At 51.5% G+C, this 106,614-nt stretch overlaps 1 protein-coding gene across 1 annotated transcript; it reads right to left on the bottom strand.

Annotated features, from left to right (window-relative positions):
* Nucleotides 1-56,251: 56,251 nt before the first annotated feature.
* Nucleotides 56,252-105,537, bottom strand: UMODL1 (uromodulin like 1). Its single transcript, XM_054576189.1, has 22 exons — nucleotides 105,462-105,537; nucleotides 101,804-102,046; nucleotides 97,146-97,307; nucleotides 95,570-95,691; nucleotides 93,372-93,558; nucleotides 91,644-91,784; nucleotides 84,997-85,251; nucleotides 84,076-84,188; nucleotides 82,387-82,606; nucleotides 76,413-76,550; nucleotides 75,091-75,339; nucleotides 74,770-74,973; nucleotides 73,449-73,706; nucleotides 71,489-71,601; nucleotides 68,703-68,916; nucleotides 66,379-66,516; nucleotides 64,434-64,771; nucleotides 61,957-62,102; nucleotides 61,232-61,468; nucleotides 60,791-60,950; nucleotides 58,860-58,944; nucleotides 56,252-56,433 (listed from the first exon to the last, which is right to left on the bottom strand). The coding sequence occupies exons 1-22, from the start codon at nucleotides 105,535-105,537 to the stop codon at nucleotides 56,252-56,254; spliced, it is 3,981 nt and encodes a 1,326-aa protein (XP_054432164.1).
* Between the last annotated feature and the right edge of the window lie 1,077 nt (nucleotides 105,538-106,614).

Here is a 106,614-nt window from a genome sequence, read left to right as displayed (position 1 = left end):
TTTTTTCGTTCTTGGGCATGTCTCTGCCAGGTAGGACCGTGAAGACTAATGAAGAGATGACTTCTCCATCTCTCCCTTCTCCACTACAGCTCCGTATCTGGGGTGACCACCCGTCCCAGGCAATGCACACTGATACACGCAACATTGCTTTGCGCCATTTGCAGAACTAAGCGCTGGTAACAAAGGGCTGGTAACGTAGGTGAAGGTGCCCAGACCCCTGTCCTCCCCCTCCAACCCCGACCCTGCCCCCCAACACAGTAAGAAATAGCCTTGCTTTTGCTGAGTGGTGTTTCCACTGCCTAGCCCAGTACCTGGTCCACAGCTGTGTTCACATAACTGAATATGGAATAACACTCCACCCACCCTCTCATTTGGCCCCAGACTGGAATATCAGATGGCCTGACATCTGCTAAAGCCCTTATATATAAGTGGGACCATTTCTTGGTAACCATGGTGACAGGCATTCCTTACTCCCAAGCTCAGAGGCTCCTGTTTTTTTTCACTAGTTTTCATGTTGGGACCACACACAAGAAGGTATTTATTTTCACCTCCAGCACACCTGGGTTTCCCCTCCCCACCGCACCTCATATAAATGAGCCCATCTTCTCACCTAGAAAGCAGGCACAGCTTTTCATACCGGGCAGGTAGACGCCACACCCGCAGGTCTGATGACCGTAACCAAATTCTCCCCTCAAATCAAGAATTATGTTGTGTGAGTTCAAGGGGGAAGCAGCCCTGCTTCTGTCTGAATAGTTTCATTTGAAGAGTTGATGCAATACCCCTCTACTCTATCTGCCTGCTGTATTTCCAGGTGCCCCTCCCCACGTGTCCAGCCCAGGGGGCCATGTGGTGCCTTAAATGTACTAAACAGGGAAGTCAACAACCTCTGAATGTTCTGGAAAGAGGATTAAAGTCCACAACATTTCGGCGAGCGTTTAGGCCAAAGAGCAGGGACCAAGGTGCCTTATCTCTGGGGTCTGGGGTTGTGCACTGCCCTGCAGCCGCCGCCTATCCCAGGGGCTGATAGGACAGAAAGCAGGAGAGGATGACAGGGAATGCGGCTGTGGGGGGAGTGGCTGTGAGAATCTGGCTGAGCAGTGCCAGCTGTGCGACAGGACAAGTGACATGACATTGTGGTCCTGTTGTGCTGGCATCTAATCTCTGTCCAGTAGCTGGTCTCCTCACTCTTAAGTGCCTGTCCAGAGAGTCCTTCTGGAAACCTCCTCTGCCCCCCAGTTCTATGCAATGAGAACCAGAGATGTACATATGGTGATGGATGCTTGCTGGGCTCCTGGGAGTGGCCAAGGTGACAGTGAGCAGAGCCTGAGGATGAAGCCCAAGTGGGAAGAGAGGGGCAAACGGGTTCCTTGTTGGCGTGCCTTGAGCTGCAGGCCCCTGGAAGAGCCCTCACGTCTACGTCTGTACCTTGTGATAATCTTAGCCGTGTGGGAAACAGGGCATGTCAAGCCCCGCTCACCACGCATGGCACAGAGCAAGCACTCCGACTCTAATCCTCACAAATCTTACCCTCTTATGCCACGTTAGGGAATAAGCAAATGGTAGAGTAGGTCAGATACGGGACATTTGTATTGGGACCCTTGGCTGTAAAGGACAGAAACCCAAGGTTCTAGACGCACTGGTTTCAGGCCCGCCAGGGCTGAGCGCCCATTCTATGTCCTCAGCCTCTGGCCCATAGCTCTCTCCACGGCTCTGCTGTCTATCTGCCGGCTTCTCCCTCGGCTTGGCTGCCTCTGCACGGCCCTCCTAACAGGTCCGTGCTTGTATCCTATCAGCTGGCAGCCAGCCTCTGTATCCAGGGGGCTGCCAAACACGAGTGGCCTGGCATGAGTCATATGTGCTGAACAAGCCAAGGGGAAAGTCAGCCCCGACAGAACCGTACAGAGCGGTTGGCATCTGAGTGCTTCACCAAGGCCATTTCAGGGCACTTTGAGGGGAACCATGGTGCCAACCATGTAAAGACACGAGGAGCTGACGCCAGGATGGTCCATTCCAGACCCCGACCCCAGGAGCTGTTTCTGCTAAGATATCACTGACAGGTGGGCTGGGCTGGGCTGGGCCTGAGAATTTCCAGCGTGGAGGCACCTTCTGCCTCAACCAGCAGCCTGTTCCAGTAGTAAGTAGTTGTCATTGTTAGCAAGCAGTTCCTGTGACTAATCAAATTCCCTGTCACCCCAGAGCTCTGTGTTCCGCAGTCACAGGGTCAGTGAGCCCCTCCTCCACACAGCAGGCCTTAAACTAGTCAGTCATGGCGCCATAGTTCCCTGGAGGCCTTGGCTTCCGCGGACCAAACATCGCTGGTCCTCCCAACCTCGTTTCACGGAGACCCCCTTTCTTCATGCTCACCTGTCTCTGCATGAGTTCTGTTTTCTCAGGGTTCTTTGTGAAACTTGGGGGTACCTCTGAATGCCTATTCGGGGTACTCTCTCCTTGCTAATGAGCCAGCTCTCCCAGGGCCGCTCTCACCATTCCTGAGGACAAGCCTCCTTGCACACGCAGGTCCACGCACTCCATCAGCAGTTAGCTACGTTCGCTTCCCTTATAATTATGTACTTTCAGTTGCCTGGTTTGCATTGTATCCCCAAAATTCCATTTTTAAAGAGTGTCCACTTTATCTCTGCACACACCCAGCCACTGAGGCTGGGAAATGACAGGGGGCACCCTGAGGACTTGGTCTCTGGTTTGAGGATCCTGCTCTTGGCCTGACTGCCACGGTGTTCTGTCTCCAATGTCCAGATGTCCCCACCCTTTTGGGGGGCCCCTCCCACCCCAACCTGCCAAGAGGTGGGGGCAGTAGAGGGGCTGCAAATAGAAAGTGGAGGGAGCAAGAGGGGAAGTGCCCAGAGGCTGAGATGAAAAAAACAAGATTAATGAGAGACGTTTACAGGGAAAATGCAAGTGACTAGTTCCTAAACTAAGTTGGGAAGAGGCAAAGTAAGTATTGCAAACAGTTTATTTCTGTTTCCTTCCATTAGCCAATGGCATGAAAGATCTAGGAAAGTATTTCTACAAATGAACAGAGGAAATAACATCTGGCATTGAGATGACCTTCAAAGCTGAAGATTAGGACAGACGTCTCAAGACAGACGCTGGAAAATTACTGGCGGCCTCCTGCTCACACTGAAAAGTAAGAGACGTCCAAACCTGTAGAGAATTTTTATGAGTTTATTTGAATCAAACTGATGACAATTGCCAGGAAGCAAAATCTCAACAGATTGAGAAAACGCCAGGGGAAATGACAGCTTTGCCACTTATTTTATAAATCAGAATCAAAGGGGAAGACATGAGGGGGTTACCTGGTGATAGGTTAGGGGGGTGGGAGAAAGCAAAGCAGGAAATCTCTGAGGCTGGGTAACAAGTAAACCAGGTAGACACCTACTTCTTTTACATAGGCAGGTACGGAAGAGTTAAGAGTGAACAACACTGTAACAATAACAACGAGAGGTTCTGCAGTCTGTGCTCTGGGTCGGGGGGGAGGCTGTGCACTGAGGGGTCTGGAGACAAAAATCCGAAATGTCCCTGACATTCCAAAGGTATGTTATTGTAAATGCAAGAAGGCAACACACAGGCTCAGTTAAGGTAAAGACTGACCTTTGTTAGGAAAACACATAGGCTTGGGATGTGACTCTCAGCCTAGGACTGCTTTTAGTTAGAAAGTATTAATTTCAGACAATCCTGCGCAGTTACTGTAGGTCTCTGAGTCTGTAAGGCGGCTGCACAGGCCTCCCCTGAGCTTGCCGGGTTTAGTGTGTGGCCCCGTTTTCATCCACAAATATGAAAGCCTCCCGTGTCCCTACCCACGTGTCTGTGCTCCCCACTTCTCCTCTGAGCGGCCACTCTCCTCTAAGTCCGTGTGATCCATCCTAGAACACAGCCCCGGTCAGTCAGAACGGCCCATCCCCCGGACCAGTGTAGCTGCTGTTCTACTGTAGAAAGGCTTTAAAACCCACTGGAACCATGGGAGCCTCATGGGGACTTGCTGGGCCCCTGGAAGAGGAGGGTTCCCTTCCCTTTGTGAGTTGGCAGCCACATGGCATGGCCACGGTTCTTGCTGTAAGGAGAGTGTCCAGGTGAGAATGATGGGACCGTGGGGACGGAGGCAGGGCTGCGGGCTGGGCAAAGTCGCAGCGCCCTTTCCAAGAGCACAGCCGCCTGGTGGTGGGCACGGGCCTCGGGAGCCAGGAGGCCGGCTCCTCGAGCAGGTTCGCATCCCCTACCGCCTCTGTGACCTTCGCTGGGAAGGGGGTGGCAATTGTGCCCATCTCATGGGGCTGTTGTGAGGATTAAATGAATCTATTTTTGAATATCATATCTAGCTCGGAGTGTTTCACTGTGACTTATAAACAGGCATTGGTTGTTCTCATTATTTATATACCATAGGAGACCCAGTACGCTTGCTCTGACTTGGAGCTAACATGAATTAGCTTTCTGTCACTTGCAGCTTGAAAAGTCCTGATTAAGACAGTTTGACAGTGTTGTTAAAAGTCAGGGCCAGAAGCCATCGTGGGGAAAATCCTTACAAATAGTTTATAGGGTGACCCTGGAAGCCCTTACTGCCTCAGCCGTTGTTCACTGCCCTCTCTGCCCAAGGAGACCATGCATCCCAGCGTCCCTCAGATATGCCTTTGCCTCTGACACCCTTTGGGGCATGGCACCTAGCCAGAGTAGGTGCCTGATAAAAAATCATGAGTTCTATTTGAAAACCGCTAAGGGTCTGGGAAGCGCGATAACCCATGTGACACTCAGAGGACCCTGTGGGGGAGGAGGGCACCTGCCGTCCCTGAAACATGTGAATTTGAGTCCCCAGACTAGCTGCAGGGAAGGCCATGTTTCGTTTTTCCTATCAGTCAGGCGCTCCACCTCTGGTCCCTGGAAGGCAGTGCCTCCATATCAGGCCATCCCGGGTACAGATCGACTCTCCTGGCTCCAAAGACCGCAGCTCAAGTCCAGTAGACTCACCGCCCTGGTCACCGTGGCAGGAGTTCCCTGTTCCCCTGAGACAGCTGAGCTTGCTGGGGGTCTGCAAGCCCCACACCTCCCCTCCCTGGCCTGGCAAAGGTTCTGGAACCTCCTGCCTCTCTACCTCGGAGCCCCGGCTCTCCATCCCCTTCCCTCTAGGCAGACCCCGCCGTCACCCCGTTGAGCCCTGGCTTGTGAAAGCAATAGCTGGGTTAGGGAGGTTACGTTCTGCATGCCTGGAAACTCCTGGGAAGATCCCTGCGACTCAAAATTCCCCAAAGCAAAAAAGAAATACTTCAATTACAAAATAATTTTTTAAAAGACTTTGTTTTCTGTTTTTGTTTTTTTAAGGGACGGAGGGGGACATAGCTAGAGCAGGGAAATTAGGATCAGAAATTACCTCAGTAAATCATCTGGCACATGGAAATTAAGAGCTGGAGGCTCTATGAGGTTTGAACCCGGCCGCAGGCCGCAGTGCGCAGGCGAGGCCCCAGGACTCAGGACCCTTGCCGAGCGCCACTTCCCCCCCCCCCGCCCCCCGCTGTCACAATGTGTTGGGGACCAGGCCAAAGCGATTTCAAGGAGCGAGAGAAACCTACAAGAAGCCCTGAGCTCAATCTGTTACAGGTCACAGGGCAGACTAGCGGGGACATGGAGTAGACATGCTTTTCTCTACTCCTCCCCAGTGAGCATGACCCAGGACTTTACACAGAACAGACAGGAGGGGGTTGGTTCTGAAAGGCAGGGAGGACAGGGAAGGCCTGACCTTGGGACTCAAGAGACCCCACTGTGGTGAGGTTTCTGGGTTTTCTTTCTGCCTCTTTCATCCCAGACTTTCAGGGGAGGAAACTGACAACCATGAAATGCAAATAGGCACAAACACCCACAGGCCCCATCAAAGACTGTTTTCTCTAGTCAAAGAAATGGAAAAGAAACAATGGGAAAAAGAAATGGAAAATGTCTAGACAATGATTGCTCTGCTCCAGCCTGATGCTGCAGTGAACTGTGTTCCCACCCCACCCCCACCAGCAAAGATGAACAAGGAGCTTAGGTTTCTGCCTCCCTCAGGTTGTAATGAGGCACCCAAACCTGCTCCCACCCCCACTCACAATGGTGTCAAGAAGGCCAGTGAGGGAGACTGGAATCCATCCCCAAAGGCAGTAATGAGGAGCCCTCTCTTCCTCACTGGGGCGGCGGCAGAGGACACCGAGTAGAATGAGGGCTTTCACCACCACCCGGAGCTCACAAGGACACCACTCTTGGGAAGAGCAGCAATGGTACCTGCTACCTGTCCCAGCCAGAGAGGTCTGGGCAGTGACCACGTGGAGAGCTGAACTCCAGCGCTTCAGCAGTCATGAGGAGCCACTTTCTGGGATGTCAGTAAAGGCTGAGTGGGGAACTTGGACTTCTGCCTTCACTGGACAGGAATGGGGAAGTGCCCCTGCCTGAATGATCTCAGGGGAAGCCAAAAGACTTAGATATAGAGTCTCATAACATAATACCAAAAATTACTCATCCTCCAAGAACCAAGAAAATCGCAATCCAAATGGAAAAAAAAAACCCCAGTCAGTAGATGTCAACATGAAGAGGACAAGGACATCACAATTAGCTAATAAAGATTCAAAAGCAGCCATCATAAAAATGTTTCATGAGCAATTCTAAACACTCTTGAAACAAATGAGAAAACGAAAGTCTCAGCAAAGAAAGAGAAGATATAAAGAATGAAATGGAAATTTTTTAACAGAAAAAGTCAGTAGCCAAAATTAAAAACTCATCAATGGGTTAAACAGCAGAGTGGAGGGCAGAAAAGAAAGAGTCAATGAACTGGGGAAAAAAAAAAAAAGAACAATAGAAAAAACCCAGTCTGAGCAGCAAAGAAAAAATAGGCTGTACACAAAATGAAGAAAGTCCAGAGAACCTGTGGTACTACAACAAAAGATCTAACAGAAGATCTAACAGTCCCAGAGGGGGCTGGCGGGTTGAAAAGTACTTAAAGAAGTAATGCCTAAAAGCTTCCCCAATTTTGTAAAAGACAAAAACTTACAGATTCAAGAAGTTGTTCAAACTCCAAAGAGGATAAACTCTAGGAAATCTACAAGACATACCATAGTCAAACTTCTGAAAACGAAAGAGACAGAGACCTTGAAAGCAGTGAGAGAGACATGACATCTTACCTAGGGATAAAAAGCAATTCAAAGGATGGTACACTTCTCACTGAAAACAATGGAGGTCAGAAAAAAAATGGCACTTCATTTGTCACTTGCTGAAAGAAAAAAAACTGCCAACCCAGATTCCTATATCCAGAAAAAATATTTAAGAGTTGTCACCAGTAGACATACCCTAAAAGACTGACTAAAGGAAGTTCTTTAAATATAAAGAATATGATAAAAGAAGGAAACTTTGCATATAAGAACAAAGAGAGAACACAGTAAATAAAAATATGGGTGAGTAAAATAGATTTTCCTTCTGCTTTGAGTTTTCTAAATCGTGTTTGATGGCTAAAGTAAAAATTGTAATACTGTCTGACGTGCTTCTAAATGTATGTAGAGTAAATAGTTAATACAATTATATTATATAAACAAAGAAAGATAAAGAGATATAGAGGTAAGATTACTACATGGCACTCAAGCTTGTAAAACTGTGACACCAGTAGGCTGATAAGTCAAGTATATGTAAAAAAACACCCAGAGAAACCACTAAAATAGCTATGCAAAGAGATACACTCAAAACTCCATAGATAAATCAAAATGGATTTTAAAAAATGTTCAGGTAACTCCCAAAGAAGCAGAAAAAAGAAAATAAGAAAATGAAAAAAAAAAGAAAACAAATAAAATTCATCCTTAAGCCCGTTGTCTCAATACTTATATTAGGTGTAAATAAACTACACCAATTAAAAACAGAGATTGGCAGAGTGGACTAAAAATATGTCCCAACTAAATACTGTCTACAACAAATTCACTTTAAATATAATGATATTGGTAGCATGCAAGTAAAAATAGGGATGTGATATATCATGCAAACATTAATCACAATAAATCAGGAATAGCTAACTATATTAATACCAGATAAAGTAAACTTCAGGAAAAGGAAATTATCAGAGGTATAGACATTATATAAGAGAGCCAATCTACCACAAAGACAAAGCAACTATAAATCCAGCATATGCAAAAGTAGGTTTATGGTTGTGGGAGTACGAAACAGTTTATTCTTGTATTATTATTTATTAATTATTGTATTGTTTTCCATAATGAACAACTGTAAATCTATTTTTACCCCACCCTGTATGAACCAAACAACAGAGCTACAAAAGATGTGAAGCAAGAACTGATAGAAATGAAAAGAGAAGTTGATAAACTCACGATTACAGTGGGACACTTAGACACCCCTCTCACAATAATACTGAGGTAACTAGACAGGTAATCAGCAAGGATATAGGAGAGCTCAACACCACCACTGGCCAATGGGGTCCAATCAATGTTTATAGAGCACTCCATTGCCGACAGGCGAATGCACATCATTTTCAAATGTTCTTGGAATAGATACCAAGATAGACCATAAAACATGGGTCATAAAACAAACCTCAACCAATTTAAAAGAAACGAAATTATACAGGGTGTGTTCTCAGATCCAAATGGAATCAAATGAGAAACAAGTAACAGAAAGATAACAGGAAAATCACTGAAGACTTGGGACCCAAACAACATACCTCTAAATTACCCATGAGTCAAAGAGGGAGTCTTTAGAAGCAATGCAAAATACAGTGGACTGAATTAAATGGAAGTGCGCATATCAAAGTTGGAGGGGCATAGCTGCAGCAGTGCAGAGGGCGCAATTTATAGCACTAAATGCATGTAGATTAAAGATGAGGAAAAGTTTCAAATCAACAATCTAAACTCCCACCTCAGTAATGTAGAAAAAAGAAGTAGAAAAAAAATAATAAAGATAAGAGCAGAAATCCATGAACTTAATAATAGAAGAGCAAAAGAGAAAATCAATAAAATGCAAAACTTGTTCTTAGAAATGACTGGTGAAATTGACAAATCGCTAATAAGACTGACAAAGAAAAAAGAGGACACAAATTACCAATATTAAAGACGGAGCAGAGGATGTCATTAGAGGCCCCACAGCCACCCAAAGGACAATAAAGGAACCCTATAAACTCTACACTTGTAATTTTGACAACTTAAATGAAATGGACCAATTTCTCAAAAACTTGTGTACTATATAACTCACTGAATATAAAATAGGTTATTTGAGTAACCTTATAACTTTAAGAAATTGAGTTCATAATTTAAAAATTCCAAATAAAGAACTCTCCAAGGTCAAATGGTTTAGGGAATACTTTCAATCTGTTTTATTTGGCTAGTATTACCCTGATCCCAGACAAAGATAGTAAGAAAAAAAAGGAAACTACAGATAAAAATTCCCCATAAATGCAGATGCAAAAATCCCTAACAAAATATTAGCAAACAGAATTCCACAACATATTTTAAAAGTCACATACTATGTCCAAAAAAGTTTATTACATGCATGCAATACTGATTTAATATTTGAAAGTCAGTGTAGTATATCATATGAACAGATTAAAGAAAAAAAGTTACATGATCATACCACTTGCAAAAAAAGCACTTAGCAAAATTCAACATCTATTCATGGTTTTTGAAAAAAACTAACAGAAAAAAAAGAATAGAGGGCAACTTCCTCAACCTGATACAAAACATTTGCAAGAAACTTACAGCTAACATTGTAATTAATGGTTAAAGACTGAACACTTTCCCCTTCAGATCAAGAATAATGCAAGGATGTTTGCTTTCATCATGCTCGCTGAATGCAGTGCTGGAAACTCTAGCCAGTGTGGTCAGGCACAAGGAAATACAAGGCATACACTTTGGAAAAGAAATAGTAAAACTGTCTCTATTTGCAAATGAAATCATTGCCATCATAGGAAATCTCAAATAATCAACAAAAACACCCCCAGAAAAATAAGTGAGTTCAGCAAGCTTGCAAGATACAAAATAAACATATAAAAATAAACTTTATTTCTATATTCTAGCAATGGACACTGAAATTGAAAAAATAAAACTATTTAGCATTTACAATTGCACAAACTGAAGTAAATACTTAGGGGTCAACCTACCAAATACATATACAGGACTTATATCCTAAAAACTATGAAACACTGATGAAAGAAATCAAAGCTGTTTGAAGATGGAGGGACATATTTTGTTCATGGATTGGAAGACTTGACATAGTAAAGATGTCAGTTACGCCCCCACGAATACAGTTTTGATGCAATTCTGATGAAAATTCCAGCAAGATTTTTTGTGGAGATAAACAAGGATCGTCTAAAATTTTTGAAAAGTCAAAGGAATTAGAATAACTGAAACAATTTTATGAAACAAAAACAAAGTAGGGGAAATTGGACAACCTGATTTCAAGATTAATAACAGTAATCTAACCTGTTTGAGATGGGCAACATGATAGACCCAAAGATCAGAATGGAAAATCTGTAATTCTACCTGTACAAACATGCCCCCAAATATGATTTTTGACATAGGTACAAAGCACTTCAATGGAGGAAAGGTAGCTTTTTGAATAAATGGTGCTGGAGCAATTAGACATCTTTAGGCAGAAACAAAAAACAAAAAACTTGGGCCTAAGTCTCATGTGTTATGCAAACAATTAACTCAAAAAGGATCATTGGTTTAAATGTAAAACGAATTTTTCAGGGAAAAAGTAGAAGGAAACAAATCTTTGAGCTCTAAGACCAAGCAAAGCATTCTTAAACACCAAAAGCATGATCCGTAAAATAAAAAATTAATAAATTGGACTACATCAAAATGAACAACTTTGACTGTCAAAAAAGATGAAAAGACAAGTTAGAGTCTGGTAGAAAAGACTGGTAAACCTCATATTCAACAAAAAACCTGAGAAGGTAAAAAGAGCTCTCAGAACTCAGCAGTGAAAAATAAAATAAACTGTACAATTAGAAAATGGGAAAAAGACATAAACAGAAATTTCCCTGAAGATGGCAAATAAGCACATGAACAGAAGTTCAACATCACTAACCATTAGGGATGTGCAAATTAAAATCAAATCAGATGGCACTGCATGCCGATCAGAATGGCTAAAATAAAAAACAGTGCACCACCACCACCTTGGGGGGTTCGATACACTGGAGGACTCGTTTTATCGTCAGCAGGAGTGTACAAGGTACAGCCAGCCTGGTAGACAGTCTGACAGTTTCTTCAAAAACATTCGCTTGGCAATGGCCCTCCTAAGCATTTACCTCAGAGGAATGAAAAGTTACGTTCACACCAAAATCCACCCACACGTGTCTGCCGCAATTTACTCTGTAATGGCCAAACCTGCCAACAACCCAGATGCCCCTCTGTGGGTGGCTAGTTAAACAAGCTGTGATCCATCCACACCACCGAACCAACTCAGCAGCAAGAGGGAATGAGCTGCTGACACATGCAACAACCTGGATGGCTCTCCAGAGAGCTCTGGAAAAAGCCAGTTTCAAGGATTTATCTATATGATGTGATTCCATTTATGTAACATTCTTGAAATTATAGAATGGAGAGAAGAGGTGTGGCTGCTAGGGGCTGAGGCAGGGGTGGAGTGGGAGGAGAGAGGGTGTGGCTATAAGAGGGCGGCATGAGGGGTCCTTGTGGGGATGGAATGTTCTCTATCTGGACCGTATCAATAGCCACGTCCTGGAGGTGATGCTGGAAGAGAGCTGTGCAAGACGCCACCCTGCGGAATCTGGGTGAAGGGTGCATGGGACCTCATTTACAACTGCATGGAAACTGCAAGTATCTCAAAAGTAAAAATAATGTTTTAGAAGTCACAGGACAGCCCTCAGTAAGGCCACTCTGGATGAGGTGGCCGCGACCAAACCCACAGCAGACGCGCAGATGTCATATGGAGTGCGGGGAGTGAAGAAGTAAGAGAGGACACAGCACCAGGCAGCACCTGGGGCCAGACACAACCAGTCTGCAAGGCAAGGGAGTGTTGGTGACTGTGCTTTGTCCACTGTCGACTTGATAAGGTGAAGACTCTTCTTCCTTACTGAAAGAGAGGGAGCGGGAACGAGAGAGAGCGTGCGCGCCCACGCATCTGTGGGCGGACAGCAGTGGGTCCGATGCCAGCCCCTCACCAGCCATTGGCGATGCTGGGCCAGCCCCTAACCTCTCAAAGCCCTGGTCTTCGCCAGTAAAATGTGAATGAAAGGAAGGAGCACGGTCGCGACAGTCAGACGAGATGGGGCCGCTGTGGATCATGGGAGCCGAGATGGGAAAAGGAGGCGTGTACACATCCAACATTTCCTCACCCCGAGTCCACAACCCGCCCCCGAAGCCCCCCTGTTTCCACTGCTCACCATCTTCCCAGTGGCTTTAGTCTTCTTTGCTTCCTAAGATGAACGGTCGTATCAGATGTTCTGCAAAGAAAAAGGGGTAGATATAGATACAAAGGGACTTCTAGGTCATCAGCCTCAGAGTGACAGCACGTCAGTACTAAATATTAAGACATCGATATGGTGGTCAAAAGGTAAAAACTTCTATTTATGAGATAAATAAATCCTGAGGATGTAAGTACAACACAGCGACTACAGTTACCAACACTGTATCATATATTTGAAAGTTGCTAGGAGATTCATCTTAAAGTTCTTATCTCATATCACAAAGAAAAAAATTGTAACTATGTAAGTGATGGATGTTAACTAAACTCATCACAGTGATCGGTCCACAATATAAACATCCTTCAAATCATGATGCTGTATACCTCGGACCAATGCAACATTTTATGTCAATTACACCTCAATAAAACTGGAAAAAATATGAAACCACCTCACTTTTCACCCATCCAAATTTGCCGATTCATGGTGTTTCCCTCACTAGTGTCCGGGCGGGCCCAGAGGCAGCAGAAGCTCCGACGAGTTTTCATGGATCCCCAATATCTAGCAGACTGCTGGTCCTGGCTAGCTCTCCAATATCTGTTGACTGATTGCTGTCGAGAACTTGACATCACACTTTAAATCCAAATTATTGTTTCCTGCTTATACAAGAGATAGGACACATTTCCTCTGACCTGTAACTAGTTACATTTACTCTTATGTTTATGTTAAAAAAAATCTTTTTACTAAAAAGCGTTTTGTCAGGGACTTACCCACAAACTTACTTGTAAACACCCCCAAGGAGCCCTTCTGCAAACAGAGCGAGGGCTGTGGAGACTATTTGTTTTGCAATTAATAAAGGGAAGAAGCCCCTGCCTTGTGTAGGACAGAATTTCGGCTTTCACCACTGCAGACACGTGAAAAACCCCAAACCACAGTGCTTCAGTTTTTGTTTTATGCTACAAGAACGGTTTTAAAATAGACATGATGCAATCATATGTGATAATATTGCCCAATGCAATTGTTACTGCAGAACACAGGAAGCTGCAGAGGTTACTAAAGGACAGTCTGGTCCCTCCCAGGTTACTGGAACAAAAGAGCACCTACCACCTGTCTGCCCACAGATTGGCCACCTATGAAATCTGTTGACTTGCCCCTTTGGGGCAGAGGATAGATTTTGCATTTGCGAATGCGGTGGAATGTATTTATTTTTATAACATGAATTGACAACAGCAAAACAGAAATTCACCAGGGTCTACAGAGTAATAGTTGAGTATGTCCTAGTAGAAGTTCTAGAACAACTTAAATGACATCATATAGCGATAAGCGCTAGCCAATGATTCTTGCTACAGAATAGGGGTAAAGTGTGCTGCTGAAGTGCCTGCGAGCTCGGAGCTCGAGAGCAGTTGGCCAGCACCTGGGGACAAGGACTAACAACCGTGAAGGCTATTGCAGGTGCCGACACTGTGCTTTGAACTCTACAGCCACCAACCCACTTAATTGGCATCACTACCCCGTGGGCCTGACACTGTTAGCATAAAGAAGTTATTTCACTCCCTGAGGTCACACAGCAGGAAAGTACCCAGTCTCGGATCCAAAACACCTCGGTCTGGCTTCCGAGGTGACACATTCTTTTTCTCCCTGTAAAAAGGATTTTTTTCATCTTCTTTTAAAAGTAAACTACACGCACATCTTAATGTAAAGCTTGGGGATTTTTACATATTTATACAGCTGTGTGTTCGCCACCCGGATGAGTCACCACGGAGAACCTTCCCATGGTGCGAGCTGCTCCTCGTGCAGGTCCCGATCGGTCCTGCTTCTGGAGTAAACACCACTCTGGTTCCCATCGCCCTAGGTTAGTTTGGTTCATTCCTGACCTCCATGTAACTGGAATCAGTATGTATCACTTCATGTCCAGCTACATAGATGTATGGTGATTAAATCACCAACGTGTCACTTTGCCTCTCTGTACTGGCTAATGATGTACTTGTTCAATTTTCCCCCCACTTAAAAATCAGATTTTTTAAATATTGATTTGTAAGATTTCTTGATATCGCCTGGATGTGTGTCTGTCACATACACATGTTGAGAATATGTTCTCCCAGTCTGCAACTTGCCAGTTCCTTAATTTTTTTTTAAAGAAGGCAGTTCTTAGTTGTAGCTAAATCTAATTTATCAATATTTTTCTTTATAGTCTAGGGTTTGGCTTTTTTTTTTTTTTGCATTTATTTCTTCTTTAAGAAATCTCAGCCTATCCCAAGAATATGAAAGTATTTCCCTATGTTTTCTTACATATGTTAGAAGTGCTATTGTTTTCATTTTTAAAACATTCAAGTTTAGGAATTTTGGATCCATAACATTTATTCATTTTGAATTAAATTCTGCGTATGCTGAAAGGCAAAGGTCAACGTGCATTGTTCCATGTGCTTGTTCAATTAATTGCCCTGGCGCCAGTTTACTGAAGACCCCATCCTTTCTCTGCAGAATTGCGCCAGCACCATGATATAATCAAGTGACTATTTATGGGAGGAAGATCTATTGCCGGACTACCCTTTTTCTGTTGGTCTGTTTGTCTGTCTTTACACCAACATCATGCCATCTTCATTGCTGTAGTTTTAAAATAAGTCCTGAAATATGATAGTGTTCTGGATCCTTTGTATTTCTGTGTGAATTTTAGAATGAGCTTGTCAGTTGTCACTAAGAAAAAGGAGAAGAGAAGGGAAGCAAACCTATTGGAAATCCGACGGGGATGGCAGTATCCGTAGATGGCTTTGATGGGGATCGACATCTTAAAAGCACTGAATGCCTGTGTCCGTGGCTGTGGAATATGTTGCCGTTTATTTGTTGTCCTTAGTTTCTCTTGGTGGTGTTACAAAATCTTCAGTGACGAGTTCTTGTCTACTCAATAAATCTTTAGTTAGACTTATTTGTTTTAAAGTATTTTGTGTTCTTGTAAGTGATAATGTTTTCATCTTGCTGTCCAATTGTTTGCCGTTAGCAGGTGGGAATATAACTGATTTTCCGATATTGATGTTGTATCTTGTAACCTTGTAACCATCTTTGTTATTTCCTTCCTGCCACTACTTTGGGTTTAGTGTGTTCTTTTCTATATTCTTAGGGTGAAAGTTTAAGTTATTTATTTGAGGTCTTCTTTTTCATATTGGCCTTTATAGCTATACATTGCCCTCTAAGTGCTGTTTTTGCTGCATCCCGTATGTCTTGGTCTGTTGTGTTTTATTTTCATTCATCATAAAATATATTCAATTTTCCTTGTGATTTCTTTCCTCTTTGAACTGTTGGCTATTTAGAACAATGTTGTTTAATTTCTACATATTAGTGAATTTCTTAAGCTACTTTATTAATAATAGTTTATAGATTCATTTATATGTAGTTAGACTACAATGTGCTTAAGTTCGATTTTTTAAAAATTATTCATCCTGTTTGGATTTATTTTCCTGAGTCTGTAAGTTGCTATTTTTGATAAGATTTAGAAAATAGTTGGCTATTATTTCTTCAACTATGGCTTCTCTTTCTCCCCTTCTCTCTTCCTTCTTTTTCCTGGATTCCAGCTACACCTGCGTTGAGATCAATCCTGTCCTGCATGTCTTATCCTTTGTTTTATTTTTACATGATTTTTTTTTCCTTTCTGTGATTCATTTTGGATATTCTCTATTGATCTGGCACTAAATGCACTAATCCTGTGTTCTGGTACCCCATCTGCTATCAATGTCATCTGAAATACCCCTATTTCAAAATATGTATTTGTGCTTGTAGAATATCCATTTGCTGATTTTTGTAGCTCCCAGTCCTCCATGGGAATGCCCCCCCTTGCATCCATTGTGCCATTTTAGCCCATTTACCATAGTTATTATGCAGGTGATTGCTAGCTTTGCTCTCCGAAGTTTGACTCTGAACGCCAACGCTGTTTCCGCAGAGAGGACCCTGCCCCCTGACTTACAGCGTGCCTGCCGGCGCCTCACCTCTCACCCACCACCCGTGGCCTCTGGGCTGGCGTGTCTTCCGGATCTGCTATTGCAGCCCAGCAATGAGGCAGGGGGCGAAGCCTGCAATCGTCCTCAGCAACAGCACCGGTGCAATAACCCAAGTCGTGTTGTCACAGGAAGTCAGGCGCTGCCTTTCCCTGCCCACAAGCAAGCACATCGGGAAGCTGGCTTGGGCAAGACCAGGTCTCCAGATGAAAATTATTTTCACTGTTTTCCTTGAATTGGCCTTTCCCTGTTGAAGATTGCTAACTCGTCTAATTACCACACACAACTGGAGTAAAGTGTAGTTTATTTTTTAAAAAATGAGCTAAACTTGATCATAATGGGAATTAAAGTAGCATGTTACGTGTGTTAAATGCAAAGGCAACTAACTAACTCATAGATACTGTAACTGGCTCACTATGGATTTTTACCTGCTTCTATTGATGGAGGAGTTCGAGGGATTCTGTTAAGGGTTGTGATTAGTTATGGACAAGCCTATGTGTGCACTTGAAGTTCACGTGGTAACCACCACATGGAAAAACTGGAGAGTGTGTCTCAAGTCTGGCTGATGCACAAGTTAAAGTATGACATAATGCAGATACTTGCTATTTCAATTGTATCAAGTTTTTAACTCAACTTTACCAGAGATTAGGAGAGCTACTTGGGCTGTCAGCTGCAGTGACTGGGAGGGAAATAAGTGGGAAAAGTCGATGTCAGCAAAGGATTTAGGCCTGGAACAGAGCGGTGAGAGTTGTGTTGAGGGCCCCATGCACTGGAGTCAGCCTAGGAGTGCTTGGTGACGCTCTTGTCCCTGGAGCTTTTCTGGCTCCACCTTGTCCAGCCAACCTCATCCGCTGCCCCCTTGACCCCCTCCTGGCCTTGCGCCAGCACCCCATGGTCCTCACTCTGCCCTGAAGGTCTCCAACGAGAGCCTGCTTGGCTCCGCCATCCACCCCTCACAGGATATGGTCTGTGGTTGCCTTGCTCCACGACGCTTGGGTCCCTTGGTCTCCCAGAAGAAGCTGTGCATGCAGCATGCTCCCCCAGGGGGCCTGAGAAGGGCAGGACACATGTCTGAGGTGGACACCGTTGCTGCCTCCTGAGGTCAACCGGGCCCCCTTCGCCCCTCCCCTTGCCCAGGCGTGTTACTTGCTCTGAGCGCTCGTGAGTTCGCCTTGGCCGAGGAAGGCCGGGGCCAGAGCTTAGGGCCCCTCTCTGTTCCCAGCAGCGCCGAAGCTGAGTGTGGGCACCTGTCCCTCCGTCACACGATCACAGAAATGTGGGGGCTTTGTGGGGCTGCAGGAACAAAAAGAGCTGATCACACCCCCCTCCTGCCCCTTTGTCTCATCGTCTCAGGAATGAGTGGTGACCCATAGCCAGGGTCTGGCACAAATAACGCCCCTATTTTATTACAAAATCTTTTATTACAAAGTCACAGGCATGTAATTCTGTGGCCTACCACTATCACACGCAAGCACACCATATGACATTTTAGGTGAAATGTTCAAATTAAAACTGAACTATCACACCCATATTATTTCCCCACCAACCACACTCAAGCAGGCATTTTTCTGACGGATCCTGTACATCCAGATCCAACCCCAGCCGCCCTCCTCCCCACTCCCGCCATCCCCACAGCAAAGACCTGGGTTCAGGGTGGCCTTCAGCTCCCAAACACCCTCACCTGCCCTTTCCTGATGAACTAACTCCACGCCCCTCCTTATACTCCATATGGGTGACTGCCCCTCAGTCCTCCCCAACTGGGACGGGAAAAAGTCTAGTATCAGGAGTGTGCATAGCTCCCAGGTGATTTAAATATGCAACAAAAGTTAAGAAAAATGCCCTAGGCCTAAACTTGAACATGCACAAGAGTGACCTGGGAGAGCGTCCAACACTCTACCCGACATCCGACCGGTGGGGGAAGAGGTCTGTGCATTTCCAGCCAGTGTCTCGCTGTGCTGGCGTTCTGTGAGCACAGTGTCGTTGTGAGGTCTGCCCTGGCAGTGAGCTTGCCGACTCCTTTCCCTGCCGTGTCGTTGATAACCTAGCCCTCCCGCTCCCGTCCGCCAGCGCACACCCAGCATGACCCTGGCGTCGGTGGTCGCACGCAATGAGGTAAGTCGTTCCAAAGCCAGGCTGCCCTGTAACCCCCCCGGGGGCGGGGACTGAAAAAAGATACTGTTGCCTCCTCGTCACCCCAGCACCATGAACCTGGACCACTGCGTGGGATCCAGAAAGAAGGACACTAAAGGCCGCGCCCAGGAGCCGACCCTGAGCCCTCGGAGCCCCCACCCACCCACCCACCTTGCTCAGAGCCCCGCACCAGTCGCCCCACGCACACCCCTAGGCGCTTTGCAGCCCTGCTGGAAGGGGCCGTCCTTCCCTGACTTGGCCTGCTGGTGTACCTCTGTCCGGCTGCCCAGGCCCTCGGTGTCCCGCTCGCCGCAGTGCCGTTGGAGGTCACTGCGGGGCCAGGCTGTGGTGTGCAGACTCAGGGCCGCAAGAACACGGGGATGATGGGCAGGTTTGGTTTGGTTTGGTTTCCCCTGACGAACCCCAGGATAAGAGATGGGAAGTGAGGCCTGAACCCCAGTCAACTGCCTCTTTGCTCTTCCACAAAGATCCCAGGATATCCTTGATATGCCAAAGGCTAAGTGGGATTGAGAACAATTACAGGACACCCAAAACAAAACAAAATATAGAAAATCGGGGCTGAACATTTCCTTCCCCAACACAGGAAGAGGTTTCCAGTTGACTGCAACAGATTCTTCTTTTTTTCTTTTTTAATTTTATTTTATTTTTTCAAATACATTTGTCTCTGCCTCCCCCTCCACCACTTTTCCTTGCCCCCTCCCTCCTCCCCTCCCTCAGCTCTTCCCCTTTGGTTTTGTCCATGAGTCCTTGCTATATGTTCCTTGACCTTCCCCTTCCCTTCCTTTTCCCTGCCCCCCCTTCCCTCTTGTCTCTGTTGATTTCTTTTCCTTTCAGTGTGCATCAGATTCTTATAGACACCACTATCTAGTGAATAATATCGAACATGGCAACTGAAAAACCACATAAGAATATCTCATATAATTGTATTAAATAATATACTCATAATATAGGTATCAAAACACACGCGCACGCAAGATCTGTCCAGAAAATATCCAGCCACATACTATGGCAAATAGGGACACTTCTTAAAGAAGACACAAGATACAAGAAACTTTGTACACAGGACAATGATACCTCAGTCCCCTTCAAAGTAAACACCTCAGGGCCTCACACAGTTATCCCAATCAGCTGCCTCATTATATTTTCCCTAATTTCATCGACGATCTGAAATCTCTTTCCTTTCAAAGGTGATTTTAGTTGTGGGAAAAGCCAAAAGTTACAGGGTGCCAAAATTGGGTTGTAGGTGGACTGAGTCACCTGGGTGACTTGATGTTTCACCAGAAAACCGCACAAGATGGGATGCTTGAGCAGGTGCATTGTCATGACGAAGGTGCCCATCACCAGGTGCCCACCGCTGCGGCCTTCTGAGTCATCTGAATAGTTCCCACAGAGGGATGTTCAAGCTGAATGCAAAATTTGATGCAGATTCCTTGTTCTACTCGCTCAGTCATTTTTAATGCAATGGCCACACAGTACACATGTTCACTCAACGTGTCTACAACACCCACTGACTAGTACAGTGAGGTCATCATTGTTTACGCATGAACAATCCAGTCCACTCTCCTTGGCTGCCAGGCTACATGGATGTCATGCAAACTGTTCTCATTATGTTAACAATGGCTGGACTTTTTCCGGAGAGACCTCATGTCCTCACATATATATGTAATTTGATATAAATCACAGGGATGTTGGTCAAATCTTAAGTCTTCAGGTCTGTTCCCCAGGCAGCCTTGGTCCTGTTCACGTGGCTGGGCCAGTCCCAGTATCTATGGGAAAGGTTATTTCTATAACCGAGGAGCCAAGAGGAGAGAAAGAAGCAAACTGAGCTAACACCCCCTTCAGAGCCAGGGGACTTTGAAGGCAGGAGTGTTGGGTGGCTGGGACTCCATGTGAGTGTTCCTTGTCTAATATGTTGCAAATCCCACATGGTCACCATCAAGTGTGGGTGGGTGTTTGTCACAGCCGGGTTTCTGGATAATGATAGTGGAGTCTGGGGGTGGAGAGCTGGGCCAAGTGGAGTGGGTTGTGCAAGGTGGTATCAGACATGGAGCAGCTGTGGACAGGACTGCAGAAATGCTAACATCCAGAGCCTATGAGAATCAACCTTGCCCACTCAGCTTCTAAGAAAACTCCGTCAGGGCAGTAAGCAGTCTTATCCCAGCAGAGCAGAGCTGGATGTCAGCCTCCCTGTCCCCGGGGTGGGCTAGCAATCCCTTTAAGTCATACTAGACCCAGAATGAAAATGTGCCCTTGGTATCAGGACATCACCTTCTAAAGGCTTTGCCGTCTGGAATCATCGAAATCCCAGGTGAACGGCTTGAATACTAGAATCTCATTACCAAATCATGCTGCAGCCCAGCTCCTGCCCTGAGCCCCACGCCGCTGGGAATGAAGGATTCTGGGCTCGCGGCGGGGGCAGCACCTCCAGCTCCGCCTCGATGCTGAGCCCCAGTCCATGGGCACATGCCATATCCGGAGTGCTGGCAGTCCCCACAAAGGGTGTCCCAGCGCTTTCTCTGTCTTATTGTCTAAAATGTAGAATGCATTTTCCCATAGACACAGGGGTTAGGTTCCCAGGCCAGTCCATAAAAGCCCGTTTTTGTTTAATTTGTAGATAAATTGCATTACTGCAATTCTTCACGGTATTAAATTGTGGAACTCAGTATAGAGAGCTCTACAACGCTGCATTTGTCGGAAAAGAGACCAAATTCAGCCTCCGACCTCCAGGCGGTGGGGCCTGGGCTTGGTCTTTTGCACAAGGTCACTCTTCAGTGAGGTGGGCCCTGGGACACCCACTTGGGTCCAGGTGAGGGTTGACGTGTGGGCTGCTGTGGCCCAGTGTTACCCAGACGGTGGTCCAGGGCTATGATCCACCCAGGGCTGGGAGGAGAAGCAGGGAGGAAGAGGTGGGAAGAGCTGGGACAGCCTTTCGCAGGTTAAAGATATCAGGAGGTTCAGGAATGTCTGAGAATGGACCTGTGGGCACTAGGCCAACGATTCCAGTCTCCCACACCAGCAAGCTGGGCCCATAAAGAGAAGGCATCCAGAGCCCCCCGTCGGGGCAGGCTGAGTTGGATTTATCGGTAAGGCTGTCATCGCCTTAATTCCTTTCAGATCATGCCCACACTCAGCAGGACCCAGTGCCCTGATCGATTAGTGATGTCTGCCAAGGGGAGGGGCAGTCACCAGGGTGGGGGTTGGGAAGGGGTACCAATCCTGACTATACCCTCTCTGGGGCAGTCTCAACCTGCCATGTTTTCAGGATTTCCCAGGGAAAGATGCGCTCTCCTAGACAAGCAAACACTTTTTCTGAAGTCCACAATAGAAGCATCACTTGTCAAAGATAACCCAACCAGGCACAAATCTAAAAATGTTCTGTACCAAATAATGTCTATGTAGTGTCAGGGGGAAAGCGATCATGTTTTGAGGGAAAGGTGCTGTTTCTTCATACATGAAATTAAGTGTAGCCTGGATAGCGGAGGTCACTCCTGTTGAAAGTGGTACATTTCCTACTTCAGGATCCAGAAAAACATGGCCCCTGTGCATTGCCCTCAAATTTTTATTATAGTTTTATCTCTCTACATTTGATGTCCTTCCAATGCTGTATTAATATATTTGAAGGAGTAAAATAATATTTTATCGATTGGTTTACAACATAATTTAAAGGATGCCTTCTCTCCAGAGTGGTAAATTCTATTACTGTCACTTTAAAGTGTTTTTCATCTGCAATTACTCCCCTCAAACTGTAGTTTCAATGTGTCTGAGAATTTCTCCCAAGATCATTCCTGAAGCCCAAGCAGGTGCTCGCAGATCTTCAGAGGAGGGCCCCGTGGGCCTGGGGGGAGTGGGGGCTCCTTGGGTAGAAGGGATTCCTATACTCGTGATGCGCGGTGAAAGGTCACAGCTCAGAACGGAGCTGGGGACTGCTGGCCAAAAAGCATTCCCAAGGCCGTGACCCGGCTGTGCCGCAGAGCCATGTGTGCTGGGCTAGGGGCTTCGGCGGGAAGGACCGGCTACCTCCTTGATCCCTGCAGGGGTCCGGTCTCCAGTGAAATCCGCTGTGAATCTTCCAGCCTCTTTAAATAAAAAGATATTTGATTAACATAAGTGAGCGCAACCCACATTTATGACATCTTTTTGAATAAATGGATGAAAGATAGATAGATGGTAGATGATAGACAGATAGATGATATCATAGGTAGACAGATAGACAGATGACTTTAAAATGAGTACACACTCAGCCCAAACCCCTTCTTTCTGGCCTGTAACTACCTTCTTCTGTTCCTGGTCACAGGTCTGCTCCAAGTTCAAGAGCCAACTCTGTCACAGCTGGCTGCCCTGCTCCTCCATGGCTGCCTGGCCATCATGGCCTCAGCTGAGAGATTTGATCATGGAAAATACCCTCATTTCTTCTTTGGCCTCGCTGCTCTGATGTTCCCTGAGGCCCCTCTCCACCTGGAAAGGAGAAGGAGAGAGCTGGCCAGGACCCTGAGCCCTGTAAAAGGCTGGCACTCTCAGGCTGCGGTTGGCTGGGCAGTCGGCCCTCCCGGAGGGCTGTCCCTGCTGGGTTCATCCCCGTGGCTTTCCCGATGGGCAGCGGCAGCCCGTGAAACAGACTTAGAGGCGCTGCCCTGCGGCGGGGGTGGGGAGCACCCTGGCAGCCAGCGCCTGGCCACCCATTCAGCTTGTTGCCGACCTGCCTAGTCAAGTAAAATATAAATATGGACTTCTGATCCGCCACATAAGCTGGCTTGGCTATAACCCCTAATCTGTTTTGTACACTGGCTTTTAATGTCTTAAACCATCTCCCAAGCAGATGTCTATAAACTGATTTCATTATTATGAAAGCCATCATCTCTCTATCTATCTATCTATCTCTCCATCCATCTCTCTGCCACAAGCCTGGTGCTTTGCTCAGCCGTGGGCACGCTTTCTGTGCTTTACCCTTCATGACAATCTAGAGGTGGGGATGGTACTTAGGGTGACCAGCTGTCCTGGTTTTCCCAGGCCTGGGGAGGTGGGGAGAGGAGTTCTTGGGACATGGGACTTTCAGTACTAGAACCAGGATGAGTTCGTTACCCTACATCATCCCATTTTACAGATGAAACTGTTGAGGCCCTGAGGGGTCCATAGTGTGCCCAGGGCAGAGAGTGGGGCTGCGGCTCCCGGTCCCGTTCACTCTGAGTCTGGGGCCTGCGCTCCCGGCCATCTACCACAGGCGTCCCGGCAAGCTCCTATCTGCGCAGAGCTAGCCAAGGGTCTCCTAGTGGTCCAGACGTGAACCGGGGGTGCTGAGAATGTCTCCTTCCCAGTCTCAAGTTAAAAGGAGGAGTTCATCATCACCAAGCCATTATCACATGAGATGTTAAAGGGACTTATTAAAGAAGATGAAAACTATGAACATTAAAATGGCAACGAATTCACAGCTATCAACAACTGAATCTAAAAAAAACTAAGCAAACAAGCAGAACAGGAACAGAATCCTAGATATGGAGATCATTTGGAGGGTTATCAGCTGGGAGGACAGGGGGAACGGTACAGGGATTAAGAAGCATAATTGGAGACGCAACAGAGACAGGGGGAGGTGAAGAATAGTATAGGAAACAGAGAAGCCATAGAACTTATATGCACGACCCATGGACATGAACCAAGGTGGGGGGGGAGTGGAATTGCTGGAGGGAAGGGGGTACTGGGCAAAGGGAGGCAAAGGGGGGGAAATTGGGTCAACGGTAATAGCGTAATCAATAAAATGTATTTTTTAAAAAAGGACAGGACAAAACAAACTGTGACTGAGCCTGAGCAAACTTGTGACCCAAGGAACTGTTTGCAGGGATGACAAGAAAGCAGATGCGATGGCTACGGGACCGAGGACAACAGGACTGAAAATTAAAAACCGTCAGAATTAGCATCGCTCTGTTATGTTACCAGCACCAGTAGACACGCCTTCCTGCTGCGATGCCTCTGTCCCCCAGCCTGTTCTCAGAAACACCTGTTGCCCTTGCCTCCTAATCAGAACACTGTTTGGGCTTCTGCTCTAACCAGGGCTTCCAGATTAGTATTCTTTTTGATCTCCATCAATACTTGTTGCCTCCCACTTTGGTCTTTTATTTTTAGGTTAATGCTTTCAACATACATACAAGATACCAGTGTTAAGAGTTTGGTGTCTATCTGCTATGGACTGAATTGTGCCTCCTCCGCCCCCAAAAAGTAAATGTTGAAACCTTAACGCCCAATGTGATGGTGCTTGTGGGGGGGTGGGACCTTTGGGAGGTGGTTAGGTCATGAGAGGCGAGCCGGAGGACAGGCCTGGTGCCTGTGTAGGACGAGACCGCCGAGAGAGCGCCCATCTGCGGACACGGTGGAAGATGCCACCTGCAAACCAGAAGAGGGTCCTCACCAGAGCCCGACCGTGCCGGCCGGCACTCTGACCTCAGATGTCCCAGCCGCCAGAACTGTCACAAATAAATGTCTGTAGCTTCTAAGCCACCCGGCCAATGGTGTTTTGTTGGAGCAACCCAAGCTGACTAAGAAATTGGTCCTGAGAGGTCCGAGTGCTAGTGGAACAAACGCCCAGAAGTATGGGCGTGGCGTTGGAGTCAGAGGACGGGCAGCAGCTGGCAGAGTTGGGAGGTGCGGGCTGGAAAAAGCTGGGATGGCCACGCAGGGCATGGTAAAGGCTGGCGAAGCCTCATGGGAAGGAAGGCCAGGCTGTTGGGAACCGGAGGAGAGGTGATCCGTGTTATCAAGCGGCACAAAGCTTGGCTGCGCTGCGTCCCCGTGCTTCGTGGATGGCACGCTTCGCCAGCTATGACACTGGATATGGAGCTGGGCGTGGAGGCAGCAGCTCGGTTCCACCTGGCTGCTTACAGGAAAATGTGTGAAGAGAGAAATGAATTTGGGAAGAAACGTAAGCAAAAGAGAAACCAGGACTTTCTCAGGCTATCCAGACTGTAAAAAATAAGGAAGTGTGTTTGTCTGCGAAGACTCAGAGTGTGATGCCCAGACTGTGAGAGACAAACTGCTGTTGGTAAAGCCACTCAGACGGTGGTATTTTGTTACAGCAGCTGCGCTAAGGCAATATCCTCCTGCGCGTTTTTCCTTAGCAGTAGAATAAGCAACTGTGTATGTGGGGGGGCGGGGGGGGGGGAAGAGAGATTCGCGTAAGGTGATTTGCTTTCTTTTATGTAAGTAAAGAATCTTCCTAGCCACATTACTTTTTTCCTTAACATGAAAATATTCCCTGACAATATAGAAAAATCTTACCCATTGTTTTATTAACCACATAATCTTCCACTGAATTGCAAATGCCATAGTTTATTCAATCGTTCCATGAATATATGAACATGAAATTTGCTGCTAATTTTCTCTTTTTCCCTGCTAATAGAGGTAAATTTAGCTACTTTCTTTCCCTTTGGGTCTTCTCAGTCAATCCAAATGTCACTCATCTCCTAGCTTGGTTCTGGGGATGATCAATAATATCGTATTGCTTCTCTGTGAGCCATGGTTTTTCCTTACCTTGATAGTTTGTTTCTAAGAAATTGACAAACAGTTTTTCTTTTACATTGATTTTTCTAATTTTTCCTCTTACATTTGAAGTAGGTTTCTTTTTCTGAAGGATGCTTTAGTCCATTTGTTCACCTAGGACCCTGAGACACTTACCTTCCAATAAGAGAGTAGTTACCTGCATTGCTAAGCTCCTTTTCCAACTGAAATGACACAGATAGGAGGGATGAGCGAGGCTTCATTAACTTGGAAAACCAAAAAGCTACAGCATTAAACAGCTGTGTGCTGATTGATGTGTGACAACTGACCATTAGGGGGAGGGGTAAATCTCTGACTTGTAGAGCTTGCCAATTTCCAAGGTGTAAATACTCTCACCATTGACCAATTTCCAACTACCAAACTACCAAACTACTAACAGAGATGTGTGTGGCAGACCATCAGAAAGTGTTCCCACCAGACAGGCACAATTGGTATCAGTAGTCTCAAGAGCACAAATAAACGTTAAAATAATTAGGAAGTGATGTGGTTTATGTGTCTATCATCTTTGGTTTTAAAATTTTTTAATTTTTGGCCCTGGCTGATGTGGCTCAGTGGATTGAGCACCAGCCTGTGAACCAAAAGGTCACTGGTTCAATTCCTGGTCAGGGCACATGTCTGAGTTTGGAGACAGGTCCCCAGTTGGGACTGTGCGAGAGGCAACTAATCGATGTTTCACACATGGGTGTTTCTCTCCCTCTCTTCCTCCCTCCTTTCCCCTGTCTCTAAAAATAAATAAAATCTTTTAATTTTGAATGATGATTGTGTTTAACAACTGGTTCCTGTTAGCTGATAGAAGTCAACTCCAGCCCACCTTGAACTTGACACGCCAACAGTGGATTATCAGCCTCCACCTCCTCTTCTTCCTGCCACCAGCCAGAGTGCATCATGGGAGGTTTGCCAGCAAGATGACATGCTGGTCCAAGGAATTCTTCACTTCTAGGCATGAGAGCCACTTATGGTTTAAAAAACATTTCATCAACTTCTAACTATTAATGTTTAAAAAAATTATAATTTTAGGCCTAATTTTTAAGTTCGTCCATGATACATTAAATCAGGGACTCCCTCATTTATTACTTTTTTACACAAACACATACGTGAGTGCATACAATTTTACCTTTCCTAATTTAAAAACAAACAAACAAACAAAAAACCATTGGCTTTATAGAGTTTATTTGCTAAACAGTTTCATAACAGTTCATATACATTTTTGCAGCGGATCCCCTGGTTCACGGTGATTTGAAAGCTTGCTTTTTGCTCCGGGGCCTCCCATGGCGGAGCGACCAGTGTGGTGGTGGGGATGGAAGCCCTGCTCCTTGTCACTCTGCTAAGGGGCACGTGACTTCGAGCAAGCACTTCATCTCTCTCAGCCCCTTTGGCTAAAAGGGAGACAGGGATTTGCAGGCAGGCTGGTGCAGGAAGCTCGTGCTGCCCCCAGCGCAAAGTCTGAGGAGAGGCAGTGTCATAGCCAAAGCCAGATATGAAACTCTGGTGGCCTGGGAAGGGCGCAGACGTGCAGTCACAGCCCTGAGGGTGCCTGGGCTGGAGGCAGGGGCTGGAGGTCAGGCGGGCAGGAGGGAGCCAGGCTCTGCCCAAGGCCGCGAGAGGGCGGAGCGGCCGTGCTGGTGGAAAGCAGTGACAAACAGTGTCTGCAGGGGGCCACGCAGGCCGAGGCCGCTAGGTGAGGACACCAAGGATGGAACGGACAGCACACCTGGCCGCCCTGCCGGCGCCGCAGGACAGGAGACCCCCGCCGTGGGCAGAGAGACAGGAGGCTGCCTGGCGTGGGCCTGGGCATGCGAGTCAGCCACAGAGCCCCCGTCTGTGAGGTGGGGGCACAGGGCAACAGGAAAGTTCTCACCCCGGACGAGCCTGCAGCCCCCGATCCAAAACTCCTGGAGACACTGAATGCCCAGCAATGATCAGCCGACAAAACCGACAGTCAGCACGTGAATTCACGTCAATCAAACAGAATAAGCAAACACAAAACAGAAACAAGCTCATGGATGCAGAGAACAAACTGATGGTCACCAGTGTGGGACTGTGCGAGAGGCAACTCTCAGGGGCTGGAAAAAAAAGGTAAAGGGATTAAGAAATACAAATTGGTGCTCACAAAATAGTCACAGGGGTGTGAAGCACAGCATAGGGAATATAGTCAGAGAGATTGTAACAACTATGTTTGGTACCAGATGGGCATGGGCGGGGGGTCATTTCATAAGGTATGTAAATATCTAATCACTATGCTGCACACCTGAAACTAATATCATGTTGAATATCAATTGTAATTAAACATTTTTAAAGTTAAATAAAGTAAAATGTTTAAAAGAGCAAAAAATATTTTATAGGCGATTATGGCAGAAACAGATGAAAAAGGACACTTTTTTTTTAAGAAGAAGTATTACTAGACGAACAACAGCAACAACAAATATATAAAAGAGCCACTTAGACATCTTGTAAAGGGATAGAATTATTGAAATAAATACCAAAATACTTTATATCTGGCATAAAAGAAAAACAACAAATTAACGTAGATACAGGTAGAAGTTACTGAGTTAGAAATCAGACTCTCTATAGAATGAATGAATGGGTTGCCCCTCTGAAAAATTCTGCAGAATATAAAAACCAAGAGACAACCTAGTTATTTTTTAAAAAGCAGAGGATCATAAACAGGTTTGGAGATGGTCCTTAAAGCTGGGTGGGCAGTACTTAGTAGTTTGTTATACTATTCTACTCTTAAGCTTAGAAATCTTTGTATTGAAAAGGGAAGAGAGAATGAGAGAGAGACAGAGGGAGAAGGACAAGATGAGCTCAGGTCCCACTCCCAGGACAATAGGCCCGTCACAGTCTGCAGAGAGGAGGGACCCTCCCCAGCCCCCATGCTCGTGCTGGACAGCCCCCGGCTGCGCGCGTTCCCAGGCACCGACGGCCGGCCCCGCCTTCTCTAGGCCTAGCAAAGTCTTCAGACACAGAGAGGCAGATACTGGCCGTTGGGAGTCGGGCAGAGCATCCCAAAATGGCAGGGTCCCGAGGAAGGTGGGTGGTCACGGAGAACATCTGGGATGGAGAGAGAACGGGGGTTCTTCAGGCACGCCCAGGATATTTACAAAAATTTACCTACATCTGGGGCACAGAGCAAGTCTCAAAACAATTTCAAGTTTGGTTTCATTAACATCACATTCTTTGTCCATAATTAAGTGAATAATTCACCACAAAGATAACTCGGGAGGGGCTATAAGGGGGATAAAAGGTAATGGAAAAAAATTTTTTTTAATTCAGTCAGTCAATAAATCAATACATACATACATACATACAGATAACTTTGGGAAGGGGACAAATATTTGGAAATTAATAAATACACATCTAACTAACTCCTGGGTCAAAAAAGAAGTTATGTTGAAATCAGAAAATATTTTAAATAGCCATATTACAACTACTACATCTTAAATCTTGAGGAATGCAGGTAAACTGTTTCTGAAAGAGATATTTAAAACCCTAACAGCTTGCATTAGGAAAGAGGCTAAAATAACAATGCGCTGGATTTCCAAGGTAAGAAGTGAGGAATGGACAAGCAAGGGAGCGGAAGGGGAACAGAGGAAGGAACCGATGCGTGCAAAGCAGGCATTAACGAAGGAGAAAGCAAACTGCGCCGTGTGCCTGGCATCCAGCTCAGGCCCACGGGCTCCCCTCTGGCGCCCGCAGCGGACTCAGAAACAGGTGCCTGCGGCCCGTTCCCTCCCCACTGATGGCGGTCGCCCCAAGCCTGCCCTCACCCACCCCACCCCACCCCCGCATCTCTGATGCATTGGAAGTAGAGGGCCAGCAGGATCCCACTCAGCACTCAGCCCTGTGCAGCCCGGAAGCCCAGAAGGCTGAGCCCCCATGGACAGCTTCTCCAGAGGGAGGCAGGAGCCCCACTCCAGGCCTCGGGCAGACAAGCCTGGGAAGGTTCTGCGCTCCCCTCCAGAGGCCCCAGCCCGGTGGAGCCCTTGCTGCCGCAGCAGCGGCCAGCACTTAGCACCGCAAATAAAAACGTGCCTTATTTCAAGAGCTCATGAAATGAGGTTAATTAATCATACGCAAAGGGGTTTTGTGTTTTCAGTTTCAACATTTTAAAAAAATTGCCATTAGACAGAACACATTCTCAGACCTCAATGCAGTTAAATTACAAATCAATAATATGAAATGCAAAAGCTTCTTTAGAAAATGTAAATGCTCTCTTAAAGGGCTCTGGAGTGAGGAAATGACAATAAAAGTTATGAAATGCCAACTCCACCTAAATCGTTGGCCAGCAAGAGCTCTGGCTATCCTAACAGCTAAATGCCATCCCCAGAAACAACAACAAGTCAGCAAACTTAGAAGGGAGTTCTTGGTAAAAACTAAGGAAACAGACACACTTCTTACCACAGCGCAATAGGCCGGGGGTGGGGGGGGGAGGGGGTGGAGAAGGCGGAGAGGACGAGAACAGTGTATGACTAAGGAGAATGAAAAGTGGGGTTTCATAGCAGTGAAAATTAACAATGTATTTAAAACACACTGTAAGTAACTTTATCCAATGAATCTGAAAATGGCATTAAAATAATCTTTTAAAAAAGTAAAAATCAAGGAAATTGAATCAAGAAGAAACAAAAACCCGAACGAACCCATAAATCTGTATGTAAATTGAGTGAATAATCAAAACTTTCTCACCTCCCTAAGCACCCCGGACAGATTTTCAGGTAAATTTTCTCAAATCTTCAAGGAATAGATCATCTTCCTCTTACACAAACAGTTTCAAGGAATAGAAAAAGAGACTGTTATAGACTTCATTTTAAGAAGCTAATGTAAGTTTGATAAATAAAATTGGGTGGGGAAAATACATAAGTACAACTTAAACACAGACTTACTATATAAACTATCTAAAGAAATCCTACCAAGGTATCACAAAAATGGAACAATCTAACACTTAAAAGGGACAACATAGATGAACAGGAAATTCACAGGAGAAACTCAAGTATCCAATAAATATATGAAAAGATGCTCCAGTTTGTCAGTCCACGTGGAGCTAGAAATTGAAACAATAATATACCATTTTATACCGGTGGGATTGGCAAATGTGTTGAGTCTGTCAGTTACAAGGGTCCCCACCCACGAGGAGAAACAGGACTCTTCCAATGTTCTCAGGGGTAGCCCACAATAGCAGAACCACCCTGGAGGGCCATTTGGCAGCACTGGGTGAGCTGGGAGATTCCTGTCCTCCACAACCTGAGCTTCGCGAAGCCAAAGGAAGCGAGGCGTGCGGTTTGGGCCGTAGGTCACGTGGTCCGCTAACAGCAGTGCCCCATTCCGCCCCTCAGGCCACCCGCCTCTCAAATAAGGAGAATCGCTCTATGCCGTGGTCGCTCTCTAATGGTACTGGGACATTTTAATAAGCCAAGGTTGTTTTTCTTTTTACTCTAATAATTGTCTCACACCTTTAAAAAAACTTCCTAGGTGTGTAATCCAAAGAGGAGGCCTAATGATGAAATAGCAGCTCCCTGAGTGTGCTGACATGAGATGTCAAAATGGCAAGCAGAGAACAAACCAGTGGGTGCATTTTTAGTCTTCATGCCACACGAAACATCGGTGCACTCACGTGAGAATGTTTCCAAAAATGTTTAACGACATATATATGGCCTGTTTTACAAAAGGAAACCAAAGGTATTTTACTGTGGGAAATTTATGTTTCTAAAAAAAGTCCAATTGGATTTTAGGGGAACGGCATCGAGGAAGGGACTCTCCCCCCAGCCCCAGCCCCAGCCCCACCCCCACCCCTAGGTCTGCACACAGATGCAGATACTGAGCTCCTGACAGGCTGTTCAGCCAGAAGGAAGGTGGGGGCTTTGTGCCTGGTGCGTGGTTTCATAGATGAAGAACATCATCTGGCATTTCTCCTGTTGCGCTGTGATTGTTAGGGAGACTTTGGGGTATCTCTGCAGCTACCTGGTCATCTTCCTCAGCTGCCTGGGAGGGGAGGTGCTGGTAGCTGAGCTCTTCCTGGACACACCCCAGCACTGGGCTTTGTTCATTCAGATGTCGAACCTTGAAGTAGGTTCAGACAACAATGCCATGGCAGTTCCCTCGTCCCCTGAGCGGCAGCTGGCAAACCCCCAGAGGGCCTATGAGCTGAGGGGATGTCACGGCAGACTGATGGGTGGGGGGCTATGAGCTCTGATGTGTTAGGGCGACTGCAGAGCTGGGGAGTAAATCCCAAAAAGGAGAAAACACGTTTGTAGGTGTCAAAATCTGTCTTGAGTTCACTGAAAAGCGTTTACTGAGCACCTGCAAGGCAGGCACTGCGAGGCGTCCAGAGCCGAGGAATATTGGTCCCCAACCTGGAGTTTTACAAGTTCGTTAACAGCAAAGTTTCACAAGTGTGTACAGTATGCAAGCGAACACACAGGCACACACTGGTGCTCACGTGCATCCGAAACAACAAACCTCCAACCGGCATTGGATCAAGTGTCAGTGATCTAGAGTAGCCCAAAGAAGGAAGTACGTCCTGGGAGACGCTGCCACAGGGCGGCCTCTGGAAAGCAGTGGGAGTGTGTCGGCTGTGCCTCGGAGGTAAGTTCACGAGGATTCCACACTCCCCGTGGCAGCGAAGAAGCCGCCTGCGGCATCGCTCAGCAACCCAGGAGAGGGCGTCTGGCTTCGAGGAGCTAGAGCGGCCCATCCTGGCTGCGCAAAGCCAGCCGCAAAACTGCAGTCTGAGGTCGTTTCTTACAGAAGTCTAATCGATTAAAACATCTCAGTGGCAGCAGAGAGAAGTCACACGGCACGAGGACGCTTGGGAGGGACTGTCAGGGGGCTCAGGAGATTTCCACAGCATGAGGGTGGCCGAGGGTGAAGGTGTGCAAACATGTGCTTACGGAGAAATACAGTGACGTTTTGAAGAACATCTCCAGGAAGAGCAGGAATATCCATGGAGCTTCCCCTTCCTGGCGGGTTTGAAGGCCGGCGGTCAGGGAATTTGAGTAGCAAGGACGGCAGGTAAAATTGCAGCCCTAAAGCTCCCGACTTAGAGGTGCCGATTGTCACTCTGCATTGCTAGATGTGATGGGTGACGGGCTCTATCTGAAGAAATGCAGCCAGAAACACACATTGAAAGAGCTAGAAACAAAGACAGCAGGCAGGAAAGTTTCAAAATGAAACAGAATGGTACTTTTAGACACAGCCTGTATGGACAGCCAGGCTTGTTCTAGAAAGGACCATATGGTAGAATCTGTGCTATCGGTGGGCCTATCAGTATTGAAGGGTCCGGCCCGGACCGGTGTGGTTTAGTTGGCTGGGCGTCATTACGTGAACTGAAAAGGTTGCCGGTTCGATTCCCAGTCAGGGCACTCGTCTGGGTTGCGGGTCCTGTCCCCAGTCATGGTGTGTGTGCGGGAGCAACCAATTGATGATGTTTCTCTCCCTCCCTTCCCCTCTTTCTAAAAATAAATGAAATCTTTTTAAAAAGTATTGAAGGGTCTGAAAAACAGGGTCTAACTCTGGTGGCTTTTGGGTGTCCGGCACCTATCCTGCCTTTCTGCACTTAACCCACCCCCTTGTTCTGGCAGGAGTCCTTTCCACCTGGCCCTCCCTAGGACTGACTTCTTGCCAACCATGTGCTCTACAGGGATTGGTCTGAGCTTGCTCACGTGACACAGGCTGGGCCAATCAGAGCCCCTCCTGGGCCTCTGCCTTTGGAGCTGGTGGGAAAGCAGTCTGTGTCCACTGTGATGAGTCAAGGCTCTGCCAGCCTCGCCCCCAGCCTGGCCTTGAGTGCCTTTGAGAGATGACATCATTGCAGTCCTGCCGGCGGCCTCCTGTGTGCCCCTGGGCTTCCCACTTCTGTGAGCCAGGGGACGCCCTACTTGGCTTGGACTAGTTGGAGGTGGTTGCAGCTCAGAGAGCATCCTGGCAAATACAGCCGTTTTTTGATAATAGTTTTTTAAATGGCATTTTAAGGAAATTACAGCTAATAGTTGCTCAAAATAGAACTAGAATTGGATGTTAATTGAGACCATTGAGAGAGGAATGATCTACATTTTAGAGTTACAGATCAAGCTTTGTGTTTATACATTATTTCCTAAAATACTGTCCCTTCTTTCTCTCTCTCTTTCTCTCTCTCTCTGTCTCTCTCTCTCTCTCTCTCTCTCTCACACACACACACACACACACACACACACACACACACTTTAGAGAGTGTTATGAGATGAAATCAATCCACTCAGGTGCTAAGGATGTCATTAAGTACCAGAGAGTAGTAATTTACTAAATGGTACCTTACCATTTTGGAACAGTTACTGGAACGTCTCAAGCAGCACCTGCCTCACTTTCTTGGAGCATTTTTCCATTGGTTGAGTCAGGCTGAACAGTTCCAGAACACCGAGCTCCAGCCACAGACTGACATCTCCAGTGCAAAGGTGACACTGGCACTGTCTCATGTGGTGAAGTCGTTGGAGGGCTTAGAGGACAACCTGGAAAGTTCTGGAGCAGGTCTGGTGCCTCTCTTCCCCAGTGAGCCACACGGGCCGTTTCCCAAGGGAAAAGCCCTGCCCAATGCCCCAGAGGGTCTCCTAGACTCCTGGGCCTCTCCGTGCCACCTCTAGGTTAGCCGCAGCTCTCCACGCTGGCGGGGGCCCATGTGGACCCCAAATGGAGTTTTTTGCAGAATTCTGTCCCAGCCTCCAGGCTTAGAAAGTGGCCTGCTCCCCAGGCCCCCTGGTCAATGGGAATCCGGGCCACCGACTCAGCAGGTCTCCCTGCTGCAGCTTACCAGGTCATTTCCAGGTGCCCAGAGATGCCGGTCACTTCCCGAGACAGCCCCTCCCCTCCCTGGTCACACCCCTGGCCATCACAGAAGCTCTGAGAACAGACAACACTGGTTCTGGGGCCACATGACCTCAATTGACCCCAACTGAAGTCCTCATTTTCCTCTCCTTGTCTGTCAAGCGTTCAAACCATCTGCTGCCCTAGGCTGGGCCAGGCAGTGGGCTGCTGGTAGGGGCAGAGCCGCGAGTCTCCTACCGGCAGCCAGGCAGCCGCCTTCCATCTCAGGCACTGGACATCAGGCTCCTTGGCTAGAAAAAAAAAAAAGAGTTTGAAAAGCACTGCAGCACATGATCCTCAAAGGCCTTTCCAGCTCTGCGGTGCAGTGAACGCGGAGACCAATGGCTAATCCACTGGGCATCAAAATAAGTAAATAAATAGATATAGAGAGAATTGGTGACTATTTGGGGGGGCCACCCCATCCTTGTCTTTGTGTATAAAGCTCTGACTGCCTCATTCCACTGTGGTGGATGCACACTACCTCCCTCACCCTGTCCATGAGCACTTAATACGTATATGTTAAATCAACAAAATAGGAAAAAGGAAGATTGTTGTACCTAAGTTTTTTAATTTTATACTAGAAGGAATTTTGTTTAGCTTTTTAAAAATTTTTATGCATGCGTTAAAAATCCTTCTTTGGAATAAACTTCTCTCTTAGAAAGTAAACAGCTGGAAGGGAGGAATATTGTTTTGTGTTTTTTTATTTACTTATGTAGAATTAAAAAAAAACACATTGTGAGCATTTTTAGAATACTCTCGACATTTCAAGGATTGGAAAATGAGAGAAAGGTCAGCAAAGCTGGGTAAAATCCATAATGCTCTGATTGTTCTGAATTCACAATGCTAGAAGAGAAATATTTCCACTTCCTCGTTTTCCGAAGAGCTCACTGTTGCGGGTTGTGAGCCAGCCTGAATGGTTCCCGAGTTGCCCATCTACTGCAGAATGCATTTCAACACGCGACGCCAAGGGTGTGAGCGTGAGATTTCCGCGTCCCAGGGCGTTAATACCATTTACCTCATTAGTCAGCCAACGCTCAGAATGTCTCACTCAATAAAGTGCTTACTGTCCCAGTTTCCCCAGTGAGCTCAGCAGTGGTCAGGGCCACAAAGACACAAGCAGTGGGCCCGGGGCTCTGGGCCACTTCCCAGGCCAGCGACAACATGATTCAGAGGTGACCCCTGTCCATTCCCAGATCTCACCCATGTCACATTTGTTCCCAACACAAACCCACCTGGGGCGTCCCGACAAATGACATACCCACTGGGGCCTCACCCAGCAGTTCTGGGAACGCGGCCCACAGGCAGAGCCCACCCTGAGTTCTCATCTGTGACCTTTTAAGGTCCCTTGGAAGCGTGCTTGAGGTCCTTGCTTTCCCCTTCCTGCCTGTCAGTTTTTGAGCAGGAGCTTGGTGGTGAGAGTGAGGACAGAAGGGAGAAGGTACATGTAAAAGCGATCAGGAGGCAGCGTGCGTCGTCTGCCGGCGAGGGCGTGTTCCCTCTGTGCTTCAGGTATTTGCGTTTCAGCTGTCTCCTCATTCCTTCATTCAGGAGGTCAGGCCATGGGATGCTGGGAAATTAGTGAGTGGTATACTTTGTTGACTCTGAGCTCCACGCACTGGGCTAAGAGGTTGCAAGATGAATAGATATTGTTTTGGCTCTCAAGGACTTTATTGTCTGATGCAGGAGAAAGACAAATAAATAATGACAGCATAAAAATGCTGCAATCACACTACAAACAGTACATTCTGGAAGCGATGGGCTCGCTGCGGCACTTGGGCATTTTATATTAATGATATTTTTCTTTGAAAATTACTTTTGTTGTTTGTGATTATAAAAGAACTGCTTTTAAAAATGACCACGTATTTTGAGATCTCTAACGTGTTCAAGTGAAATGTACAATATGAAAACAATCCTATGGAAGAAGGAATGGGGAAGAGGAAAGTGTAGCTATATGGTTGCAGAGTTCTTACACTCTTTAGGTGAAGTGGTGTGAGATTATCTGAAGACCAACTGTGACAAGTTCAAGGTGCAATAGAACATCACACTAAAAACAATAGAGTTACTACTAAGTGACAGAATAGTAAAGTACAGCTAATAAGCCAAAGTGGAGATAAAATGAAATACTGGAAAGGACTCAATTTAAAATGTTATGTTTATTTTACTAAATACACACACACACACACACACACACACAATACTTGATGCACATTTGACCAAATAAGGGAAGAAAACAAACAAACAAAAAAAGAAACAAGATGATAGATTTAAACCCAACCATACCCCAAATTATCTCAACTGTAAATGGGCTAAACATTCCAATTGGAAGGGAGAGATTGTCTAAGCGGACCAAATAACAGAACCGAACTATTTAAAGAAACCTCATTTAAATACAATGACACAGATAGACTAAAGGTAAAGGAATGGAAAAAGATATATCATGTATATGCTAGGTGTGAGGTTAGCTGGACTAGTCGTACTCATATCAGACCAAGCAGACTTCCGAGCAAGGACTATCATCAGGATGAAGAGGATGATTTCAGAATAAAAAAGGAATAAGTTCATCACGAAGCTGTAACAATCCTAAATGTATATGCACCTAATTACAGAGCTTCAAAAAATACATAAAGGAAAAGCTGACAGACCTAAAAAGAGAAAGAGACAAATCAACAAATTTAGTTGGTGATTTAAATGTCCCTCCCTCAATAACTGATAGAAAATTAGTAACAATACGGCCTTTACTCAAGAACACAGTGTCAACTAACATGCCTAATTTCTGGTTGTAGACCTTTCACCCTACAACAGCAAAATGCATTCTTTTCGAGGACACACGGAACATTGAGCAACAAAATCACAGGCCAGGCCATAAAACAGGTCATAATGCATGTAAAGTGGTTCAAATTATGTAATGTCTGTTCTTTGGCCATGAAATAATTAAACAATAACAAAAAGTATGTGAAAAAAATCTCCTTACTATTTGGAAATTAAATAACACACTTCTAAAAAAAACAAAAACAAACACAAACAAACAAACAACCCCATGGGCCCAAGAAGAAATCACAAAATAAATTAGAATATATCAAACTGAATGAAAATGAAATCACAACATATCAAAATGTGTGGGATGTAGCTAAAGTAGTACTTAAAAAGAAACATGCAGTTCTCAGTGCTCATGTAAGAAAAGAACAAAGGCCTCACACCAATGATCTAAGTTTGCACGTCAAGAAACTAGGAGGACAATAGTGACTGAACCCAGATTAAGAAAAAAGGAAATACTAGGTGGAAATCATTGAAAAAGAGTAAAAAAGTCAATGAAAGCAAGCTAAATTCTTGGAGGAGATGAATATAATTGATAAATCTCTAGCCAGAAAAATCAGAAATTAAAAAAAAAAGAAAAGACATACATCACTAGTATTAGGAATTATAATAGGACTATAGAAACATTAAACATTAAAAGAATAATAAAGGAATATTATGAATAACTTGTCAATACATTAGACAAGTTACTTGAAATGAATACATTTCTTGAAAAACACAAACTCCCAAAGTTCACTCAACAAAAATAAATAAACTGAATATCCTTATAGTTATTAAAGAAATTGAATTTGAAGTTAAAAATTTTCTTCAGAGAAACCTCTCATCCCAGATGGCCTCATTGGTGAGTTCTACTAAGCATGTTAGGAAGAAATAATAGTAATTCTGTATAAATGCACCCCCAAAATCCTGGCAGTCTTTTCTTTTAGAAATTAACAAGCTGATTATAAAATTGCGTAAGAAAATACAAAGAACCTAGAAGGGCCAATTTTTTTTTAAATGAATGAAATTAGAGGAGTTGTACTACTTGACTTTAAAACTGACCAGAAAGCTACTGTGATCAAGACATTGCAGAACTGATATAAAGACAGACATCAATTTGCGGTGGGGGGGAAGATGGAGAATCCAGCATGCTCTCACGTATACAGTCAATACATTCTCAACAAAAATGCCAAGGTAATTCAGAGGGGAAGGGACAGTGTTTCCATAAGTGGCACTAGAATGACAGAATGCCATGTGATAATAAATAAATAAACCTCAAACCTTGCCTTTCATCGTATTTATTGGGTGGACAGTTAAAATGGGTGTATTGTTGGCTATGTAAACTGTAACACAATAAAGTTATAACTTTTAAGAGCTGTTTATTTGTAATTGACTATTTCAACATCAAAAAATGTTCACAGTCCTGGATCCTTAGTCTTATGATAGTCACCTGTGAGAAAATAAATGTTGACACACAAAATATGTACCTGGCAAAAATCAACCTAAATTTTTACTTGACAAAGGAAGACATATGATATGTCTAAAAAGTACATGAAATGATGTTCAGCATCATTAATAATTAGGAAAATCCAAATAAATCACAAAATATCATTGCATACTCACCAGAATGGGTAAAATTGAGAAGAATGGCAACATCGGTTGCTGGTAAAGATATGATACAACTAAAAATCACAGCATTGGGAGGTGAAATGGTTTGACCACTTTGGACAAAGTCTGACAGTGTCTTAGAAAGCTAGATGCGCATGCACTCCATGAGCCAAACTCCCACTCTTAGGTTTTCACCCAAGAGAAATAAAAGCGTCACAGAGATAGTACAAGAAACAGTAGATTTATCGAAACTAGCCAAACACTGCAGCCAGCTTGGGAGCATGTCATCAGAATGAACAAATGTTGGCACATCTGTACACTGAAATAATACTCTTCAGTAGAATAGTTCTGCCCCTCTATACTTGCAGCAGTGCGATTCTCAGAATAGCATGCAGAGTGAAAAATCCCTTACACACGAGAGGACAGGCCACGCAATTCCATTTGTAGGAAGGCCCAGAACCGGCAAAATGAACCTGGAGTGCAAAAAAATCAGAACTGCAGTTGCCTTCATGGGAGAGGCCATAAGGCAACTTTATCTTGATAGAGGATCAGATTTAAATTTTATACATTTTGCTGTTTATACAGCTCATCTTTTTTTCTTGGATAGTTCCTTTTTTATTGTATTTTTGCCATTACACGTCTTATCTTTTGTAAACACCCATAAGCTAGTCGTGCACACCAAGACAGGCACACTGAGGTGTTCCAAGAATGATGCGTGCTGATGTCTGCAACTTTCAAACGCTTCCAAAAATGGATTGAGGGGTGGACTGATGGGTGGACAGAGGGCTGGGCAGAGGAGTGACAAAGCAATTAGAGGGAAAAGTTTATTTCAGAACCTAGGGCGGGGGTGCGTCGACCTTTGTGTAAAGGGCCAGGCTGTAAATGTGGTAGATGCTGTGGGCCACTCGGCCTCTGTCTCCGCCACTCCGCTCGTCCCCTAGGGCAAGAAGCCAGCTGTGGACAGTACGCCCGTGAGCCTGTTTCATGCCACTGATTTCTAAATGCCACAATTTGAATTTCACATTACTTTCCTGTGTCACAAAGTGTTCTCCCCCTTTTGATTATTTTTAACCATTTAAAAACATAAAGCCTTTCTTAGCTTCTGAGTCACGCAGGACTGAGCCCCGGGCCAGAGCTAGCTGACCCCTGACCTGGGGAGGGTGGGTCTGTGAGTGTTCATTACATAAGTCTTTCAACTGTTCTGTGTATTTGAAACTTTTCCATAGCAAAATATGGGGTAAAATACAAAAACAGCAGTTAACAATAAACCACAACAGTCATTTTCTTAAAAGTCTTCTCTTAGTGCGATGACCTTGTATATGTTTTCTCCTGTCTTTTATAGTTTTTACTCTGTATAGGATGAAACATATTTGGTACTTACATATTCGTACCAGGGGCAAGTTGGTTGTGAATAGAATTCTATATTAATCTAAAGAGCCATGCTTGGTCTTGCCCTGCACTTTTCAGCTTAAATTCAGACTCTCCTGACATTGACCACCGTCCCCGGATTGCCAACCTTTCAGCAGGTGTAGGATGTCTCCTGGATGGGGCGCAGAGCTGGGTCTCCAACATTTAAGTCGATCCCACTTACATGAAATGGCCTGACACGCGCTCCATGTGAGTTCTCTCATGTTTGTGTAGGTTATACTTCCTCTTTTGGTAAGAAGACGATGCGACACCCACAGACGGCTACCTGGGAGGGTGGTTGGCCAACTAATTCCTCATTCTGCCCCACATGCTCTGCTTCTCGGAGCCACAGGTATGGGGACCCTCCCCGTGCCTGCACGGGGACCTCACCCCCTCACCCCCCAATTCTGGAGACCTTGCCTGCGCCCTGCCTTCTGTCGCCGCCTTTTCTAAAATGTGCAGCTGCAGTGTCCTCTCTTCAGCCGCTTCCACAGCCCTCCCCGTGTCTCAAGGCCTAAGGCCCCATCTCATTACCAGTGGAGGTGGCCCTGCTGTCCTGTGCCTCCTGCTCTCTGTGTCCGTGGCTCTTCCTCCAGGCGAGGGACAGGCTGCCTCAGAGGGCCGGCTTTAACCCAGAAGCCTCGCAGTGCATCTAGTATGGGCTCTCAGGGCCGTTTCGCGTCCTCCCCCATCTCTCCTGCCCGCCCACCCTGGGCCGGGACGTTTTCCTCTGCTCCCCAGGACTGTGGAAGGAGCCAGGTGAGCCGGGCACTGCTGGGCGCTGGCTCAACTGCGGGGCGAGCATTTCATGGGCACTGGCTGGTGTGAGCCCAGCTGGGGGGGTCCTGCTCCCAGCTGCCCTCCCCACTGCTCCAGGGTAGTCTCCAAACTCCAGGTGAAGCGAGAGGAGGGACCAGATAAATGTCCCCCCTGGGAGTGGGGCAAGGCCAGGAGAGGAACCCCAGGAGGGCAAGGGCGGAGGGCATTATGGGTGCCCTGTGGAGCTCTGTGGCCTCAAGCCAGGCAGCTGACTTGTAAGTGGCACTCAACGTGCTAAGAGCACGGGCAGGAAGAAGTCTGTGATCCCAGAGTCTAGGTCAAGGCTGTCCTGGTGCTGACATTCACCAGGTGCAAACCTCAGTGTCCCATCTGTAAAGTGGGGCAATCCTGAGAGCCGCCCCTCGGCCTGCTGTACGTAAAGGGGCTAACCCCGGGGCCTGGCGTGGCTGGGCCCTGGCTGGCGCTGCCGCCGCTACCGCCACCCACCCTGGCAGCTCTCCTGGGACCCCACCTGGCCCCCTCCACCTCCGCTGCATCATCCCACCTATCAGGACTGGCAGGCCCCATGAAGCCAGTGGGGTCTGCGTGGCCCTCACCCGCACCTCCTGCAGTTTGCCGAGGAGCCCCGGTTATGGTGGAGAGAGGGCAGCCCACAAGAGTAGCCTCCGCATCCGGCGGACTGTGCCGGGCATCCCTGAGCCACTGCCTCGCCATGAACGGCCTCACCCTCCCTCCTGTGTGTCCTCTGAGTGCACCTGGAGCAGGATCCAGCTCCCAGGGTGCCCTGAGGAGGACACGGATCTGCCCTGAGTCCTGGGCTCCCCCCGTGCCACCTCCCGCCCCCGCCCGTGGATCTGAATACAAAGCTCTCTGTCGGGGCGTCACCCTCCGGGCACAGCGGGTTGGTGTGCGGCCACCCCCCAAGGCCCCTCAATGCGCCCAGATGCCCCTGTTGCTGGGGGCCGGCTCTCTGCAGAACTCTGTCTACACCTGGGCTTTCTTTTCCTCCTTCTGTTTCCATCCATGTCCTGGGAGAGATTGAAAGTCTTTATACCCAGTGGAGAACAACTCCAGCTCCTTCCGTGAGTATTGTACTATTCCATGCAGGGAGAGTTCATTGAGCACCTAGTATGTACGAACCGGGCTGCTCTGTGCACAGAGAAAGGAGCCTGATTCTGAGGACAGTGGGTGGGTCGGGATGTGCAATGTGAGCTGAGGTGGACAGAAGCGGGGGGCGAAGAGAAAACAGAGGAGTGTCACTCCACCCAACCCGGGGTCTCACAGAGAAGACAGCTCTGGGGCTGTGCCTGAAGGACAAGCAGGATAAGCAGCAGACGGAGCAGAGCAGAGTGTGGTGGGGTCCTGCCCCACTGAGCAAAGAACATAATGAACAAGCAGGGAGGAATCTGGGAAATGCGATGGTTCGGAGGGCCGAGCACAGGGTGCATGGTGCTGGGGGGTGCGGCTGGGGGAGGGGTGGGCAGCGCTGTGCTGGTAAGTGCTTAACCACCAGCCCTGGGCAGAAGGAGGCATGTCCCTACGTCCGGACATCAGCTTACCCTCCAGGGTATTGCTATAAAGGGAAAACAGCATGCAGTGTACAGAGTGTAATAAAATAGACAGTGCTTTTGTGGTGAAGTCCATATAGCTGATTGATTCGCACAGAACCCGTTCTGTATGACTTTTACCAAACTCTCATTTGGAGCCAACAGATAGTTGCAGTTCCAATTATGATTTGATGATTTTTTGTGCTATCACAATGTAACAGTTACAAACATGACAGGCTTTCCAGTTAATCTGCATTATTATTGTCTCTATTACTTTAAGTGCAAATAATCAACAAAATCAGACTAAGCCCTGGTTTGTGGTGTTTGCTCACTGCCATGGTGTAAATACTCCCATTGCGGCCCATTTCAAGCTGCCACCAGGACGTCACTGAACCCAGGTTTGGAAAGAGATGTGAGGTGTGAGAGTCTCTGCCATTCAGATGTGACAGAGGCAAAAAACACAAGAGTGTAGATGACAGTGACCGGTAATAAAATAATTAGGAAGTAATGAATTGGAGTGTTCATTACCTTTATTTTAATACAATTTATTTAATTATGTGTTTATACAATTTTTTACTAACAGCTATTTAACGCTTGGCTCCTGAAAGCCCCGAGCTGCGCCCCCAGCACATCCCACAAGTAGAGCCTGGATCTTGGAGGGAGGCCCAGGCCATGTTACAGAACAAAAGGGGGCCCTGGGGTGGGAGAGGGGACACAGATCGGACGCCACCCCAGCTGAGACCCTTTCCAGGCCCTAACCCTGGACCCAGGAACATAGCCTCTGACAGGGCAAAGGATTGAGGTGGCAGGCGGAGCTGGAGCTGTTCATCCGCTGGCGCAGCACCAGGAAGATTGGCCTGGTCCTCCAGGTGGGCCCAGAGCCGCCGCCAGGACCCTTAGGCCTGAGAGAGGCGGCAGGGGCCTCTCAGTGCTGTGAGGTGCGAGAAACGCGACCAGCCCTTCTGCCTTTGAAGGTGCCGGAGGGGCCCTGAGCCCCTAAAGGAGGGCGTCTCTGGGAATGGAACAGACAGAGAGGAAGCCGCCCCAGCACCTGCAGGCAGAGCCAGCCCTGCCGACTCCCCGGTTTTAGCCCAGTGAAACCCATGGCAGACCTCTGATCTCCAGGTGTGTGGGATAAATGTATTGTTTTAAACGACTCCATTGCGCCTGATGTGGTACAGCGGCCCCCAGTCCATACTGAGCCCTGGGGTGCAATGGCCAAGGCCTGGGGGCCCACCCAGGTGGTCCCTTAGCCTCACTGAAGAGGAGAAAGGACATCCGTCTCCTCAGTGGTTGCGAGGACTTAGTAGGCTACGAATGCGGGGTGGCGCTCTGCTGGCTGTGAGCCACCGCGGTCTTCACCGCTGCGGGTCCAGAGGCAGGAAGGGTCGAGTCCTTATGAAGCCAGCTTCTCTGGGAAGACTGGGCTCTCTTTTTCCAGAAACAACAGTGGTTGGAAGTGAGCCCAGTCCTCAGGACAAGGACTGCTGTGCATTGTTTCACAGCAGATGTGGCTGCAGAATCTAATTTCTGACCATGGCGTGGCCCCTGACCAGCGAGCGTGGGGTGTTGCTTTGTCTTTGTCTTTTAATGATTTGGGAGAAAGTCATCTTTGGGCATTATGCCCTTTAAACCTATCAGCAAAGCAGAAAATGCCCCTTTTCCCACCACAGCTAGGCTGGGGGTTCCAGCCTTCGAGGCCCATACCCCGGGCTTCCAGCTGAGCATCCGTGCAGAGACGCCAGCCTCCAGACTTTCGGCATTCTCACCTGAGACGAGGTGGTGGGAGCTGGGGAGGGTGTTCAGTGCCATCAGAAGCTGCGTGCAGCCTGGACCGGCGGGTCATTTTCCCAGACGTACCTGCTGAGAGAATGGGGAGGGGGGTAGAGGTCACACAGCAAGGCTGCTGCATGGCTCCGAGGCCCCCGCCCCGCTCTCCCCGCCCCCACCCGCCTCCAGACACTTTCTCCTTCGCCATCCCGTCCCTCCAAGTCAGAGATGCCAGGTTGCTTCCAGGTTCAAAGGCATGGGCTTTGGGGTCTGGGGAAATCCCAAAACGAGCTTGCTGCTGCAGGGCAGGCTGAGGGCAGGCTGAGGGCACAGTGGGCACCTGGGGGCCAGGCTCCCCTTTCTGCCAGCGCCTCCTGCCCTGCTTCCTGCCTGGTCTGCTGTCTCTGCCTGCTGCCCCTGCCTCTCCAGTCCCAGCAGCATCCCGGCAGACCCGGGTGGGAGGATGAGCCGGGAGGCCTGAGTGTGAGGCGCTGGGGACCTGGGGCTGCCGTCCCCACGTCAGCCCCCCGGGGAGTGGCTCTCTCCTGGGAAGCTTAGGCCACAAGGAGAAGACGAGACTCCGTCGCGGAGGCCATCTTTAGGGTTCCCATGCGGCCATCAGACCCCGGCAGCCAAGGCCGGGACAGCACCGTTCGAGGTCCTGCACTGTCTGAAGTCTGGGATGGTCTCTGAGGCATGTTGACAGGGCCCTGTGCACAGTGTCCATTCCCGAGCACTGGGACACCGATGGTCCCTCACTTCTGGGCTCCGTCAGATGAGAAGGGCAAAGACACAGGAAGGAGGCTGTGGGGACTTGTCTGAATTTTCTAAATATTCTCAGATGGTTTTTACACAGCGTTTGCTTTAATGCTACCAAATGCAGCTAAGCTCACACGGACAACATGCACGTGCATGGACTTGAACCCTCTGGCAGGCCATTGGCCGTGCCTTGGTGTCTCTCTCCTCCCAGGACCAGTTTCTTGCTGCCCTGGGCGTGGGGGATTCCCTCCTGCCTCAGTGGCGTTTGTCCCGTGGCTGCCCTGCCCGTCTGCTGTTAAACGCAGTCCTGCGTCGATCTCCTGTGACCGGGTGTAGAGGACTCAGCAATGCATCTGAGCATCGTTGTGGCCCCCAAACCCAGAGTCTCCCTGCAGAGAGACTCCCCTCTTACCTGACATCGCAGGGACATGGCCGGCGTCTCTTCATAATCTTCCAGGTGTCAACGCAGCTCCAACATGGGGGAGAGAGGCCTGTTGTGGAGGAATTGCGGTTACTTTTTCACAGGAAGTTCTGCATGCCAATTTTCTCTCACCCTTAGTTTCTTGGGGGTTTGTTGTTATGATCTTTTTCTCTCTCTCTTTCTAAATGGCAAAATCCACAGAGAAAGGGTTAGAGGTAGCTGGTGCATTTTGCAATAAATACTTGGGCACTAACTTTGTGAAAAAGAAACCCAAACACGGTGGGTCTGGTGGTGGGGAAGGAAGCCCGGCTGCTGGGCATTGTCCCAGACGGGGGAGCTGGGCGTGGCCTTGGAGCCCAGCCTGGGTGCCAGCGACCACGACTCCTTGTTGGGCTTCAAAGTCTGTGAAATATGGACAGACGCCTGGAGGAAGATGAGAGATACAGCTCACAGGAGACGGAAGGTTTTCAATCTCACTTATCACCTTGTGTCAAACCCTGGATAAACGCATTAAGCCGGCGCGGGCCAAGGCTGCTTCTGCCGTTGCTGAAAGCCCAGGTCGCCATGGTTACCCACATGTTTGGTGTGCTGAGCTGGGAGTGATTTCAGCCACTCTAAAAAGACTATTTGTAAGCACTTGGAGAGAGGTGTGAGATAGGATGCAGCCCAACTGATGGAGGAACCCTCTTCCCAATGGCTCGCTCACGTCTGGGCACCTCTCTTTGCTCGGCCGTGGTCCAGGAGACCCCCACCGAGGAAGCTGGAGCTGGAGGAGGCCAGGGGCCGGCCTCCCAGTGGCCAGGATGTCTCTTCCCAAGAATTCAGTGCGCAGAGGGCCCGCGGGCAGCCTTGGACACTGGCTGCCTCCCACAAGTCCCTGTGCAGGAAAGGGCTAACTCAGGGGGTTGGGCTGTCCAAACCTTGCACCTCCCAAAAAAAAGCCCTGGTCTCTACGGCTCCTGAGAATGCCCTCCCTGAGAAGGGGGTCTCTATGGGGGCCCCGATGGATGACCGTGCCAACTCGGGACCCGTCGGGGGGGCCTCCATGTCAGGAGACAGCTGGGCACAGAAAACACCTTTGCAGCTTCTGACACTGTAATGTATCATTCATGGAGGCTAATGTTATAAAGACAATTTATTTTCCTTAAGTAAATTCAGCCTGTGAATCTTAGTTATTTATATTTCACAAATGCCTGGGAACTTCTCACAATTTTTCAAGGGGGCCTTTTGAATTTGACGAACTCTGGTGATGGAAACCCTCGTAACCAACCCATCCACGCCCCCACCCCGTCGATGGCATTTCCTTGGGCATTTTAAACTGTGTTTACAAATTTAGTTTATTGGATTTTATTTGGAAGGTGCTGCAGAGGCAGAGCGAGGGTACTTGGGAGAACTCCAGCGAAGTCCACAGTGGAACATACAAACATGGCGGCTCTTGGGTTCTGATGAATAATCTGTTTGCAGTTTGTTTCTCTTACATCGTTCAGCACAGATTCCACAGCCCGTTAGGAGCGGCGCACTTTAAACCAGAGCCAGCTCTTCTGAGGGATAAACTCTAAAAAACAAAGCTGTGGGAGCCTCTGACGTGTCTTCATCCCCCAACAATGTGAACACTGTGAACACTCTGAACACTGTGAAGCACACACACAGATGGTCCCTGAACCGAAGAGGAAGGTGATCATATGAAGGGTTTGATTTATCATCTGCATCTGACTCTAAACATTCCTGGAATTAATAGGGAATTCTTGCTGCAAGAACACTTCCTTCCCCCCGCCGCTCCAAGCAAGAATGGGGTTACCCCCTCAGAGCATCAGAGATTTGGGTCTCGATTTGAGACCTGGGATGACAAATGTTCTGGATGGTTCTATCAGGCCACGGAGGAGACCAGAGGACTCCACATCCTACAGAGGTGCTGGTCTCCCAGACCACGCCCCCAGGTTCAAATGCAGAGCCAGGAAGCCCCTGGAGCTGGGAAGACCAGGGCCAGAGTGGACAGTGGGCAAACCCGGGGCTGCCACCTTGAACCTGAGGCCGCCTCCTCCCCAGCCTCCACCTCGTTCCCTTCCCTTCCCTTCCCACCACAGAAGTGGCCTGGCCACAGGCCCACAGGTGTGGGAGGCACCTGGCACCCGCTGGTTAGGAGGCCTTGCTCTCAGTCCTCACCCAGCACCAGCCTCCTTCGGGGAGTGGGGTGGGAAGTCAGGGAGAGCTCTGTGGGGGTCTTAAAAGCCAGGCGATCTGGGCACCTGGGCTGCCCAGAGAGAACTGCGCCCCACCCCCTGGTCCTGCTGTTGGGAGGAGGAAGCAGAGGGTCAGCTGCCACAGGAGCAAGCTGCAAGACGGGCCCTGGAGGAGGCGGGGCGCCAGCTGCACCGAGCAGCACGTGGCCAGCCCTGTGTATCCCCAGAACCTCATGGGTCTTCCTGGAAAAAGAAAGGAGGAAGTGTCTGCTGGTTCTGACTTCATGTTGCAAGCGGGCCAGGCCCCGGAAGAGACGGCTTATGCTAGAGACTGCATTGTGACACAGGCGGGGGAGCCTGCCTGCAGGACGTTAGACCACGTGGCCCCGCTCAGGTGAAAGGGAGAGACGCAGGAAGTCCCGCCCCAGTAAGGCCCATGCGCTCACGGCTGCTGGGCGAGCTGGTTCCTTCCCAGAGAGCGGGCCAGCCGGCCAGTCCAGGGGCTGTGAGGCAGCTCCAGGGCACGAAGGGCAGGGGTATAGAGTGGCGTATGGCAGGGGCCAGAGGCCATGTCAGCCACCACAGCGACACCACTCTGGCAGGCATGAGCAGTGACCCGTCCCCTCCGTCTTCAAGGCTGCCTTCCTCCCTGGCGCACCCACCCCGCCAACCAGAGCTCCCTACTTTGGCTGGGCGACTGGAGGCCCCAGGAGGTGAAGCCCCAGCAGGGGTGGCCTCTGACAGCCACTGAGAGGGACCAGGGGTTGCTGTTGGGAGGCTTCCATCCCAGTCCCTGTGGGGTCAGGCCGGGCGTTGACCTCCACCCACCCCGGCAAGCAGGGTCCTGGGGCAAGGGTAGCAAGGGGCTGACCTTTACTCAGCTCCACTGGGGCGGCCAAGCAGCACACTCACCTGGTGCCGTGTCTTCGCTGTCCCCCCACCATCACCCTGAGGCATTGAAACTTCTGTTTCCAGAAATGGAGAGTAAAGGTCAGGCTGTCTCCATGGCCAGGCCTGGGGCGGAGGCCAGGCCACCACCCAGAAAGCAGCTGAGAGGTCCTCTGACAGCACATCTGTGCGGCCCTGCTTAGGTAGCCTCTCTCACAGTTGTTCGGACCTAAACCCCCTTCTCCCTGAACACCCAGGAACACCCGGGGGGCTGGCGTCTTGCAGTCTCACTTTGGGGAACGGTGAGGAAGCCATGGCCTTAGAAAGCCCTGGGCTCAGGTCCAGCGCCCGCACTTCCTGCGTCGTGGGAGGAAGTTACTAATGTCTCAGGGCCTCTGCTCTTCCTACGACCTTGCCTCCCAAGGTGCCGGCACTGAGAAGTGGGCCATGTGTGTGCGGCCCTCGGTGCTCAGGGGCTCACAGGGAACGTTGTACAAGCACCATCATCCCCTGCCCCAGAGGACGAGCCTCAGAGCCCCGGCCCTGAAGGGTAGGTGACCTCCTCGGTTTGGCTGTCAAAAGCAGAGGTCAAAGGAGAACTCGAGTAGCCGACCCAGGCTCCCCTGCTGCCCCTCACACACGCCCACAACCACGGCCGGGGCCCCCTCGTCCCTATAAACGGCTGTTGAGTGGGAATCGAAGCTCAAGCAATCCAATCAGAAGACATCACTCGCCCACTACACGCGTTCTCGAAGGGTCATTCGACAAGGCTGTATTATTCTCCACGGTTCCCAGAGAGCATTCGGGGGAACAGAGACCACAGAGGCTGGAGCCGGGCCAGCCCCAGAGCGAGGCGGAGAGGGGACCATGGAGGTAAACACATTCAGAACCATCACAAGTCCTCTCGTCTTTGCCCAAGTGCCAGGCCTGGGTGGTGGGAATCAGAAACAGGAGCCCCTCCCTTTCCTGAGTGTATTAATTTCCTGTGGCCTCCGAGCGGCTGAAACCGACAGCCGCGATGCCCTCTTCGCCCGCACCCCACATGGAAGTGGCTCCAGGCTGCACTCTGGCCCATACCGCAGCAGCCAGTCGGCACGGGACGGTTTCCTGGCCCCAGCGCCTGGCTCGGGGCTGGGGGCATGACCCAGGATGTTTCAGCTGAGACAATCACAGCCCCCCTTGATCAACAGTTGGGGGAGACACTATCTTTCTTCTTCTAAACGTGAATGAAGGAGCATTTAATCCAGATGGCTGCTCACAGCTATTTGGGGGCTAGGAAGGAACTTTTGGTTGGAGCTGAAACCATAGAAGGAGAGCAAGAAGTGGACAAAACCCAAGCCCTCGAGAGCGGCAGGATCGGACCTCGCCTAAGCCCACCCTGCCTTGGGCTTTCCATTTACAAGAGGCCTAAATGTTTCTTCATTGTGTGTTAAAGCCTGGCGTCGATGTTTCCCTTACTTGTAGCCCAAGGTTCTCCAATCCATGCAAGTACCATCTCCATTTGACGGGCAGGGAACTGAGGCCCAGGGAGATTAGATGCCCCACGTGAAAGAGCTGGCGCCTTGAATCTCCACACCACCCTGACTCCCGCAACCACGCGCTGCAGTGTGGGGTGCAAACTCTAAATATCCCCTGGTTTAAGGGACCCCCAAACGAAGTCCTGAGTGTCAATGTCTCTCCATCAGAATCACTCTGGTGTCTAGGGTCTCCCAAGGGAGACCCGTAGTCCCGGATGATGAGAACAGCCCGTCCCACTGAACCGAGGCCGGACGTCTGGAGCCGCGGGGTACCTGGGGGAGCCATGGCCCCCTCCGCCCTGCGACCTTCCTCCCTGCGTGACCCTCACTTCCCAGCACTCGCTCCCCCAATGGTGTCAAAGGCGAGTCCAGGCCAGAAGCGCGTCTGTCCTGACGCAAACGCGGCCTCCTCACGTTGGCGGCGGCCAGATTGCCAGCCTTGCTCGAACCTGAGGACCTGCTACAGGCAGCCACCGCTGTCCCCTGCCACAGGGTCCTCACTCAGGGAAGTTGCCACGCCTGCTCCATCTGAGGGGTTCCACTGCACACAGATTCTGTTCCCTGGTGAGGCTGCCGTTTTCTTCCCAGAAGCAGAGAGGGAGGGGAAGAAGGCAGCTCCCCCGCTGGTGGGAAGTCGGGGTGGTTTAAGATGTCAGGTGTGCCCTGAATGACCAAAGTCATTTTCTGAGTTGCTTCCAGGGCACCCAGCGTCCCATGCCAGCAGAGAGGTGCCCCAGGCCTTCAAAGCCCTATGGAATGATTTCAAATTCCTCTCTGTTTGCCTGCAAGAGGTGAAATTGGGCAAAAGAAGACAAAACTAGAGAAACAGGGCTTTGGAGGCCATGGAAACAGAGGGAGCTCTTGCCCTGGTCTGCCCCGCCATCTAGTGGGAACAGAGGGAAGGTGCAGCCTGGTTTCCTGGGCAAAGAACAGACCTTGGGCCCCAGGTGGTGTCTGAATGTGAGAACTACCTGGGACCCAGAAACGCAGCCACCCGAGGCCATCCTGCCTTGGGGAGCGCCCGGTCTCTCTCTCCATACCTCAGAGGTATTCTGAGCTCTAAGGTGCTCCAAGGCCCTCCCTCCCATTCCTCACCAGCTGAACGAGGGCTTCCCAGGAAGAGCAAGAAGAGCCTGGACCAGAAGGGAGGAGCTCTGAGTTCCCACTCTGAGCTGCTTGGACCAGTAATTTCCACCTTTGGCCTCAGTTTGCCTGTCTGTAAAACGGGACCGGCAGCTTCTCACTCCTGAGGTTATTGCAACAATTAGACGCGTGAGGGGAGGACATTGTTGGCCGTGTTCATTGCCCTGCTGTGGCCTGTGGCAGGCGGCAGAGCAGGACTGGGGGCCTCCCAGCCAGACGGGCTTGGCTCCCATTCCGGCTCCTCCGCTTACGCGCTGACATCAGAAAGCTGCATGGTTCCATCCCTCAACTGCGCAGTGAGAATAATTATACACGGAGGCCTGTAATGAGGATTGAAGAAGGAAACAGCGGCAAAGTATACGTAGAGCTCCTACAAACCCCCTCCCCTCCTCAAGCAGGAGGACCCAGAGCCCACCTGGCCTGAGAAGGGGTCATGCGAGACTTCCAGGGCTGGGCTTACAAGTTGTGCCCTGCACAGCGCTGAGGGTGACAGCTGCGGTGAAGAGCGGGAGCAGTGAGCCACCTCTCCACGCGTCCAGGGCCACCCTGGGTCCCTGCCTTCCCCCTTCTGCTTCATGTGCCTTGGATTTAGTTTCTCGAGCCAAGCCAGCAGGAGTCGTCTAGGATTAGAGGATTTCAACGGCAGGGAATATGCAGACTGAGTGCAGTCCTACACGGCAGCATCCTGGGACCCTTCTGTAGAAGGGACGCACGTGTGCCCTGCGCCTCATTCTGTTTCTCTCCTTCTCTCCCCAGCCTCTGTGTATCACAGGGACTGTCCTGCAGATGGACTTTGAACGCCTACGGGCAAGGACGCTACCTCATTCCTTGTGTCTTCGTCACATCGGTGTAAGAACGGGAACTCGGTAAACATTCCTTTGCTCGATGAACGGATGAGCGGATGGGTGGATGGATGAGTGAGTGGGTAGGTGGGTAGGTGGATGGGTGGTGGGTGGACGGGTAAGTGGACGGGCGTGTCTGCAGGGAGAATGGTGAGTGGGTGGGTGGGTGGATGGATGGGCCGGGTCAGCGGTCCCCCCAGCACACACATCTTTGTCCATCACCCACTGGTCTGGGTGTCTCTCCCCATTAACAAGACCACGTGCTCAGTGAGGGCAGGACTCAGCCTGCTCTCTCACAGTTCCACCCGCCGCTCTGAGCCCGAGACCTGGCACATGGCGTGTGCTCAGGGAACAGCTGTCAAAGAGGCTGGAGCAGATGCGGGAAGGAGAGGGAAGACCAAATTTTCATTATTATGGAAACCACAAATAAATAAATGCAGCGTATTTTTGGAGATGGCATAAAAACTGTAGATGGCGTTTTAAAGATGGAGTTTTAAAATGCACTTCCGCTGTGAAATCCAAATCCACACAGTCGTGGGGGCTCAAAGCCTGGGTCAGTGCATTTTTATTGTCTCTTCATCAGGAAAGGCGTGTCATAGCTTCTGAGCTGGAGTCAGAACAAATGGTCGCGGCTCAAGAAGAGCCAGAGACACATCCCCAGTCTCCCCAACCAGACTGCCCCGCACAGCACCGGGCCCTCGGCGGATGCTGGCTGAGCCCCTGAACCAAACAGAGCAGCCAACACAGCCACGTTCCAATGCTGCATGCAATTTATTCTACTTGTTCAAAATCTGTTATCTGCAACATTACATACTGTAATTCTTTACTGACTCTGAGGGTATCTGATAAATCAAGAACCTCACCTCTCCCAAATGTTTGTGTTAGTGGTAGTCAATTATAGCCAACAGAATGAATCACATAAATTAAAAACTAAAGATCATATTATCATTCTAAGTTCATCAAGGAAAAACACTCTACTTTCAGGTGTTAATTAACTATCAAATACAATTCCATTTGTTTTAAGTACAGTAAAAAGCATCATCTATTAGTATGGTATAATGGAGAAAATTCTAAACTGACATACTTAGGTTCTAGTCCCATTCCCTCATTAATTCATTTGGGGACCTTAAGGGAATACCTCTCCCATCTCCTCTCAGGTTGCCCATTGTGAATGGTTACATGGTACCTCCCCCTGGGGTCGGAGGATATTTAAAATGGCTGTGAAATGTTTGGAGAAAGATAAATGAGTGATATATGGTATATCATTCCTACTCATGAAGATTTTCATATTGAGAGAGTGCCTTTTGAGTCAGTGCTGTGTAAATAAAAATAACATCCTGGTAAAGCAGGAGGAAAGTTAAAGAGCATATATATCTACTAAGCATAACATCAATGATGCACTTATTACTGATGTCTTGTTAGAAGAACTTCAAGAGCACTGTGAAACATCTTTGAAAATCAAGAACATTATGTATTTGACAAGGCATGCCGAACGGCAGGCTGGCTGGATGTGGACCATGGATGGACGGACGGATGGACGGACGGATGGCCGGTGAGCAAAACCAGGAGGGCCACGTGGACCTCGTTGGACGGCGAAGGGTGTGGGAGCTCCGGGGCTGCGGAGGTGATCTGGGTGACGGCAGGGCTGTCCGTGCTCGGGCTGAAGATCCCTGTGTCCGGCGCTCCAGGCGTCCCCAGCACCCTGCCCACTGCTCCAACAGCTCCCGCCTCCTGCCTGCTTGTCTGGGACCTTCGGAGTCGCCAGGCCTCCTGGGGGCAGGCAGAGGTATGTTTTTATCACCTCTGGGGCTCCTCCCAGGCCTGGGTGTGGGTGGGGCAGGGCGGGCTTCTGCCGGGCTTGATGAATTAAGAACTGAGCTTGACTCGGGGCTACCTGCATAGGGAAGGGGGTCCCGCATCAGTTCGGGTGCAGGAAAGGAACGGTTCCCACGGAAAACCCCTGCAGTGCGGGTGGCAGAGGGGTGCCACCAGCCCTGAGGACGTGACTTCGGTGCTGGCTGCGGAGGCAGAGATGGCTCCCAGCAGGCGCCGGGGGGCGGGGCTGCAGCGCCACGCCTGGTGCGCACGCCTGAGCCCGACCACCACGCCCTTGGGGACTGCGTGTCTTTGTGTGATCTGTGGAGACCCCCATCGCGGTCTCAGAGCTCCTGTGCTGACTGCTGATCTGGTAAGTGGAGGGATGGTGGTGTGTTTAATGTGTTTCAAAGAGCTGAGTTGGGCGGGAACCTGGAAACTAGTTCTAGATGGTTTTCACCTTGGAAGACAGAAGCCCCAGGAGAACAACAAAAGACGGGCCAGTTTGTTCCATTTCAAGGAACAGCAGCGCGCATGGCCTTGAGGCCAACGCGCCAGGTGGCCTTAGACAGTCAGGACAAGCATCAGCCCATTGCTGGAATCCCCGTTTTAAATATTAAGTAAAATCCACTGAAATTCCCGTCAGTCTCTCCAGGGAAGTGACTGGCCTGGCGCACTGGCCCTGGCCTAGCCCTACCGTCTGGGCGGCAAGGGTTCTGAGGCCCTGGGTTACAGGTCCCCAGCTGCCAGGCGTCCTCAGAGGAAAGGGGGCAGGACAAAGAGGGGGCAGGCGCTCTCCTGGGTCTGCAGAAGCAGCTCCTTGATCGGCTCCTTCATTGCTGGTTGAGCGGAAGTGACCGGGCCTGGACGTGAGCTCTGGAGAAGGGCGCCATGACCGCCCTGCGGCGTGACCTCGGGGGAGGCATTTGGACCCTCCGGGGCCGGTTTCCTCACTTCAAGGAGGCGGCCATACCTATCACGCTTTGCTGAGTTGTTTTGAAGATCTGTCCCCTCCAGAGAAGGAGCCAAGCACAGGCAAGGTGCCCTTGGCTGGGGAAGCTGCGGCCCCACTGAGGAAATGGGGAGCAGTGGCCAGTCACTGTGGGGCCTGTGCACATGACAGGACCCCTGACAGGGGACAGGATAGAACAGGGTCGGTAAGTGGAAGGGTCGTGGGCCCCAAACCAGAGACTAAGACACCACATGGAGGCAGGCCATTTTTTTATGATTAGAGTATCCAAGTGACCTAGAATTTGCTGCTGTCCACTCCCCTCTTTTGGACCCTCAGGGGTGACAGAGGACCCCAACGAGCAGAAGCCTTCAGGGACCCCGGGAAATCTTTCCTCCTGACCCCGATGCCTGGTACCCCACCTTGAGAATTGTGCATATCTTAGAGAATTGCTCCAGAACCTTGTCATTTTGGTTTTTTTTTTTTTTTAATGGAGGCTTCACTGCAAGGGCTCATTTGATTAAATCACCAGCCAATGGTGACTGATTCAACTTCCAGGCCCTCCTCCCCTCTCCAGACGTCAGGGGGTGGGACCGACATTTCTAGCCCTCCAATCACATGGGTGGTTCTCCCAGCAACCAGCCCCATCCCTGGGTGCCTTCCAAAAGTCAACTCATAACAAACGTAACAGGAGACACCTTTCCTGCTCCCATCACACAGGAAATCCAAGTGTTTTAGGAGCTCCGTGCAGGAACAGTGAACAAAGACCAAATATACGTTTCCTATTATAAATCACGGGCCCCAAATGCTAACACCCACAAATCTGCCCTTTGCCAAAGCCTCCGAGACACACCAGGCGGCCTCCCTCCGAGGCAAAGGCAGGACCCGCGCGTGGGGTGCGCCCCGTGCCTCGCTCCTCACCCACCTTCCGGGCGGCCGGGCCCGCTAGTCATGAAACACCTGGTAGCCGAAGTTGTCTGGCTGGGTCTTAAAGGTGTACTTTCCGGTCACTCTTTGGTAGCGCACAATGAGAACGGCAGCTGCCCCGGTCACCGCGGCAAAGACGGCGACCACAATGAGGACGACGTAGCTGGGTCTCAGGCCTGGCTTCCTGCTCGGAGGCTCCCCTGCGGGGGGTGGGACGGGCACAGGTAAGAGGCCTGCCCAAAGCAGGAGGACGGGCACCTCCGCGGGCGTCGCGACGGGTTGTGAGTGTCGGCTGCTGTGTGGCATTATTGCTGGAAAGTGATTCACCTGAAGCACCGTGGCAGTGAGGCGTGTGCCCATGTACCTGGGGGTCCCCAAAGGTGATGAAGGAGGGGAGCACCGCAGCCAGGACCGTTCAGCCCGCCCAGTGTCCAGGGTACACAGTGGCCCAGGTAGGGGCAACAGGCCCTCCGGGAGCAGGCGGACAGCTCAGCGGGACCACCCACACGGGGACACATGGGCTCACACGCTCTACAATGCAGAGGAACACAGCCTGCCACAGACCCAGGGAGGGGCAATAGAAGAAACACAGGAGAGTGGACCCCAAAGATGGACAACGGCAATCACATAAATACGTGCAAATCCATGTTCCTAGCAGCACTATTCACAACAGCCAAAGGTGGAAACAGGCCAAGTGTCCATCAAAGGGCAAAGGGATAAAAATGAAGTCCCATGTAGCACACCCAGGTGCTAAAGAAAAAGCAGCGTCTGCCATACAGTCGGTGAAATAATGAGTAAGTGGGAGAGGGGTGGATAGGTGGGTGAACAGATGGACGGACGGATGGGTGGATGGACGGACGGACTGAAGGATGAATGGATGAGTAGGTGAGTAGATGAGTAGAAGGACAGTAAATGGATGGACCAATAGATGAGTGGGCGGATGGATACAATTCAGAAGATTCAGTAAGTTTCCCAAGAGCATGTAGCTCGTAAGTATGAGAACCTCCATTCAGACTCAGGTCTCCCAACTCCAAGCCCATTGCTCTTTCCCCTCCGGTTTTACACTGTATGTAATATCTGTGAGTAAACAGAAGGCGTGCACTTAGGAAATTCAACTCACTCATGTTCTATTTCACATCCGGGCCCCAGTTCTCCTCTGCCAACTTAAGAAAATGCAGGGCATAAGGAAAGCTCGCTGTCCTGGGACACAGGCCTGCAACTGGCTGAGGACCAGTGTGCACACCAGGGCTGGGCGGACGGCTCCAGGGACTCTGCGTTGGGCCAGGGCGTGGCCCAGGGCCCGTGAAGGTTTACGCTTCCCAGACGCTTTGGATGAGAACCAGCCGCTGAGAATCCCTGGCTAAGAAGCCCTCCCTGCCCAAGTCCTGACCTGCATTCCCATCCTGGCATGGACCCTGCATCTGAGACAGACATTTTTGTTCCGGAAAATTGCGAGAGGAGGCAGGGCCACCCAAGTGAGGAAGAAAAACAACAAAAAAGGAAAAAAGCAAGGAGGATTAGGTGTGGCTGCAAAGAAAGAGGAAACCCCAGGAGAGCAGTGACAAGGACCGTGGAAGTTTCTTTCTTTCTCGCATAAAAATTGGTTCAGTCAGAACCCAGGCCAGGCCCGGCAGTCTTGCTCTACGGGGTCCTCAGGACCCGGCTCTCCCAGCTCCGGTTCCTGCAGTCCTCCTGGCGCACGACAGCAGCAGGCGGCAGCGGCCTCGCCGGCATGTCAGGCGACAGGACGGGGAAGTGAGAACCGAGACCGGGAAAGCGTGGGCACGGGATGTTGCTCGGGTGGGCGGGCGGGCGGGCGGCCCTGACATCCCCACCAGCATTTTGCTGGCCAGAACCGACTCACATGACCACGCCTGGCTGCCAGGTTGGTTATACACTTAAAAAATTAAGAGTTTTTATTCCCAGCTAAAAACTGGGGGTTCTATTACCATGGAAGGAGAGGAGAACAAATATTGGGGAACAGCCAGCAGTTTTTGTCTTAGTAGCCCAAAGCACACAATTCCTCAAACTGTTTTTTTTAAATAGGATAGATCACAAAGGAAAGAAATTTTTTTCCTGGAAAAACTAATAGCGGGGCTTCAGAAATACAGGGAGTGTCATTGGCTGACGGGTGTTTCACACTGAGAGATAACAGCAGGGACATTTTTTCATTTTGCATCTTGTGATTTAGCCAAGCCTGAAATACATCGGCTTCCCCATTCACACACAAGTGCGCGCGTGCACACACAGAATCTGACCTGCCTGCGGCCCGAGGGCCTCCCTCATGCAACTCGCTGGGGGCTAATCCGGGGTCGGAAAACATTACTGCCTGTCCAGCTCCAACGTGCACTATGTAAACCTTCCCAGCTCCCGGAAGCCTTGGGCTTTTCATCTGCTAAGAAGAGAGCTGACCTCACAGAAGTACAGTCTGCACGTAAAGAACGTGAGGCAGAGCTGGGAAGTCGGGGCCCCCCGGGAGTGTGCGCTGGCTATTACTGCTATTATGAGTCTTTTGGGAAATTCTCAGGAGCTCCATGTCCCAAGGAATTGCTTTTTGGTTTACATGCTGGTGAAATGACAGTGGCCGCATCTTTTCTTTCACAGTCTAACCAAGTCACCAACTCACCGTCAGACCGAATGAGGGGTCCCCAGGACATCTGGTGTGTTTCAGATGGATCACCACTTCTCAGCGACCGAAAGTCATTGCAATTCTGTGTGGGTTGTTTTTTTTTTTTTTGAAGGAGAGAAACTTCAAATTAGTTAAACAATGTTTATGAGAAATTTGCCCACTCTCAGGAATGCTCCTCTGAGTCACAGATTTTTTTTGTTCCTGCTGGAGATGTGAAATCGTGACAGAGGAGCTCAGACAGGGAGGGAGGGCGCTGCAGAGGCCTGGGTCACTTACCTAGACTGTGGGCTCTTCCCGGCGTGACGGGAGGGAGGGCTAGTGACAAAGAGGCGTGCAAGAGCAGCGAGAGGCAGCAGCTCCTAGCTGCCTCCGGTTCCAGCACTTGTCCCTTTGCCCCTTGGGGGAGGGGGTCTTTTCTAAGAGTCACCTCTGCCCTTTGCATGGCCTGATGCAGCCATTTGCTCCTTGCAATGCCTTTGCCTCACAGAAAGGTTCAGTGGCAGGATGGTGTCTGCTGTCTATATACCTGCTATGGGTTGCCTACGTCCCCGAAAAGACACTGAAGCCCTAAGTGCCAGAATCTGTGCATGGGACCTTATTTGGAGATAGGGTCTGTGCCAGTTAGTGAGCAAGTTAAGACGAGCTCATTGGGGTGGGTCCTAACCCAACATGACCGTGTCCTTCTACAAACGGGACACTTGAACACAGACACACATTGAGACAAGACTTGTGAAGACCCAGGGAGAAGATGGCCAGCTGAGGAGACCGACCCTGAGCAGATCCTCCCTTGCGGCCTCAGAAGGACCCGACACTGCCAGCAGCCTGGTCTCGGGCGTCCAGCCCCCAGACCGTGAGACGACAAGCTTCCACGGTTGAAGCCGGCCCCTTCTGTGGCTCAGTACTGCAGCAGCCCCAGGAAACCACTACAATACCCCTCCTAAGGGAACTTGGAAAGAAGTGTGTGGGGCTCCTATTGTGAAGAATTCAGGAACGGCAGTCCCTGCAGAGGTGAAGGGTTCCTTGCTGTGGCTGTTAATGCTCTTAGCGGCTCTGATGGGCCCGTGGAACCAGGTGCAGGCTCCTAGACGCCCTTAGCTGGCAGTGGTTAGGAATCTGTGTCCCTTTCCCCCTGTTGTTCCAGAAGATCTACTGTTTGAGCAAAAGTGACATCAGCAAAACCAACCGCCATCAGGTTTCTCTCATCCATGACCTACTGACACTCTGAGGCAGACCACCCAGGAAAGCCTCAGGAGGTCACAAGGAGCAGAGGGACAAGCTTATCCCCCTGAAGGACAGAGAGACACACAAGGGCCGAACCAATGGCCAGCAGAGCCCTCTACACTGTCCTTGGCCACAGACAAAGCGTGACAGTCACTTCTCATACTTGTCACCGGTATGAAGAAGAGCTTTCAAATCTCAGGACTGCAAAGCATACTTCGAATTCAAAGGTCTAAGGAAATGAGGGTGTAAAATTATTCATAATCTCAGCCGGAATAGCACATGTAGGGAAAGGGAAAAAACCTGATTAAGTATCACAGGGGCTATGATTCATTGGTATTCCATCAATGTAGCTAAAAACAGTATTGAATTAAAGCAGCATTTTTATACCTAAATATGCAGTAAGTCACGTTGAGGAGACGTACAATAGCATGCTGACACGGAGGCTGTGATATGACGGCCAGCAGACGGTGAGGCCTCAAGAAGGACTTAGGTAACCTTCCAACTATACTGGTCCCCCACCCAAGGGCTGCCCATGGTTGAAATCATGTTTCCTGCCTTTCAGGAGCCACGTCTGCGGGACCCAGCACCTCCCCCCAGAAGTCGTGCCCCAGAGCCACCCACACGCTGAGCGTTTGCTAAGAGAGCAATCCTCTTCATAGCAACGAGGAGGGTGGGCCAGACAGAAGCTTAGAACACCTAGCACCTACGATTTTGCATGTGGTTCCGGGGGTCTCCATGCAGATGCGAAGTTTGCAGTGCAGATACACTATGGAGTTGTTGATGAAGGAAAAGATCTTCAGCTTAAACTGGGCCTTGTTGGAGTCCCCGTTCTCAATCACGTTGGTATGTGTGTTGGGGATGGGGCAGCTGGGAGGAGAGTGAAGGGGGCTCATTAGTTATACACCGGCTCTCCTGTCCTCGCTCCCAGATGGTCAAGTTGCAATACACCGGACTGCACGTGACGCGCCCCCACCAGGCTCCGTGGAAGGCGAGGTCGGCTAGCACGCCAGGTCCTGAGTGGAGAGGGTCCCCTGTGGGGTGTTACCTAAGACCCAGGTCCAGGCGTGTACAAGTCTGGAAATTCAGAGGGCCCCACGCAGACCCCAAGCCGGGGGGCCGTGGCGCCCAGGGCCCACCCACGCCCCTACCTGTTGTTAATGAAACCGAACATGACGGGGTCCCGGGCGTTGCTGGACGGCGTGGCCCAGCACTCGGTCAGGACCACCTTGAGGTTGCTTTTCTGTTTATAAAGCCCCACTTCGATCTTGACGTCATCGCTGGCAGACACGCTGTAATTTTGCGGTATAGGGGAGTCTCCAATAAATAACTGCATTTCTGTGACAAAATTGCCAGCGCCATGGAGGTCCTCGATGATGGTGTAAACCCTGCAAGAGGGGGCAGTGTGCAGGAGGCTCCCTCCCCCGACCCCTCGTTCTGTCCCCCGCCCCTGGCAAAGAAGTGTAGACATAAGGAAGAACACCCTGGTGGGCACAAGCCAAGAAAGGCGGTTTGTTCCCGGCTGGCTGCAGCAGGGGCGTAGCCTGTCACCTGCGTGGGGAGCCCAAAGGTGGGAGGAGGAGAGGAGCGGCTGCCTGGGGAAAAGGGAGTCTCCCGCGGGCCCTGATGGGGCGACTTCCTGGGGAAGGCGGGGCGGGCTCGCTAGAAGAGGGGTGTCTTATGTGGTTGATTAGGGAAACATACATATGTATGGCTTTCTCTGGCTGGTCCTGAGTTGGAAGTGGGAACAAAAATTAGGGAAGCGATCAGTTAGGAATCGAGCCCTGACCACTGTCTGTTTGTATAGTCAGCCTCTCAGATGGACTCTCCAGGGACAATGTGCACTGGGGAGACAGGGAGGGAGCTCCCCACTCACCCCCACTCCGGGGTGTAGCCCGAGGACGTCAGCAGGTCGTTCTGGAAGGCACAGTGGATGGGGCTCAGGATCTTCAGGTGGTGGATGATGCCCTCAGGGGACAGGTCGTTCCTCAGCGTGGTCCTCACCACCGTGTTCGTCCCGTTCTGAACGCAGGCCAAAGGGGGCATGAGTGAGCTCCCGGCAGGACCCCGGCGGGACCCCGGCGGGACCCCGGCAGGACCCCGGCGGGACCCGGCACTGTGGCAGAGTGTGGCTCCAGGGGCTGGGGAGGGGACTTTTTGCAAGATTTTCTCCCCAAACATGAAAACCCTAATGATTTTTTTCCTACCATAAATTGTCAAAAAGAGGGTGAGGTCCTGCTGCCGCCAGAGCCTGTTCCCTGTGCCGGTCTCTTCCCAGGAAGAGACCCCGGGGCAGCCCAGACCAGGGGGCACCCACGCGCATTGATGAGAATGAGGGCACCAGGCCCTCCCTGGAGGGTCAGGAGTTAGGCTGGTAAAGGGCTGGGGCGAAGTGCATTCCCTGGCCTGGGGAAACAGCAAGGAAGCGAGGATTCAAAAGACAAGCTAGAGGAAGGGCGCGAGGTCCTGGCGAGGACTCAGGTGTGAGAGTGAGCCGCAGGTAACGCCGCCCTGCACTTGAGTCTTCAGGGAATCAGGTTAGGCCCGTGGGTATTAATGAAGAGAAGCCCATAAATAAAGGTGCAGAGCAAACTGGTTTTGTGCATCAAGACAAATATTTCAAGGCCAGCTGGTATTAAGGCCAGGTTGCTGGGACAAACTTTGGTAAAACTGATTACATCAGTGCCACTGACTTATCTTCAGAAGCTACTAGATGTTATTGGTCTAGGTTTTTATGTAAATAATGACATTTTAATTATTGAAGACCATGTTAATTCTTATGTTTTTTAATTGATTTTAGATAGAGGAAGAGGGAGTGAGAAAGGGAAATAATCAGTGGGCTGCCTCCTATATATACCATGACTAGGGATCGAATCTACTACCTAGGTATGAGCCCTGACCGGGAATCGAACCTGCAGCCTTTTGGTGCATGGGACGATGCTCCAACCAACTGAGCCATCCGACCAGGGCCCATCCATGTTAATTTTTAGAATTCATTTTCCTTAGTAGTGACTAGTGATATATTAGCTTCTGCAAACAAACTTGTATAGCTCTTCATTGATTTGTTCCCACAGAAGCCTTCGAACACTTTTGAATTTACGCCTCTCTTTTGTCTTTGCTTCTTTTGAGAACTGGCTTGTATTTGTATCTCCATGCTTTGGAGTGATTGTCAGCACGATCTTCACGGGCCCTGCGGTTTCTCAGCGGAGGAGCGGCCTCTGGTCCTGCTCCGTAGTGTTCTAGCAGTCACGGAGCCAAGTCTTTGATGGGCGCTAGTAGACACGCCCGGTCTGGAATGTGTCTTGACAATGGTGCCTGGTAGGTGCCCTGAAGCATTTTGCAAAGTGTCCCAAAAAGACTGAAGAGTCCCTTTCTATCGTCACAAGAATTTGACGTGGATTTATGAAGATGATTTCAAGCTCTAGTGAAACTTTTGGGGCGGGGACAAATTTCTATCTTGTCCTATCCTTTCTGCCTGATCTGTTTATAGTAATCAAACACAGAGACGTGACCTTAAGTTTGTTTTAAACCTGGAGGTCTGTAAAATTTAAACTACTTCACAATGAAAAAAAGGGAAGTAGACCCTGCTAACTGTAGGTAATCCATTGTGTTTGCACAAACAAGTCTTCAAGGCAAAATTAGTTGTTGACAAATGTCAAAGAATATCAAGACCTTGCGTGGATCCCAGGGCTGGCATGACTCATAAGAGGCAAATTTCCATTTGTTCTATAAGCTCCAGAACCCGACTGAATGTCACTGCTAACCCAGGTGTTTGTCTGGCTCAGAAAAACAAAGGGAGCGAGCTGATGCCTGCAGCCTCGACTCTGGGCCCCCTCGCCTACCACAGTGGAATCCACACTTGGGAACAGCCCATGGGAACACCCCAGGTGGAGCTGGACAGCTCTGCCCGTGCCTGGGCTGTGCCAGCACCCACCCACACACGCAATGCCATACTTACACATTCTTGCACGTACACGCTCACACATACAAACACGTTTCACACGTGCTCACGTGGATGGCCACGTTCAGACACCGGCTCCGGCTTTCCTGCCCCTTTTCCTCTCCCACGGGCCCTGCCTGTGCATCGGACTCACCAAGGGGGTATTTCGAACCCTGACTCTCAGACCTACCCCAGGGCCTTTGCCCCAGAATCCCTGCAGGCCGGGCCCTCCGGTTCCTCCCGGTCCTAGGGTGCAGCCCAACCTCCAGTGAGAACGTGGCCTTCTGCCGACTCTTTTGCTGGGTCCCTTGCCTACAGCCAGAGGCCTCAGGGTGCAGCCTCTTCCTGGGTCCCCGGGTCCCTCCGCATATTGAGGTGCAGACAGCTCGGACGCCCCTGCACCCAGGACTTACGCTTTGCACGAGGGTTCCGCACTCGCTCCATCCAGCCACCAGGAACACGTGGGTGCTGTTGCTGTCACTCACGTTGCAGGACGGGTGTCCCAGGTACAGGGAAGACTCGGGGATGGACTCCTGCCTCAGGAAGCGCCTCTCGATGGCGATGGCCACCTTCTCGATCTCACAGAGCACCCTGACCGCGCCAGTCAGGTTCAACCTCTGGGGCAGGCCCTGGGGGGCCAGGCTGTCCCCTTGCACGGAGGCAGCCCCCGTTTCTGCTGCAGTTGGGGGCTGCTCTCGGTGGGGGGCCAGAGAAGAGTCAGGGGCCTGGGTTGTGTTGCCAGAAGAGTTGCCTGCGAGGCACGAGGAGACAAAAACAAAGTGTGGGGCTGTGTTTGGGGACTGTGATGTGAGCCTGGACAGTGAGGCCAGCAGAGGGGGCAAGAGGTGAAGGGCGGATGGGGAGCCACCTGTGCCCTGCAGGAGCAGGCACTGGGAACGGCACGTCCCAGCCACGGCCGCACGCACGCACGCACGCACACATGCGCTGCACGTTTCTGCCAGCCCGGGCAGCTGGGCTTGGCCTGCATCCCCATGGGCCCTGCTGGGTCAGGAAGCTGGGGGACCCCCTGCCCTCCCGGCCTCTCTGTGAGTCTGATGCACAGCCTGACGCTGGTCACATGCCAAGCCCGTGGACTTGAGACACGCTATCTACCCTCGGGGGTCCCCAGGTCCCGTCTTTAAGATGAGTTAATGAAGTTTACTCTCGGAATCCTTGAGTTTCTCACTGCTGCTCCAGCTTCCTGCTTCCCCCAAAGCACACTTGGTTTTACCCTCTAGGGGAATGAAGAGGCTCCTCAAAGGCGACCACCATTTTCCCTGGGCTCCCTCCCTGGACTGTGTGAAGCAGACCCAGAACACATCTTGTCCTGGCCGCTGGGCCCAACTCTGTAGCCTGGCTCCCTTGCCTGCCGCCCTGGCACCTGCCTTCTCTTGTCTCAAGGTGCAGGACTCACCCATCACTCGGCCGCCTCACTTGGCTCTGCCTGCCTCCAGGATGCCGTTCAAATCTCTGCTCCTGGTGCTTGTAGCCTTCTCAACTGACCTCACCCACCGTTCTTGGCAGCCTGCCTCCCAGTCCCTCCCCCCATGTGGTGTGTGCAGACATCCACGCTGCAGCCAGCCCAGCTGCGTGCTTGGGCCTTGCTCACCTTCAACAGCTCTGTTCTCACCACTGCCCCCACCCACCACGGCCTGCCTCATCACAGCCCCTTCTGCCCAGTGCTGTCTTAGCCATCTTTTAAGACCAGCTCTAAGACACTTCTTCCAGGAAGCCCTCCCTGACTACACACATGGGGCTGAAACATCTCCTCCAGGCCTCCCGCTTCTGCTTCAAGTGGTGCACATCCCATATTCCCTGTGACACTGTATTTATTTGTATAAGCATGTCTCCCTCCAGCTAACTGCAGGTCCTGGATGGCAGGCACTATCTCTGAGTCAATGCCGAATCCACTCAGGCCCCACAGAATGGGGAAAGCACTGAGTGAAAAGAGGAGCTGAGCAGAAACATTTCCTGCCTGTTGCTTGTCCCATGGGCTGCACGTTTTACAGGATCATGTGTGATCCTGTAAAAAACCTCGGGTCATGTGTGTGTTTTCTCACCTTGGTCATCAGAAGCAGCATTTGGGGGAAATGGAGCACCACCCAGCAGGCTAGAGTTCTGTGGGAGAACGTGAAGGGACAGCGTGCGCACCCATGTGTACAAAGACATGCATGTGCATGCACACGTGTGTACACACACCCACATATGTATACATGCACGTGCGTGCACACCTCATGCGAGGAAACGTGCCCAAGACATAAAAATAGGCTGACCCAATTTGGAAAAGAAGTGCTTTTCGTCTTTTAAAAGAATGGACTATCTAACAGTACTCCGGAAAAGGGGCTGTGAGGATATTACCTTCACAGGGTCTTCCAGAATATTCTACAAGGGCGTCGGAGGTGCCACCCATGCAGCTGCACGTAAAAGACCCGAGGGTGTTGAGACAGGATGTGCCCGGTTCACAGTCGTCCTCCCTCCACTCACACTCGTCGTAATCTGTGCGACATTTAGGGAACAAACAGGAGCCCTTCTCAGCGGGCTTGAGGGGCGCAGGGGGAGGAGTATCCCAGCCAGCCGCGTCAGGCAGCCTTCTGGAAAGTGTGCCTCGGAGAAAGCTGGAAGTCAGCAAATGACAGCTAGGAAAGCCAGTTCTGGAGAGTTCTGGGGACAGGCGCGGGGTGGGGGCAGGCGTCAGGGAGGCTGCAGGGGCTGCTCCGGGAGGAGGGTTCCGGGTCCCGGGCTGGGACGGGACGCTGGGCAGAGCAGGGCCACCTCAGAGCAGCCAGGAGGCGCGCAGGCCCCCGCCCAACTCCTGGCCTCAGGCAGAGGGCCAGGCAGCAGGAAGGCCCCCAGCCCACCTGCCTTTCGTCCCCCAGCTCAGTTGTTCACTGTTAACAGTGATGCAGACTTACTGAAGCAAATGGAAATGAGCCGCAACAGCTTAGCGAAGAACACGAAACCTGCCCCTGAGATCACCCCCACGTGGGACGTGGGACGTGGGACGCTGTTTCAGGCTGCGTATCTCGTCCTGGCCCTTTAATACAGTGTAGCCTACGACACGGCCGAGAGCGTGTGCTGTCCGCTAACGTGAGTCCTGCTTTCCGCCTCGTCTCTTCGTCAGGAATACTTCTGTCTCGGCCAACCTCGATTTTAATCCTTGCGTAACAGCCTGTGGCACGGTCATGCCACAATTTACTTAACCTTTTCCCTATTTGGGGACTATGGGTGATTGCCAAACCTTGCCTTTTAAAGAAACACTGAAGGTGGATATCTTTGGGTATAAACGATGGTTTCCCTTGTGACCTATTTCCTTAGGACGGAGTCCCAGAAGTGACCTTCCAAAGTCAAAGTGGAGGGACATTCTTACAGCTCTCGATGAACATTGTCGAATTGGTTTCCAGGGAGCATAAACTTCTATTCCCACCCTCACAACACGTTCACCAATGTTATTGTTTTTAAAAATTGCTCTTAGGCAGGATACAAGAGCCACTCATTTTAGTGGGATGCCTTTGGTTACAACATTTTTGTTAGTCGTTTATGTTTCTTCTTTCATATATTGTCCATTTGAGACTTTTCTGCATTTCTCTGTCAGGTTCTTAATATTTTATTATCAATGCATGTGATCTCTCTATATATTTATGGTATAATTCTTCATCAAATTATTGACATTTCGTTTTGGTTCAGTACTTGCTTTAAAACAGTGCCTTTATGTTGACAAAAAAATTACATTTTTTTGGAGTCAAATATTCCGGCTTTTTCTTCTATGGGCTTGTTTTCCTTCTGCTTTTAAACTTGGAAAACTTTCTCATTTCAAAAAGTCAGAAAAATATTCATCTGTGTTGTCTTTGATTTTTTTATACATGTGACTTTCATCACTTATTTTCAAGTAGGATGTGTGCTGTGGACTGACTTGCACCTCCTCAAAGTTCACCTGTGGAAGCCCTAACCCACCGTGTGACAGCAGGTAGGGCCTTGCGGAGGTAATTAAGGTTTGATGAGGTCACGGAGGTGGGGTCCTGATCTGATGGGACTGAGGTCCTCCTAAGAAGAGACACCAAGGGCCTCTCCTTCTGAGGACACACGTCAGAAAGAGGGGCTACATCAGAAGCCAGGTCAGCTGGCCCTTGACCTTGGCCTTCCAGCCTGCAGATCTAGGAGGTAACCATCTGTGGTATAAGCCACCCGTTGGCGGTATTTTGTTATGGCAGCTCGAGCCAAGACAATATGAAAAAAGAATCTATGTTGCCATTTCTCCCTGCTTTTCTTTTCAATGATTTTCTCTAGGATCTCCTTGGCAACTGTGCCTGGCAGGAAGTCTGGCTGCAGAGAGGGGCCCATCTGCCCTTGGCCCACGGAAATGGGCACCCGGTGGGGGGGGGGGGGGCGCGCGGGGGCAGGACGCAGCCTGCATCGAGGGAGCAGCGCCTGGGGCTCTCTGCGGGTTTGCCCGAAGGCGTCCTCAACCCTTAGGTCTTAAATGAAACAAACGAAAAACAACAAAATAAGATAGTAGCGATAAATGAGAGGAGGGTCTCCCCTGTTTCCCATTTTCATCTAAGACAGGGAAGCCCTGAGGAGGAGGCACCGGACGACCCCTTCCGGAAACAAAGGCAGTCACTAGGCTCTCGCTGCCTCTCATTCCAGGCCCAGCGAGCCGCCCATCAGGCCGGACCGCCACGTACCCCAAATGGAGGCGTCGCCGCTGACCACCTCCAGCAGGGAGGCGTTCTGGAGGGCGGCGAGGACGGCGGCTGACACTTCCTGGACATGCAAGTCCGCGACAATCAGCAGGTTGAACTCCACGACGACGCTGCCATTGGAGATGCGGGTCACCTCCATCCGCACCCCGCCGGCGTCCAGGTGCTGACGCATGGTGGGTGACAAGGAATCCCGCACCTTTGGAGAAACAGAGCTGGTGAGGAGAGCTGCCCGAGAAGAGACGGCACCCTTGCCCTAAGGCGGCTCCTCCTGGGATTTCAGCTCCCCGCAGGGCTGGCCTTGGCAAAAAGGTCAAAGCCACAGATCAGCTCTGGCCCCAGTCCCAGGGCCTGGGGGGCTGAGATTCTGAGAAGAGCCTGTTGGCCCCTAACCAGCCAGTCAATATGGGATTGGATGCAAAAGCCCTACCCTGGCGGCCTGTCACTTACAAGGAGCTCACAATGGCACTTAGGATCTGCTGCCAGGAGCTCGGAGCCAGGGCAGGCAGGGGTCGAATGAGTGGTCGTAGGGAGGGACACTACCTTCCTCACTTTGTCTTTTCTAGAACCTTTCCCCTCCATTCTTCCCCTCCACCTTTCCAAAACCGGCTTCCCCATGAGCGCCCCTGCTGGGACAGGCTGTTCCTGCCTCTTGAAGGCTTGTTCTTCATTCTGTCACTTTGGGCAGCACCTTACACCACCCACCATGTCACTCCAGTGTCACCCAGGGAGACACATGACACAGCAATGCCCTGTTGGGAGGCCGTGCCATAGACATCTTCCGCGGAAAGGGCACCTCCAGGCCCTGCCCTCGCAGAGGGACCTCTGCCTCCTCTGCACTGTAGGGGGTGCTCAAGGCACAGCCTTGGGACAGTCGCCCCAGCAGGTCCACTGTCACCCATCAGAGGCTGCAGAGGCCCAGAGTGACCAGGAGCTGTCTGTAGTCACGTGGCCGACATTATTACCCTTTGAACAGTCAGCTCTTACCTATCACCTATTCTGTCTGTCTATCTATCCACCCATCTATCTGTATATGTGAATATCTGTGTGTGTGTGTGTGTGTGTGTGAGTGTGAGTGTGTGTGTGTGTGTGTGTGTGTGTGTAGCTATCTCTCCCTCCTTCTCTCTCTCTTTTGCTCTTCTGGGACTTCCTAAGAGCGATCGGTCACAGTCTTGGACTAATGTTACCTTTAGTTGCTTTTCAAACCAGTCTCAAACCAAGTTCCAGGCTCCTTTCTAGGAACTCACAAAAAACAAGGTGCTCAATTAAGCCCCAACTTCTCAAAGTCTGTCTTAAAATCCTACATACGAGTGGCACAATTATTTGCTATCCTGAAATACTAGACAAACACCCCCCCCCAAAAAAAACAGTCCCCCAAAATAAGCAAAAGAGGAAAAGGTTTAATGAGAAAAAACTAATCAAGAAACTCAGAGCAGAAACGGAGCTCCCCAACGTAACCACTAGAGCACTGTGGGCGGATTTCGGTTTTTGGTTACATCGTGTGTAACTATCATCTGACCTAAAGAAGACAGGTACATGAGTGCATCCAACTACCCACAACTCTGGAATCCATGCACGGGGCCAGGATAAATAATATGGGATCCCACGTCCCCAGGAGCCCCAGTTGGACAGTCTCCAGAGGCAACGGGACTGTTTTTATCACTCAGTAATGTTGACAGGGATAAACAGAGTCAAAGGCAGGGCCACCTGCATTGCTAAGGCACCACACGCCATGACGCCCCACCACGGGACAGTGCCACAAACTCTCGCTCCTCTGTGTTGTCAACCCCCAGAATAAGGAGAAGCCAAAATACGTGAGATTTTTCCTGTGCAAATAAGATCACTAAGCCGTGACAAGCATGTCCTCTATTCAGCCAGGGTACTCCAATTGCCGTCAAAAAGAATATTGAGATTGCTCCCCTGACTAAATCGCAGCAATATACCATCCCGAAGAATGCTGCAGGGATGGCAGAAGGCGGCGCAAGGAAGAGCAGGAAAAGTAATTTTTTAAGGTAAGGGGTAACGGCAGCACTATTCACAACAGGCCAACACTGGAAACACCCCAAACATCCATCAGGGAGCGAATGGATAAACAAAATGTGATAGAATAGTCCAGCCATGTTATAGAATGTTATTCAGCCATGAAAAGGAAGGCGGTTCTGATGCTGCTACAGCACGGATAAACCCTGCAGACAGGATGCTCAGTGAAAAACATCCAGGCACAAAAGATGACATATTATATGATTCTATTTCTATGAAATGTCCAGAATGGGCAGATTCAGAGAGACAGAAAGCACCTTGGTGGCTGCCAGGGGGAGGCAAATGACTACCAATGGGTAGGGGTTTTTGGGAGGATGAGAAAATGTTCTAGAATTAGAAGTTGGTGACAGTTGCACAATTTTGCAAACACAAAACTGAGTTTTGTGGTTTGTGAAATAAATCTCAATTTTTTAAAAAAGTATTCTCGTATGGCAGGGGAGGGGCTGTCTGCTTCAAGGGGTCCCACTTCAATAAAGTTTCACCACACAGGGAGCAGCGTGAGGCAAGTGTTCAGCAGAGGAAAGGAGTGCCCCCCATCTACTGATGTGTCTGTTCAGTGGCAGCCCCAGGAACACCCAGGCACCACGCCAGAGCTGGGAGTCCCAGCTTCCTTCAGAAAAATGGCGTCCACCGCGCCTTCAGGTCCAAGTCCCGCTTGGCAGCAGTTAGGATTCTACCCACCTGCCTCCTTCACATCCCACAAGGAAATAAAGACGATTTCGCCAACTTACCATTCTGAAGAATAGCGCTAGGAAATCCCGGGACTCCTTGCTGCTGGCATTGCGGAAGGATTCTGAATACCTGACGTTCGCTATTCTGACTGTCCCGCTGAGCTTCTGGGCGGCTGCAGGGGGAAGAATAAACATGTTTGGAAGAGGAGTGTATTAGGGAACAGATGACCACACCTATCTTAAAAACAGCATTTTCATGTTGGCCAGGGAGAACATCAAACAGGCTGGCGCGGACTCTACAGAGAAGGAACAGCACCCAACACTTGCAGACACAGCCCACCAGGCTGGAGGACACAGGGACAAAACCTGGGCACAGAGGGAGAACTTTCTGGAGGCCGTGGAAGCTGCTCTGCCCCTGCAGCTCGCTCCTCCCTGCCTGCGTAGTCACCTGTGCACAGCGTGTCCAGGTAATTTACCAGAGAGCGGAGACAACTTTGAGAGTGAAAGGAGGCACTAGTAGTTCACTGTACCAGGGCCTCAAGTGCATACTGTCTGTCCCTGGCAAACCTGGACGCAGGGTGGCCTTGCCGTGCCTTTCTCAGAGCCCTCGGCCCACGACAGAGTGCCCAGAGGTCCTGACATACCACGTCTTCCCCCTCCCTGACAGCCCTGTCACGCTGCGGTTTAAGGGCAGCCCTTGTCCTCGAGCCGGCCGTTTTCACCGGCATCTTTTCCTCCGCATAGGACTTCTAGGATGCATGTTACGGAACTGGCCCCGGAACGTCGCCTGGCCCCGCCTGCCCCCAGCATGGCAGCCAGCTCAGGTCTCATCCAGCCCTTCACCAGGTATCTGTGAAGCCCCTCTTGTGGGCCGGGCTCTCCCACGGGGAGCTGAGAGTCCCTCCCCCAGGAGCTGGTGGCCAACGGTGTAAGACGAACCACAAACCACAAATGTGTAGTCGCACTACGCATTCCGGGATGAGCCCAGACCCCATGTCCTCAGGCCACTGCTGCCACTGTGTCTGAGGGTTACCAGTCCAGACTCGGGACAGCCAGGGCATCTAAAAAACCATCAGGAGCAGGACAGGTACACGGGTGCAAGCGGGCATGGACCTGCGCCATGCTCCGGCAGCTCCTCCCTCTGAGGGTGAGGCTTCAGAGGCCAGACTGACCCTGACTTGGGGCTGCCCTGCCTGACCGAGCAGCCGACAGCGACCTCCCCTTCTCCAGCCCCCATGAACTCACTCAATAGCACCATCGAACACCTTCTATTTCCCAGTCATGGCCAATTAGAACTTTAAAGCATATAAACAAACGTTCTAAACTTTCCTGACTGCACCCCTGAAGGTCACCATAGGCATCTCCCTAGGGGCGTGCACCCCACCTTGGAGACGACCTCCATCCACTCCCGAACAACCGCCCAGATCTGAGGACTAACTGGCAACATCAGGCCTGCCTTCAAGGAACAAATGCTAGTGAGGAGAAAAGGGGAATTTTATCTGGATGTATAACTATGATCAGCCATCAGCTGTGCCTTATCAGAGTCTATGTGTGATTTGTTCGATGCTGTTCCCACCCCTTTTACTCTGCAGCTCCAGGCTCTGGGGGGGCCATTCACAGACCTGCTGTGGGTCCAACTGTCTGTCCAGGTCCACTGAGAGTGAGAGTGATCAGAAGGAACGGGTGACGCTCGATAGACCTGCGCCACCCACGCCTTCCCACACGGAGGACACAGCAAATGTCTGCAACCTCATGGGCAGACTCTGGAGCTCTTGCAACCCTGACTCTTCGCTCACCATCACCCAACACCTTTTCCTGAAATGAGTCACCTTCTGTCTGGCTGTCCCATGACAGCCGAGTATGAAGTGAGACAGATGTGTCTGTGTTGAGAAGCCAATGGTCACCCAGCAGCCCGCAAGTAAACCTAGCTCTTTCAAACCTTCACCCACCGAAAACCTTTGTCATGCATTCACCCTCCTTTTAAAAACCCATGGCAATTAGCGTTTCCGAAACCCATTACCTGTCCTCACTTTCAGGTGTGTCCCGGCACTTTCTTTCCCACATGCTTTGGCCACTATCTCAACCAGGTACAAGACGCCGGGCTCCAGGCCCCACAGCTGCAGACTCGCATTCTGGGTCTCCAGGTGCACAGCGGGGCTCCGCGTGGACATCAGGGTAAGCTGGAAGGTGGGGTGCAGGGCGAGATCTGCCACCCATGCCATGTGAAAGCTGGTGCTGGTCACGTTGGAGACTGTGACCCTTCCGATGGGGGCGGGAACTGGGAAGGGGATATAAACACTGAGATTACAAACACATGTCCAAGGAGAAAGGAAAGAAGCAGCTTCATCCAGTGCTAAACTCAAACGCACCGCTCGGGACATAAGGCATCCTGAGGGGACAGCAGCCCAGAGAAGTCCTGTGCAGTCTCCCTCCTGCAAGTAGAGCGTGTGGGGGTGCAGGATCCCTACTTAGCACCCCTAGCCTTTCAGTTTGGTGTCTGTCCCTGAGGTCCCTAGACTTCCCAAAATGAAGGCCCCTTGAGCAGATTGTGGGCGGCTCCTCCAGCGAAGTTGTCCCCCGCAACCCCTGGGCGGACTCCGAGGAGCCAGCATGGTGGCCACCGCGGGCTTCAGAGCCACTCTCACGGGGGGCCCCGGGGCGCTCGACAGTGCTGGTTTATGCAGGCCTGGCCGTTCAGGCTGGGAACCTGCACAGCTCAGCAGATGAGATGCGCTTGACAGCGACTCCCACGGTCGGGCCAGCTCCAGCGGCTCCCACCGGGAGGCCGGCGTGGCCTCCCGGTGGGAGCCGGTGCAGCCGGGGCACCTCCTGTGCAGAGCTGTCGCGCAGGGGCCTTGGCGCTGGCTCAGCCCTGTACGTGTGATGTGTAACGTGGAGCGACGGGGGACAGCGCGTCGGGGGACAGCGCATCTGGGGACAGCACGGCCGAGGGCCGCACACTTAGGGGCTGCCCAGTGGGGGTCGTGCAGGAACGGGGAGCCCAACACTGCTGGGGGATGTGTCCCGGAGCTTATGGTGACACATGGGCCTCACAGTCTCCTCCAGATGCCTGAATTCTTGCCCCAGCTGTGGGCAAATGGGAGGCTTTGGGACAAGGAGAAAGGGCTGGAGAGAACAGACAGAGCCCTTGTCCTAACCGGACCAGACGCCGGCCGTCCCAGGGCAGAGCTGCTCTGCGCCCCAGGGTGCCGAGCCTTAAATTGAGAAATCCACCTCAGTGTTCCCGAAAGGTCTTTGACCTGACAAGTGCATGAGTTTTTGTCCCTGGAACTCATGCAAACCACGTGGTCGCACACGTCCCCAGGATTCCAGGCACTCACCACAGGCCAGGGGCTTCAGAGACACAGGGGTGGAGGCCAAAGGCAGGTCTAGGGTGCTGGAGTGTCCAGGGTCTGTGTTCTGTGTCCACGTGGGGTCCAGGGGTGCCGGCGGTGTGCCCGCCGTGGGGAGGCTGGCGTGCCACGTGTGGCCTGTGGGGCCTGCAGCAGGGATGGGCCAGGTGTGCGGCTCTGCAGTGGAGTTTCTCAGCGACCCACTGGGGGCGTCCACCAGGCCTTCCGTGGCCCCGGGAAGGGAGCTGTGTGTTGGCCTGGGAGCCCTGCTGGCTGTCCACTGGCTCGTCCCCAGGCCCGGGGCCTCATCGAGCACACTCTCCTCTGTGCCTTGCCCTGTGCTGTTTCCGTCCTGCTTGACTGTGCCACTGTCCTCTCTTCGGGGCGGGGTCCCTGGGGTCTGGGCCTGGCCTGCTGCAGGGGTGCCCCATGGGCGCCCGGGGCTGGGTGACCAGGAGGGGGTTCCCAGGCCAAGGGCTGCTGTTTCTGAGCTGAGAGCTGGGCCTGTTACCCGTGTCACCGGTGGCCAGGCACCTTCCATGGAGCTCACCACGTCACCTGCTGGGACACATCCACTCTCAGATGGGGTGTCTTGTCCAAAAACATCTGAGCAAAGCCCACCAGATGCCACCCATGGGCAAGAGCCCCCCAAGTGGGAACACAGGCTGTTTCAGTTGGTGACTCTCAACGTTTAGTGTGGCCGCCACTCAAGTGACCCTTGTGGAGAACCAGGAGGAGCCTCCCCACTTAATAAATGAGGACACTGAGACCCCAAGGGTAGGGGTGCACCTAGGGGCTGCAGAACCAGGACAGGGATGCAGGCCTCGGTTCTTGCAGGCCTCCGGTGAATCCAACCAGCCTTTGGGAAATGGGGCAATGTCCCCAGATGCGTGCTCAGCATGGGGCGCAACCCTGGCCTCCGTCAGCCGCCTGCTGGGCAGCGCATGATTAAGAAGAAGATGGGAGAAGAGAAGCTTCGTGGATGTGAGGAGGCGGGACCAGGTCCACGGCCGGTTAGGACAGAGTTCCTTCCCAGGGAACAGGCCTCGGCTCCGGCTTCCAGCTAGAGGCCTTCGCCGGGCTGGCAGGGGCAGCCAGACGCCGCAGGTGCCCAGCCCACGTCCGGCGCAGATGCACCGAGTCCAGCCAGCACTGCGTGTCTGCACGGGCCTCCTCCTGCCTCTCGCCTCAGCCCTCCAGGTAGCCCCACCAATCAATTGGAACAGGCCCCCCCCCAAAAAAAACTCAAGGCAGAGCTTTTTGGCCCTACACCAGGGCCCTCTCCACACGTGCCTGGGCTGCTACAGCTCCTTGGGCGCCAGGCGCCCTGGGGGGACCCCTCCTGAAGGCTGCACTATGACTTTCATGAACCTTTTGTCCATAATAGTTCAAAATTGCACTGGTATAAAGATTGGATTCATGACTGATATTCACTATTATTATATTAAGTTCTTTCCTTTGATTTTAAAAGAAATTAAAATGGAAACCATTCCTTGAGTTCCTAACAATATCCTGGGCCCCGAGCCCTGTGCCCCTCGTGCTGATGGAGAAGTGGGCCCTACCCCACGCCCAGGTCCCCGGGGTGGGGGCCCCGCCCAGAGCTGGGGGAAGCGGGGGCGGGGGGCACGTACCTGCGCAGGCACGGCCGGCGTGGGAGGGGTTGGCGTCCCTGGCCGTCAGGCACCGGCAGGTGTAGGAGCCCTCGAGGTTGATGCACCGGGCGGCCGGCGAGCAGTCGTGCTCCAGGCTGTCTGCACACTCGTCCCAATCTGCCAGGGGGACAGGAGGACAGGAGCCGGTGAGGAAAGGGCAGAGGCTGCCCAGAAGAGGGATGGGCACAGAGCCGAGTTCCTCCTGCCTTTGCCGCGAACGGCCCAAAGGACGAGGCCAGAACTGAGGGACGTGCCCACGGCGTCCAGCACCTGTGGGAGGGGGTCCTGCACGGACCCTTCCCTGGACGCCTGAACTTGAGCCACGGCCACAAGCTAAGCACCTGCCTGCGCTGACCCTCACCGTTGGCTGGCTGGTTTGAGAGCAAACATTGGGGGATGCTGGTTACTTTTGGAGGTGTTAGCAGCCACAGGGGAATATATTTCTCCCTTGTTTATCCTTTGTTCCAAGACACACATCACTTTGATGTGTCAATATCCCCTTGATAGTCAGTGTTTCAAGAAAGAAATAGGAAAATGACTGGGTCAGATGTCCAGGTACGTCTAACATGAGCCTTCCTTGACACGGGTAGGAATGGCCCTTGAGCACCTGCTCTGGGAAATGACTGTAAAGCCCCACAGATCCCACGTCACCAGGAAGCCCTGACTCCTCTGATTCGGGCAAGGAAGGGCGTTAGGTAAGTCCCCACCCACCCCTGTAAAACACCCCAGGGCCCCCAGCCTGGGGCTCGTCCACCCACTTCTGGGCCAGCCCTGCCTTTTCCAATCAGCAGGCAGCCGGGACTCGCCTTAGGCCAAAGTGAGAAACAAAATTCACCAGGAGCACCGCTCCCTTGCTTCCTCTCACCCTCTTCCCCCTCTTTTGTGCACCTCGAGGGCTGCCACGCCTACCCCTGTACCTGCTATGAGAAAGAATCTGATGGTCCTGTGCGTTTTGACCCAGGACTCATCAATACAGTGCTACATGCAATAAGTATGATAAACCTAAAGGGATATCTCAAACTGTTTTTCAGGCTGTGGGGAGCTGGGGGGAGCTGGGGTGGGAGGCAGCTTTCCCACTTCCCCAGAATCCCACCCTCCAGCCCAGCCCCAGCTCTTTGGGTCACTACCTAGCCCACCTCCCCTACCCCCAGGGAAACAGGTGGCTCTGAACAGAGTCACCTTTGCTAGCAGGGCAAGCTGGGGCCCCGGGGAGGGGGCTGGATTTCCCAGGGCGGGGGGCTGTGAGGCCCTTCCCCACATGCCCACTGGAGCCTGGGGCAGAGCGCCCGATCCATGCCCAGCGCACCCGCGGAGCCGGGCTTGGCTGGGATTCAGGCAAGATAAGGGACGGGTTCAGTTCCATGCAGAGAAAACTCTGTAGCCAAGTGCTCGGAGGCCCGTTTTGTCATTTTCAGTTTTGCTTTATGTGATCCCCATGGAAGCAGCTCCCTGGAGACCAGGGAGCTCACTCATCAGGTGATGCAACACACACACACACACACACACACACCCGCCCCCCTGGCCGGGGCTTTTTCCCAGACAGGGCCCTGCTGGCCTGGCCCCGAGATGTCCCTGGAACCCTGCCCAACCTCCAGCCTGCGGGCAGCTCCAGGGTGCTGGGGGCTGGAAGCTGGACGCCAGGGACAGAGCCCAGGATGGGCCCTGAGGACAGCGAGGTGCCCATCGAGACCTGGGCTCAAACTGGCTGAGCCCCTGGTGGCTTTTTTCAGTGCTGGTGACCCCCCTCGCCTTTGCTCCCCCGGAACACAGTTCGCGAGCGAGCCAAGTAAAGCAGCCCCAGCTTTGGCCTTATAGTAAAGCCCCAGGCCAGAAGGTTGATCAGTTCAGAGGGAGGAGGCAGGTCTGCGAGCAGAGCCACCAGGTGGCCCCTGCACCTCCTGGACTGGCCAGACAGGGACACAGGCAGGAGTCCCATGGAGGAAGCTATGCTCTGCTCCTGCTGGCCTTGAAGCTGGTACAAGGGTGTCGCCCACCTCCCACAAGAAGGGGACAGCCACCTCGAAGCTATGACTCCTGGTACAGAAGCCCCCCACCCTGGGAATGAGTTAGGGAGGCCTGAAACCAGGCCCCTGGGTCCCGGAAAGGGCAGGCTCCTCACAAGGGTTCACACTGGGGCCCGGGTGCCCTCCTTGGGAGGTGACATGTGGGCCAGAACCCTTGTCTCACCTGAGGACCAGAATCAGATTCACACTTGAGGGAAAGTGCAGGCCCGGAGAACCTGGTTCTAACTGTACCACGCCCCAAACCTAGACAAGAGGCAGCACCACTGAGTGTAGAGAAAGAGGCCACACCAGCAGGCCAGGTGGACGGCGGCAAGGTCCCTCTGCTCATGCCCCTCTCCCACTGCTGTGTAACAGTGGGGAATTGGAACCCAGTCCACCATTCTTTTGACATTGTTTCTGTAAACGCTGACTCTGGCTAATATGGAGCTTGTAGATGAGCAGCATGTTTGTATAAGAATCCTAAGAACTAACTTCAAAAGATACAGATTCTGACCTTCAGTCATCCCAGCTCCGGGAGGTTTGCTGACCTTCAACCATGGAGCCAGGATGAGGGAAAACCAGGATGATGGGAATACAGGATGACTAAACCAGGGTGACACAAAACCAGGATGATGTACGCCAGACAATCGCTTGATCAGTTTCAAGGTCCTTATCGGAATGGACAGTGCTCAGCGGCACGTAGAGAACTTTTCAATCCCCTCCCCTGGTCTTTCTGTTCTGCTTTCCCTCTCTCTCCCGATAAAAACCTCTCCCTGCACTGAGATGTTAAAGTGGCTTTGAGACGTGAGTCCCCCATCTTTCCAGGTTGCTGGCATCTGAATAAATAACTTTCCTTCTCACCAGCACCTGTCTCATGAGTTTGGCTTTCATTGCGGCAGGTGGTGGGACCTGCGTTCGGTTACAATTTTTGGCAAGCCCTCGGCGCAGAACACTGAAGCACAGGGGTCCACGTGGAGGTCTCGTGGAAGCCCGGTGTCATCGCCACTGAGAGCAAATGAGCACCATGGTCCTTCCCGGGAGAGATCTTAAGGGACAGAGGAGGCAGGGGCAGGAGAAAGGGGGACAACGGGAAGCTGCAGGGAGGAGCCCCTTGAGGAGGAGGGCCAGTGGGGGCATAGGGGTCACTGGAAGACCTTCCAGGCCTGAGAACTCAACTGCGATGTGGATGTTGATCCTAGAGAAGAGCTAACCTGAAATGTGGCCGTCTCCTGGATGCCAGGTCCTGTGCTAAATCCCACGCCTGCACTGCCCCTTAATTTACACAACAGCCCAAAGGACTGGGATGTGTTACAGTCTCCCCATTTCCCAGGTGAGCACACAGAGGCCCAGGGAGATGAAGCGTCCAGTGCAGGGTCCCACGGCGAAGGAGCGTCGGAGCCGGGCTTGCAGCCTTTCTGCCTCATGCCGCAGCCGTGGCCCACCTGCCGTGGCACGCCTCCTCCTCCAGGGAAAACCGCGCAGGCCCTGGGCCTGCTCAGCAGCTGGGCCTCCTCACACAGGGCTCACCCCTCCTGACATGTGGCCACCCAGTGACCCCAGGATGGAGGGCCTCGGGGAGAAGAGATGAGGTCAGGACGTGACCCCTCACTATTGGGACTTACTGACTCACAGGCAGCGAGTGTGCCCAGATGATCCAAGAACGCTCTGGCGATGCCAACAATATCATTTCTGTGTGAGCCGCAGAGGAAAGGGGCCCTTGCTGCGCTGGTTTTCTGTACAATAAAGGTGCTCCTCCCCCTGTTGCTGGCCCGGGGGTCTGGGGCCTCTCAGGAGGGCAGAACGCCCTCCCCACATGCAGGCCCAGGCCTGTGCTGCCTCCGCAGGGGGTGGGGGTGGCTCTGGCCCAGCAACTGTCCTGCGGGCTCCGGTGTCAGAAGCCAGTGGTGACCGGGTCAGAAAAGTCTGCACAGGCAGGGCACTTCCCCCACCAACAAACAGCCCAAGGCCTCTTGGGGCCGGGCCAAGGGCAACTGCCTGCACAGGGGTGCCTTCCCGGCCTCCCCTCTGCTCCAACATGTTACGCAAGCAGCTCGCTGTGTGTCAGGAATGCTGCCGGGCGAGTCTTCTCGGGGCTCTTCCCTTCTGAGGGGCCTCCGCAACCCCTTGGGGGCTTCACAACAGTTTGCTGAGATCCCTAGAATGTCAGCCTGGCGAGGTGCTTCTTCTTCCTCTGTGTGAGTTTTCTGAGGCTACGTAACGAATTACTACAAGCTTTTAAGCTGGCTTAAAACAACAGAATTCAGCCTTGACCGGTGTGGCTCGGTCGGTTGGGCATCGGTCCATGAAACGAAAGGTCACCAGTTCAGCTCCCGGTCAGGGCACATGCTTGGGTTGTGGGTTTGGTCCCTGGTCGAGGCGCGTAGAAGAGGCAACCAATCGATGTTTCTCTCCCTCTGGTTCGCCCTCCTTTCCCCTTTCTCTACCCAACGGCATCCCCTCTCGCAGCTCCAGAGGCCAAAGTCCAAACTCCAGGGGTCAGTGGGACCAGGTCTCCTCTGAAGGCCCCCGGGGAAGGTCCTTCCCTCCCCCTCTGGGAGTTCAGGGCTTCCTAGGTTTGTGACTGCGCCACTCCATCTTCACGTGACCTCTCCCCTCTTTCCCTGTGTCTTCTCTTCCGTCTCTCCTGAGGATACTCGTCACTGGATTTAGGGCCCACCCTCATCCAGGATAATTTCTGATCCTACTTAATGGCATCTGCAAAGACCTCTCTTCCAAATAAGGTCCCACTCTGAGGCTCTGTGTGGACATCACTTTTGAAAGCCACCGTTCAACACACTGCCTCATTTGACAAAGGTCTGGAATAACCCAAGCCCTGGGGCACAAGGCCACCTCTGGGAAACGGTGCCCGAAGGGCCGCTGGGTCACCTGCACATGGCTCCTATGTGGTCTCTGGTGGGCCTCAAGGACCCACCCACAGCACAACCAGTGCCTGTCAAGTGCAAAGAGCCACTGCCATCTCCATCCCCGAGGGACTGAGTGACAGCAACCACTAGGCTAAGCAGGCAGGCGTGACTTCAAGTGTAACACTGTGTTGGCCTTCCTTTTCATTCTTGGGTGGGGGAGGGTGGGACAGCAAGCCAGCCCAGGACAGAGCTCAAAGGAGATGACACAGCTCATTCTTGGACCCAGCTCCACTGAGGGGTCAGAAGGACGCCCATTCCACAGATTGAGCCCCGAACAGGCTCGCCGATGTAGAGATCACGGGCGTCTTCCCTGTGCAAGGGAATTTTATCTCTGCGTTTGAAAGACAAAGCCTTCCTTACTCGTCAATTCTTACTCTCTCTCTCTTTGTCTCTCTCTTTCTCACCTCCCCCAGTCCCCTCTTCTCCCATCCCTCTCTGTCTCTTGGTGTGTCTGTACCTCTGACTCGGTCTCTCTCTTACCTCCCCCTCATCTCTCTGTCTCTTTCTGTGTCTCTGTGCCCCCCCCATCTCTCTCTCTCTCTGTTTCTTGGTCTCTTTTCCTCATCCTTGACCTGTGACTTCCTGCCCCAAGGCAACACCAAGTGAAATTGCATAACCTTTGCCTATTGGAACAGACCCCCATGTGGGTGAGTCACGCAGCAGGGAGGCGGGACTTGGGTGCTGACAAAGACACAGTAAGCTCCCGTCCTCTTCCCGTAATGGGCCCTCCAGCCCAGCTGCACCCTGAGCTCTGGGTTTGTGGCAACTGAGAGACACCCTCAAGTTCCCTGGGCTCTTTGGGTCACCTTTCCCTTCCAGAACAGCAGGCACTGAAGGCAAGTGGGCTCACTATTTGGGAGCTGCAGCCCTAGGCCCCAGTTTCCGTGGAGTCAGACAGCATGAGGGCTCAAATTTCACTCGCCTTATCTTTCTTTAGGAAGAAAGTCAACATTGACCCGAAACACTGCAGCATGAACGTTAGGGGGCCCCTTGGTGGCATGCTTGAGGTGTGGGGAGGTGACCTACCTTGCACCAGCGTCCCTGTCTGGTCTATCTGGAACACTCTGCTCGCCCACAGCCGTGGGAGCATGGGGGCCAGTGTGGAGACCCCCACTGGGAAGTCGGGGTCCCACACCGTCACTCGGAGCCTCACGACCACGCTTCCGGCCTGGAGCGCCTCGATCTGCAGCCTCAGCTTCCCCATCCTGTGCAAGTCAGACACGGCCGGCGGCAAGGCGCTTTCAACCTGGCCAAGGAGAGGCGGCCGCCGCTCGTCAGAGACCATCTTCCAGCAACATTTTTAAAACCATTAAGCAGGGCCCCAGGTGTGGTGGACAGATGGCGCAGAGAATCCAGGCGTCCCCCTCAGGACCAGGAGCAGGCACCCAGCAACCAGCCTCTTAGGGCCCCAGAGATGCCACCCAGATCACTGCTCCCCAACCGGGCTTCCCCGGGACAGCGGACTGGGCGTTTGTGAGAACGCACAGTGACCGCGGCGGCCGGCCTCCCTGTCCTGGAGCCTGAGGCAGATATACAGTGCACTCTGGGTGCCCTGGAAGTCGGTGTGAAGGTCATGGGTATGAGAGAGGGACAGAGGGACTGTTGGATTGACTAGTGGATGAGGGGACTGACCACGAGGGGCCCCGAGGAACAATCTTGTGCTGCTCGGTACTGTCCCCCACTTACAGGGCTGTACCCTCCAGGAAACGCATGGGCAGAGCCGGAGGCTCAGAGTCCGCTCTGCCGGAGAGAGAGACTCCTGCCTCACCCCGCTTCCCTGTCACCCCGTCCCTGCACACCTGTGAATACCCTTGAAAAGAAGAGGGGGTTCGCTAAGGAAGTCTAAAAACCAATTTTCCCTGTACATGAATGCCAAGAGACAACCCTCCTTCCGTCTCCTCCACTTCTACTCCTACACATGTTGCCAGTAGAAGCACTAACTGCTCCTTCGTTTCAGACTATCTTTCCAACACGTTTGTATCGTGAACTGCCTTGGGGGAGAGAGGTCGTGGCCCTCTCCCAAGCAAAGGGCGGATTTATTCACTGTCTGATATAATAAAGGTATTGTCTCCTTATGGAAGAAGGTTTCGGTAGGTTTGCTCACAGCCTGTTACAAAGGTTCGGGTTCCGTAAGACTGGGGATCCTCTGCTGTGTTGCAGACCTACTGCAACTGGGTCTCACCCACCTGGGCACCTCGGAATCACCCGTGTGGGACTCGGGGCCAGAAGGGGAACTGGCACCTGTGTTCCTGCTGCCTGCTCGGCGGGAATAAAGTCCTTTGTCTCTGACCCAGGTATTTTGTGTCTTCTACCAGCTTCTAGGCCACAAGAACAGGCTGACTTACTAGTTTGCAAAAAGGGGGAAATCTTAGACCTTTCATGGTCCTTGACAGTTCACTAAGTCACTTTTTTCTCCAATTCATCCTCTGAAGGTAGATAGTGTTTGCTGCCGGCCTGCTGGCGGCTGCCTTCAGCCACAGGGAGGCATGGGCGCCCGGTCCCTGCCACACGCTTCCTCAGTAAAGCTGCCCCACAGCAGACCACGCTCCCCGGCTGGAGGTTCGATGGAGGTTCCACAGAAAACCCAGCTGCAGGATCAAGTAGTGTAAACCATTTGAATCAAAGGCACGTATTTGAGAACGGTTTGGCCCCAAGCCTGGATTAATTTCCCCCAAAATGGGGAGGGGCAAGCACTGTGCCTGCCCTCGGCTTTACCTCATGAAGCAGCTGTTGGGAAAAGTCCCGGTACTCGGGGCTGCCGCCGTCCAGCAGCGACTCAGTCAGGGTGCGGTTCAGGATCCTCACGGTGACTTCAAACACGTGGGCCGCTGAGACAGACAATCATGCCAATGAGCAGAAATCCAGTGATCTAACATCACACGATTTCCTGTCCATGTTTCTCATAAAGCCTGCCCTTTGAGGGGAAATTTTTTTAAAAAATAGATTGAGCCCTGCACAACCCAGGTGCCACCGTGACCCGGCAAAGGGGAGCTGAAACCACGGGGCAGGACAAGAGTCAGCTGCCTGGCAGCCACATGGCCACGCCGGCTGCCTTCTGCATGACAGGATCCCCAGCTCATTCCTACACGGTGTTTTTGTGTGGTGGGGTGGGGGGCGCCTCTCCACGGCACCGACGCCATGGGCGCGGCGTTAGCGTGTCTAGTACACGTGTGGGAAATGAGGCGTGCTCCGCAAAGATGCTGCGCAGTGCTCAGGTCTTGGTTTGGGCAAGTTATGCACACTCAGCCCTGTGGAGTTACATATGACAAAAGGTCATTCAATGCATGCAAATCACCACCAGCCTCTACGTCACTCCTCTTGCTGCCTCACTCTGACCGCTTTACAAGTCCTTTACAAGAAAGGCAGGGTCCCCGTGGAGCCCTCAGCACCTCAGGGGTCTGACTTGGCCCTGGCTGGACACGGTGGAGGGGGACGAGGGAGCCTCTGACGGGCGTGACACTGCTCGGAGGACACACAGCGCCCACAGCCCCATTAGGATGGCGGTGGGGAAGACAGGCCTGTGGCCGCCCCTGTCTGCTTATAAGAAGAGGAGCAGTTTGAATCTCTGGGGCCAGCAGAACCAGCGTGGAAAGACCAGCTCACAGGTAACATGTGGCTTTTGGACAAGTGCCGTACCGGTTCTGACGGTCAGCATGGCGGTGATGTTGGCCTTGCATGCCTGGTAGCTGGTCCTGACCCCATACCGCACTCCGGCCTCCAGCCCAGTCACCTCCAGGGTCGTCCCCTGGGTCCTGGCGCTCCTGAGCAGCTCCTCACCCTGGTAAACCTGCACATGGAAGGTGCGGTTCTGGGTGGCATTTAAACTCCAGGACACTTGGAAGCTGCTGCTGGTGACGCTGAGGATCATGTAGTCTCCGATGGGAGGGTTGCCTGTGGACGCACAGAGAGAGAGGATTCGGAGGGTGTCCGAGAGAGAGGCAACAAAAGCAAAATCAACCAATCAAAAAGCGTCTGCACAGCGAAGGAAACCATCAACGAGGTGAAAAGGCAGCCTATGGAGTGGGAGAAGATATTTGCAGATCGCATATCTGCTAAGAGGTTAGTGTCCAAAATATGTATGGAACTCATACACCTTAATAGCAAAAAACAAATAATCCAATAGACATTTTCCCAAAGATGTACCGATGGCCAAGAAGCATATGAAAAGATGCTCAACATCACCATCAAGGGAATGCAAATGAAAACCATGACGAGATACCTCTGTGAACCTGTCAGAATGGCCCTCATCAATAACACAAGAGATAAGTGCTGGCCACGGTGTGGAGAAGAGGGAATTCTTGTGCACTGCTGGTGCGGCTCCTGTGGAAAACAGCGCGGGAGTCCCTCAAAAAATTAATACTAGAGCCGTGCTAGGATCAGAGATTCCACTTCTCGGTATTTATCCGTAGGAAATGAAACGACTATCTCAAGCGATTTCTGCACTTCAACGCTCAGTGCAGCATTATTCACGATAGCCAAGACTGGGAAACAACCGAAGTTGTTTTTGCAGCTGTGGTTGCTATGGTGTGTCATGGGCTGAATTGTATTTCCCCATATTCATAGGTTGAAGTCTTAACTCCCAGTACATCAGAATGTGACAGTATTTGGAGAGAGCATCTTTCAAGAGGGAACTGAGTAGAAGTTAGGTAATAGGATGAGCTTTTTATGTTTTTATACTGAAATCCACTCCAACATAGCACTCTAGTATATAATACTCTAACACAACAATTAATATATGTTTTGGCACTCAAATATAATAAAGTCTCTTTTTCAGAAGGAAAATTCCAGCATACAACAGCCACCTGGGTAATATGAATTATGTAAAAAGTAGGCTGGCCCTCAGTCCAGGCACTATAATTTTAACATTAGAATTTGAATTCTAGAAAAGGCTAGCCATGAGTATATTTTTTAAAAATCTTTTGCAAAACCACAGTAAAAAGCAGTTAAAAAGTGTCTGAATATACCCAAAACTCTTCATGTAAGAATTCATAAAACATACTTTCTAGTAGCATGAAAAAAACTCTTAACTTTCCAGACAAATGTGTATGCTTCCTTTCAGTGAAAAAAAATAAAAACCAGTGTAATTCAACCTATTTCCCTTTTGCCTTGGCTGTCAAGAGACTCAAAATAAGTTTTGTGGCTCATCTTAGTCCTGCGACCCAGCCGTGCTGTGTCCTCCTCCAACTGAGCCCTGAGCGGCCTTTTATAAATGGGGGTGCCCTGTGTACACATGCTTCCCTCCTGGGAACCCCGGGCGGGACGCCCTTAAAGCAAGTGGAGACAGGTTACCGGAGGCTCATGAGAACTGGGAGCCCAGCCCTCCGTCCGTCCCCTGCCATACGTGGGCAGGATCGGGGACCGCCAGCTAAATTTGCGCTGCTCCCTGGTAAGTCTCCTGGGATGGGGAGGTAGAGTGCATTTGCAGAAGGCACATCTGACCTTTTCAAACTTCTGCCCTCCAGAGCTGCGAGAGAATACATTTCTTCTGTTTCATTCCTTTTTAAACAATAAATTTGATTTTCTTTTTCTTTTCTCTTCTTTCTGTTGTTTTACAGGCCAGCTGCGTGGCGCTTTGTTACGATGGCCACAGGAGAGACGAATCCACCCCTGCCCCCCAGCCTCCTTCACCTAGTTTTCAAGGCAGCCTTGGGCTTGGCAGCAACTTGGTAAGTTCTTCGTGTCGGGGCAAAATCAGCCAGCTTCTGACACACAAAGGCTAATCCCTCTTTTGTAGGACAGAGCTTGAGACCTGTTAAACTGGCAAGAGCCCTTCTGCCTCCTACTTGAACTTGGATTTTAGTCCTTTATTAGCCAGGAAAGCCTGTTCTCATGGCCCTTTTAGCTCTTTGACAGTCCTCTTAAAATGTGGTTCTAGGAAATGACACCCAAGTCTTGACTCTCTGCTATCCGAGGACACTGCCTCCTTGAGGCCCTCCCCACCCTTCGCCTGGGAACTTGACCTTTGTCTTGAGGAAGCACATTGGGCTCCCTGTGTCCGAGGGTCCAGGCCTTGTTCCTTCTGGGAGGCCCTGTCCCGTCTCTGGCGAAGCAAGAGGGGGCCTGCTGGGGTTGCTGCCTTTCGCAGGGTCAGGAACAACCCGTGTCAGGCTGTTCCTCTTTTCCCTTGGGCCTGTAGCCCTGACACCCCACCCTCGTAAAGGTAGAAATGCCGAGGAGTTGAGCCAAGAGTCTGAGCGTGCTGTCAGGGATGAGGAGTCTCGGCTCGGGTGGACTTCGGAGGCCACTTCCCGCCAGCTGGGCTGCCTCTCGAGCAGCAAGCACAAGTTCGGGAGACCTTTCTTTATGGAGCTGAGTAGCTATTCGGTTGCAGCTAAGGAGGGGGACTGTGTCAGAAGGAGTTAGGATGACCCCTGAAGACAGTTCCACTTTGTCCTAAAAGCAGAACGTGTTCCTGGAACATTACATGCAAACGGAGCAATATTTCTTATGGTTTCTGTTTTGTGCAAGAATCTAGCTGCCCCGTGTGTCATTAATTGAATGACTAATTTCACAAGAAAAGCATGTGAAATTTGTGCTGTATTTTCCACGGGCTTGTACCCCTAAACCATGCCAGCAGATTGCTCATTTATATTAGCTTCTAAATTTAAAACATGTGCTGCTTCCCTGAGCAATATGCCATTGGAATTCACTCTGAAGTTTCTGAGCTGGCAACGCTGGACTGGCCTTTTCTGCCCTCTGAGGAGTGGATCCGCGCGGGGCAGCTCTCCCTGCCTGTGTTCGCCTACAGACTGGCCCTTTATCTGGAAGGACGCTCGCTACTCAGTATCTTGGCCGAGTATTTTCAGTAACTATATTCCGATCTTCTACCCTCCATGAGGGACGGGGTTGTCCTCACCTCCCCACCCCCCGCCCAGCCCACAGGGTACAAGGCAGGAGGTCTAAGGATGGTCTGGAGGGGGTCTGGGCCAAGCTTTGTGGGCACAGTTCTACACAGACCGTCAAAGGGATGAGCTGCATAGTTGGAGCGTCTTGTTGCTGGAGGTGGGCTGGTGGGTGTTGCCACTCAACTCTCACTTTTCCTCCACTGATAGCAAATAAGTGTTGAGCATCTACCATTTGCCAAGTACAAGGGCTCATTGGCAGGGGCCAGGAGGCCCGCCCCGTGGAGCTTCATCCTAGGGGAAGTGGAGCATTCCAGTGGATGAAGACTGACCCCGGACCCCTCAGGTCCTCAAGTGGTGCTGGGAACCAGCTCCTCCCCAGCGTCGCCCCAAAGCCTCTACCCTCGCCTCCCCTCACCCCAACAGCGGAGCAAGAAGAGTCAGGAAGGATTCTACACTCATTTTTCTGCTGAGTTTGGATCCCTGGAGAAAACAGTCAACAGCTTCAGACCTCTGCTCAGCTCCGGATCCTTCTCACGGATGGGGGAGAAAAGGGCGCCACGCCGTGACAAGGGGCAGCCGCTGGGGGGTGCTCTGTGGGGCAGCTGCCTGGTGGGGTCGTTCTAAGGATTAAACAGATGATCCCGGTGACTTCAATGTTAAATAGCTCCTGGCTGTATTATTATCAACAAAAGGAGGGTCCTCACTCTTACGTTCTTTTAAAGGGGATATAAGACGTGTAAATTAAAATAGGTGATTCAAATGTGACTATACAATACTCTCCACAACCACTTCACAGTGTTAATGAAAGTTCTAGTTTTTGTAGCAAAATGTTGGAAGGCACCTTAATGCCCCCCATGAGGCAAATAGCTAAGAGATTATATCACTGCTATACAACATCAATATTACTCAACAACCGAAAATTAGAATTATGAAGACCAGGTTGTTTCTTGGAAACCTTTGCATGACATAATGGTGGGTGAAGAAAGCATACAAACTGCATGCATAGTAGGATTTAAATAGGGTGAAACCCTGGACGGGAGCAGGGAGAAATAAAGCAGTGTGCCAGCGTGTTGAGACTGCTGTGACTTGTCTTTCCACTGTTGTTAGAATGTTGCTAAAGTAATAAAGCAGATTCTGCAATGACAAGAGAAACTTCTAGTGGCCAAATTGAATAAGCGGTATATCTGCTCTAGGTACAGGGTCCATCGGAGCCCCCGCCTGCACCCCCTCTCCTGCTGTCCCCCGCCCGGGCTGTGCGTCCAGCTGTGCCCATTGCGCCCAGTTGGCCTGCTGTTTGTCTTGCAGACATGCCTCCCCACCACACCTGCTGAGCCCCCACCAGCCACCGCCCAGGGTCCCACCTGAATGTCACCTCCCTGCTTCCTGCCATGCCCCAAGTCACTTGGCTTGGGATCAGCTGCTCCATATAATAGGAAACCCCCATCAGATATGCCCCTTGCATAGGAGACATCTGCAGTGGCTGAGGCCCAGTCCCCTTCACTGTCCTCACTCCCCCATCACTAGTGTCTGAGCCTTATCCGCAAGGTCACGCCGTGGCTGACATGGCCAGTGGGGCCTCGGCCATCACAGTCTTGAGCCCAGCCTGGTCTCAGCAATGCCTGTAACCATTAAGCGGTCTTTCTGACGTTCATGGAAACTTCTTCTGCATCTCATTGGCTAATGTAAGTCACATGACGATTCTACCCACAGAGGACGTAGGGAAGCGTAGTCTTTTCAACTCACACATTTCCACACAAAGCTCAATCTAAGTTCTCTCACTATGGAAGGAAAGAGTAGATTTGGGGTCTGCCATGGCCTCTCTACTCTTCTTTTAAGATTTTATTTATTTATTTTTAGAGAGAGGGGAAGGGAGAGAAAAAGAGAAGGAAAGAGAAACATGGATGTGTGAGAGAAACATCAATCAGTTGCCTCTCACACAGGCCCCACCCAGGGACCGAACCTGCAACCCAGGCACATGCCCTGACCAGGAATTGAACCAATGACCTCTCACTTTGTGGAACGACACACAACCAACTAAGTCACATTGGTCAGGGCACAGTCTATTCTTAACCCAGTATAGTTAAGAACTGTAGCTGGTGTATAGTAGGCACTCATTAAAATATGCCCCACGAGTGACTGAATGAATGCATGTTAACCGGACCCTCCCCACCCATCCGTGCTAGCTGGAAGATTCCATCTGAGCATCTCCTGTTCACCATCCCAGCTGCGCCTGCAGCCTCACTCACCTGCAGACAGCCCTGCAGTCTGTGGGCTCTGAGCCTCCCCTGACCACGCGCTGGCCACCAGAGCAGCTGCAGATGACGGTCATCCCCAGCTGGAGAAGTCCAAGAGCAGCTTCCCAAAAGAGAGAAGGCTTACCTGGGTCCTGGAGCTGCAAGAATCAGCCAAGGTCTCTCCCAGCCTGGAGCTGCAAAAATCGGCCAGGGTCTCTCCCAGCAGCACACCAGCCTACTGGGCATCACCCATGCTCCAAAGGACCTTCCTGGGAGTCCGCCCCTCCTCCAGGCTCTCCCCCGCTTCGCCCCACAGCCTCCTCCCTTGCCCTGCTTGATCTCAGTGTCTCCTCTTTGTAAACACCCTTGAAGCTGCCTGTCCTGCTGTTCTTCCCCCCACCCACACACACACACTCTTGTCTCTTTGCAAACCCCTCCTCCTGTACTGACTTCTAAATAGTGGGGTTCTTCAGCCCCAGGCCCCGGGTCCCCTTCCTGTCCCCCAACCGTGCCCATAGTAAAATGCCAGCTGGATGCTGATGACCCCGGATTGCAGTGCAGCCCCCCTCAGAGCTCCAGCGCTCAATATCCAGCTCAGCCGGCATCCTGGCCTCTCTGCGCAATTTCAACCCCTTCTCAATTTAAACCAGTATTGTCAAAAATCCTACTAACCCCCCGAGTCTTCCTCCAACTCATTCAGAAGTCACCACTGATTCCATTGTTCGGCCTAGGCCTCTTGGGTCCTGTCTCATTTCCCTCTTTGTTTTTTGCATCCAGCTAACCAGTCATCCCAGAGATGGTTCAGGTTATTCCTGGACCCAAGGTAAGTAAGTATTCATCAGGCCCCTTTCACTCTCAAAGGTGTCCCGATTTAAACAACCAGTTACGCAGGCCTCTACTTATACACATAATTCCTAATAAGCATCAATCGGCATGTTCTCTACTGAGTTTCCTGAGAGCAGCAATGATGATCTATTCATACGTGTTTCTATTACCAGCATCTCACACAGCGGGCGGCGCCTAAGTAAACATTGGTTCAATCAAAGAATGAAGGCGAGAAGAGCGCAGTTCGAGACCAAGAACCATCGCCAGAACTAGGTGACGATTCTCTGCCCACAGGCCAGCTGGTCCCCTTTTGCAAGAAGAGGGGATCTGGGTGGCCTCCGGACTGCCGAGCCTGCAAGGGTTCCTTATGCTGCCTTACCTTCACACGTGCAGTTCAGCGCCTCGGGAGACGAGGTGGCCGACTCTGGGCGGCGGGCGCACTGGTATGAGCCCTCCACGTTTAAGCACAATTCCCTTTCGGAGCAGGCGTTGAGTTCCTCGTGGAAACATTCATTTACGTCTGTTGAAGAGAAGAGTGGGTGAGCTGTAACCAGCCGGTCATTCTCATTGACCTCCAGACGTGTGTGCCGTGAGCTGAGGAAGCGGCTGGCGGCAGTCCCCAGGTGCCCCTCGAAGCCCTGTCTCCGGGAGCCTGAGCGCCTGCTGGCGCCTCCAAGACCCCATCTCAGGACCCGTGGCGCGCTCGCCTGCAGCCGTCACCACGGGCGCTTGGGCCGCTGCTGTCGCCTGAGCCGGTCGCTCTGGCGCTGCCTGGAGGCTGAAGGGTCATGAAATGAGTGCGTCCAAACACCCTACCTGAGAATTAATCGGGTGGACGGGCCCCTTTCTGGGCTGAGAAAGAGAGCAGAGCCGCCCCTGACATTCAGAAGTGGCCTGTCCCTCACAGCTGGCCCTGTCCCTCCCCTGCCAACAGAAACAGTCTCACAGAACACACTGGGCATCTCCCCCACCGGGATGGAGGGAGACAGAGCCACGCCACTGCACGACTTCGCCGAAGCCAAGCAGAAAAAGACCCCCGTGCCACCCACAAAGTATCACCACCCACCTTGGGCAAAATGAGTGACTCAGTTTTTTACTAATTAGAGCTTATCTTCAGGCTAGTTTGCCTTTCTCCACAAATCAATGTATTGAGGGGCCCTGTCATAGACTCCTCACTTTCTAATAGCTTCCAATCTAGAGCAAAGTTCTGCATTGAAGCTCCCCAGCCCCAATATGCCCAGGCAAAGCCCACACCCCATAATAGGTTCTCTCCCACCACCCGCTCCTACCCCTCATCCTGGGGCCCTCCCATGTCCCGTGGCAGCTGAGCACTTGAGGCAGAGACCATGTGGCCCACAGCCCAGTGTATCTTTTATAACTTTAAGTATTTTTTATTTATTGAGTTGAGAGAGAAAGAGAGAGAGAGAGAGAGAAAGGAACATTGATTTGTCGTTGCACTTATTTATGTATTCACTGGTTGCTTCTTGTATGGGATCAAACCTGCAACCTCGGGGTAATGGGACAACGCTCTAACCAACTGAACTATGTTGCCAGGGCCCACAGCCCAAAGTATTTACTGTTTTATACTTCAGAAAAACTTTCCTGACCCCTGACATAGAAAAAGGAAGGAAGGAAGAGAGGGAGGGAGGAGGGAGAGAGAGGGAAAGAGGTAGGGAGGAATGGAGGGAGGGAGAGAGAGATGGAGGCAGGGGGAAAGAAAAGGAAAAATGGACATAGAAAAGAAAAGAAAAAAACGAACAGAGAAAAGAAAAGGCGGGCTGGGTAATTTCTTCCAGAAACAAGGCCACATCTGTACTTTACCAAATTCACCTCTGTACCAATTCAGCTCACAAAGATGTCCTTGGTAAGGGTAAGAAGGAGCAAGAGGGAAATGCAGGAACCAAGAACTGAAGACAAATTCTTGTGTTGTTCTGAGATGTGTTCCCCCTGGCATGGAGGGTGTGGAGGAGATGCAGGGATTAAACCTGGAGTTTAAACTTGATTTGGGTCAGAAGGAGCTAAGATGCATCTCCCGCCCCTCACCTGCGAGATTATTTTCCCACCCCTGCCCGCTGACCCCAAGGAGAGGACCAAGGGAAAGCACCACCTTGCACCTGGATGTTGATCACTTCATAGACGCGCTTCACGATGCCGTCCAACACGGCGGAGACGTTGGCCACCGGTACCGGCTGCGGCAGGCCCAGCAGCAGCCTTGATACTGTGGTCGAGGTGCCCCCACAGGCCGAGTGCAGGTGGTAGACAGCAGCGTCCATCGGCTGCAGGGCACTGGTGACCTGTGCAGGCAGAGTGAGAGCATCGCCCGGCGAAAGCGCCCCCATCAGACAGACGGGGAGACTGAGGCCTGGACTAGTGAGTTCACTGCGCATGCGCCATTCTGGTCTGCAGCCAAGAACCTCTAGGACAGTTTATTTCTGTCATCGCCCCAGTAGAAGTCTGAACACCAGAATATAAATACTTCTGCAACACCAGTTGTCATGGGCGGCATAGTGTCCACCCCCCAAATCCTCAGGTTGAAGTCCTACCCCCAGGACTTCGGAATGGGCCCTTATTTGGAAAGAGGGTCGTTGCAGACGTAATTAAAGATGAGGTCATTTGGATGGGCCTTTGCCCAGAAGGACTGGTGTTCTTACACAAAGAAGAGATCTGGCCCCAGAAACAGACACTGATAGAAGGAAACGCTGTGGGGACAGAGGGAGAAGACAGCCACTGACAAGCCAAGGGGAGGGGCCTGGGGGGGACCCTTCCCTCACAGCCTCAGAAGGAGCAGCCCTGCTCACACCTCAGTCCCAGGCCTCCGGCCCCCAGACCTGGGGGAGCATACACGTCTGTTACGTAAGGCCCTCAGTCTGCAACCGTCTGTGACGGCCACCTTCAGAAAAAAGCGCCAGTCAGCGCCTGGGCCCCTTGGTCCCCACCCTCACAGCTCATAACAGAGAATTAGATCAGAAACTAGAGAACTGGACATCAAGCCATGGCTCCTGTTGCACATCTGATTGTTTTTATCCTCAGTGATCCCTTATCTCATTTTATATGAATCCCTTTTGCTCCAGCCTACTCTCTCTCTTTAAGTTCTTTCCCTGTGCTGTTTAAACCTCACAGCCACTGTCTCCAGTAGGCTTGTAACTGCTTCTAGTTTGTGGAAGTGATGTCTAAGGCACAGAGAGGCTAAATAACTTGCCCAAGGCCACACAGCTGATGAGGGGCAACCCTGGGATTTGAACCCAGGCAGTCTGGCTCCTGAGCTCTCACTGGCCAACTGGGCCATCTTCCTTTGCCCCCAATAAGCTCAGAGGAGACAAAATCACCTCCAGCTGGGGCAGTTAGGGAGGCTTCCAGGGGACAGGGACGTTTTGGAATGCTTGTCAAGCTGCTTTATCATATAGCCCGGAGCAAGGCAAATGTGTGTGCCACCTGTTCTGTGGAGAAGGGACCCAGCCACACAGTGTACGGGACCCAGTACAGAAGGAAAATGGGGGGTCTTATTCAAAGAGTATGAAGCATTTCAAGAGGGGACCATGAAACATAAAGTGTGGGGCCCCTCTGAGCCTGGAGCAACTCCACGGGACACTCGCCCATGAAGCGGCCCTGCGGGCGGACCACCACCCTGGAGAGAGCCCCACACCGTGAGGATGAGCAACACCCTGTCTGCCACTGGGTAAAGGCATCCTGGCCGGAAGGCTCGGAAGTGTAAAAAAGTGTGAGCTGTGTCTACAGCAGGGTTCTCCAGCAGGGACGAGGGCGTGTGGTCACATCCAGGGGCCTTTCTGATGGTCACAGCTGGCCGTGTTTCTGGGTTCTTGTGCAAAGAGGCCAGGCATGCTGTGAAGTCCTATGACAGGCAGCCCCACAACAAAGAGCCATCCAGCCCTGGGCGTCCATGGTGCCAGGTGAGGGTCCCCATCCCAGCACTTTCCAGGACGCGGGGGATGTGAGTGAGGTCAGTGAGGACACAGATCTGGCCCCAGGCCATCCACACGGAGGCACCTTTGGTTTAAGCAACACTGTGAAAAGGTTAGAGGTTCCATGTCCTATACTGTGAGGGGGTGGAGCCTAGAGTGTTGCATGTGTCAAACTCCAAACTGCACACGTGGTGCAAGCATTTTATTTGCATGTAAATCATACCTCTTTGGAGCTCTGTTTTTTAAAATAAGAATTTGCATTTGCTTCAGAGTTAGGTGTTCTAAGGTCGCTCGTGGAGCCCTTCCCCAAGCTCCGGTTCCCATCGTGCCCCCACCGCCGCGTTTCCCAGCCGGGCAGCCCGTGGCTCGCTCCCCTCTCCCCTACCATAGAGTGCAGAAGCCGCATGTGATCCAGGAGCCTGGGGTCCACCTGCTGGAGTTCCCGGAAGTCCATTTTCACCAGGACGGTCACGTTGTACCAGGAACTCGTTGAGGTGCTCTCTAGGGCTGCTGGAGGACACATACAGATGAGCTCCAGGCCCAGGCCCCGGCCGAGGAGGGGCGCCCGAGGCCCTGGGGTGGGAAGGGGGACAAGAGGCTGGCCCTTCTGCATTCGTCCTCCTATGTAAGAGGGGCTGCCGCCTGGCTGGCGTGAGGCAGTCCCCCCACTTCCTGTCCCACACTTCCCTTACATTATAATACATGCAATCCTGCGTACGACGGGGTCCCACAAAACCCGAATCATCTTCTGGAGGGCAGTCCCCTTGCAGTACAGGCTTCCCCTGCCTGGCGAGTGTTCTAGGAACCCATCTGGGTCAGCGTATGTGCTGGCGTTGTTGTGAGAGGCTGGGTTCGGCTTGGGTGGGTTTTTTTGAGGACTCTTTCAACATGTTTGCCCATTGCACGGTGGGTGATTTACGAGCGCCCCTGCCCACACCGGGCAGGATGTTCAGCAGTTTTTGACCCAAAACCGCATGACCCCCATGCCCCACCCTCCCAGTTCACCCAATCTCATCCCAGCAACATTTTTTTTTGTTTCCCTGATGAAAAACAGTCCTCAAAGGAAAACGTTTTGCCGATGTTGAAGAGATAAAACAAAAAACGTCAGAAGCACTAAAAGGCATCAAAATTGAGAGTTCAAAAACTGTTTTGTGCAATGGAAAAAAATCTCAATAGGTGTATTGCATCAAATGGAGAGCCCTTTAAAGGTGACTGAAATTTAAACATGTGAGAATAAATATAGAATTTTTTATAAATAAATTTCATTTTGGAGGGGTTCCCCCTCGTATACTACATACACTGCAGATAATGTATATTGGATAATACAATATTATATGTAATATATATTTTATAGAATATGTACACTGTGATGTTTATAGTAAAACAGCATAACATATGTGATACATGGTACATTATTTATAATAATATTAGAATATATTATAATATATATGTATGCCTTTTTTCCCCCTAATTCTGAACCTTGACCAACCCGTTCTCCTGGGGGCAGCCCAGTCAAGACCAGAATCTTCCAGACCAGACAGATGCGCTCCGAGGGCTGGGCCACTGGCCTGCCGACCAGATGCTATGAGCAGGATTTCGGGACCCTGTGGTGTTTCAGGAGCAGCTGTGCACCGTCCCACTATGGGACAGGCCAGCTTCGAACGAGTGCCGCCGGAGCTCTGGGGCTCCCCAGGTGACGAGGGAAAGCTGGGCTGCTGCTCTGTCAGGAAGGTGCCTCCATGCAGGGCGCCTGTGAGCTGCCTCTCCCCCCGAAACGCCAGCGGCCAGGTTTTGACAGAGACGCTATGCTGAGCAGAATGGGCTCTGCACGCAGCTGTGGGCTCCCCGTGACATCGGCTGAGGTTCCTGGAAATCCCTCCATCCACCAGATCAGGGTGGGACCCCAGCCCACAGGCGGCTGCCTCCCTGGACACCTCCCTTGCTGCAGGTCTCGGTCCTACCTTGGGGTGCAGGAGCCACACAGCGATGGCCCCACGACAAGGGGCAGCATTTCTGAAGTCCAGGGCAGTCGGCGTCCAGGGCACAGGGGGAGGTGGATGCTTCCTGCCCCACCTTCGGGCAGACCCCAGGTCTTGATGCAAACTCCTCAGACCGATTCAGGGCTGGGGGAGAGTCGTTTGCCGTTAATGACGCTACCAGTGAACACCTGGGTGCGCTGCACAGGCACCCGTCTGGGCGCCCTGAGGCTGACTCCCCCTGCGGCCCTTGGAGGCACCCAGTACAGCCACTCATGGGCCAGGGCCAGCCCTGGGCAGCACCGTTCTGGTGTCTCATGTCCTGGAGAAATTGCCACACAGGGACTCGCTTTGGGGACATAAAAAATGGGTGAGTGGGGCAGCCCAGCAAGCCACTGGGACAAAAGAGCTAGCACCCCTGTGGGGCCACCAAACAAGGACCCAAAGGTCTTTGCTTCCTCCCACATTGTACAAACCAATGGCCTTTGGGCTAAGGAGACAGGAGAGTAAAGAGGAGGTGGCTCCTGGGACAGAAAAATGACCTTAGAAGAATAGTGAAATCTAAACAAAGTGTTCAGTTGAACTAATAGCAATGCACCAACATTGGTTCCTTAGTATGGACAGGTTACCATGGTGACACCAGACACTAACACCAGGGGACACTGGCAAAGGGCATGGGGGGACTCCCTCTGCCATCTTTGCAACTTGCCTGTCAATCTAAACTGTTCTAAACTAAAAGCCTTATTTAAATGAAAGGGAAGTGCAGGCCACCAAGAAAAATCAGCTTCCAAAAATGGTTGTCAATCACAACAGACATGTTTTCAAATTCCAGTTCATCTTGATCTGACTGCTGTTGAGGACCCTTCACCCTTCCTTCCCACAGGCTGGCTCTCACTGAGAGCCTAAGAGAACGGTCAACAATTCCAACTTGGTCGAAAGTTAAAAATCTGCTTCTCCTTCCACCATCTCAACACAAACAATGACACAGGACTGCCTATTGCCTGGCAACCCAAGGTTACTCCCCGTTCTAGGGGACAACGCACCAGAGATTTCTGTGAGCAGCAACGCTGAGGTCTCCTGGGCTCAGAAAAGTGATCCTTCTGGAATATCATCCCCACTCCCGCCTCCTCCCTAAGCGTCCTCCTTCCCCAAGGGGGCCCTGGTGGGCCGGGGAGTTTGGGGCAGTCTCCGGGTACAGCGGGGTCCTTCTGCCATGGTGATGAGCCACGGTGAAGATGGGCTCAGTGGAAACCAAGGTGCCACCTCCGTTGGCAAGCATTGGCTAAGGTGCTCAGTTAGCTCCACCCCCAGGAATTCCCCCGAAGAAAATAACCCAGCTTAGGAACAGAGGTGTTTGTACCGTAAAACACTCATTGCAGCTTTATGCATAATAATGAAAACTTGGAGGCAACTCAGTGTTGCATGGCAGGAGATTGCTTCGTGCTGATACATCCATATGAGGTAATGCCATGTGGCCGCAAAACCCTGCTGCAGAACAATATTTATTGACATGAAACATGGTCCAGACACATTGCCAAATGGTAAAAATGTGCTGAGGAAAAGTCTTGAACAGGGTGACCACGCTTTTGTAAAATGTCTGCCCTGAATGAAAGTAGAAGAAAATGTTCACAATGGCTAAGCTTGGGCGGGGGGTGGGGGTGGGGGGGCGGGTATTGTTGCGGCTTGTGGGTGATGTTCCTGTGTTAACTTCTGTGTTTCCAGATCTTTGCATGGCTTGTGTATTTGTTTCCGTAACGATAGTACAAAGATACATTTAAAGGAAATAATGTATGAGTTACTGTGTTCCAAATGCCAGGCTTTTAGAAAGTGAAAGTCATGTAGACTGAAGAGCATGTCACTTGTGTTCTCATAACACCCTTCCCTTTTTAGCTACTCAGTCGTTGAGTGGGAGGGGAAGGAGGAAGCTAGTCTGAGGCCTCCCTGCTGCCTGGAGGTGAGGCCTTCAAGCTCAGAGCACCGAGCTGCCAAGACACATGCCGCCCCCGCTCCCCGCCATCGGGAGGGACTCAGGGGCCCTCCTGTCTTCCCCCAATTCCTAGGCTGTCCCCATAGCTACTACATCCAGGGGTTGGTCTCTGCCCATGCTGTGCAAAACAACCAGCAGGTCACGGGGTCTCTTACGGAGACTTCTCCCTGCAGGTTCCAAAGCGCCAGCTTGTCACCAGGCTTCTCTAAAAAGCTCTGATCAAACAGTCGAGCCCTGATCATGGAGCTGTGCCAGCATGGGGAAGGTTGTGTTGCCAATGACCGTGGTGTAAATGCTTCCACCACGAGCAGATCCAGCTGCCAAAGCACTGGCCCTGAGCAAGGAGGCAGGAAGAGGCGCTCTGCGTGCCCCTCCACCATGTCGCCATTCTCCCTATTCCAGCCACTCCCCTACTGTAGCTCCCCAGAGCAGCCCTGCCCACAGGACTCTGTAACTAGAATGTTCTGGTCCTCTCCCCACCTGGTGAGTTCCTAAGCAAAGGTGCTAACACTTTATAAGTGGGATCGATGTCCCATGAGGGGCATTTCTTGGAGGCTGGGTTGTTGACAGGAAGAAAGAGGAGCGACAAGTGGCAAGGAAGGGATACCAGCCCTCCCTGCCTCCTCTCCTTTGGGACTGTACTTGTGTAGCTCAGTAGGTCAGCAGCCCTTACAGAAAGGTCACCCTTTGCGGGGTGGGGCTGGTGGGGCTCAGCCAACCCTGGGTCCTCCTCCAGGCTGCTGGGCCTGCGACCTCATTAGCCCCGACAACCGCTAGCAGGTCTTCACCTGTGTGTCCTTCACAGGTGAAGACAAATGGAGCAGGGCCACACCTGCCTTCTTTCACTGGATTCTGATGCTCCACACCAAGGTGCTGTGGGCCCCCAGGGTCTCCACAAATAAGGGGATCCCGCATCCTCCGGGAAGAGAGGTGTCCCCAGGGCAGCGGCAGCAGCTGAGCTGGCTGCCCCTTTGTAGGTGTGGCCCTTGAAGACTGGAAAAGCGGAGAGGGGGCTCTTACAGCACAGGAAGGGACTCTTTGGACCCCGCACCTGGGCAGCCCCTCCAGCATCCAGCCCCTCCCTACAAGCGCCCCTTTAGAAAGCCAGTGGGAATGTACAGCTGGCACCAAGTCATGGCCCCAAGGTCAGCTGGCCCTCTCTGGTTCCTACGGGTGGTGGCGGTGTTAGTGCTATGGCAGCATTTTAATAGGTGACCCTCAACTGACAGGCCAGCTCCATGCCCGGCCCCCTGAACATGGTCCATGGGGAGCATCAGGCACCCCTGGCCACTGTGAGTCTGCTCTGTTCCCAGACTTTCCGCATAGCTCAGGGGTCCCTATTTGTAATTACAGTAAAAAGGTGCCTGGTTAAGTAAAATAATGTATGAGTTGCCACTGCGTTCCGAAAGCTGAATTTTTTAAAATTTGAAGAAGTTACTGAGACTGAAAACACGATCACACATGTCCTCATAATGCTCTTCCCATTTTAGGTCATCGGCTGTTGCGCTGTTTGGGGGACCTGAGGGAGACAGGCTCAGGGTGCCTCAGCATGCCAAGCCCATGCAGCTCTCTGCAGGGTCTGCAGGACACAAGATACTTCCTGTCATCACGCCCCACCCCCCGCAGGGAGGAGAAGTCTGCACCCCTGGTGTGCGATGTCCACACCCAGGCCTCAGGCCCCATCTGGGCAGGATCCCCCTCCTGGACCCCTGAGCTGGTGCTTTCCACCCTCCGGAGGCAGCAGCCCTCACAACTCAGGGTGACCCCACTGACACCCCTGGAGCCACACCCGTGGCACTTCCCCTCCATGACGGAGTGGGGACAGGGGGACCTTCTGACTGCTCAGAAATTCTTTTGAGATCTGGTATTGACTCAGACGTAGCAATCACTGCTACCCACACACGCTCACGCAGGCACCCTTTCCCTGGAAGACGTCTCTGGAAAGTTCCCTTCATTTCAAGAGGGTGAGCCTTGAACCCACACGGAGCCCAGCCTGAGGCGCTGGCCCTGCACAGCCACACCAGTTACCCTGGTAACCGCCTCCAGCATCTTCCAAACTACACTGCGAAATAAGAGGACTTGGGGGCCTCTAGGCACTCAGCGGGGGCTGAGGGGAGCCCTTCCATCTCTCTCACATATTGGAGTCCAGATTAGGATTTCAGATAAAGAAAGCATCCACTGCAGCTTTTTAAAAGAAAGGGGAGACTCCCAACATTGCAGAGACTGCAGCATTGGGTCTCCAACTCAGCTCCGCGTTAGTGGCTTCTGGAGCTTTAAGAACACCCAGACACCCAAGCTGTGCCCCAGACCAAGTCCATTATAATATCTGAAAGCAGGGCCCGGGCATCACTGTTTTTAGCTGCCCAGGGGCCCTCCAGTGTGCACTCAAACTAGGGCCCCGGGGCCAGCGGCATGGCCCCTGCCTGGGAACTTCAGCCCTGACCCACTGGATCTGAAGTCCGGGAGTGGGGTCAGCGATCTGTGCTTGGACAAGCCCTCCAGGTGGTCCCGATGGTTGAGACTAAGAACAGTGTTCCAGAAGGATCTAGGAAGTTCCTTCTGAGCTAACAGGCGTGAACGCTGACTCTCCTGAGGCTTATCAGGGATCCCAGGGAGAAGGCAGTGGCCCGCAGTTCCCTCATGGCCCTGGACTTACGCAGAACGCAGTAGAGGCCCAGCTGCTCGAAGCCCTCGCAGCAGTCGGTGACGTTCCTGGGCTCGGCAGCGTCCACTGCCAGGTACCGCGTCCTGTAGATGGTCTTGGGACACCGCCTCCAGGGGATCCATCCGCCGCAGGGCGCGTAGGTCACGTGGGACACGCGGACGGTCTCCAATTTCTGGACATTTTGGGTCACGCTGTAGTTGCACAGCTGGTAGCTCAGCAAGGACAGGCCTTTCTCTAGGAGGGAGGAAGAGGATCAACGAACCAAGAAAAGAACCAAACCTGGGATGCAATGGCAGCGAAGGGTTCTCTTCGCTACTGCACAAGTGAGTGAACCAAGCCCCCCGCACTTGGGCAGACCCTGGGAATCTGCCCACCAACCCGCTGAGAAGTCAGTGCAGCAACGTAAACTCGAGGGGAAGTGTGCCAATAGAGGCCTGCCTGCCAAGAAACGCTGCTGTGCTGAACGTGGAGCTTCCACCAGGCTGAGACACGCTGCCCACAGCCCAGGCCGACACGGAAGGGGACATGGAGGAGTCAGACTTGGGAGGCTCGGGTCCCCTTGTTCTGCTTCGCACTTTGTGATTCTGCAGCCAGAGCGCACACCTCTTAAACTCCATGAGCCCCGGTTTGTCGTGTGGGAAATGCATCAGTAACAATTCCCACAATAACTAGATGCAGTAGGCCTACTGCACGCAGTGGCATCCTTTCATGGAATGAAGAAAAATCTCAAGCACACGGTAGGGGTCGTAGATGGTAAAGGGCAGTCCCACTGTTACTGTCGTCATCGAGAGATGAGGGCAGAAGGTGGCACTGCAGGTTCCTGTGATACTCATGACCATCGCCAGCCCTGTGCCTCTTTGTCATGGACCCCGTGGCCCTGGGGTGTCCCATCTGCTCAGGGAGCTTCTGCTGTCTCATGAAGCAGGGACTACAATGGGCTGAATTGTGTCCTCCGCCCACCCAAAATTCCTATGTTGAAGTCCTCATTCCTAGTACCTTAGAAGGCGACCTTATTTATAAACAGGAATCTTGTAGATGCAACTGGCTTAGATGAGGTTATACTGGAGTAGGGTGGCCCCCATCCAGTAAGACAGGAGTCCTTATAAAAGGAGAAAGCTGGACATAGAGACAGGAAGGCACACAGGGAGAAGGCCATGTGAAGATCACGGCAGACTTCAAGGGGATACTCCTACAAGCCAAGGGACCCTAGGATCGCCAGCAACGCAGCAGAAGCTGAGGGACAGGATGGGGCAGAGGCCCTCTCACCACCATCAGGAGGAACCTGTGCTGCGGACACCTCGATCTCGGACTCCTGGCCTCTAGAACTTTAAGGGGAAAATCCCTACTGTGTAAGCCCCTAGCTTGGGGCACTTGTCCGTGTGGCCCCGGGGAACTTTCGCAGCCAGCATGGCGCTGTCTGTACTTGGGGGTCTCGGTGCAGGATGAAGGAACGCGTGGTCTGACTACACTCCACACCTGCAGAGTCTCAACCTCTGAGCTCCCGGCTTTATGAGACTGTACAGCCTACGAGTGGGCGCTCAATGTTACGGTGCATACCCCGCAGTGAGAAGCTGGCTTTCTGGGGAGGAGGAACTCAAGGTTGGCAGCAGGAGTCATCTTCACCCCCAGCACCAAGCAGGGCCCCTGAAGTGTCCCTCCTTTGGCGTCACAGAAGCCCCCGAGAGTGCAGAAAGCAAGACTCAGCGTAGGGGAGGGCTAGTGATCCCCAGGAAGACATAGACAGAGCTGGCCCTCAGGCCCGGGCTGATGGGGGGCCTGCAGCCTCACTCTCGGCGGAGGAGAGTGCTGAACTGCCGCAGCCGAGTGAGCCCATCCCACAGCCAAGCGAGCCACCTGGCTGCCTCCCCATCACCACGGTGGATGGCAGGGCCTTTGGGAATGGATGCACCTGCTGCCCGTCTCCATCAAAGGGGCAGGTGACAATAAGCTTTGGGAAGGGAGGGAGGCCCCTTGTTATGTGGGTTGGGCAGGAGAAATCAACCTTTAAGACTAGGACCACTTGGCCCAGAGCTCAGAGGTGACTTAGACAAGGGGCTAGGGACAGTGGCCACCACAACAGTGGTCAGTAACGGACTGATCGACTAACAAGATGAAGCACGAGGACTCCCCGCAGGGAGAATTTGGCCAAGTGGACTTAGAGTTTTGTTTTTCTTCTCAACCTAAGACAAGATGCCTACCACTAACGAAGGTGACATATCCCTATCTCTAGAGAGTCACCAGTCCCCATATGATGGTGACAATGTCCCAGCTAATTATTAGCACACACACCACACGCATCACCTGTGAAACTGCACTTGGGAGCGACTTATTTTGTTTTGTATTTTACATTCTCCCGGGGGCCACCGGGTTCTCTCCGAGCCTGGCATCTTGGCAGAGCCCAGAGCAGGACCCTGTGGGCCAACCCTGCCACTCAGCAAACCCCTTCAAGAGCCATCGGCGTGGGAGTTGGGGGTCCTGGTTCCAGTCTCGGAGGTGTACAGTTCCACACTCCAGAGCCGGCCTGGGCCCCGGGTCAGGAGGCCCAGGTTCACCCCGGCTTCACAGACACCAGCTGTGTGATTCTGAGCCTGTTTCACGCCCTCCCTGCGCCCCAGTCTTGTCATGTGTACATACTAACTACGCCCTGGGTCATAGGATTAACTGAAATACCTAGCCTTTAGGACCAAAGAGCTGTGCAACCCCAAGCGTCTCTGAGCTTCTGTTCCCCGCGTCCCCACCTATGCAATGAGGGGCTCAGAAAATGCCTCCTCAGGTCTCCTCTAGCTTCACGGTAATGCCATTCGCTCTGCCACCGAGCTGTGGGGTTTACTCATCCCCCATTCCAAAGGAAAAATCATGTAAAAGCAATCATAGTTAAACCAGGATTCTACTTAGAGGCGAAAAAAACTTGAAACCTGAACGACACTGAAGTTGATTATAGGAACACATGGATCCTTTTGAGCTCCCCGCCGAAAAAGAGATTTCAGGAGAAAAATGATGCAAAAGTTTTCCGATCTCAAGTCCTTGAAATCTGGGGATTCAGAAACCCCATGGTTTTTTTTTAAGCAGCTGACCACGTGCCTCGCAAAGGCCTTGGACCAGCTCCCTTGCTCAGCCCCTCCCCCCGCCACCCTGGGCCACTTTTGTCCTCATTTACCACCGAGGAAATGGGGGCTGGCAGAGCCCGGGTGGAGGGCGGCTGGACGGACAGCCACCCTGGCAGGCTAGCCCTGGTGGAACTCTGCGCACAGCCGGCTGTGTGGTCTTGGGCGAGCTCCTGACCACCTGGGCCTCCGCCTCCTCCTCTTTAAGTTGAGGACACTAAGTTTCGGAGGCCTCAGTCCTGCGTCTGCTCAGCTTGGCTTGTGGACCTGCGTCCCACACACAGCACCGGCAGAGATGCACGCAGCTCCGGGCCCCAGCCAGACCTGTGGACACAGTCTTTGCATTGGAACCCCAGACACCCAGGTGATTCGGAGGCGCGCACACCACCTCTTCTGTGGTTACAAGAAAGTTTGGTGAGGAGGGACAGACGCTACCTCTCACAGCAGAAGAGCCTTTGCCCACCCAGCTTTGAGCAGGGCTGCTGTCCTTATGCCCCGAGGTCCCCTTCCCCAGCACCGCCCACATGGGCGCCCGGACCGCTCACCTGTGAAACTGCTGGCCTGGCTGGAGCCCACGGTGCTGAGCAGAGGCAGCAGGGCCAGCCCCAGGGTCCTGAGCATGGCTGGGCAGTGGTGGCAGCTCTGGGCCTCTCCTGAGCAGAAGCACAAAGGGGCCTGGGTCACCTGGGCCGGAGAAAGAGCCCTTCTGTTCCCTGTGCTGCCGACAGAGGCAGTGGCTTCAGAGGGTGCGCTCTCAGGGAGCAGTCCCTTATGCCTGCTTGTTAACGCCTGCCACCTCCACGGCCGTGTCCCCGGGGGGCGCCTGCATGTCACAGCCCATTCTCACTCCAGGCAGATGGCATCTCTGAGGAAAGCTGAGTACCCAGCCGCCAGGCTGCATCTCTGGACCCCATCTCGTTGTTACGCAGAAAACGCGTTTCAGGCCTGAATCTGACTCCCTCCATCCCGTCCAAAGCATTCTCTGCCCCTTATCACTGTGGACTGGCAGGAGAAGACAGCGTCAAATCAAAGTGGTCCATCAGATTCCGAAAAGCGTCCTTCCCAGCGGTGGACAGTATGGATCAAAAGCCATAAAAATGCCCTGACACCCGAACCCAGGGATGGCTCCTGAGGGCCTGCCTGGGAGCCGGGAGGCTGCTCTCCTAGAGGTGCCCGTCAACGGTCAGGACTTAGAATGGAAACGCAGTGAGCGCGCCATCCCCGGAGGGCAGGGGAGCAAAGAAACGCAGAGGGTCTGGCCACGACGCCCCACCGCCGCACACAGGCTCGCCTGAAGCCGTCCGGCAGCAGGAAAACAAAATGTCACACTGCAAGTCAAAGCAGCAGCTCATGCAGCCCTGCCCCCCGAAATTCCACGACCGTCTGACTGTGTGCCCGTGGGCCTGATCCTGAAAGGCCACAGGGATAAGGACCCGCATCGGGAGGGGTGACTGAACGATGGCTGATTTCTGTTTTATTTCAGTCTCCGTCATGTTGTCTGTGAAATGGATTTTAAAATGTTGTGTGAGATACTGTCTAGTGGATGCTGTCTTCTTATTCCCCTGTTGAGTTGTCTTTCAGTGCTTGGGATTGAAAACTGAGGCACGATTTTTAACGTTAGATGAACATCTCATTAATTCTGCTGAGAAAACTTCCAAATAGGGCAACAAAGTCCCATGTTAGTTGATGGCTTAGAAG

The sequence above is a fragment of the Pteronotus mesoamericanus genome, unplaced genomic scaffold, assembly GCF_021234165.1.
Source record: "Pteronotus mesoamericanus isolate MK-2021 breed Mesoamerican mustached bat unplaced genomic scaffold, CSHL_Meso_final contig_116, whole genome shotgun sequence".
Lineage (NCBI taxonomy): Eukaryota > Metazoa > Chordata > Mammalia > Chiroptera > Mormoopidae > Pteronotus > Pteronotus mesoamericanus.
The sequence above is the reverse complement of the archived record's forward strand: the minus strand, read 5'-3'. Positions and strand labels throughout refer to the sequence as shown.

Coding starts and splice junctions, on each gene's coding strand:
- UMODL1 (XM_054576189.1), bottom strand. CDS start 105,537: ATGCTCAGGACCCTGGGGCTGGCCCTGCTGCCTCTGCTCAGCACCGTG. Junction 74,974..75,090: donor CACAGAGGAGAGTGTGCTCG/ATGAGGCCCCGG, acceptor GTGGGTCGCTGA/GAAACTCCACTGCAGAGCCG. Junction 61,469..61,956: donor GGCTACACCCCGGAGTGGGG/GTGAGTGGGGAG, acceptor CCCCTCTTGCAG/GGTTTACACCATCATCGAGG.